Source organism: Anoplopoma fimbria, chromosome 23 (genome assembly GCF_027596085.1).
Source record: "Anoplopoma fimbria isolate UVic2021 breed Golden Eagle Sablefish chromosome 23, Afim_UVic_2022, whole genome shotgun sequence".
NCBI lineage: Eukaryota > Metazoa > Chordata > Actinopteri > Perciformes > Anoplopomatidae > Anoplopoma > Anoplopoma fimbria.
In genome coordinates this window covers 16,857,487-17,001,665 of record NC_072471.1, presented here as the reverse complement: position 1 = coordinate 17,001,665, position 144,179 = coordinate 16,857,487, and the positions used below count along the sequence as shown (strand labels likewise).

General features: G+C 41.2%; 3 protein-coding genes across 9 annotated transcripts; all 3 read right to left on the bottom strand.

The window, feature by feature from the left end:
* Positions 1-5,814: 5,814 nt before the first annotated feature.
* Positions 5,815-9,385, bottom strand: phlda1 (pleckstrin homology-like domain, family A, member 1). Its single transcript, XM_054624804.1, has 3 exons — positions 8,805-9,385; positions 7,444-7,617; positions 5,815-6,131 (listed from the first exon to the last, which is right to left on the bottom strand). Exon 1 carries the CDS (start codon positions 9,309-9,311, stop codon positions 8,844-8,846), a length of 468 nt encoding a protein of 155 aa, XP_054480779.1. The 5' UTR covers positions 9,312-9,385; the 3' UTR covers positions 5,815-6,131; positions 7,444-7,617; positions 8,805-8,843.
* A 2,551-nt stretch (positions 9,386-11,936) lies between these two features.
* Positions 11,937-33,488, bottom strand: nap1l1 (nucleosome assembly protein 1-like 1). 2 transcript variants are annotated; one of them, XM_054624318.1, is made up of 15 exons: positions 33,360-33,488; positions 29,697-29,735; positions 27,823-27,911; positions 25,779-25,881; positions 23,090-23,231; positions 21,993-22,085; positions 21,320-21,448; positions 21,035-21,106; positions 20,806-20,945; positions 19,727-19,872; positions 19,586-19,605; positions 19,129-19,251; positions 18,335-18,367; positions 18,125-18,175; positions 11,937-13,814 (listed from the first exon to the last, which is right to left on the bottom strand). In XM_054624318.1, the coding sequence occupies exons 1-15, from the start codon at positions 33,485-33,487 to the stop codon at positions 13,776-13,778; spliced, it is 1,347 nt and encodes a 448-aa protein (XP_054480293.1). In that variant the 5' UTR covers position 33,488; the 3' UTR covers positions 11,937-13,775. The 2 variants fall into 2 exon arrangements, with proteins under 2 accessions (XP_054480293.1, XP_054480294.1); XM_054624319.1 differs by having other exon boundaries at positions 22,005-22,085; positions 33,360-33,486.
* Positions 33,489-60,696: 27,208 nt separating this feature from the next.
* Positions 60,697-142,222, bottom strand: osbpl8 (oxysterol binding protein-like 8). 6 transcript variants are annotated; one of them, XM_054624449.1, is made up of 25 exons: positions 142,091-142,222; positions 122,750-122,847; positions 100,975-101,011; positions 99,585-99,761; positions 80,415-80,488; positions 79,228-79,308; positions 78,808-78,909; positions 78,424-78,627; positions 76,332-76,416; positions 74,747-74,912; positions 74,403-74,628; positions 73,753-73,937; positions 73,010-73,091; positions 72,508-72,606; positions 72,171-72,267; positions 71,948-72,046; positions 71,647-71,744; positions 70,377-70,466; positions 70,032-70,168; positions 69,589-69,774; positions 67,859-68,012; positions 65,573-65,675; positions 65,217-65,252; positions 64,721-64,826; positions 60,697-64,632 (listed from the first exon to the last, which is right to left on the bottom strand). In XM_054624449.1, exons 2-25 carry the CDS (start codon positions 122,792-122,794, stop codon positions 64,503-64,505), a joined length of 2,799 nt encoding a protein of 932 aa, XP_054480424.1. In that variant the 5' UTR covers positions 122,795-122,847; positions 142,091-142,222; the 3' UTR covers positions 60,697-64,502. The 6 variants fall into 6 exon arrangements, with proteins under 6 accessions (XP_054480424.1, XP_054480426.1, XP_054480425.1 ...); XM_054624451.1 differs by having other exon boundaries at positions 67,925-68,012; XM_054624450.1 differs by lacking the exon at positions 65,217-65,252.
* Positions 142,223-144,179: the final 1,957 nt, after the last annotated feature.

Genomic DNA, 144,179 nt, shown 5'->3' with positions numbered 1-144,179 from the left:
ATGATGCCGAATGGTGAGAATGAAGATCTGAAGTGTGGGATTATTCATTTTATGTTCCCCATAATCCTCCAGTGCAGAATAATGAGGAGCACTCACAAGTCTCCATACTTCTATCAGATATCCACACAAAGGCACAAACAAGTTGGCTTTGATTCTTACGCACAGCTTGAATAAAGCGGCTGTAAAAGCAATCCGACACCTATCTATCTCCCGCCTACACAGTTGGGAGAAAACAAAACAGCGAGTGTGTGAACAATCTGCTCTCCGTTCTCAGTGCTGATGAGCTGCTTCTCCGTCTGACGGGGGCCCGTGGAGTCTTACTGACGCCAGATGTCCCAGAATAATGGGCCTTTCTTTTGTGTACCTGTTATCGTTCTTTTGAAATGACGAAGCCATCTGAGGGGCTGTCTCATCCGTGTCTCTGAGTGATCGGTGAGTACAGATATGACGGCGATGTGCAGCTCGATAAGAGTCCCTGTAATATAAGTTATGATCATCCTGAAGATGATTATGGCTTTTATACAGCCGTTAACAACACATGTGTGCCGTACTTAAAGTTTTCTAAAACAGAGTGGACAGATAAGAATAAAACCAGTACCAATCAGACCATCAACTGGAACTGGTTTCTGCAACGGTTGGCATGGCAACCAGTCAAGCACATGTAAAGCAAATACACCCGCAGTACTGGAGAGCATCTTTGACCGGCAGATTGCTCGTCTGAAATTATATAATTCAATGTTTGAAAAAAAATTAAAGTCACACAATTTCATGGAGCAATGCTAACACAATGTATATTTTATGTAGCATGCTACTGTTACAGCACAGTGAGTCTGTTCAGTGGATCATATGGTGCATGAGTTGACTTTGTGAGTCTAATAAATGAAAATTATACCAAAGCACACCACATAGGTTTAATGCATCATAAAAACACATTAAAATGTTTATGACTAGTATGTCATGGAAAGCCTTCAATCAAGACTGCATTCAGATTAACAAGCAGGCAAAGTGGGCTAAATCTCGGGTTCACTGTATGTCAGTTAGGTATTGCACAAACACAGAAGTTAGCAACAAGGTGGTGATTATAGCACTTATTGCATTCGTATTAGTTTGTTTCACTTATTGCATTCGTATTAGTTGTTGCACTTATTGTATTCGTATCAGTTCGCCGCACTTATTGTATTCGTATTCGTTTACTGCACTTATCCTATTCGTATTAGTTTGTAGCAAAGGGGGTGGAGACCAAAACTGAGCAAAGGGGAGAGTCATTATATACATACAGTCAGGTGGTCTGAAGCAAGACTCCAAAGCAATGCTAATGTTGCTTTGTGTGTACTAGCTGTGTACATAGACATTAGTTAGCTAACTTATTTGCCACGAGTCCTGAATCTTCTCATAAAGCCTTAGAACATGACAAACTATATGAAACAACTATAGACCACCACAAAACATGACACTAACTGAATTATACAAATATGGCATACTTTCCACTTATGGTCCTGAGCTGAGAACTTGACCTAGTGTTCTGCAATACTAACATTACAATATTGTTTGGGACTTGATTTTTTTAGTCTAAGTTGGAACAGGTTTGACTCACCTGTAGCCTTGACGTCTTCTTGCAAAGCTGGTGGTGATAGTGTTGGCTGTCTCCCTGGTAGGCCTCTTCTAGCTTACATTTTATGGGAAATCAAGCGGCCACCACTGAGGCTGAAATATAAGAAAAAAACTCTGTAGTGCCAAAAACTGTAGTTCCTCAAATGTTTCCATAGACCCCCATGTTAAAATGCCAAACTTTACAGCAGAAATAACCATTATACCACCTGTTTAAATGATAGTAAGGCTTAAAGTGTGTCATCATTAAGCCTCATGAGCAACTTGTTTAAATGTCTTGCCCAAGGACACATCGACTGCTGAGGCCGGTGTCGTCCACCATCTGAATGGAGAACTACCTTGCTCTCCACTACGCCAGTTTAGGTTGCTAGCCGCCAGCTAGCTGTCTCCTCCTCCGTCACCGCTTCCAGCTCTTTGCTTAAGCATTTCATTAAGCGGCTCTGACATTAGCCTTGAATTAAACTGTGTCGTCACAGCCAAGATGGCGCCGGCCGGAGCCGCCCGTACCCGATCCGTTCTGCGCATGCGTAGATATCAGTGCATGCTGAGAATGTAACTTATTTTATGACACTGCCTGATCCGTTCCACGCAAGCGGAAAATATTTTATTTATATATTTATTATTTTTATTTGCTTTGAGTTATAGTTGGTTGTGACCAAAAAAATCACTCATTAATACTCTTTTTTTTGGCATTTCGAATTTGAAATTTTAAGCTATGCCCTACAGACAGATGTTCCACTATTTGAGAATAACCTATAGGTGACGTCACGGAGACTACGTCCATATTTAAGCAGTCTATGAAAAATAGTGCATACAGTCCCTGACAAAAGTCTTGTCACTCAACTGACTTTTAATTTATCCATTGGTTTTAGAAATGGCTCACTGTATGTTTAATATACTAAAATAAATTTGCTTCAAAAGATTGATCATTTAATGAACACAGAAAGGTCAGATTTTGGCACCAAAAGTTTTGTCATCAGAGAGTAATGTGAAAATTGAACAAATAATTTACTTCAAATACAAAAATATGTTATTTAAAAAACTAACCAATTCATCCCTTGAGGTACAACATCTCCCCCACTGCTCCCATGGCCTCTACCAGGTGTGCTGCATCAGTTACTTCTAGGTGTCATCTTTTCTTGCAAATGCCCACAGCATTGCCATGTGGATGGTAACACACCAGAAATGAATTCAAACTAATAGATGGCTTAGCACCATCTTGATGTTAGACTATGGAGCATTAGCATAGAACCTTAAATACTACTGGACAAACAAATGGAATCACTGTTGACCTTTATATCACAGTACTCCCAACAGGTGCCTAAGATAACAAGCCTGCTCACACCTTTCAGTGATATTAAGTTAATGGATCAATAACCCTCTGAGGCACTCTTGCACTGCAGTGCTCATAATGTCATTCAGTCCTAATCAGATACAATGGATCCTGGAAAGGTTATTGATTACTTGGAATATCCTGGCATTTATAAACACGTGAATGCAGCACTATAAAATCAACAAGGCATGACAGCTTCCATGCACCATCTGACAGACAGCACTGTGGCATACATACAAATGATCTGTTTATGGGATGGACTCACCGCAGAGCCAAAGATCCAGGGCACGTATTAGCATTGCATGTAAGAGTTGGTCTCTGGTCTGTGCTAACAGATTTGAGTCAAGATCTGAGGGGAATGTTTGAAATCTTCATATTCAAGGACAAAAAAAAATCAAAGACACTGTGTGACAGAGGCCCGTCACTGACAAGATGCCACGGGGAAGGGACAAATAAGTCGGTGTTGAGTTTATGCAACCCACTGTGTGAGTGTGTCCAGAGAAGAGAGGGACACACAGGCTTGGAGAGGCAGACATGTCCGTCAACGTGACTTCATCATGATTGTCTGCTGTTGCCCGGAATGGGCCAAAGACTGCCACCCAACCAGAAAGGCCACTATGAAGCCAGTCAGTATGGCTTGTTCTTCCATCAGATCAGCTTGATGCTACAGTTCCTGCCTCATTTAACATGTGCTGTATTTCATTTTGTTTTGTTTTACACTATGGTTCCATACTGAAAAAAATGTAACAAGCACTTCTGACGAAGCATTGTGGCCTCTAATCTATATTTTCCCCCGACAAAAACCATGAAAAGACCTAAACCAATGTTTATATATCGTCTACCTCTGTAGCCTCACTGTTACACTGGGTGACATGTACTTTTATTACAATGTATAGATGCACTGTAGTTGATTTTGACTCAATCCGAAATAGACTGCTCTGCTGCTGTGAATACTCACTAGAGCACCAAATGTGTATTAATTCGCAGCTGAAAATAGTATCCAATAAATGAACCATTTCCTTCAGTTAAAGTAGCATGTGGTAAAAAACAACAGTGCCCAGTTGTTTAAGGAAATTACTGAGCTTAATTTAAAAATATATATATTTGTGAGGTTAGGTGGTATCTTCAACAGAAACCAATGGGCTTTGGGCTGAGTGCCACAGTGAGAGTAGGGAAGTCAAGAAGTATTGGTCTTTTGGTGGGATTCATTGAAGGTATTAAAAATAATGTCAACAACTTTATTCTTTAAGAAATAACTTGGGTACTGACATGTTCGATTGGTGTACTGATTGTAGAAGCATCTTAAATTCAAGAACAGTGTGCAAGACTCATCTTAACCAAAAGGTACTTAATCTCCAAAAAGTAGAACTCAAATGGTTCTATCTTGCCAGAGGTCAACAGGTCAAACTGGGATCATCTATGGTGAAACACAAGAGGTGAGGTTACAGGACGGACCCTGCAGACCTGGTTTAAAAGCTCTTTGGAAGTCACTTAGAGTCACATGCACCTGCTGTCACAAGCGCCTATCCCCCCCGGATCAAAGAGAGATGTGATGGTGACAAATAAGTTGGCAGTCAACTTACATGCCAAGATGGAGCTACAGAGGCTTCTTATGTAAAGTTTGAAGAACAGCTGCCGCTGGGCAGTTCAAAGAGACACACCGCTGTGTTGGAGTGATGTCAACAAGACAAATTTATCATGTCCTCACTCAGCTTTTGTCCCCTTTTGTGGGTTCATTTGAGAACAGTACCACACTGCAGACAATATCTATTTTATTTATCATTCACTGTTCCATTATGTCTAGAAGTTTCCTGTAAAGTTCTGATATTTGGTAGTAATTTTACTAAGCTTTGAGAGTTGTTTATGTTAACATTAAGAGTAGTTGTTTATGTCCACATGTATGTCCTGTAAAGAGGTGCACTATACAAACACAAGTAAAAATGAATTCACCATGAATCTATTATTGAAAACTTCTCTCTCCATGTATGTTAAATTGTGCACAAGCCTGTAGACAAATTGCACATTATGCTTAATTTGAGTTAATTCACTGAAAGAGTACTTCTATAATTAAACTTTATCTGTACTTTACGTATAATTTGTGCAAAATTACATGCTTTTACAAAGATTATTATTCAGCGTGTATTGACCCATTAATAAGGGTTCATGGGGGCTTGTGAATAATGATGTACTTTATATTTCTGCCACTAGGTTTTTAACATTCATGTAATTGCCACATGTGGTCACAGCAGCAGCTCCTCAACAAAAGTGGCTTAATATTTCTGCTTTCATTCTAGAATAGAGCCCCTGTTAAATGTCAAAAATAAAAACGCATTTCCATTACTGGTCCTGATTGCACCAGTGAGACTATTTAACATTTTAAAATGCAGTAATGAAAGACTGGGATCGGACTTGACTCTATGGCCCAGTCTTCAATATTTAGAGAGACAAGCTGCTTCCTTACAGCAACGTTCCTCTCCGGCGACAGCTCCCCCTCCATGTGTCAGACAGGATGCCGTCATGAGCACTGCTTTAATTGAATTAGCTCAGCGTTAAGACAGGAGAGTAGCCGGGGCCGCGTGTGGGTTTGACATTACGCGCTGGCAGTGTATCTGAGCGGCAACAACTGGCAGTGAAACCCAATTCTCCACATGGCTTCTACTTTTAGACCAGGAAATAGGGGGTGAGCGGTTCAGAGGTTGTAAAGCAATGAAAGGCCAGAGACCGACAGTGCGGCAGCTACTTAAACAGGTCGTTTCAATGACCCTGCTGAACCCCAGGGCTCTGACACTTATGCATGCTGTGTAGGAGACGGAAAGAAACCACACGAGATACCGTTGTTGTTTTTTTGTTTTCTTTTAATGGAATGTGTCTTTTTCGAGGTATGAAAATAGATCTCACATTGAAATAAGAAATTGGACAGTGGCTACAAAGGGCACAGCTATAACTGTTTGTGTAATGATGGCAACAGGAAGGCATGTTGGAGAAGTATCGCACCAGTCACATTAGATAAAGGGCACGGCTATTACCCTGTGTGGGAGATGACAACAACACCATGGCATGTGTTGGTTTGGCTGTGGTACACTGGTATAAGGGGGGAAAGCAGTGGGAAAAACACTTTCCAGCAAAAAAGGAAATAACATGAGCCATAGTTAGATAATAATGTTTCCTGACAGAACTAGATCCCACCGTCCTGAAAAACAACAACAGAGGGAGCCGTTACCTGTCACATTCCACTAAATGTTGCCCTGTATATCACCGTCTTCACTTGCACAACAGTCAGATTATTTTCTCCTTAAAAGAAATAGCTTTCATAACTTCCAGTATAGAAGTAGCAGGTTTGAGATATAGTTGTATGAACTGTCGGAGAAGCAGCGCTGCTAGTGACAGATATATTGTCATTGGTTGTGGTACATGTCAGTGGGTGGGGGAGGGCCAAGAAGATTCATAATTACACATCATGAAAGATTTCTTACTGACGAGCTAGCTGGCAAAGTAGCTTACTTACAGTAATCCAGCTAGTAAGAACAGTGTTTAAGTGACAAAGCTAGCTAGCACAGTCGCTAACTTTTAAGTAAGCATATTAGCAGAGTAGCCAACTTACCATAAGCAGACTAGTTAGCAAAGTAGCCAACTTACAGTAAGTAAGATAGCAAGCACCGTAGCTAACTAACAGTAAGCAAGCTAGTTAGCACAGAAGCTAACCTACAGTAAGCACACTTGTTTGAACAGTAGGTAATTTACAGAGTGCAAGCTAGTTAGCTCAGAAGCTAATTTACAGTAAGCAAGTTTTTTGGTTTCCTCCATCTTTTGGTTTCACACTACAGTATAAAGCCAGAAAACATTGCTTATCTGTCCCCACCCACTAAGATTTAATGCAACCAATGAATTTGCCTTTAGAGCAGTCAAAACCCAACTGTGCATGTTACTTACACACTATAAAAACTAAGCTCCTCTCTGTAGCCACTTAAAACAAACTGATGGTAATAAGCTGGTAGGCTATCTTTCTAAGATTTAAGACTCACAAGAAATCAAGATATAGCTTAGTTATCTATGAATGTTGGAAAACGATTGATGTGCACAATGAAAATACGAAGATGTGCTGTGGCTTATAATAAATCAAGCATATAACTCATCATATATCTATAGTATTTAGTATATTCTGAGCTGTAACACTGCACCAGAGAGTAGACATAATGAAATGATTCTTTGGTTCAGTAGAAAAATAAAAACATGATCAATGACACATTTTACCAGTAATGAGGTGATGTGACTAACCTACAGCAACCATCCTTAAATAACTAACTATATGTAAGCTGATTCCCAATGGACTTTGTGTGTAACATGTGGGCTATGAACCAATTCGGAGTTTTACTTTTTCCACTCTAGCACAAACACACTGAACATTCATCAACAAACGTAACATTTTTTTATACAAAATATATATACATCTAATAAATAAGGGATTAACCCATCGCAACAGTAGAGTACAGTTGTGTTCTCACATGCTTTTTGTCCATCAGTCTTTTGTGAAAAGAAGTCTCTCCATTGAAAAGGGGGACGCTGGTATGTGGACACCACCGCATGGAAGAGGGGTTCTCCTGGAGAGTGGAGGTATGTGGTGAAGCCGCAGGGAGAGGCCCTTGTCGATTTTCATCCTCCAACAGTGTCCAATTAACCTGCGGATGCAATCAATTAGACAGGCTGCAGACTGATGGGGTCTGAAACAGGAGGCACATCCAAAGTCACTGGAATCATGGACTCAATATAACAATATAACTGCTCATTTAATTTCAACGGTCAGCATCAAGCTCACACCGACATAGTGGAAAAAATGTTCCTCCTTTCTTTATGTGAAAGTTTTAAATGAGGATACCTTTCTTTCATACATAAGATAAATAAGCATATGTGAGACCGTGGAGAACCGTAGCCAGGGTTTTAGATATACTGAGATCATAAGTCCAATCTCCCTTGGAACCCTTTCATATAACATTTTGGTCAGACACCAAAAATAAACTCTGAAAAATGTTTGTTTTTTTCAATTTGTCCTCTTTGACTTTTAAACAAAGTAATCCCTTCAAATCAAAGCACTGGCAGCTCCAGAGTTTCCACCAGTTTATCACATGACAGAATAATAACATCTGACCACATTGTTTCTGGGTTTTTGGTCCATTGGTGTGTCAACAAACCGCCATGTGCCACACGAGTAGAGATGCAGAGGGACTCTTAGGCTCGTACACTTGGCTCACATATTGCTGACTGTGTGAGAGTATACATTTGGAAGTAAATTTGTGTGCATAACCTTAAAAACAGCCGGGGATTCACCTGACCGCCTCTGATTATTGCGCACAATCTGCGCGTCTTTACGCATAATTTGGAGTTTCAATTTTAAATCCGCGGACTTCAACATGCTCAAATATGGATTCACGCGATAATCTCATTTTAAATGGATTATATAAAGAAATATTAATTTACCCAGTGTTGGTTTCAACTATTAATCATTAAATATATCTATCTCTGCGCGTAAAGCCACATGTCATGGATAAGGGGAAGCCCTTCTTGTGTTAAAGATCAAACCTGCCTGCGAATGGACATCCACCTTATGTCACCTCCATGAAGAGGACGTATAAGCAGGCCTACAGCAGAGGCTCCCAAACTTTTCTTTTCGCCATAAATCCACATTTTGTACGATTCCGTCCCAGAACATCCTCTCAGGGTTTGATCTGAGAGGACTGTAGCATACGATGAAACCAGACGTCCTCTTAGCACAAACACATCCAGAAACACGGGTCCTTCATTTGCAAGTTGATCCCCAGGTGGAGCCCCCCACCCACCCTTCCCTCCTCAATTTCCCTCTCTGTCTTACCGCCATTGGTGCGCCAATGTCCGGGGGTCTCGCCGCAGGTCACGCCACGTGCGGCGAGCTGCGGACCGTCTTCTGTCCGGGCATCTGCACGACGAGCAGCTGCTGCTTCTGCCGGGTGGACTTGACGGCCAGGATCGCCTGTCGGTTCTTGTACTGGACCATCTGCAAGGTGATCTCCGCGTTCCAGCCCTCGTCCTGCGGGCACCTGAAGTCGATCTCCTTCCCCTCCGCCATGACCACCGTGAAGTACACGTACTTGGACTTCCGCTCCACGCAGTCCACCGTCTTCATGTTGGAGAAGTGCAGCTCCTTGACTTTGCCGGCGTCCCCTCCTCCTCCTCCTCCGTGGTGGTGGTGCTGCTGGTCGTGCTGCTGCTGCTTCGGCGGCCGCAGCAGCACGCCATCCTCGGTCAGGACGCAGTGCTTCTTCTTCCAGAGCTGCAGCAGCCCGTCGCTGCGCTTCTCCAGCAGACCCTCCTTGAACACCTTCCTCCCGTTTTCCAGCATCTTCGCCCGGACTCTTCAGGCTTCCACCTATCCCGGAGCAGGCGGAGACATGAGATGTGGCGGTGAGTAGTGAGAGAGAGAGAGAGAGAGGCTGGCTGTCTGGCTGCTGGTCTCTGTGTGTGTGTGTGTGTGTGTGTGTGTGTGTGTGTGTGTGTGTGTGTGTGTGAGAGGTGCACCGCCCCCTCAGTGGCACCCAGCCTCCTGACTCTCTGAAAACAACAACAGCCTAATAAGAATATAAACAATGATAAAGACTTGTCATTTTGTATTTTTTTTTTTAAAGTGCACTGATCATTTTGGGACTATACTGCCCAATACACAAAGCAGCAGTTGAGATAAGTTACACTGCAAGTAGTTAGTTTAAAAGGTTCATTTATGTTTTACATTAAAAAGGACATTTACATGAGTACAATTTATTCACGATACTACACAAGTTTTTACATTGGACATCAAGTGACCTCGACTGCCGATATAACCACCGACCCTCTGATATATATATATATATATGTATATATATATTCCAAAAATTTAGGAAACAAATACTTTATGTTGCACATCTTTTCTTAAATCAGCATCTCTACGTGTATGGCAGCCATTCCATTCCAGTGTCTGTTGAATTCCAACACAGGCACACCTGATTCTACTTAATGAGGTACTGATTAGGTCATTACCTGAACCAAATCTTATTTAATGAAGAAAAGTATAAAAAAAACAGTGCTGGGGTCATCACTATCCTCTTGCAATAGGACCAGCTGGATGGCAGAAACAGTGCTAGTAGTACCTCAAAAGTAATTGGAATAAAAAAAAAAAATTGACCATGCCAAAAGAGTTAAAAAGAAATGTTTTGTGTGAGGAAAAGAAGGGTTCACTTCTGGTTTCACTGGCAGAGGGATACAGTGAGCCTCAGGTTGCTTCCATCCTTAAAATTTCAAAGACAGCGATTCATAAGAACAAGGTCAAGCAGCAGACATTAGGGACAACAAGGCTACAGACAGGCAGAGGACGAAAACGACTCTCCACTCCCACCAACTCATTCGAATGTCACTCAGCAACCATAGGATGACATCAAGTGACCTCCAAAAAGAATGGCGAACAGCATCTGGGGTGAAGTGCACGGCGAGGACGGTTAGAAACAGGCTCCTAGAGACAGGGCTGAAGTCGTGCAAAGCTAGAAAAAAGCCCTTCATCAACGAGAAGCAAAGAAGAGCCAAGCTGAGGTTTGCAAAAGACCATAAGGATTGGACCATAGAGGACTGGAGTAAGGTCATCTTCTCTGATGAGTCCAATTTTCAGCTTTGCCCAACACCTGGTCGTCTAATGGTTAGACGGAGACCTGGAGAGGCCGACAAGCCAGTGTCTCGCACCTACTGTGACATTTGGTGGAGGATCGGTGATGATCTGGGGGTGCTTCAGCAAGGCTGGAATCGGGCAGATTTGTCTTTGTGAAGGACGCACGGATCAAGCCAAGTACAAAGTTGTCCTGGAAGAAAACTTGCTTCCTTCTGCTCGGACAATGTTCCCCAACTCTGAGGAGTGGTTTTCCCAGCAGGACAATGCTCCATGCCACCCAGCCAGGTCAGTGAAGGTGTGGATGAAAGACCACCAGATCAGGACCTTGTCATGGCCAGCCCATTCTCCAGACCTGAATCCCATTGAAAACCTCTGGAATGTGATCAAGAGGAAGATGGATGGTCACAAGCCATCAAACAAAGCCGAGATGCTTGAATTTTTGCGCCAGGAGGGGCATAAAGTCACCCAACAGCGATGTGAAAGACTGGTGGAGAGCATGCCAAGACGCATGAAACCTGCGATTGTAAATCAAGGTTATTCCACCAAATATTGATTTCTGAAAAATGAATATGAACTTGTTTTCTTTGCATTATTCGAGATCTGAAAACACTGCATCTTTTTTGTTATTTTGACCAGTTTTTTTTTATGCTCACAAAATTTAGATGTAAATGTTTCTGTTCTTCTAATCAAGTCTTTTAATGCCTTGAAGTATCTTACCAGAGTAAAGGACTGGAGTACTTCTTCCACCACTCGTTGTATCAGTTTACAATACAGTATCTAGTGTTTAACTTTGGTCACATCCTGCATATATTAACAGTCTAGTTTGTACTAATGTTAGTGAGAACTTTTTCCAGGCAAACCAACTGATACTTTGGTGCGAGTACCATCTGTAACCTCACAGGTTTGAAGCCATTCCATCATTTATTTATATCACCGTTTAGGATAAAGACCATATTATGGCTCTGTCAGTGTGGTAGTGATTTGGTCTTTTTATTCCAATACAAACCATATTCCCCATGGAGGTCAGAGATTGTCATACATTGTACAGTTTTGAAGCAATGGCGCACTCTGCTGGCACGAGGTAGTGCATACAGAAGTTTGTTCAAACTACCATTACATTACATTATAGTCATTTAGCAGACGCTTTTATCCAAAGAAATCAGCTTGTAGTGGCTTTGTTTAATTTGTAGAAATATTTTGGAAAAGAGTTTACAATATTGAAACCAAGAAAATAATCTGTCCTTATCAGTAGTTTTGATTGGCTTATTTTTTGGGTTTTAACATTCCCAAGACCGCAGATAAACTCGCATAACAAAATGAGTCGACCAGATTAAACATGTTTAACCAATTTATTCATGAACATACACGTACAGTTATTGAGTACATTAGTATTTTTGTAGCATAGCATTTTGCCTTGACAACAGCCGTTCAGAAGGACCCTACAGAAACCCCCTCACATCCTTCTCCAATGAACATGATCTGAATACTCCCTGCAGAATGAGAGGTACCCTGGCTCTCCACAGTGGACACGATGCTGCCCAACACAAGCTCAAATAGGCATTGAAAATGGAATGGGGGGGGTGGGGGGAGGCAGGCTACGGTTTCTTTAGGTCCCCCTCCCTGGCTATTTAGTATTGCTCTGACGCGCTTCCCTGTGGCCTTCTGGGTAACAAAGCGAGGAGTTTGGGAGTAGGGGGAGGGCCGTGGGTCATTGGCCAATAGGATGGCCTTATCACGCATCCCCCCCCCTCCCCTTCTTTCACAGTGATTAAAAATGAACCAGGACCTCAGGGGCTGCACTAAGGTCTGCGGTAGTCACCTGACCGGTCACGAATTGGTGAGGTAAATGTGATAAACTGATGCATGGGGAAAAGGGGGTTGGGGAACCTGGCATGTACACAGACACTTGAAAACCTGGACTGGACTTCCCTTTTCCCCTTCGCTGTGCTACATCTACCCCCGTTCCTACTGAGCCTCTCTGAACAGGCCAAGTGTGCTTGCCCCGGTGAGAGAGGCAAAGCACTTAAAAACAAGATGGCACGAGTTGAACTCTCCACAGAGCTGGGCTACAGTACCGCCACCTCCTCTCCAGCGCCTGTTTAGGCAGGGGCTGGGGGAGCGGGTGTCAAACAAAGTGCTGCTTACAAGGAGTACTCAGACAGCTAACCAATGATGGGACGCCACCGGTACACCACACACTAGTACAAAGTGCTATAGAAAGCGACGACAGCCACACCACTGTGAGCCTACGAGGAGCCTGAAGCACTGGGTTATTGGGGGCCTGGGGTGGCCCAGAATTCTCTGGAATGTTTAAGAGACTCGACCAGGTTGCGCCAAGCCCTGGGAGCGACCTACGATGGGACGAAGAGGTCAGGAAAAACTTCATTTTTGGCTCAATTTTAGATAAGTCTATTCAGTTTTTTGAGAGAGGTTCACCGCCGGTGCCGGCCAGTCTGCTTACTGGAATGTATGGAGAGTGGAAAGTAGTAGAGCACAAGGGGCGCAGGAAGTAGCCCAAAAACAACCAGCTCCGGATCCCATGCTCAGGGAGATTAGATAAAGTGGAATAGACACCCGGGCTGCAGGTCACCCACCTATCCTCTGTCACTAGAGCTGGAAATGCTACAGTGCTTCAGCCCCCGCTAAGAATTAAAAAAAAAAAAAAAAAAAAATCACCTGGCACAACCAGAACTGACCAACCTGGAACTTTGGTAGGAGGAAGAGTAGGGGAATAGGGAGGGGGTGTTTGATAAATCGATGTTGCCCCGATGCAGTCTAAACCACAGCTGTTGTCTAAGAGCAAATACAACAAAAGACTTCACGAGAACCCAAACTAGTTTTAGCAGTGAAGAAACAAGTTCATGCTTTTTGAGGGAGATATTTTTTTTTCTTGTATTCTATCTATTGTACAGAGAAGGAGGAAGAGAAGGAAAAAAAACAGGTCTAGTAAAATACTATGTATATTGAGCCACGAAGCTCCCAGTATTATACCATGAGTTTTTGTAACAAAAATCTTGAAACTTTTTTTTTTTCTTCAAATTCTCTACCAAGAAAAATACAAAACATTATAAGGCGGTAAGTAACTATTTTTTTAGATCTGTTTTTCTTTTTTTACTTTTAATTTGAGAAGCCAGTTACAGTGCAGTTGATCCTCAAAGGCAGCCAGGCCAGGCTTCACTGCTGCTTGCACTCAGCTGGGGGGACTGCATCCTTCTGTAAGCAATCACAGGGATCGGGGGGGAGGGAGGCGGACTGTTAGATGAAAACCACTGCAAACACTAAACACACACACACACACACACACACCTCAAAACACAGCAAAGCCATTTCAAGAACTAAAACATTTAAAAAGCTGCAACAAATTTTAAATAACATCTGAAAAGTTCCTTATTTCCCCGACTACAGAGCAGATACCTCGATGCCAAAATTTTGAAAATGTGACGGTACATATTTTTATACAGTATCTTAGGTATTGTGGCGGGCTCGAGACCGACTGTCTAAAGTCCAAATTTCCCTGATAAATGCTACATTGTGAACACATCCGCGTTGACATCGGCAGAAGGAGAGCTAGTTATCGTTAGCCGTTAGCAGACAGTCCTGCAGAGGCAACAGTCCAACGTTTATGGACATTGCACTGAGTTTCATTATGATGCCTTCAAGCTCCATTCAGTAAAAATGAGAATTAGGCTAAGGTAAATGCTAATGTTAACATGATGTGTCCAACTGTGATCTTGTAAAATTACAACTTTGGCAAGAAGCAAACAGTAGTTTGAAAGATGTTTTCACAGCAACATAAAATAGATATTATAGATTGATGTATACTTCCTAGCACTAGCTACATTTTTTTGTTTTAGTTTACTAATTAAACTGTTTTGGCATTGCTTTACGTTTGTAAATAGGCCTTTTGTTCAGTATGTACTTTGGAAGGAGATACTTTAACATTTGAAAAAGAGCTTTAAAAGCATTAAGAGCTTTTTTGGTTGCTGCTACAGGATAATACATGTAAACACTTAATCAGAACCTCATGGCCATTGGGCTCAAATCAACAAGCAGCCAAAGGGGAACACTTGAGTAGATCTGGGCTGAAAAGAGATATTTAGTACTAGGAGCAGGGCGTCCTTCCAGCAGACAGACACTAGTGAAGGTGATGGCACACTGCAGCTGCTCTCCATGGCCTGATGGAACGCTGACTGAACAGTGGAAGGTCATTCCAGCTATTCAGCGCAATACATTTAGCAAAAGAAAAAAAAAAAAAAAAAAAGTACTCTGGGCATTTTGGTTGTAAAATCTTGTCTTGCACAGCTCTGCTTCTATCACAGACTATGATGTAGTGCTGACGAAAGACTTCTTGTCTCGGTTTTCTTTATCATGTTTTTTTCTGCTGCAAGTAGGGACGTTCCTAAAGACTAACGTCCCTCACATTTAAAGTCAGAGTAGTCGATCCACTCAAAGTAAGAAAACCACAATTGACCACATTTTAATCTATAAAGGTAGATAAATATTGTAAAATGAAAAAAATATTGAATACATTATAAGAGCAATTTGTAATCGTTAATCACATTTTTCATGAACATAATGTTTGTTGAAACACCAGCATGGACTGTGGTCTAAGGAGTCATGGTACTATTTATTAGTATCTTAGCATGCAGGTGTGATTCATTGAGCTAGCTTGCGTTAGCCCGCTATGTTGATTCAGTCAGTCAGTCTGCAGCATAAGTGCTAGCAAGCTAGTTTCAGTGTGCCTCAGCCATCAAGTGGATCGGGAGAGAACCAGGCTGACTGCTGAACCCAGCCTCTGTTTCAGAAAGAGGAGGCAGGCGGAGGACCGAGAGAATGTGACGTTGTGGAAGTGAGTCATGAGCAGCTGATGAGTTCAGAACAGAGTTGAGACCAACAGTACATGTCAATATGTAATTTAAATGTGTAATGTTGCTTAACAAAATAATAAAGTTAACTGACTTGTATTTGTGTTGCAGCACCGTTAAATTGACTCATCACACACATCCCTAGTTGCAAGCAATAGTTTCTTTTTCGTTTTTTAAAGGCTAACAATAATCTAACCTTCAGAGAGATAAAACATTTTGTTGGCATGGGTTTAACACAAACAGCCCCTTCATGGCCTTTATCCAGTCATTAAAAGCAATTCTATAGAGAAAGACAGGAGGATAAAAACCATGGACGTATGGACCAATGATGTTCAATGGGTATTAAAACAAGACATCCATAAACAAAGCACATCATTTATGGCAGAAAGAAATCCTCATCCTCACAAAAACTCAAAACTGGCCTGCGTTTGTGGACGGATGGAGTTCAACAAGGTGAAGAAAAAATTTTTTTTAAAAAAAATTGAAGGGGAGGGCTGGACTAGCTTCAACATACAGAAATAATACAGGTGCAAATGCAGAACTCACGATGGGTTAAACTGCAAATAAAAAAAACCAACAACACACCGGTGGGTTAGTAACTCGGAGGGTGCAGCACGGCGGCAGGAGGACTCATGTGTGGGGTGGGGGGTGCAGAGAAATGGGTAGAGGATGGAAGAACGGGGGAGAAGGAAAGCAAAAAGCCAAAACAGAGTGGTGGGGTGGGGGTGAAGGGTGGGGGTGTGATGGTAGTAAGCTGACAATTCACAAGCTGTACCTACCAGGATAGGGTTATTTTTCTACTGTCACCACTTAAACCTAGTGAGGAAAAATTTAAAGAGTAGCTGACAAAAGATGCCAAAGTGACTGGAGATGAAGCAACATTAATGAATAGGAGAAAAATAAAATAAAAAAATAAAGCAAAACTAGCAGAATACAGAATGTCAAAGACGTTTTTGTTTGGCAAAGAGGCAGAGGTCATGCTTGTTTAAATCGTGTCAAAATGTACAAGCTGCTCCAGTCGGGTTAATATAAATAAAAGATCCAAAACTCAGACCAACCCAATAAAGAAACAGAAGCCTACACCAGTATGTGCACTGTGGACATCTCATGGTGAACACAAACTAAATATATTATGTATCAAGAGATTATCCATTGTCTACATGTTGCAATACTTTTGAGCTTGCATAACTTCTTCTTTTTTCAGCTACATTAGCTCCTTCAGGGAGGCAGAAAATATGAGTAAACAGAGACTACAGGGGAGAACCATCATTGGTGGGTCCCACTCAAATAACAGTAAACCTCTGCAGGTTTAGCACTTAATTCATTCAAACAAACTACTTTATTTTATATTTACTGTATTTCCTACACAAATCATGCAATTTACTAAGGCTGTAATACTCATGTCTATAATTGAAATTAATATTGTCTCTCCAGGCAAACTGGATCTGTGTGTTGCATAAGGTTTAGGTTTTAGTAACTACATGCAGCAGTTAGACTTAAAGGCACAGTTCACCCCCCTCTTCAAAAATACATATTTTCCTCTTCCTTGTAGTGACATTTATCTCTTTATAGTTTTGATATGAGCTGCTAAGTTTTGGACATATTGTCCATAGAGATGTCTGCCTTCTCTCCAATATAATGGGACAACATTATTTATTATTTCTACTCAACTACAACAGCTAACCGTATCTCAGCTCAGAAGGAAGCATACATCTATACTGCTAGCTCACACCATTCAGCTAGCTAACGTTACAGCTCAGCCGAGTAGGATGCAGTTTGTGTTTACATCTTGCAAAGTCACAAGCATGAGCCTCTCATCCATCAGTAGATGCAAGTTCCCTTTTTGGACGGAAATACAGTTACATTACATTACATTACAGTACAGTTGTAGGTGTAGTTGGGAGGAAAGAAAATAGTTCCTACATGAAACTGCTCAAAACAGTCTCTGGATTATCTTGATTAATCAGGTCTTGATTTCTGGAAAGAGACATTGCTGTTGAGTTTTTCCAAATGTTTTATTGGTGCTTTGAGCACCACAAGCCAAGTGCCATGTAGACCCATTATAATTGGAGAGAAAAACGATATCTTTAGCACTAGACCACCGACAACAAAACTAACCAGAATGCTAAATAGCACCACAGGTGAGAGGAAAATTATGTTGTTTTGAATTTAGGTTGAACTGCCCCTTTAACTGACTGGTGAGAACTAAGTCCGAGATACAGGTTCAGGATCTGGTTTAGAAATGGGGAAGAGGAAAAATATCTTCTGGGAGTGATTTTTTTTGTTGTTGTCTGGAAGCCAAATCAAGATCACAACAACAAAATAAAAGCTGAAGCAAACCAAAAGCTGGTGTAAAATGAGATGCATTGACAGTATGTATTCTGTATGTTGAAACCTGACAAGAGATTTAGGACAGCCGTTCTCTACCTGCAGCTCAGTGACACCCGTAGGACACTGGATGGTGGTAATGCTAAACGTGTCTTACTGGGACATTTAAAAAAAGGTTCTGACAGATCACTGCAGCTATCAGTGGCTGACAGTGAGAGCTGCTTCACTGTTTGGAAAGAGCATCCTGAGCCAACAAGGTTGAGAAGAGCTGAGTAAGGTCTTTGTCAGGACACCAGAGATCTTTGGGGGGACGACGACGTGGGATCTCACCTTGGGATCGTAGTCGGGGTCGTTCTCTTCATCAGCCTCCTCCTCTCCCTCCTGAACACACAGCACAGAATGACTTTAGACTACTTGTGTTCCTTGACGCGGCCATAATTAACACACATCCATGTCCATCACAGCACTAAAACCACACAGCTTTACATACGTTGTGGTCAACGACTTTCATACCATAACTGTGGCCCTAAATGATCTTACCTCATCGTCCGCCTCCTCTCCCTCTTCATCGTACTGTAAAAAACACAAATGTGAGAGTAGGCTTGATTAAAAAAAGAAAAAGAAAAATTTGATGAAGAAACAAGCTAGCGTCATGTTTTTCCTCAAATAAAATTGAACATATGCATATTTCAAGTTAAGAATACTCAATAGTCAGTTAAAACAACTGACATCTTAATAACTAGGGCTGTAACGGTATTGCAGTTACTGTTTAGTGCACGCAGAATAAACTGCATGTAGACTGATGCACATAATGTGGAACCAAATGTAATACAGGCCCAGTCTACACCAGCAGCAGAGCCAGAGTCAAGTACAAGACGAGGAAGATGTGTCGACACTGGTCCTCCGCTGGACATGCTGGGATAAGAAATGTTTGCTTTGAATGTGTAAATGTGGCCATGGTGGAAACTAATTAAAAACACTTCTAATGCAAAAGTGTTCATTTTAATTACATTTATTTTCAGTTTATTGGCATGAGAGATGATCTTCAGTTTAACAGCCTATTGTGACCTGTTGTCTCTTGGGAAGTAGTTTGTATGGAAGTGTTTGAAATGTTCCTTATTTTCATAATGAAAACAGTAATGTTACAAATCTTCTGCTAAATGTCCAACCATTAGCAGAACATTCCTTACAACTGCAAGCTGAAAGACAGCAGAGCTCATTCCCCTGCCAAAGCCATAACGTAGTCAACCACAGCATAGTGAAACTACTAGAACGGTGACATGTCCATTCCAGTGTGCCTTAGTTTACAACTGATCAAACTGAAGAACACTCACGTCGTCGTCATCATCCTCGATGGCCTCTCCTGTGAAGTAAAGCACGGCCCGAGGTACGATACGCTCACGGATGAAGTGGCCGATTTCAAAGTCTGCAGCCAGGACTGCCTCAGAGTCCTCGTCCTGAAGACAGACAGGCCAGTCAAAGTTCATTCATGTTTAAAACAGTACTAGCTAAAGTTTTCATGTGACGCATTCAGGGCTGGACTGGTAAGACACCTGGACTTTTTTTTGTAATGGCAAAAAAGAGATATACAAAACATTTGGGTCATTAAGCTTAATAGTTAATATTTAAAATAACTGAGAAATCTATATCATCTGAATGAAGGTTCTTTGAATACTAGTTTCTGCTCCTAGTAAGTTATTTATTGCTGTTGCTTAAAGCTGTTGAATGCTAAACATAAATACAGTCAATAGGGAATTTCAAAGTGTAGAAGAACAGAGTACAGTGACTCACCAACTCTCCATTTTCTGGAACTGTAAACAAATGCAGATAGTTGAAGTTAGTTAAACCAGGACTAAACTTATCATTTTAGTAAACCCTGAATCAACTGGCCATGCATAGCTGAGCTGAATATTTCTGCCCCGTCATCCTTACCCTCTGGCGGGGTGAAGAAGTTGAAGAAGGAGTCGTTGGGGACCGTTTTGGTGACCGTCCTCACTGTTCCGCGGCCCTTGTGCTTCTGTTTCTTCTTGATTGTTTTCAACGTGACGTTCTTGCCCTTCGTCCACTCGATCGTGCAACTGTGGTGAAACACGAGGAGGCGGCAAGGTCAGTGTCCGACATTTTTAAATGTCAAAACCTAAATGATATCTGGGGTTTGATCTAGCTGGTGAGGTTGAGTGAAATGTTATGGTGGTGCAGGTTATGGTGCTTGTTAAGGGAGTGGTTTATTAAATAACAAGGCTGATCTTATAAACCAGCAACCTTGAAAGTATAGAAATTATAATGTTCCTAAAAATCCTCATCTTTTGATAGAACTCAAAGAACACTCCGATGCAAATCAGTATGAAAATGAGACAAATGTCATTACTTAATAAAAAAAAATAAGACACAATATCACAGTACTACTAATAATATAACAGGAAACAGTCATCAGTCCTTAAAAATAACTTCAAAATATTTGATTTGCAGATTTTTAAGCCTTTAAATTACTTTCATAATGCAACAGTTTTATTCATAAAAAAAGATTAAATAATTTGATGCATTCCATCAAACATGTCATACAGCAGCAGTGCCCCTAGTGGGAACTAGGAAAATAGCATAGGTTTCCCCCCAAAGGGCCAACATGAGAACATGACTCAATCTGGTTGAAAATAGTAAAAAACTACAATTGTGAAGCCAGGGCTCTAGATTTAAATCCTAATATAATAGAACGTATGATTGTGGTTGTAATGTTTAGAAAATGCTGAATGATCAAAATTGTTGATTCTATTGGATATTATATATTTGAAATGTTTGACCTTGAAGGTTTGAGTGTCTGCATTTTGGCTACACAGTTTACAGACTCATAGGAGCTAAGGTTGAACTTCTAAAATCTGAAAACAATAACACAACCTTGCCAAAATGTATGCCATAAACATTAAAATGATGACAAATTCAAGACCCAAAAATGTGCCTAGTGATGTATAACAGTTAACACGAAGACAAAACACAACATCCGGTGCTGTGCTCACCCCGTGCAGCACATGATCTCTGGCCCGTCGAAGGAGAAGGGGTCGCTCTCGTCCGGCTCCGACCTCATCTTGTAGGTTTTCGTCAACACCGTGTTCGTGAAGAAGTCGTTGGCCTCGAAGTGGAACTCTAGCGTGAAGCTCTGGGGAGAAGAGAACCAGATGGCGATTAGGGACGGGTCAGCGTTAACCAACCGTTTCCAGACATTAAACTTGAGTTGCTCTCACTCACCATGGGCTGTCCTGGATCCGAGAACTTCACTTTAATGTCATGTAAATGTTTGAGGATGGGTTCATCGTGTTCCTGAGGGGAGAGAGAAGCAGCACGGCATTCAGAGGGGCGCGTTTCTGTTTTAACTTGTGGTTAGTAATACACCATGTGTTATGATCCCCACTGCAAACCCATGTTCTACACAACTTGGCCAGCAGATGGAAGCAAACCCTGATTTTCCACATCACAAATACAGCCTCTGACCCACTTTCCATGCCACTATAGCAGCCGACCAGATGGACCTACCTGCAGCATGTCACTGAGCAGGTCCACGTTTTTGAAGACTGTTAACCAGAACTCCGGGATGCCTTTGGGGTCCTCCTTCTCCTCGTCCTTCTTCTCTTCCTCCAACTTGGCCTTCTCCTTCATCTCGTCCTGGTTGAGGGAGACATTTTCTTTTCAAAATAACACATGGTCAACTGTTTCTTTTCCACCTATCATGCAATATGAAACAAGGATTTTAACCACCTACACCCACAGAGACAGCACTCAATCCAATTATACTGATTTCATCAAATGTACATCTGTGATTTATTGTGTCCCGCTTTCTTTCTAGGGGTGGGAATCTATGTGCACCTCACGATTCCATTACGATTCAGAGGGCTAGGATGAGATTATAAAACGATTACCGATTCATCTTGATGCATCAAAACACATGTGGTAAAACTAAACAGAGTGATAGAGTGTGGTTAAGGTGACAACGGATAACACCCATAGTTTGCTGATTTTATCCTCCCCGCTTTGACTCAGTGATTCCATGACTTTGGTTTGGTTGTAGAGTATAGCTGTGTCCGTAAAAACGTCTAGATGAATGTTGTATCTCTTGAGACTTTTAAACTAAGCGCATGAAACGAAATAGAAAAAGGAAATAAAGTGTTCAGGCAGACAGGGAGCATGCAGGTGTATACGTCACCTGTACCTGCTTACTTACTGTCAGCTCTTCCTCCTCATCCGCCTTCCATTCACACTCCTCGTCTGTGGGCTCATACGCTGCTTTCACTATTTCGCTTCGCTGTAAAGAGCAAGAGGAGAAAAATATTCAATTCGGTGTTTGTACCAGCTGCATCCAAGTGATGTATACATTTTCATACGAGTTATATCTTTCTGAAAACAAGTGAATAGTAAAACAAAACATTGTGCTCCGTTTCAGTGACCAGAGAGAACACAGGCTTTTCTTGGGAATCTCGTCGCTTTACGTGAAAACAAAACGCCTTTCGCGCTGCATTAGCATTGAGGAACATGCGGGTGGACTATCTAGAAACGGTCCACACTGGTAAGTCGACTCTCCACAAAAAAAATCCAGTTGGATCTAAGTGAGCAGGGTCCACCTCACTTGATGAGGAAGTACTGCTGAGTCATGTGCTCAAAAGCATTATGGGGACGTACCGAATGGTTCAAAGCTTCATATCCATTCATTCCGACAACAACTACAGACCCTTTCAGGTTTTACATGAGGTCTTATGCATTTGAAGGCTCTGGCCATGCATGTGGGGAAAATTTCACATTGTTTTGCGCTCATTTAGTGTGTCCATGCGGGGTTGACACTCTTCATTTAGATGCAGAAGTTTTTACAAGGGTTTTAACAAGAAAAAGGTACTCCGTTACCGGGACAGAGGATGTCGCATACTTACTTACTTTAATATAAGTCGTGAAGGGTAAACAATAATAAAATGCTATATCTATTATAGTAGCATTTCTTGGGGGTGTTTCCTGGATTTACAGATTAGCATAAACATGGCAGTTGGCTCAAGGTAACAGATGCCGAGAGAGACTATATCAACCATGTATTGCATTGTTGTATTGTTTTTGATGATTTGTAAAACACTGATACACTCATAATCATGAAAGGTTCATGATTATTTTAAAAGCAAACAGAATTGTGATGCTAATCTTTGAATTTATGCTTTGAGGAAACTTTACCTGTAGCTAGAAACGCACAAATAACCGAAAATATATATAAAGCTGCTGGAATACAATACTGAAGGTCACAATAAAGAAAGCGTATGGATGACGTACTTTGTCAAAGAGGGGCTGGTAGAGGGCCGCGTACTTTCTCTCCAGTTCATGGACTTCTTCGTAGAACTTGGCCTCAATGTGGGCACATTTGACCTGCAGGTTCTTGAGGGCGTTCACACGTCTCTTTACAACCTTTGGTAAGCTGTGGGGCAACAAATATGAACACAGATATGAGTACAATCCTCAAAAAATCCCAGCATAAGGATCAGTTATTGTAACTGCAATTATTACACTTCTGGTAAATTTTTCAAAAAGAAAAAGCACACCAATTGGACTGACCTATAAATTGTAACCGCTTAGGTTTCAGATTGTAGAAAGGGCTGCACAAACTCAACAAAACCTAAGATATTATTTTGTGACCTTTGCTTCCAAGTATAAAAACACAGGACAAAATGTGCAGCAAATGGTAGCAGAGAGGATGCTGCCTCAGTAGTTAATGAGAGCTTTAGAGCAGAGCAGCACTTTCCCTAAAGGATATTCAATAAATGAGGGTGGCCTTCAAGGTACACACAGTATACAAACAAATACTATGCCAAGAACAGGTTTTATTGAGATTTGCTTCATTTAACAGCAGAGTGAAGGTGGGATGTCTTTCTCGTATACAGATTTATTTGTTTATGCTTTAGGTTCCTGGTGTGGATCATGTAATAAGTCCCTCAAGATTGTAAATATTTTCTAAATTCTCTCTTGGCTGAGTGACCACATTGCGTCTTTTTTCCAAAGCGGCAGCCTCTTTTTTTCAATTGTTCCAAGTCGGGAGACAGCGAATGCGGCTGTATCCAGCTGCTGTTTTGAATGTTGTCTTATCTTGCTTGTGTGGCAAATGTCTCTATAGCATTAATACTATAAAGCGCACCCTGGGAAGTCTTATCTCCACAGGTTGAATTAATGAAGGGGATTTTTGTTGGCCACCCATCACTTCTAAAATTGAAAAACAAGACAAAAGCAGAACATGGCTACAATGCTACAAAGGTTTCAACAAGCGTTCATTTTGCATGTTGTGTTAAAATGAAATCATTGTCTTCGTCTGAGAACTGGTAGGAGCCTTAACATCGATCAACATCATCCAGGCTTTGAGAGCTGGAGTGCGGCTACAGAGTCAAGTTTCTCTGCAGTAGGATAAATCAAAACGCCTGCACTATGCTGGCAAGGAGATGTCTGTTTGGTCCCAAGTGCTGGGATGCTGTAAACTGGTGAGTTTGTTAGTGGATGCCAAATACTTGACAAGTTGATCAAAGAGCTGCTCGCTGATGATTTTGCTGAAAAAAGGAGCAGTGGGCGGCACAGCCCCTCAGCCAAAGACACAGGAATACATTCACTAGAGCATCTCAGACTTCTACCTCCGCACCAGCTCCATGAATAGCAGCAAAGCAGTGTGCTGCCATGGACACGGACGTCAGAAAAATCTATTTTAGCCACCTAAAACAAAGGCAGACCTAAAAAAAAAACAACAGTTTAAGTGAACGCTATATTTAGATTATTTTTGACAGTTTAACTTGTTGTAAGTCAGTTATATAGTCTGAAGCAGAAACAGTTATCTATGCTCTCACCAAAGCCACAAGTCTTCATTGAAAAAGAACAAAAAAACCCAGTAATATTTCCTTGTAGAGCAGAGGGTTGCTGTTCTTCCCTGCCTCCATCGGTTACTTGTTTGTGTTATTGTGTGACTTTGATAAATCCGAACTAACAAACATCACAAAATAACACTTTGGCTAGTTCAGATTCACCAAATTCACAGATCGAGGCAGGTGTAGACCAGCAACCCGTGTGTTCTGCAAGGTTAAATTACTGGTGTTGTTTTTCCCATTAAAGTCTTTTGGCTTTGGTTGGAGCATATATTGATAACGGCTTTCATTCTCCTTCAGAAACGGCTGTCTCATGTCAAAGTAAACCTGCAAAAATATTATTAAATAAGCATGCACTTAAACAGATACTGATTTTTATAAGTCGGCCTCTGATTTCACACTCTCCAAAATACGTTTTGACGCCATCCTCGTCCACAGCAGTACATTGCTTTGATGCTGGGCCAATAACCACGTCTGCTTCACAAAACTGAGCGCTTGCCGACTGCCATCTATACACCAACTATGGATCATTTAACCGTCATTGGCTGTACTCTCAGCTCACCCGTTTAAGTGTGCAGTTGGCTCAAGCAAAAATATTCACAATGATCACAACCTATGACTGATAGCCCGACAACAACAGGATTCAACAGCGTGGTTAAAACACATCCACAGTGCAACTTACTGAGAAAAAACAAATCTAATATCTTGATTTTATGTTTTTTTACCAATTTTACACAAACATTTAAAATAGAAATGTTTTGATTTAAATTTTAAACGTAACTGTCACAAATAGTTAACTGATAAAAGATCTACTGACATGTCCAGGGATTATACAAAGACATAGAATTCGTTTCAAGGTGCTTTAGAAACAGGAAGTAAGAGTAAATATTTTGCACCCAAATCAAATTGTTTACAGGATATTCAACCTTTGTTTCTTTATAATGCATTTAATACTTAACTTGTTTCTTTACATGGCTTGAATAAAAGGTAATAAAGTAGTCCATGCATACGAGATACGAGTTTACAGATAATTACGATCCCTCCTCAGCATTGTGGAGGTTGGTTTATGGCTTTTTGCCAGCTACACCTACAGTCTGTGACCTATGCTGCAGATTGTGTCTCACCTCTCCATGTAGCCCGACGGCGAGCCGTTCAGACCGTCCAGCCTCTCCTGCAGCGCAGCCAGGATCTGTGGGTTCTGCATCATCTGCACGGTCAGCTGACGAGCTGAGAAAACAAACGCATACACACAGTCAAATTTATGAAGGCAGTTTCACCGGCACATTCATTTTCTGGACAGGAAGCACCACTTTTATTTGTCCTCATCGGTATGATAACTTGACCCTTCCTGAGCCCACCTGATGTACGTTATGTGTGTTTACCTGTGTGTAATGAATGTGCACATATTGCCAGTGTTGTATCGACATACGAGGAGGCAGTCACCAATAAAGAGTGCTCTTCCTTTGTGCAAGTGGACAGGTGACAGATGGTACAGTCCAAGTGTCCGACACATTGCTTGCACCTATCAAAGCTCAGCCGCATCGCTGCTGGCAGGTGAGAAGATTAAAGAGATTGGAAGTCACTTTTCTCTGTTGGCACATCCTGAGCGTGTTGCCTGGAACGTGTTACCAGCCAGCATGGATCAGCTGTCCAAGACTCCAAATAAATACACCTATGCTGTCTCTAGTCACACAACGCAAGCTGTTGCTTTTTCGGTGGACACATCAATGGGGGTGGGGATGAGATGATAATGAGTAGGGTTGAGCGCTGAATTCTGTACGTTTAAAATCGGGTCCCCAAAAATGATACTCCGCCAATTGTCTTAACACTCACTTCTTACATGGTTTTGCTTCTCAACAAAAAGGATGTCAACTGAACATGCATTAATCTATCTATCCATCTATCAAAATATCTAAGGGAAACTTCTTAAACCACTCAATTAACATTGGGTCACATCTGAATCCACTGCATTTCTCCATCCATGAGGAAACTAAATACTTCTTTTCCGATGACCTTGAACGGCCTCTGTGTTTGCTCCTTAAAGATGGCGGTGGAATATCACTTTAAGCATGCTCCTCATGCACTGCGCCACACAAACTGGTTGCATTTTAACCGTTTGCTCTCTGCCTCGCATTCATTTCCTTCTACCAACTCCTGAAGATAGTAAACAACGCTCAGTAGAAGGTCATGGACTTTTTGGGGTCATAAAATAACAGATGCGCAAAATGTCCTAATTGATGTTACTGGTTTGTTTCAGGTCCAACCCCCTACAACTATCATCTAGTTTTGCATTGTACATACACATTGTAGGTGAAGGGTTTGATGGCAGTAACCCTGCCACCTTTGCATTTATAGGTGGAGCATTAATGCATCCCTATTTTCAAAGAAATAGGAGTGACACCTTCTACAACACTGAATAAACTTGAGGATGGGGTAAGGTCCAGCTGAATAATTTACACTGTGATGGCGGCAGGCCTTTTGCTTTTAAACAATGCAGTGATTTGCGAGTCCTTCCGAGGTTGCAGCAGTGATGTGTGAACTAGTGACATGCAAGGGTTATAAACGAGAGTTGGCGCTGCACGTCATCAGTGGCATGCTGCAACTGTATTACTCATGGGTATTATAATCTCCTGCCTCGTGTAAAGCTTTTTTCTGAGTGTGTGCTTGCCGTGACCGATCAGTCGCAGGCAGCCAGAATGAGCTTCCTTTCAAAGTCTGGCCTTTAAAAAAAAAAAAACTATTCAAACTTGTTATAAATAGACGAGGCCAAACAGCCGTCTATATCTATCCACAATGAGCCGGGAGTAGGCCGATATATGAGGAACCGTCTGAATCATTTATTGGGCATCAAAAGGAGGCATAAACGGTATCGAGAACCCAAAATAAAACGGATTAGTGTCTGCCAGCTCTGAACTACAATTCAAAAATAATGTCATAATAACTCTTCTGTTTAAGTACCAGACAGAGACACACAAAGTTCAGATTGGTACTCTGCTATTGGAATAACATTTAGAATGATGATTTAGAACATTTTATGATCTAAACTATGCCTTTACCTCTGCACAGTTTTGTTTGCATTTAAAGACAGACCGTCGGTAAGTATACTTACACATTGCTGGCAATTACACCATCAGAAATATGTGGTGCAGCATTTTAGCAGAGTCCTACCTTTGCTGTTTTCATCTTCTCCCGTCTCCTCCTCTTCCACTTCCTCCACGTCCTCCATATCTGCCGGGTCCATCTCAGCCTGGTCTTTGCTGCTCAGGGGGGACACAGAGGTGGAGGAAGACAGAGGGGAAGGTCAACAAAACGCAGACACATCACACTGTTGGAGTGTGCAGAATCAACACCTGCCACCATCTACTTCTGGCACGTTTAAAGTCCCAATACAACAGAATATTTGAGCGGTGTAAGGTTATTAGGGGAATTTAAATTAAATCCTAAGCATCGGATTGGACCGTGAAAAAGTGGGCAGGCTTAGAATGTAGCAAGGACCTACAAAGGATGATTGATTGAAGGATGGATGTCATATTACTGTTTAAAATGAGTTGGTTCTAGCTCACATTAGCATTTTTTTCAACAGGAAAAAAAGATAAGATTTTGATATAAAAAAAAAGTGCACATGTTAAATAGGTGCACAATATAAGCAGGCAAAGGCATTTTCAATTTCACCGTCACTTTAAAGGTGAGGTTGCCGGGGACTGCTGCGTCAACCAACCAAATATTAAACTCTTAATTCCTCTTAGTTCTGAAAATATAATTGCTTGTTGAAAACTTAAAAACAATTTTAGTCTTACATTATCCATGGAAAATCAAATTAACAACTGAAACGTCAAAGAATATGCATGAGAATTATTGGCTGAGCACTTGAGGGTTAAGAAACAATAGCTGCAGCCCTACTTGCATGCTCAGCTCAAGGGCACATTGGTATGTTATTAAGAGGAGGAACAGTTTAGGCCCAGACAACAGGGCTGGTATCATCTTTTTTTTAAATGAAGACCCCAGTACCAATACCAGTACTCTTAAAGTGATACCGATACCAATAGAGTGCTTTATTCTTTACCCATCATGCGAATGAAAGCTATGAGTGCAAGTCCCACAAGCTAGCCAATTGTCACGTCTCTGCACAGCCCTCATCAACCCCCCGACCCGCCTTGGAGGAACAGAAATGTAGCCCACCCTCTGGTTCACGCCCAGGGTAAAACTGTTAGCTCTGTCAGCGCTGTTGACGTGTTTAGCTCTGTTCGCAGCGTTAGCTGTAAGCAGCCAACTGTTGATGTTTAGAGGCGAGTGTAGGCAATCTTTACAGTACCTGTACCAGCCCTACCAGACAATATACAATTCTCAGCGGTTTAAACCAGCAGTAATCAGAACTGAGTTTTTTTTCTTTTTTTTTTACCCATGATGCTACTCTAGGCACTGAAACATGACGCCCTACTTTAAGATGCAGTGCAGGAGAGCTCAATACTGAATACGACACGGCTTCACCAGCATGGCCTCTTATCCTCCTGTCAGTCTGCAGTAGAAAATAAAAATCAATGGCCAACGGAGAGACAGAGAGAGTGTGTGTGTGTGTGTGTGTGTGTGTGTGTGTGTGTGTGTGTGTGTGTGTGTGTGTGTATCCCTGTGTTGTGTGACAACCACTGGAGTGTCAGTCCTGATGGAAGCCTGTTAAGGTCATTCTCTTTAATGTTGTGAGGTGTCTCATTTATGTATGTATGTATGTATGTATGTATGTATGTATGTATGTATGTATGTATGTATGTTTTAAGTGTGTCAGGAAGCAATCTGAGCCCAAGCGTAGCATCCCAAACAGCCCTGGTCTTGGATTAAGGCTGATCGTGGGAGAGTCTGCTGCGCCGCCATTTATTGGTTGGATCCCTTTGTATATCTGACCTCGCCTCAAATCAGTGATATCACAGCAGGTGCTTTCCCTTAAACTGTCGCAGACCCCTGGGGCTTACTTCAGGCCTCACAGGCCTCAGACCAGCAGAGGAGACGAGCGTCTGCCACAGAGTAGCACTGTTAGAAGATGTACTTACTTGTCGATGTCTGCCATCTTAGCTGAGTCTTGAGTGATGCTACAGAGAGAGAAGAGGAAGTAATTAGTTTAGAAATACTGGAGGACACAAACTAATTAATATTAAATAACACATGATTGTCTCCGGATTTTGGTCAAAAAGCATTTGCAAATAACTCCTGATGCGAATACTAAGATGCTTAAAGTACTACAGGGGTGATGTTAAAGTTGGCAGCACTAAATGAGTGACATTTAAATGACAGCCACAGAAGTTTTTGTCTATTCCCAATTCTTGATACTTTGTTTGACACGTTTAAACATTAAACCTGAATGTATAATGATCATTACAAGAATTGGGTAAAGTCCATATTAGTTATTGATTTGTTTGTGTGGTTTCATTTTTTTAATTTAGGATATTTTACCATTTGTTTCCACATTCCGATGTGATGTGTCTGAATATCTTTATTAAAAAGTGAATTACGCCTTTAAAGAGTTAACTTCACTATACTGTATAATCACTATATTTCTAGGACGATGCATCGTCCAACAAGATAAGTCATTGTGGTGCAGGCCTACAACTGATTTGCAAAGAGGCCTCAGTGCATCACACTTTACATTTAGATACATGGTGATCTGGCCCCTTTCTGCAGCAGGAAACACCAGCCTTACTATAACAGGTCAAATAAAAATTAAATGAAAGAGCATTACAGGTCCTACTACTGCATAATATTGCTGTGTGGGGACTACTGCCATCTAAGAGGAAATGCATAAAAAGGAACCCTATGCAGCAGTCAACAACACTGAACAGACAGCCTGCATCCCATAAAAGATCAAAGCCAGGCAAGATACTCATTATATATATTATTACTATAATGTATATTGACATACCTGTGACACAGAAACATTACTTCATGTATGCAATTGCACATTCTAAAATATTGTTTTTAAGTCGGTCTTCAAAGAGTATAAGTTTCTCCAGGCTGACTCAGTTCACATGAATGATCAGCTGCCATATAAAATATATATAAACCTCAGTAGCAATTATCAGATCAAATTCACAGTTTATCAATTTATGGGTCTTTACTAGGCTAACTTTAACCGTTATGATTGTATTGGCTAAACTGGTTTGTATTGTGGCAACAGCTAGTAGCGTTGCTACTTCAGCAATAACCCAACATTATGGTATTGATAATCTGCACCAATTCCCTCCACAGGTACATTAAACATTAACAGATATTCAAATGTATTTAAACTAGTATGTAAAATGTAATTTATGGCCAATGTTAACAGATTCTCTGTACACAATGGCTTTTTAGTCAAATTTCATAGTTTTGAATTTTCAGATGACTTTGGTAAACTGGTTGGTAAGGAAAACAAAGTTTGATGAAGATGAAGATGAGTTTGGTTTGATTAATAGAGGGGGAGGAGGGTATTATGTCTACTGTATGAAATGTGGATAAAGCCTAGCAGCAGTTTTTGATTTCATTCTCGTAGGTTGCTTAATCAAGTATTTTACATTATGTTTTCCATTCTGGGACAGGATGTAAGGTAGGGCAGCTGAGAGGAAAGTAAAGAAAGAGGAAATCTGGACGCATTTTCTTAGATGTGAATCGACACAATAAAACAGTTTTAAATCATTTTTCAAGCAAAATGTTTTATCAATAAAATTAACTTTAGTTTTTTTCTTCTTTATGTTATTGAGAACAAATACCTTTGACTGGCAAATGGTTAAAGGACAATTTTTGATATATCCTGATATTTTATAGACATAGATTTTCATGCATCCCAAGGCCCAGAACTTCAGAACCTCTGCAGTCACACATGATCAGAAAATCCGCCGCCGAGATGCAACCGTTTTTCCACAGAGACCTAACAATTTACACCAAAACCAAGAAGAGGACTGATATCCTTACTGAAAAGCTGTCATATCATCACCATCTCGCTATACATTAGCTGGCCTACATTCGGCTAATACAGCATTATTTAGCTAGGGAGCTGGTGTGACAGCTCGCTCAGCTGAGTACAAAGTGGCAGATCAAACCGTTTCTTCCTCCATAACGGGAATAACTGATGAAAAGAGCAGGCGGTGTGTTGACACTGATTTGTGGCTTTAATCATGTCCCCATTCCTCCACGGAAAGCTGCATTCTGTCAGTTATTAAATATGGAAATACACTTTAAAGCTCTCACTTTTTAGTCAACAATGGTTCAAACGAACAAAGGCACATGTGCCTCACATCACACTCCAATATCTAAAGTAAGATGACATCCACCACAGCCATCTTGTATTCTCTACAATGCCAAATTATTGATGGGAAAGTACTGTACAAAGCTTTTAGCAGCAGCAGCAGCACACATTTTTCTAATATACTGTCGTTGCTCAAACTGATGTCAGGGTGTCTCAAATTGAGGTCAATACATGCTTTTTAATAGTCAAACATAATCGCAGGTAAATTATGTAATCTAAAGGGAGATCAGGCTCCAGCATTTTCATTACATTACATGCAGATAAGTTATGAGAGCATTTGTGCCATGTGTCAGTGGAAGTTCATATAATACCTGTACACGTTCAAGTATCTTCATGCAACATTTTTGTCATCTCAGTGGATAACATCACAAGTGATGACTCAGGAAATTAGACATATCCGTTATATTTATTACAGCTTTAACAAGTCGTTTGGAGTGCTACTGCCAAACATGTGCAAATACACCCCTGATATCTCACCCCTGTCACAAAAAGCCACCAAACAGTCACAATTCATGTTTCCTCACATGTGTGTGTGAACAAGTGTAACTGCAGGTATAACACCGGCCCCTGCAGAGACCAAACACCGTCCTAGATCCTGGGACTAGTCCTTGTCTCATAATCCTGCCCAGCGACCACGTGTTGCACCCTCAAGTCTAGTGAACATCAGTGACTGACTGACGAGAGAGGAGAAAAAAAAAGAAAAAAAAGAGAAAAGCCCCGGGTGTGTGCCGGGCCACTCCTTCGCCTGCATTTTAAACTTAATTTCGGTCCGAGTGAACCGGCCTAACCTGTTGAGACGTCCACCGTCCACCGTCCACCAACAACCGGCCACTCTCCCTGCACAAGCGAGCCGACCCTCGGGCTAATAAACCGGCTAACTTTATCCGGCCTGCCCGGTCTTGTCACCGCACCGCCTCGCTGGGTCGGGCTACTTAAGCTAGCTTATGTGCTGCTAGCTTGATGCGCATTACTGTGAGGACCAGCCTCGACAGACTCGGACAATGTGGGCCAGTCCGGTACCACGCTACGACCCGGGTTAGGCTGTGTAACGGTATCACGTGTCCACAGCCTGAGTATCATCCTCCTACAAATAAGGTCAAGTCCAAAAAATATACAAGACACGTGTCAACGGACTCCCGAGAAACGTTGACAATTACAGCAAAATGTCCGACGTCGTGTCCGTCCTACCGACGCAGTGATCGTCTCAACGAGCCCGGGCTCACGGACATGCCCGGTAGCCGTGGTTTCATTATTTATTTTAATCTGGTGTAGCGTTAACACACATCATGGTGGAGCCTCAATGGCTGCTGTCTGCCCTCCCTAGCTGTAGCCGTCCTCCTCCGGCGCCGTTAAACCGAGCAGCCGGACTGAAATGCAGCTCCTGAACCGGACGCAGGAGCTCGGGGTGTTGGCGACATTTCCGAGACCTGTCCCTTACCTTGGCTTTGTGGCCGGAGGCTGGACTGGTGAAGCGGCGCTGCGCAGTGTCGATGTCCCGGGGAAGAAAGACTCCGCTCCGATGGCGGTAAAAGGGAGAGAGATCCCGCCGCCTGCGCTCATATACATCCGACGTCATCACGTAAACCGGCCGTCGCCGAGGCAACGCTGCACAGGGGAGGGGCGGGGCGAGGGTGCCCCTATTGGGGGGAGCAGGGGATGTTGAATCATCATCAGCACCACCATGATCTCCTTCCTCTAATCCTTCACCACCCCTCTTCCTCACCTCATTGTTTTTTTCACCATCGTTTCTTCCTTCCTCATCAGCACTAGCTGATACAAAAGCTCACCCTCATCATCCTCACTGTCACCCTGATTTGTCATAGCCATCATCCTTCATCAAGAATATTACATTACATTACATTACATTACAGTCATTTAGCAGACGCTTTTATCCAAAGCGACTTACAGGAAGTGTATTCAACATAGGTATTCAAGAGAACTACTAGTCACCAGAAGTCATAAGTGCATCTCCTTTCTTAAACAAGCATCTTAAAGCATAAACCAGAGCAAAAGTACAGTGCAGAGGCAAATTACTACGAAAACAATAATTGCAACAGACTAATCCGAATATAGTAAGTGCTACAAACTACTACGAATAGGATAAGTGCAGTAAACAAATACAAATTCAATAAGTGCAGCGAACTGATACAAATACAGTAAGTGCAACAACTAATACGAGTGCAATAAGTGCTACGAGGAAGGCTCAGGGTAGTACTTCTTGAAGAGGTGAGTTTTCAGCCTGCGCCTGCGAATAGCAGCATGATATGTATTAACATTACATTACATTACATTACAGTCATTTAGCAGACGCTTTTATCCAAAGCGACTTACAATCAGTAGTATATTACATATCATTCACCCATTCACACACTGATGACAGGCTACCATGCAAGGTGCCACCATCAGACTCTAACTAACATTCATGCAACATCCAGTCCACACCGATGGCAAGCCTTCAGGAGCAACTTCACTACTACATCACAATCATCACTACTTCCTCAGCCATCATCGTCTTCATGTTACACATCATTGCAATAACAGACTCCCCCCTTTAACTTCTTGAACCATCATGTTCCAGGTGTCCCCTTTAACTATCCCCTTAGATTCCCAGTTGGAACGTTTTTATACACAGTGTCTGCTCATAATATGGGGCGGCTGTGGCGTAGTGGAGAGCAAGGTAGTTCTCCAATCAGAGGGTCGGGGGTTCGATACCCGGCTTCGGCAGTCGATGTGTCCTTGGGCAAGACACTTAACCCCAAGTTGCTCCCGAAGGCTTGCCATCGGTGTGGACTGGATGATGAATGTTAGTTAGAGTCTGATGGTGGCACCTTGCATGGTAGCCTGTCATCAGTGTGTGAATGGGTGAATGATATGTAATATACTACTGATTGTAAGTCGCTTTGGATAAAAGCGTCTGCTAAATGACTGTAATGTAATGTAATGTAATAATAGTGCTTCACTGAATGTTACAATTATTAAGATTGGAAATACCTTTTTAATTACAAAAAAATAAAAAGATTTGACCTTAAACCGAAGCTTTCAGTCAAATTTTATTGACTTCATTGGTAGATTATATAAAGTCATATAAAATGAAATATTCAAATCAAAGATCCATTTTCACAGCGGCACAATTGCATCACGTTGAAAACTCTAAATGCCATTATTGTACATCATGTTATTATTTTATTTCATTTATTCAGCCTATGATGAGGAACAGTGGTGGACCTGCCAAAGAGTCCATGGGATTCAAAATGTAAAAAGTCATCCAAGGTGTTTTTGTGCATTCTGTTTTTATTGTTGTCAGGGAGAAGCGTTTGTCCTGCCAGTATGAGGAAAGCTGCTACACCTCTCATACTGATGACAGATACTGTGATTATTGAATTGGCACCTGCCTCATTGCTGTGCCACCTGTTGGCCTCCCCGGGGATCAACTTGGGTGTAATTACACTTACAGCTCGCTCTCATCTTCAGTTTGTTGTGTTTTATTTCGCTCGTTAGCCAAATGACATCAGAACGATGAATTTATTTCTTTTTTTAATTACCAGGATCACAAGCAGCTTGATTATTGGGCTTACACTTATTCAATCAAAGGCGAGGGGGAGTCCTAGAATTATATCAGAGCATGCTAGACGTCTGCATTTTCATAATAATGTGGCTTCTTCCCTGGTATTAATGCCAGTTAAGAAACACAAAGACTTATAAATAAGAGCATCAATCCAGACTGACCTCATTTCGTTTCCCAGCATGCATGCACCCATAAACCTCTACATTTTGGAGCGATTTCTTGTAGTTGTTGAAGCTTACATATTCTATGAAAATGCCTCATATTTTCAGGGGTGTCACAGCTGTCATTTGCTGCCACCTGACTTCAAATTGCACTTCTCTCACCCGTCAAAACGAACAAAATTGAATGTGAAAATGTTGAATAAACTGCTCTAAACGTGAGTGCTTATTACAAGGGGTCCTGCTTATCAAGAACAGTCACTTGTGTTCACTAATAGAGAGACAATTTATTTGATTGCCAGGAGAACACATGTATAACAAATGTAGCAAACTTCTACCTACATCACAAATGAAATTCTCAGTGATGAGGCACCCAAATACACAGATTGACTCATACAACATCTCTTGACCCTGAACAAAAAGACTGTAAGGATTGCAGTGTGATTCATCCGTCAGGCAGCACCAGGCTGAGTGTTACTAACACCAGGCGCACCGCTCCACGTCAACCTTCCCCGAGCAATATCTGGCACAAGCCCAAAGGTCAGATCTGCCATCCGACGCTTCCCCAACAAGAGGAAACCTTCCCACGTGTGCCTTCCATGTCAGAAACTCATAAGTGAATATTTCCCTGAGTCATGGCAGGCCAGTGGAACTGGAATAGACAATGGGCTGGAAAACTGGAGGTGTTTAGGGACGGGTTTTTAGCCCTGCAAATCTTTTCACATTACAGTTTCAGAGTGATACTGGTGTTAAGTGAGCAGCCCTACTGGGCCGGCTGGGAGACTGGTCAACGGCACCTTGAAGTGTCTAAAGGAGATAGAAAAGGTTCATCTTTTAAGTTTGCATCTCAATTGATTTTTTGTCTTTGTCTTTTTCTTTTAAAGACCAACTACACAAGCCCTAATTAAAACAAGAAAAATCGCAGCGTGTATTAGTAAAAAAAAAAAGTTATTCTATATAGAATTCAGTAAGTATTCACAGTGACCCTACTGATTTAAACTGTATATTTGGGAATTTGTAAGACACAATCCAATTAAAAGAACATTCTTTGCACAAAAATGAGAACTCAGTTTGGTACAGACAAATAGTTTTGGTTTGTGTTCTTGCTATTACCTCCTAAAACACCCTGTGTTTTTATAATTTACCAACTATACCCCAGTAGCCCTTGTTCATGGCAGGAAAAGAACAGTTCATTCAGGGTCCCAGTAAGCTATTTCAGCGTGGACACAGCTTTCCATGTTACTATGCATCAGCCGTGGTGTCTACTCTTGCTGAATAGTCTTATATCTATGTGTGTTTTTTGGGGTTATGCGTTTAAACATTTTGGGCTGGGCTGATGTACAACAGCCAAAGGAAAAAATGACCACTCATAGTGTCTTTACAGAAAACACAAAAGTGATCACTGTGACGCCACAAACAGCCGTTGAGCCGCAATTAACACAGATGCCTCCGATGTAACCAAAAAACGACCTGCCATTTCAAAAAGGTCAGCTCACAATAGCAAGTGTTACTTTTTCTTGCTTTCTGACTATGAGTATCCATTGGTCATGCAGTTGGCATCAAGCCCAAATTTACAATGCATTTATACATTTGATTCCTACATATTAACATCTCTACATCTTAAAAAATAATCAAGTTTTTATTCACATTTTAGCAATCCAGTAATTTCCTTTTAACTTATTGCCAATGGCAGTTGTTCGAAAAACATGACCTGACACTTGATCAAATCCTGCATCAATTACTGTCATTAATGAGTCTCATATATCCCATGTTTTACCAAAAAATACAACACATTAATTTGTGGGAAAAGACCAAAGATAATGTTAATTATTTTTAAATATTTTGTAAGCAAATTTGAAATTGTATGCAGAACCCCTCTGTGTAGTTTGTCACAATAGCACTCATTTTGTAAAAGCTGATGTCGGATCATTTTTCAGGGAGTAGACGTCACATTTTGGACTTAAACGTTTCAAATAACAAAGGAAGCTCCTTCTCTGAACAAAATCCTCACTGCTGAGTGTGCAGTTCTCGGTGCAGCCTGGGCTGTCAGCAGGATATCTGTTGAGCTCCAGACTGGACTGGATCCTATGAGGAACAGTGTTTGAATTACACTTAAGTGCTCCAAACAGAAGACAGGGCAGTTTTAGTAGATAAAGAGACAGCATCAGTGCTCGAAGTCCTGCTGCATGGGAATAAGAATCAGGTGCATGCTAAAACCCAGGACACGCCAGCCTCAAAATGTTACCGTAGGTTTGTGTCTGGAGCCAAAACACTGCCACCAAGTTCTCTACCTCTGCTGTAGAGAACTATTCCTCTGTTTGAATCCCCTCAGGTGGAAAAAAAGTGAATGAGAACCTGCTGCTCAGGCTGGAAGCATACTGTCAGTCAGCAGGGTAGTTAACCCAGACTGGTGCAGGGGTTAATGGACATTTGTGCCCACTGCCATCAGACTGTACAACAACAGCGGAGACCACAGTCTGTCATCATGCTGACCAGCCCCCCCCCCCATGTGGATATACTGTACATTTTTTTATTTGTATTCTTATTTTTTATTTTATTCTATTTTTATTTTTATTTTATTGTATAATATGTGTATTTATTATCTGTTTCTGTGTAGTTGAGCTGCTGCAACACTTGAATTTCCCCCATGGGGATCAATAAAGGAATATAATAATAGAAGACTGTGGTTACACTGGGAAAACTCGGTTGGACAGATATTGATTATTTCCTCCTCTCTGACCAGCAGTGATGGAGAATTGCTCTGTAAAACCTGCAGCAAAACTATTATAATTCTATTTTTACTTAAAGAGCTTTTATTTTAGCAACAACAGGATGTTGAAAAAACCTACAAATTTATGAGATCTACCCGACAAACAGGCATTACCCAAAGATATTGAAAGGATTCCAAATTGAAATTGTGATTTATTTATTTAAATTGACTTATACTACGCAAAATAACATTGGGAAATGGGATACGGAATAAATATTAAAGTAGCTTAAAAAAACACGGATGCATCCGTACAAAAAGTAGGACTAGCAGCAAGTCATAAGTCATAGCAATGTCATGAAGCTCATAAACCAAAAAAGAAAGAATAACAATGTTAATTAAAAAAGGAGTCAACTAATTAAAAAAGCTTAAACAAAGTAGAATTAAAAAAGAATTAAGTAAAAAATAAAAAGAAGAAAACTAAAGAAAACTAAGGCCTATTATCCCGTGGACAGCAACATATGGTGGGAAACAGCAGCTGAACTGAGCTAAACACTAATGTCAAAAAGCTAACATGCTCACACTGACGATGATAACGTGCTGATATTCAGTTCTGCGCCTTAGCAATTAGCAAATGTTGCCATGCTAGCACACTAAACACAAAGAAGAGTATTTTGTCTAAAAGTATTGGACATATTGAAATTCTGACCTGTGGCAACACTAGTTGATCCCTCAAGTCCCGTGTTAGGGCAACCATTAATGTCTGAACCAAGGGAATCATGGGAATCCATTCAATATGTCTTGAGGTATTTTAAGTTGTGGATCAACCAAACGGCCAAAAGTCCCTAAAGTCAATCTCCTAGCATAACAAGGCATACAACAGATATACAATATGTTGCTGTGCAATGCAATAAATGTCATGAGCAAACGTTCAGTGCAATGCTAGCGGGTGGATCTACAGACTGATGTATCAACCCGGAGTCCATAGTGACCAAGCAGCATTTTAGCTTTAAAGCAACTTGTATGTGTGCAAGAGGCCATGATAGGAAGCAAAGCAGTGAGTTAGCAGACAAAAGGGCAAGTCAGTGGTGTTAATATAGCAGTTGTTTTGAAGTAATTGGGAAATAAATTTGAATCTGCGAAGTGGACCGGGTTTGTAAACACACGCTTCCTCATATTAATAAGGCTGACGTCTAAATGTTATCTGAAATGTCACAGCCCTCTCTGAGCATAATATCTCAGTCAGGGCGTCTCATTCTGGGATCCACCTATCACATTGTTCACAAGAGCTATCAAGTTTGAAGTGTATAAATAGTTCTGTTTTGTTTGCACACGGCGACAGTGAGAGGAGGGGAAATGCACACCAGATCTGCAAATGCATTCAAGTTGAAAATTAAAGTTTCACCACCCCTCTGCATTATTAACAGGCTAAGGACGCTGTGAGGCTGAGGGGGGGAAAGGCACCCGCGAGCCTCTGCAGACAATTAAGCTACGAATATAGACGAACATGTTGACAGCGTGCAAAAGATTGTGACGTGAGCGGGGTATAATTACTTACTGCAGGAACTGAAATTAAAAAAAAATTTGTTCATTTAATTCTGACAGAAAGAGAGTATTTGTGTGTTTTAAAAGTCAGCCTGTGATGTGCACTTTGCCTCCTTGGTGAACTTTGCCCCTGCTGATGAATCAGCAGCTTCTGAATCCAGTGGAGAGCGGTGACCCAGAGGAAAGATGTGACATTTTTGTTATCAGATGAGATCTCCTCACTGAAGGGAGGGCATTTGACGTAGAAGCCGACACTGTAAAGTTCTCCTTATGTTTCAGGACATTTTTCCCACTGAGCTCAGCGCTGGGCCACCACGAGCCTCTAGGTTTCAAGGTTGTATCGTCATTATACAATACAGGATTGCACATAAAATGCAAAGATCCGAGTATATCTTCTCCATGCCTGTGGAACTCTTTTGAAAGGGAAGAACAGCACTCAACCTCTGATTTCTCTATATAAGCAAGCATCAGAATTGTATTAGAATAAAAATCCAAAGCCCGGAAGAAGTCAGTAGGAAGTGCTGTAGATAAAACCCTGTAGATCATACAGAAGTACAGAATGGAAAAAATATATTTATGTAGGTGAGTTGGATGGCTTCATTATCAGAGCCAGAGTCTGCCATGCCATTGTGTGGAAACTGCAGCTCAATAATAGCAACTCAGACTAAACAATGTTCCCAAAAACTAACTGCCGAGCCTCCATTAGGAGGAGAAATGCCACGTACCTCTCAAGGGCACCTGGCAGAACGGTGCAGGAACGCATCCCATGGCCATCAGACTGCAAATTGCCACGCAGAGCCTCCAGTCCGCACAGCAAGGCTCCCTAATGGGCCGTTTAATGAGACCATCAAATGCAAATGGGGACCTCAGTTGTGACTCTTGAGCGGCCAGGCAGGGCATTCGGCTCCAGGGCGTGTGGGGGTGAATATTCCGTCTCTGCAATTTTCCGTTCAAGAGTAGACACAACACTAGTCTCCAGAGCGATCAGTGTGGGAGGCACAGACTCATGTTATTGCGCGTTGATAAGCACTGTGTCACACTCAGCAAAATTGATGACTCACAGTCCAGCTGATCAATAGCTATGTTTCAAGTACTAAATAAAGTGTATTGTGTGTGTGTGTGTGTGTGTGTGTGTGTGTGTGTGTGTGTGTGTGTGTGTGTGTGTGTGTGTGTGTGTGTGTGTGTGTGTGTGTGTGTGTGTGTGTTGTTTCTCATTTGTAATATTTAGCCGAGCCAATTCATGTCACGGTAAAACCATCTGCTCACAATCTGTTCACACATGCAGCCTTCTGATTCCTCCTACCTTGCATTCCTGCTTCATCCTCTCTGTGAAGCACACTTCAGAGCCCATGAAATCTGGTTTTCGAATGTAGCGTAAAGCACGTTGAGAAGTCAGAACGCTACAAAGGCGCTCTTTAAATACAAGTGCTTTCACCATTTACCATTCAAACCAAAGCTTTCCTCACTGACATTATAAATCAACTAAAGAGGCACTTGGAGTGTGCAGACCTCCGCCTAGGTCATTTCAATAAGTGAAGAATAATGCGTGTATACGCCCCTTTGCTTCGGATCCAGTCCAAAATGTAGTGGGGTCTTCATGGAAATCAGGCCTGCGTATTTTCCTTAATCCTACTGACAAACAGACAAAAACCGACAAACCAAACCAAAAACATTACCTCCTTGGCGAAAGTAATAGCCAAATAGACACAAATCTAAGTTACAGTGTATTTGTTTCAAACCAAAAAGACCCAAAAACAGAGGCTGTACTTTGGTACAGCAGGGTTCTGAGTTAAATGCTAACTTCAACATTCTAACAAACTCACAATGACAATGCTGACATGTTGATATTTATGGTGGTCAACCTAATTTAGTGGGTTAGCATCATTAGCAACATTTGCTAACACTAAACAAAGTACAGATTAGCTGTATGTAATTGGTCATAAACCAAAAGTTTCTTCTTCATTCTAATTTGTGTACAGAAGTTCATGACATCACCTTTATCTAGCCAGGCCACAGCCTGAGAGAAAAATGCAAGGACAAAAACATAAATACAGAATCATTTCTCAAATGAGATATGAACCAAAACACAAACGTTTTAAGGTCAAAGGTCATAGCTATGGATTACATGCTGCCCACTTCTGCACCACCAGAGGCTAAAGTCTGAGGTCATAACTCTCACTTTCAATGTTTTCTGCTCTGTTGCTCAGCAAGATGGAACTGATGACAAGGCTGTCATCAACTGCAAAGATGTGACTCGACATCTTCTCAGAAGCTGTAAGGAGAGATGGCCGACCGAGATGCCAAATTTAAATATTAATGGGAGCTACCAGCTTCCTTTAACACTTTCCTGGATGGCAGATGCTCCGCGGTTTTCTCCCCTCTCTCTCTCTCCTCTCCACCCAGGAAAAAATTTGATTATTACGAGGGTGATGGCAAACCTCTAATGGCTGAGTGAACACAGCGGGAGGGAGAGCAATATTAGCTGCAGGAATGATGTAAGCTCAGCAGCAACCTGATAGTGTAAGGAATGCTTTAAAAACAGAGACAAATAACCTCTGTGAAAGCTGAATGTCCTGTGTAATTTCTGGAGAAACCCTAAACTTATTGATCAATAAACATGGAGCAGCTCGAAGATTCTGGATCGGACTGAACTATCATCTGATTAAAGCTGGTAAAATATGTATTATTGTATTGTTAAAAATAAGATGGATTTATTTAACATGGATCATACATTTTATCAGTGTAATTAACCCTTTGTGTTTGGGATGCCTGTTGCCGTAGTCATTGACTGCAGTGTTTGCCGGTAGCTACTATCATGATGCAGCTAGCAACTGCAGTTTAATACCACAGTGAACACGGCTGCTGTTAAGCTGCTGCTTTGTCTGAAATACAGCAGAAGAGAAACGGGTGTATCTGTTTACAGTGCAGCCAAACAAGCTCACTTAGTTTTAATAAAGAAGTCACACAAAAATAAACTAAAACTGTGATCTGATTTCATGTTGTGCATTGCATGAGCAGGAACTGTAGAAGGAGTTGGTGACCTTGCTAGGAGTTGAAGGTCCCTTGTTAAAATGAAAATTGATCGGCTAATGAAAAAAAGCGAAAAAAGACTGCATTTTGATAAACGATTGCATTTTTCACTAACCAGTTAACAGTGACAGTGACATTGATGAGTTAAAATGAAAAACAATAATGTTGGGTAACATACATGTTTCATAAGAATTGCGGAGTCCACCATAGACGAAGAGAATTAACATACAGAAGTAACGACAGAATGCAAAAACAATTAGTGGCTATTGCTGAAAAATGAAAAACATCGAAAGGTTTGTTGGATTTTATGGAAATCTTAGGAATTATGGCTCGAGATAAAATGAACTAGTACTCATTATGTTCTGCGTGTACGTATTTTTTAAAGGGGGCGCCCCCACCCTTTTGCGTTGCGACAAATACACGCTGGATTGGGACACAGCTATTGGCTTGTGGACTGTGGTTTTTTCGCTGCCGCCATCTTCGATACGGCCGCCACCTTGTTCTTTTTTTAGCCACCATGAACGGAAATAACCATAGTTGGAATGAGGAGGAGTTATGTAGAGAAGTCTTATACGCCTTAATCACAGTTACCCGGCACTAAAGCATACCCTGCTATATGGTCTATTTGACTCTAAATGGACCATCATTTACTAAATGAACATCATGCTGTATTAAAGAAGACTTGAAACTAGAGATTGAGACCATAAACTTATGTTTACAATGTTTACTGAGGGAATAAATCAAGAGAGAAGTAGAGTCATTTTCTCATAGACAATCAGACTTCTTTTTACAACTGGAGGAGTCGCCCCCCGCTGTTAAGTAGAGAGAATGCAATATTTAACACACTTCTGCATTGGCTTCACTCAGCAGAACCAGAGGTTGTTGCCTGTTTTTAACCTGACCCACACTATTTCCCTTGCCCCCCAAGCTTATGGCCTCACAACACCAGTACATTTCTTCTGGCATATTCCAGTCTGACTGCGCCACATTGTTCAAATACAATTACCTATCTCTAGAATTTGTCCTTCAAGACAACATTTGTCCTTTCACATCCTGACAACTCATCCTGTGCTGCAGCAGCAACAACGAAGCAGAAGAGCCCAGACGACGAGTGTGACCTTTTCCAACACTGCTCTGCCCTCCTGCAAAAACGGAGTGACAAGACTGTGATGGGTGTAATCTGTCGGGCTCCTGACAGGCCGCATCCCAGCCCCGCGCTCTCTGTCTGCCACCATAGAGCATTATGGGAATTTCACTTTGATCTGGCAGATTGGATGTTTGTCACAATCCGGCAGTGTAAAACTTGAGATGGCAACTTGCAGCAGTAGAGAGGAGCTCCATCACTGGACGTTTGATTTTCTGTCTCTGCCTTTTCTTGTCCCGATGTGATGTACGCCGGGAGGAGCAACGCACATCACTCAGGGGACAACAGGAGGCTATGATGCTGCATCAGAATCCAGCATTATTATGAAACGTCTAGTCTGAAGCCTCCCACGTACATGTGTGATTGGAAGGATTGGTCGTGACATCTGGGTACCCTGTGAGCACACACGCACACACACACACTCACACACTGTTAACAGAGAGGAAAAATAGATAGAGCTCTGCAGGGGAGAGATAGGAAGAGGGAGAGGCAACTGGCAGCCGCCTTCGGTCCCCAGCTAACACAAGAGGCTTGATAAATACTTAACTAGCCTGTAGCACATGGCATAAACCCCTGCTGCGTAACAAGCAGTGAATCAGGCTCTGGAGGCTGATGGAGGGGTGCAGGTCAGAGGAGAGAGGGGTAATGGTGTTACAGCGGCTGTGTGACACCCTCACCCCCCTCTCCTCCCTCCGTTTGTGTAAGGCTTCCAGCTGTGATCTTCTGGATATATTCTGATGCTGCGTCACAGCCTCATGTTTGCTCTAGGATGATATGGAACCCAAATCCAATTCTCTCCGGCAGCAGATACATCATGGCTGTTGGATGAAAATCGCACATCTCCAAGGAAACCAACGTTGAATTTCTGATAAAGCTTTTTTTTGTTTGTTTAAACATAAAACAGTAGAATTTACACCCCCTTGCTAAAGAAAAACTGTACCTAAATCGATTGGTTTGGATCCAAAATGATACGGTATTTTTTATATTTCAAAGATGTAACACCTACTCATTGAAATGTCTTTTTTCGTAGGGCAGAAGAAATTAGTTTACAATTCTGCAGAAAAAGGTTCCCTAGTGGTCCACAGAGCAATAAGTAGAATGATATTGGAAAACCGTTTTACTCCATTAAGTTTGTAGCTACTTGTTTCAACCCCTCAATCACACAATGTTTCAAGCATCATCAGCAAGGATCAAGGACTTGTACAGTGAATAACAAACATTTAAGAATTTTTTACATTCTTAATTTCATTTATATAATTGTAAAATGATTGAGGGCCTATCGACAATAACAGAATTACCCATTTTTAAAAGACATAAGTTTGGTCATTGTATGCTCTACAGAAGTAGAAAATTTCAACTAAGCAATCTCATCCCCTAATGAAGATGGTGGTGGTTGAAAACTGTTCTAAAAAGCAAGTTTGTGTTCCTTAAAACTGCATTAATCAATAGTTTTATTCTAATAGTGTGAAAGTTGTCACTAGTGGGGATGCACTCACAGAAAATGATCACCTGACTCTGTAGCTCTACTAGGCGTTTTAGCATCTTTCAGCTCTCATCAAGCTCATCTCCTGCGGCAACAGGCAGCTGTTTCCAGTGAAAAAGCTCTGCTCAGCTTAAATGACAGAGACAAAGTTCACATCAGACAAGGAGACAGACAATTTTCTGTTGGTGGAGACCAAAAACAGAGCTACAAAGCAAGTGAATGTGTCTATATTTATAACCGGCTACACTGAAAATGTCAAATACTCTAGATAATAGTGTTTTATACTCAGTATATCAGTATGCATCTGGCATGTGGACAGAGCCGTTTTAGCAATTGCGAAAGACTGTGAGTCCTCTAATTTTACAAATGAACATCAGATCATATCTTTGCAACATCAGACAGACTGTTGCAAAGCTTTGGAGGATGAACATGCAGACTCAAAGTTAATAAGAAGGAATAACAGACTCATGTTGCATGTAGAGAGACTACATACTGGGGACAGAGAAAGAAGGACTATGTGAGAAGAAAAACAGAGAGGATTCAGACCTCACTACAAAATTATTGCCTTGCCATCATTATTAAAATACTCCTCTCTCTCTCTCTCTCTCTCTCTCTCTCTCTGCAGGCAGTTTTGACAGAGCTTTAAATAGCTCTACAGTGAAATGAAAAAGCCTCTCTTCCAGAGCTCTGGTTTGTGCTTTCAAGCTGCTCTGTAATCCTTTTCACCGCTGTCACTACAATGCGGCGCCACACTCGCTGGGCAGTGGAATAACAGGCCCGTTCGCCTGTTAGCCGGCATCACTCCTGTAAGTCCTGCTCCGCCAAACACTCATCTGTGACACAAGTTGACGAGGATGACGCTGAAAATATTACAAAACTATTATTTAAAATATCGAGCAATGATTGAAATCTGTGTGAATACTGACAGAGTTAGGAGACTCCATGGAGCTGTTTATCGTTGAGTCTCACTACAACTCATCCGATCTGTGTCACGCAAAAGTTGGGATATTTCCAGTTACAGTGTGAACACAGCCTACAGGACATCAAGTCCAGAACACGATGAAAACATAAATCATTAAAAATGACAAGGGAAATGAAAATTAATTGAATTACACGTGATGCACAAGATGTATCAGTACTGTGGAGATATAACAGAACTGTTAAGTCACAGATATTCAGAGAGGAATAAAAAAAGTACTGGAGGGTCAGCTGCCAGACGACTGTCACCCCCTGAAGCTCCCACGCATCAGTGTAAATAAAGAACTGATGCTCAAAAAAACAAAGCCAAGAATAATGTGAAAACAGGGAGGCATATTACACAAACTGCTTTTAAGACAGAAGTGTTTTGAAGAACGGGCTGAGCAGCAATATTTCAGCTCTGGATCTACCCTCAGACTTTCTCCAAAAGCAGAGCTTCAGCGAAGTCTCCTTGAAGCCGGAAGTCTTTTTATTTTTTTTATTTACCTCCATGCATTATTCATGACCTGGCTGCTGCCGTTAGCCTGCTCCTGTGCCATGGCCTATTTACGGAGCCACTCGTGCATCCATTAGCTGACAGTGCAGTGCCAAGGCCCATCTATGAGCAGCTTTACAGGCACATGAATCCATTCATAACCTCCTGCACATTAACAACAGCAGCTGGGCTTGTTTTAACCTGGCCGTGGCTAAATCATGGATCATGTCATCGTCCCGTCCGTAAAAAAATTGACCAAACAAGAAAGCAAAACAAACAGCAATCTACAGACTACGTTGTAGTGACTTTTTAGCAAAGCTAATGCCATGTTGGTTTTCCTCTTGCACCATCATACCAAGTCAAAGTTTCAATTTGTTCGATTCTTTAGTTTTTCACTAAATATCTGTGAAACTTCTGACATTCCTATCAGCCTCAGTTGTACTTTGTGTTTAGTGCTGGTTAGCTAAATGTTAGCATGCTAACAAGCTAAATTAAAATGGTGAACAGTGTAAATATTGCACCTGCTTAACATCAGCAACATTGTCTGCTAAACATCAGCCAGTTAGTATCGTCATTTTGAGCATATTAGCGCATCAGCATTTGGCTCAAAGTAAAGCAAAGGTTTTTCTGTTCTTTGCATTTCTGACACAAAATGTCAGAAATGCAAAGAACTGAAAAACCTCATGTGATTCCTGTTTGGGAGTGTTCTCCCAATACTGCTAGATATAAGCCCCACTGCTAGCCTTGTAGTCTCATAGAGCAGCTAGCATAGTCGTGGAAAACTGTTCATCAAGCTTTTGACTGTTTCACAGGACGAGTGCTGTGAGGTGAATTGAACTGCAACATTGCAACATTGAATGTCAGTGTACGTGTGACCGGTTGTCCACAGGCGGAGCGGGCTGGGCCTCTGAGGAGACGAGGGACAACTGGCTCCTAATCCTCAGGTTCAATGAAAAGCGCCTCATCGGCTGGTTTCGGGCAGAGCGAGGTCATTGTCCGCGGCAACGTGGCCCGGCTGGCTCCGGGGCCTTCAGAGCGCTCTCACGCTACATCCTGAGTCTCTGCTGAACACTGCAAATGCCGCAGGATGTTTTATCAGTAAGACAGAATGAAGTACAGTACACATGTAGCTAGTATGCAGTGACCACACTCAAAAACCAACTCCAAATGGTAAGATAAAGGTTGAGGACCAAAGTTTGTTTTTGATCCTGAGCTAGTGTGATGGAGTAAATAGTAATAATGGAAATGGTTCCATGCTAACATGTCGGCAAAGACAATGTTACCATGTGTAGCAGGCAATTACAATTTTCACTATCTTAGTTTAGTTTATGTTAAAATCATTCAGTGTGCATACACCGTGAGTATAAAGTAACTAATATTTTAGCAACAAGACCTTGTCAGAGATACTTACAAACTAGTCCTGCTATCCGCTGCCTAACAAAGGCAGTATAAACTATCTTCTTTTTCAGGTCTGAAAGTGTTACTGCAGGGTCTAGCCACTGTGTTCCACAGAACCACAGGAGCATCTGTAGGTTTGGTAATGAAAAGCTTCCCCAGTCTTTAAGCTCTCAGCAGCGTTGTCACTTAGCCTTTCCTTCACCCTCACTGAGTCATCCTGCCATTGATTGTTAGCTTACCGTGTTCCCCCAACAATGACAGAAGTTTATTCATCACACCGGTTAATCTTTTGGTGACACAAAACACATTTCAGACCTCATCTTTCTGTTTTCTTCTATTAATAATCGACCATTCTATTCTCTGCCATTAATTTTCACTGCTGCCTTTGTTGTTGATAATTTTTTCATGGCATAAGACGGGGAGGTTGTTATGGAGTTCATCCAGAAATGCATTTATTTAAAGTAAGTTAAACCGGCTGAAAGACTTCAACAGTATAATATGTAGTTTGTTAACAAAAAGGCATAGTGGCAGAGCCTGGAATGGGATTGGCCACCTCTGGCTCCCATACCAGAGTCAGAAGATGATATGCAGTTGGCTTATTAGAATCATAGATTGATTACTGAAAGGCCCTGCTGGTTACAGACTAAGGGGCCCTGGACAGTTTGAAGTGACTATGGACAGTTCTTTGGAAAGTCAATCACACGACTAATAAGAGAAACAAACCACCACAAAGAGATGCAAAACAATCAAATGGTAAAACAATATGACGAGTAACAAAATGATCAGAAAGAGGCGTAATATGACCACAAAGAGATGCAAAACAATCAAAAAGAGATAAAAAGCGATCAAAAAGGGGTGCAAAATTAATTCAAAGGTGCATAAAACAATCACAAAATAGGCACAAATTAACCACAAAGAAGCAAAAAAAAAATCTCAAAATGGGAGCAAAATGACCACAGAAAGGCACAAAACGATAAAAAAGAGGTCACAAAGAGACCAAAAAAAGAGGCACAAAACAATCAGAAAGAGATGAAGAGTTTTTCAGTGTGGGTGTGTTCTCCTGTGAGAGGGGTGGGGGCCCTTTCACTAGTGTGTGTCCAGGGGCCCTTTGTTTAATAAGCCAGCCCCTGTAAAAAGGCTATATTAATGTTGTCTGCTGCTGTAAATAGACACATCAGAGAATGTGAAGAGGATTTCATCTGAAAGAGAGTTCAGAGTCATTAGTGTTGTTGTCACTCTGGCTTTTATAGACTGTTTTTAGAAGGTATTTATCTCTCACCTGTACTGATTACGTCTTGTTTTCCCTTTTCAAGTGTTTTTAGCATTTGTGCAAAATATATCAGCTGATGGTGAGTCAGATTGCAAAACTTGGATTCTTTCAACCCACTTCTAACAAAGTTAGAAAAGGCAAAGGACTTTCAGTTAACTGAAAATGTTCCTCTTTTTGCAGCAGTATCGACAAAAATAGTGATGATATCAGAACCAGCCAGTGGCAGTGGCCCGTTGTTGAGTAGCACAGACGGCAGAGTAGAATGAACATCTCAGATGGAGGCAAACCTCAGCACAGAGCTGAGAGTCACTCTATTTCTTGCTTTCACAGGTTGTCAACTAGGTGAGAAAATCAAAGGTTGGATATGATAACATAAGTCTGTTAGTGACACCGGTACCCTGGGGAATAACACAGTGTACAGATATACAGAAAATATGTCTATGTGAATATATGTATTTTATTCTAAAACGAGCCAAAACAAAACTGCCAACTTAACAAAAAAACACAGGCCTAGAGACTGTAACGTTAACTTTCAGATTTCCCTGTGGGAAAAAGTACCCCCATTTTTTACTTGAGTAAAAGTACAAAAGTATCAGCATCAAAATATACTTGAAGTACTAAAAGTAAAAGTACTCATTATGCAGAAGGTCCGATTTCAGAATAATATCTTATATTACAGGCCTATAATAAGTATTGCAGCTGGTAAAGGTGGAACTAATTCCAAGTACTATATATACTGTAAAGTAGCTTAATACATATTAATACATCCTAATTTATTAGTTGATTTATATTTTGTGTTAATAATCTGAAGAAACTAACTTTCTCAAAAAAGTAGTGGAGTAAAAAGTACAATATTGGTTTCCAAAATGTAATCGAGGAGAAGCAAAAAAAATGGAAATACTCAAGTATAAGTATCTCAAAATGTACCTAAACTTGGAGTGCCGGACTTTTACATATACTGTTCTCAAGTGGCAACCTCCGATGCTAAAAATATGAAGCAAACGCAATGAATATGTTGCGTCACTACTTTTGGACGTAAGTAAGTTAGTATTTGTAAAATCCTAGTGCAGTGCCTGTTCAAAAGTTCAAAACATGCGATTGAAGTGCAATACTTTGTGAAATATGTTACATTCCCCCAACTAAGTGTTTCCAGGAGGTCACCTGGGGTTTGGCTTCAGTGTTTGTTTCTACGTTTTCTATTTTTGAGGATAATATATAAGCAATATATTCCTGTATTTATAGCAGTAGTGTTAGCACCCAAAGGCCAACCCTCCAGACAGCTTTTGGTCTGGGTCAGGACGGAGATAACCACACCGAGCTCAGATCAACGGAGGTGTCTGATAAGGGGCTGAGGAGTCAGCTGACTGTAGGCCACACAGACAGGCAGGCTGGCAACCAGGAGAGGAAGAGCTTCAAAATCTCTGAGTCATACACTGCCCCCCATAACTGCAGGTTCAAAATGATGATCACAAACTGACTAAAAAGCTAAAAAGATGTCAACAACTCAAACACAAAGGGAATCCATTTTCACCGGTGATGTGAAAGTGTTCCTCTATTTATAGCAGCCTGAGACAGCCAGCAAGAAGAACGATGATTACATGAGAGAGAGACAAACACATTTTACTCAGTGCTTTTTACTCTGACTTTGTATTTCCCCCTTTAGTCTTACTTTAAAATCAGTGCATTTTTTGTTGAGTCTACAGACTTGTACAGCATTATGGGTAAACTTTAAACACAACACATAGTGACAAACAGGAATTACTATTCATACAAGGTCCATAAGTCTTAGAATGAACCTAAAAAGTGCTTGAAAACACACTCCCCACATGGCTTTTGAGGATGGCGACATTGGGGCTGGCTGTCAGCCCACGACTTTGGCACAGACTGGATTATCTCAACATTTATTAGATGAATCGCCAACATGTTTTGTACCGGCCGTCATGGGTCCCAGAAGATGAATCCTAATGACTTTGGTTACTTTGTTATTTCGCACCACCATGATGGTTTGATTGAAATACCACAACTATTGAATGCAAAATTTCAAAGCAATCACCATCAGCCTCAGCTGCACTTTATGTTTTATGCTAAACTAAAATGGTAAACGTAACAAACAGTATACCTGCTAATCATCAGCACCGTAGCATGCTGATGGAAGCGATTAGCTTTAGTCCACTCTTAAATCTAATTCATATAAAAATCCAGTTTAAAACATTTTTTATGGCCTTCCTTTGAAATGCTTTGTTCCAAAAGGAGCGATGGTGCTAGATTTAAGGAAGTTATTGGACTGGCAAGTAGCTGGAGGCTCTTGAAAATACATGACGCCCCAACCACACATCTGTAACCTGTTGGTATTGATTAGCTCAAGGAAACAAAGATACTACAGGTGGACGTTACGGCCAACGTAACAGAAGAGAGTGATCCAGTTTGATCCATAGGATAAAAAGGTTTTACATAACTTCGATGGAAAGTTGCAGTTCTCCTAACAGAATCCTAAAGTCTCTATGCATCTCCAACATCCCTCAGAGGTCAAAGGTCATCAAACCAGTCACAAACAGTGTTCCTACTTTTTTGGAGGTGCAGACCCAGAGAGCTCGCTGTCCGAGGCCTCTGTTAGAAAACGCTGCAGCGGTGAAACTGTATCTGAGCAAACCGTGCTGATGATCTCGCCCGTTACGCCACCATTGGATCAGCTTTTGTTTTTAATGGCAATGCAAGGCTTAATGGAGGGAAACTTGAGACAGGGACGGGAGTCTGTTAATGAAACAGAGAGGGGCAACGGGTGCAAAGAATTTGTCTTTGGTAATGTTTCTGGATCAGGAGGAGAATTACAGATGTAGTTCACCTGGGTCACGCAGTACAAACCACGGACTACAGAGTCTCAATCCGGGTAACAAAACCATCTAACCACTAAAATGGTATCGACTCTTTCATATGGAAGGGCTTTTGGCCATGGTAACGGCTCCAGGACTGGTAATGTTAGTCAGTCCACAACAAACAGCATCTCAACAACTATTGGATGGTGTCGAAAAAACGGATATCAATGCCAGATTCAAAAGGGCTTACAACCCTCATAAGAGAAGAAGGCCAGATAATAGCCCTGTTAGGAAACTTCTGGTTCACCCTGGTGACATCGTGGTGGATAAATTGGTTAAATTAAGATGCATGTTAAATATCAAATACAGCAAAAAAAAAAAAAAAAACAAAAAACTAAAAGCTCCCTATGTCGAAAAACAAACATTATTCTTTGTGAATCCACAAATTAAATATCATTTGAGTATTGCTTTTCTTTTGTCTGTTAGAAAACAGTCACAATCACATACATAAATTTGCCCAAACTGGATGAAACGTCAAAATCCACTATCATCCCTTTGTCAAATAACTTATTATCATCTGTGTTTGATTCCCCAACAAACGTGAATTTGAATGAAACAATGGGACATTTACATGATATTCTCCATCACAGGCTATTTTGCAGCCAAATACTATTCGAGTAATATGAATGCCATAGCACAACGGCTCTAGTACATCATACAGCCACATGCCAAGTGCAAATGTCTGAGAGACACACTTTTGTCAGCTGCCTCAGCTCAAAATGTCACATCTAAATGATAAACATCATCTGTGTTTGTGAGCAGACGGTCCTTAGCACCGATGCATATGTTTACCATGCTTGTACCAGCCATCCTATCTGCTGTCTGTCAGCAATCCATTTTCCAGGCTTTTCCAGAGAAAATATAAGGTTTCATAGGATTCTGGCTGCCTACACAAAAGCTAAAGGGGATCGTCCTGATCAGCTGCACATCTGTAATTAAGGTGTGTATGAGAGTGTGTGTCGTGTTCTGAGAAAAGGGATAGACGGGGAGGCAGGCAGCTGTACTTATCGGGGTTCCCCAAAGTAATTCCTCTTTCTAAAAATAGCTGCAGCTCTGGCGACCTGGATGAGGATGAAAAACATCCTCATCCAATACGTGATTTCAAATGAAGAGGAAGGGAGGGAGAGCGGCAACCACCTATCTCATTGCCAGTAATCAGGTCTTGTTGTCATGCTGTAAATAAAACTAAAGCTCTCATAAAATGTTGAAGGAGGAGGATTCACCCTCTGTGAAATTGCCTCGACCATAGAAAGTCTCTACAGAAAGTAATGGGTGTATTGGCATAATTACATGTCACGCTTTTTCTTATCTCTGACCCAGATGTTAGGACTGAGGAGAGGAGGAGGCAGGAGCGAGCTGGTTATATAGACAGCACTACCCTGAGAGACGGATAGGTCGCTCCGCAGTGTGTTCATGTCTGTGTTATCGAGGCACAGCCAGAAAAAAAAAGAAAGAAAATCATAATAAAAAGACGACTAAATGCTCCACTAATCCGGCTGTGAATGAGAGCGGCTCGCTGCAGCAGTTCTTTTATGCTTTGTCGATTCCACAGGGGGGAGGGGGGTGAGGAGATAAACACAACGCTGAGCCAGCACCCAGCGCAACCTCGCCAGCCCCGCTGCACCGCAAGCACTGCGGATTACCTCACTTTATGTCTGTTAACCCATTTTAAGCCTACCGGCGTCTAAGGCTGCCAAAGTGGGAAGAGGGCTTTCCAGGTGATGTAACGCACCCTCTGTCGGCCATGATGGAGATCCTCAGCTCTTCAACTACAGCTTTAAAAAGCATCTTTAATTATGCCTTTGGCCAGGAACCATAGAATAGGAGTAGAACGGACATTGAACTGTTTGTTGTTCATTTGACTACATGTTGGTTGTTGTATAAAAGGGACAACCAACATGGCGGTATTAGTCACACACAAGATGCCGACGATGTTGTGTTGCTCTGACCATCGTGGTACGAGTGAGTAAGTGTGCACGTCTACGTCTGTCCACGGCTAATCTCGCATTCTGCTGAAGTAAAACTGCAAAATATTTTTGAGTGCCCAGTTATGGCTGCATGCTCAAGGGCCTCTTGTGGTTGCAGTGATTCAAACCATATTTTATTACTCGTACTTCTATTGACAGCCTTCCGACTCCTCACTCACGACTCTTTACCGGCCCCCGGTGGGTAGGGACCACTGATGATAATACAGTTGAGTGCATTGCCGACCCCCAGCTTACTCTGTGCCCAGAGATAAAGTGTGGTAAAATCATAGACTGTTTGTCTATGGGGAAAACAGTATACTTTCAACCATACCAACCGCAAACACTTTCTTTAAGAGAGCTTAAAGGGACACTTCACCTCAAAATAATACATATTTTCCCTCTTACAGTACACATGCACACAACAGTTGGTGCTGCCAACTCCTCAGTCAGGTGCCATTCAAATATTGCAGAAGAAGAAGGTGCAGCGACATAATGTCATTAAAAGAGCGTTGGTCAAATCTCAAAGGAAAAAATAAATAAACGTGGAAATTGAGTGACAAATTAGTCACATGCTTCATGTATGTCACGATTTATTCTCTAAGTCTGTTTCCATTGCACTAAGTCACATTTTATTCGATTCATACACCAAAGTATCACACCTTGGCTATTTTAAGATAAGATAAGATAATCCTTTATTAGTCCCGCAGCGGGGAAATTTATTTTGAATATCCAGCATTTCCACTCAGTTTTTTTTTTATATAAACATGTGCATGAAAAAACATTTACTGTCAACCTCCTGCTGGCCTAATTACAGAAAATGATGTTGGTAAACTGCTGTTTTCATGTAGCAAAGTATTCTCATTGATACATATAACTAAACATATCAAAATTAAACTCTGTAGAACCACCCACACAAAAACACTTTGTATTCCAGGTCTATTATTATGGTCTAGCCTACTCCATCATTGAACAACCTACTTTTTCACACAATGTCAGAGCTCTGAGTATTAAATGTCATTGAAAGCAGATTGTGTTCTTTAAAAAAATAAACAACATCCTATTAGGTTTTCACTGTTTCACAGCTCTAACAACTAATGCACTTCTACCAGCAACTACAGTATAGCTGCTGTTAATATTAATAAGCCTCCTCCAATGAATAAATAAATAAAGAACGTGGGTAGAGAAATGCACAGCTTCCTCACATGAAACAAAAGTGTCTGAATGTATACACCGATCAGAGGCGGTGTGTGCTTATGCAAATGTGCCATGCCAGCATTTTTAACCGACCTCTTTTATACGAAACGGTGCTCAACGTTCATTACTGTGGAGTCACGCCCAGCAACATCAGTCTGACAGCCCGTTGCCAGGGCGATGCCAAGGGGGGCGGAGTCTGAGGAAAAGGACGATGACAACACAGAGAGGAAAGCAGCTTACATAATGATAAACAAAATATGCAGTGTTTCCCTTATTGTCCGCTATCACTGTGTCCTCTATTATTTGCTCTTCTTCTCTCTGTCTCAGTGTCCTTTCCCTACTTTATTGCTCTGTCCTTCCTTCTTTTACTCATCTGTCCTTCACATCATTTCTCCTTTTAACCATTTCCTCGCACACAAATAATTCCTTTCCTTCTTCTTTCCTTAACTACTTTACGCCTCCCTCCCACTCCCATCTCCCCCTCCTTTCTGTTTTGTTTCCTCCCTTCCTTGTGCAATCTCTCCTGTCCCTTTCACATCCCCTTTTTCTTTCCTCTTCAACACCTTCCTTCAGTCCCTTTTCCAACCTTGCCGCCCCTCCATCTCCTTCACCTCTTCCAAGTTACCCTCCCTGCTTTATATCCTCCCTCCGCCCCTCACTGTGTTCTTCCCCATCCCCTCCTCCCTCATTCCTCTCTGGCCTTGAAGGAAAGCCAGCCAGCCAGCCAGCCATTAGGATGATGTATCCTAGCAACAGGGACCCTCCCGCCCATTCAATATCAGGATGAACACAATTTTACTTTTGGATAAGGAGGAGAGAGATTGTGATTGGAGGAAGCAGAAGGGAGAGGAGGGGTGAGGAAGGGTGATAACCATTAGCTGATATAAGACTTATTTAAAAGTGCACTGTATGACTTTGTCCATTTGTCCTTGTTTAAACATTTTGGTATCAGTATCCAGCGATTAATTATTCCAAAAATAATACATGTACTACCATGTACATGTTCTAAATGACAAACTGCACCCGGGCAAAGCAGTACTGCCGACATTTTACCACGATTGCCGCCTGCTGAAAATATTCTGTTGGTTTGTTTGCTCATTTGACAAATGTATTAAAACTGAACAAAATTCGATGTGACTTTACTTTTAGTTGCTCATGAGTGCCCCGTTTAACACAAGGTGCAAAATACGCCATTACCGCCGCCAGTTTTGCTGTTCCCTCCCCTTCTACTACGTAGCCAAGATGGCGACCACCGATGGTAAGAAGTGTCCAGCATTCCCGATCAGCTGTTCGACCGTCATTTTGCCATGTCAGTTTGAAGGCACTCAAAAAAGCATGCAAAGTAAGACATAGAACTCGTCTAAGTTTCCTAGCTACTCATGCGATATATTTTTCGTGAGTTACAACAGGAGGCCCCAAAACCTTGCACTAAGTACAGAAAAACTATGTCGATATATATTGACTGAAAGCAGAGTTAGTTCCTATCTCTCTCCATCTCTAGCAACAGAACCTCTTGATCTGATGCAAATCCAGTATCTGGGTGGAGCACCCCACGAGGGCGAATGGTTGCTGTGAGAAGCAATTGAACACACCAGCACTGCAATATTTGTGGCAAATATGGCATCCTTAATTTGAATACCTTAAGAAATACGTTGATACCTGCCTTATGTTTAGGATTTTTAATGGAACAGCAACCACCACTTAGTGTTTTTATAAGGCAGAAAAGCTCATCTTATTATGTCCAGTATTTAGTGGTTTTACATTTTAGTATTGCTCATTTGTGTTCTTTGCATGTCTACATCTACTGAATAGTGGATGTGGTTGTTTTGCGGCATCACTGTTTTGTTACTTCCTGTTGTTCTGCATGCTTTGTGCACGATCTTGTGCCATGCTGATTTATTGCTTTTGTTGTCATTTTGGTGTCTTATTGTCTTATATTTGCATTTCTTAACCTGCCACTTCATCGGGTTTTACTACATAATGCTGGGATGTTGCAGGGTCAAACTGAGATCTATATTATGTTAAAGTGCATTGACTCCAAAAGTACCTATATCACTATAATCATCTCAAAACTTGTGGGAGACCACAAAACATTACCAGCCAAACTTTTGTCGGGGGTAAAGCAGTACAGGAGAAAGAAAAATGGAAAGTATTTCAGAACAAACAAAGTGCAGCAGTCAGGAAAGCTCTTTCCGTTTCTCTTCAAGAAAAACTAAACAATCATCCCAACATTCTGAAAAATATAGTCTGCGACAAACACGTGTGAGTACAGTATTATCTTTCTCTGTTTAACTCACCAGCATTACCATGGAATTGAGCTGTATCAAAAACGTTTTGTCAATGTTTCTCACACTTTGACTCTTGTTGTCAGTGGTAGAAACTCTGCCCCTCTGATCGTCGCTCTGGTCAATAATACAGATTTAACTAATGAGTAGAGTTTCTAAAGAAACAACTTATTTTAATGCTGAAACTAATTGAACAGTAATTAAAACACGGCATGGATAAAAGTAGAACGATGCACATCTGGAACTACATCCGCATCCAAAGCTATATTTTGCGTTAACAAACCCATGGAAAACGCAAGCTGTGCAACTTTCATCCTTCTATCCAAGGTTAAGCTCCTGTCCTCCATTCCCACCTTTCTTGATTCCTTCTGTCACTTTGCTTCCTCTGCTTCTTCCACCAAAATGCTACCTTTTACTTCCTTGACAATTACTTTCATCCTCTCTTTACTTTCTTTTCCTCCCTCCATGGCAGCACCTTTGTTGATGCAAAGCAGGGGAGCAAAGTAGGGAAGGGACAGAGTGGGGGTTGATATCAGATGTTTTGTTGTTATCTGAGATGGACAGGAAGGACTGTTCTGCTCTATGCAACTTTGGCAACGTCCTTGGCTGAGGAAATGACACTAGGGACGCCTTGCCAGTGGATCTAACTAACTGTCTGGATAGGCGAGGGCTGCTCAAGCTCACTGAGACATCACTCATAAAGACTGTCCGGGTAGTTTAGTGAAATTCAAGCACAGTGACAAGATTATCTTTTTCATGCTTTCATGTTCTCAAATCCATCATTTTTGGGGTAATTGATAGTCTTGCTTTTTAAAAACTTTGACAATTGCTTATAGTATGACAAGAGAAGTGCAACATCTTTAGTAAAGAAAATCACTGAACTGTAATTCTGAAAAATGTTTCCACTTTTTTGTTATCTCTTGTAATTCTCTTCCTTTCAATATTCTTTCTTGTCCTTTGTTCTGGCCTATAGTGGAAAAACGAACTGGTACAGAATAAAAAGTGTAGAAAATATTTTATGAGAACAAGCCCTAAATCCCTTTCTTACCTTAATGTTGCTGCAGCATAATCTTCTGCCTCTTGTTACTGGAACAGCTGGGTGTTCGGTGCACTGCTCAAGGGCACTTTAACAATCCCTGAAGGCTGTCCATGAATATGAAACTGCAACAGTCCAGCCTCAACCCTCTGTGACCTCCAGGCTACCTAGAACGTGTTAGATAATTAGAAACAACGGTGAACCTGACTTAAGGGCTCACAGCTGGATGTAGACGGAGGTGGTTCAGGAGATCACAATGACAGGTCTAATCAGTTTAAACCAACTGGTGCTAAGCTGGAAGCAGACTATACCCCCCTCTACCGGTGGATGAGGTGTTTTACAAAATATTGCAAATGTTAACTTTTGATGGTTTCATCACTTGAAAACCAACAATTTTAGATGATAAATGTTAATTTTAACATTTTAATAGCTTATTAGAGCCAATACTTTGTTGATGGGGCAAATATACACAACCTCATTTATATTTTTTTTATCCAAATAAAGACATATAAAAGATACAAATTCTAATTATTACTTTTACTGCTATTCCAATTACTAGTATTCATTGCACACAAGTTTTAGTTTAGCATAACCTCAGAGAGTATGCCACTTTGCATACATCGTCTGTGAATGTGACAAATAGAACATTTAGATCCTTTAAATCCTTGATTACAAAAAGTAGATCTCTGAAGAAAAAGAAGAAACAATTAATAAAAGTATGAAAACTCTTGTTTAATGTTATCAACTGGTTGCTTAAAGGCCTTTCCACTTAAAGGCCTTTCCAGTATCATAAATAAAATCACCACCATCTGCACCTGCATCAACAGAGGTCAAAGACATGAGACTTTTCATTCAGATCTGGTGCGCACATGAGTTTATCAGATAGTGGTGTAATGGGGTTTTGTCACAGTTAATATAATACACATGGAATTCAAATGAAAGCTAAAAAAAAACTTCAGTTCCATTTTAACTGGAAAACAATTAAATTGTTTATACAATGATAAGTGGCAACCAAGTAAGCAATTCCAAACAAAATTAAATACATCTGATTTAAATCTATAAAATCCCAAACCTCTCTTATTTGAACCATTTCTCTCTCTCTCACACTCACATTTGAGTTCTTCTACCTTTGTGAGGACACTCACTTATAAATAAAGCTTAACCCTATCCATCACAGCTAAATGCCTTACCCTAACCCTTAACTTAACCTAATTCTAACATGAACCTTAAAACAAAGTTTTAACCCTCAAGCAGGCCTTTAAGCTGGCCAAAATGTCCCCACTCTGAAGGTCTTAAACAGAAGTCGGTCCTCACAAAGATAGATGTACAAGAAAACACACACGATGATTTTGATTTCACGAATCAGGGCAGTTTCATTCTATTTTCTCTTTTTGGTTCTTATTTCTATTAATTTATTTTCCAACTTTAGTTTTTTCTGATGTTAGTTAGTTATTCTCTTGGCCTGCATTACAGTGACATATTTCCATATGGATTGTATCTATGTTGCAACGCTTGTTTGTAATGGAAATCTAAACAGTAATGACAGTCACCGCACTCTCATACTACATCAATAAATATAGAATAAATAATAAATGCAAAAATACAGTTGCTATAGATAGTGATGTGTGTCTTTACACCGAACAGACAGACGACCCCAGGATGTCATTTGTTTTTATTCTGTGTTATGTTACATGTGACCATAAACTTACAGGAAGTTATAGTTGCCATGGAGATACAGTAAATATATTCACATACTCAGATAGGAAAAAGTGTGTGTGTGTGTGTGTGTGTGTGGGGGGGGGGGGGGGGGGGGGCAGTTGACATTGACAGTGTGCACAAGTTGAGGACAGTCGCTTGTGTGTGACGTAGTAAGTAACAAGTTGTGGGATAAAACCAACTTTTGAAATTTTAAAATCAGCATTGACCTAATGCTAAATCAGAAACAAATGAACATAGACCCACATACAAAAGAGGAATAAATAAAATGTATTATTTTACAGCAACAACAACGGACAGCAGAGATGTTGATATTCCCCTCTGGATTTTGGTATGTGAGAGAGCGAGAGAGGGTCGAGGATGCCGACATAGAGGAGTGGTCTCTCTCCCTCCCTCTCTCTCTCTTGTGGCAGGAATCAGCATCCGGAAAACCTACAGGTGAGTTACTATGGCGATGCTTCGGGGGAGGGGAGGGAGCAGGAGATAGGTGGGGTGGTGAGCTCTGGATCCGGAGTCAGACTTGTTTCTAAGGCTTCGTATGGCACGTCCGCTCGAAAACACTACAGTGACTAAAGCAGCCACCATGGTCCCAGTCCAAGTCCGAGTCCACCCGAATATGCTTTTATTCCAGATTATTGCCAATATCATCAGTTCACCTTGAGACTTGGGACACTTTTTATGGTCCACCCCACACCCCTGCAGACCTCCTACCACCTCCAATAAACCCCCTATCTACTCCCTCCCAAGTCCGACTCTAGAAGGCACTGGTTTATACTTATTTCTCCACATTCTAATATCTGGATTCTCCATTTAAGATGAGCGATCGAGGCAATGAGGATACACAAAAATACACGTACAGATACACACGGGCCAGCCGGGTAACTTACGGGGGTACAGCTGGCTCCCAACGTTGCTTCCAGTCTTTCTTGTTAGCATTACAAAGATTTCATCGCTCAACAGTCTGCTGACGGCGGAGGCAATCGGATATGTAAACGTCGACAAGGCTAACATCATGACAGGCGAAGAGATATACAAAATCAATGTTCAGATACGGTCCACAAGTTTTTTAATTTTTTTGAATTGCCTTAATTAGCAGTCACTTACTTGCATTTTCAAGGAAAATCCTGAAAAGGTCAGGTGTGGCTTCTAATATGCTGCCTTTTTCATTGGTTGATACCAAAAACTAAATGCTAAAAACAACGTTTTTTTCCCCCGTTTGACAGTGCCAAACACAGCCTTCACCTATTTGGTCCTCATAAGTCATAGTCCCCGTAAGCCTTTACATTTTCAGGGTATTCTTCCGCCATTATTTCCCAGACTTTGAAATGGCCAAAATCAAAAAATCAAAAATAGGAAAGCAACAGATAAGAACCACAATGTACGCTCACAAAATTTCCCCCCCAAAAAGTAGATTTTTGCAGCTACTTGACGAATAACATCAGCGTCTTGAGGCCTTTTGGATAAATTTGTGATGGGAACCTTATCGTGTACCCCACTAATCCGTTTTTTTTTCTTTTTGCCCATGTCAATGTGTATCTACAGAGCAGTGGACAGAAAGACACACTAGGTTGAAAAGACTGGCTTGTGCACAGAGCGCGGGAGTGTCTGTATTGTGAACCGTGGTGTTGAAACGCCACTCGCTACTCGCGAGGAACGAGTCGTCCCGTTGGGTATTTACACAGTGAACGGGGTCGACTTCTAGTCTACACACTGAGTTTGGCTGGTACTTGCGTACATTTGGAATGGTTTACTGTGGTGATAGTAGTAGTAAGAAAAAGTCTATCTCCTCCTCCCACCAGTAGCTTACTAAAGTGTCTATACTAGTTTTCCTGGTTAACATCTGAGGCGCAAAAGCACTGAAAGCGATGATCGATGCTCTAAATTTGCCATGAAAGGCTGCAGTCAGCAGCTGAGGAAAACATTAAGAGTTTTTTCGGTCTATGGCTTGGTCTGGAGTCTGTTTTTGATAGACCAATCTTTAGTCTTTACATCTATTAGATTCTGTCTATATGGTAGCGCAACTTAACCCTGAAATTTAAACTCATTTTGAAGGAATAGTTAAGAACTTATTTTGAGAAATACACATACTCACTTACTTGTTATTAGTAAAACGAGAAGATTGATACCAATATGTCTGAACTGTAAATATGAAGCTAAAGAGAGCAGCTGCTTAGCTTAGCATAAAAATTAAAAATTCTTAACAGAGCCTGTGTCTGTTCATAGCTAACAAAATCCGCCCACCAGCACTTCCTCAAACTCTTGAATTAAGATGTTGTATCTTATTTGGACACTCACTTATCTGTACAAAATCCAAGGTGTAAAAACAATGTGTTTTTGTACAGATAACACCAAAAAAGATATCAAATGATTTTTGTTACCTCTGGACAGTGCCAAGCTAGCTGTTTTTCTACGTTTCCAGTCTTAATGCTAAGCAAAGCTAAGCAGCTGCTGGTTGTGTTGAACGTACACACATGAGAGTGGTATCAATCATCTCATCTAACTCTCAGCAAGAAAGCAAAGAAGTGCATTTCTAATTCTATTCCTTTAACTTGTCATAAGGTCTAAGACGGCCGATTTCAGACTACCTTGCTGACCTTTACCTGAACTTAGGGCAGTGGTCACTGAAGTTCATGAAAAATCACTAAAAACATATTTTGACGCTCTGTTGATGCTCCTCAGAGCAGAGATGTAAAATTACTTTCATGTCCATTTTTAGCCGAGGTTTAACTCATTAAAAACAATATTAATAACACAAATGTGACATTTCCAGTGCATTTGAGCCTTAAGACAAAATACTGTACATAGGGCTAACATCCTAACAACACTCCTGTCTGTACATGCTACCTACAGTCTACAATGACGCCGACTTTTTTCTTTCAACATTGATTTAGTATGCAAAAGGTGAAGATTTAATATACAGCAGAAAGTATAGCTTCTGTACCTTTTGACAATATCACTTGTGTCATTTGTCTTCCTCGTCCATTTCCACAGGTGGAAACCCCAGCCCATATCAAAGTATCTGATAATAAAAAAATAAAAGTCACATAGATTGGACCACTTTGTTTTTCTCTCCCTTATCACCGCTTTTTGTTCCAAGCAGACCCCTATTCACAAAGGACACACCAAACAAAGAAACAAAACGATAAAAAAAACCATTCAAATTAAAGGTAGACTTTTTTTTCTAAATCTGCGTTACCATGTGAGCCATGGTACTCCTCTCCATGTTAAAAGGTTCCCTGTTGTTTGAGTTGAAATGTGAATCACAGAGTAGTTTCTCTCCATCAGAAAAACGAAAACAAACAACAGCTAAAATAAAAAAATGGCTGCTGTCTTTGCCTCTTACTTCAAGGCATATCAATAAGCTCCAGAGCGGCAGTTGAGACTTCATCCCGACAAAATCTCACCTCCAACTACTTCTCCTTATCGCCGCTCTTCTTCGCTTTTGAAATCTTGTAGATCTCCCCAGAGTTTTGGATTGGACTGGTTAAAAATAGACATGTTATTTTTAAAGTCTCTTTTTGTGAGGGAGTCTCCACTTTTCTGGACGTGTGTTGGATTTAATAAAGACAGAGAAGAAGAGAGTCAGAGTCACTTATTGTGAGAGGTCAAAGCTCAGGTCTCTAAGCCCCCCATCGTGATGCCTAATGTTCATTGTGTGTTTATGGAGTGTGTGTGTGTGTGTGTGTGTTGTGTGTGTGTGTGTGTGTGTGTGTGTGTGTGTGTGAGGGCATCACTCTCTCTCCGTGGGGTAGGGCTGCTACTTGAAGACGTAGTTGATCAGGACCTGAAGGAGGATGAGGAAAACGATGATGATGTAGTCGCGCTGCTGGAGGAAAGAACTGCCCTCCGCCCGGCCGGCCGCACGACTCCGCAGCACGCTGATGTTCCTGCAGACACACGGGGGTTAAGTGTTGATGGTCAAAGGGCAGGCACATATCAGGCTCAGAGGTACGGTGTGAATGATGCCGTTCTCACCTGTTGATGTCCTCCTGCGTCTGCTTTATGGATTCAATGGCACTTTGAAGTTCACTGAGGTCAGCTCCTTTTTTCCTCAGCCGGCTGTTATGCTTGCTTTTGTGTCCTGTAACAAAGCGTGTTCAACATGGCTTCTGCATTTAATCTGTTCACCAAATACAATTTAAAGGCTTTTGAAAGACCTTTTTGACACCACATAAAATGCAATTTAATACATTTTCAGGGTCCACCAAGAATCACGGAAAAAAACAGTATAGAAAATAATACCTACAACTATTAAGTATAGCAATTAATCTACATTAATCACATTTTTTGTCTTTCCCAGCTGTATATAACAATAATTCCTAATACTCGAATCAATTAATATAGTGTCACATGGACTAAATAAAATGTGAAATATAAGAAAGCTCCTACAAGTTCCTACAATTTCCTACACCATCACCTCCACAAGAAACACAGAAATAACTAACACCACCAGGATGTGCTGTTTACTTACTCAGTCTCAGCCTACTACTAGCGGTCATATGGCCTTCTGTAGATTGGTTAGAAAGTGAACACTTTATTGCTGTCTAGTTCACATTTAACCAGTATTTCAACAGCAATTATACGTATACAAAAACTTGAAAATTTAGTTTACCTCGACATTTTCTTTACCTGCCTCTTGGGCTGTTGTGTTTCCTCAACAATAATACTGTACCGTATCTATGATATTTAGACCATATGCTGTAGGTCAGTATGACCAAATGACCATAAAAAGTATGGTAAAATTAGACTCACATTAGCTTCAATGTGTGTATGTGTGTGTATGTGTGTGTTTGTGTGTGTGTGTAAGTGTAAATGAGCGTGACTCACTTTCGCTGCCGGACGAGTCCTGGCGGTCGGGTTCCGGTGAAGAGCAGCCGCTCTCTGGGCTTTTGGGCTTGTCGCTCTTGTGTTTCCTCTTTGGCACCGTCACCTACACACACACACATGCACAGATACACACGTAAGCACACACACAAACAAAGGAGAAACAGGTCAAACAAACGGGCCACACATACAGCTACAACCAAATGAGAGCACATACTAACACATTTAGGCATCAGCACAAGCACAAAGATTCAAGAATACAATATAAACAGATTTTCAATCAATAAAACAAAATAGTGTTATGATGCATAACACCCCCCCCCACACACACACTCATAAACATGCTAGTCGGTGTTGGCGTGTCAATGACCGTGCAAGGCATGCAGGTACATCTGTCAGTCACATCCATTTAAATCACTCAACAATGACACACAACCAGTGTCCTAAATCCACCAGACCTGCCAAGAGCATGCACATTAAAATAATTCAGTTCAACAGGATTAAACTCAGACGGGATTACAGCTCTTATTCTTAATGCTTTATTTAATGGGATGACATTTTTCAGGCCTGGAGTCTTTATGAGGCAAATTGGTTTTTAAGGTTGATTTAAGGTTGGCAGCACAAAAACATTTCAGAATTTGCCTGACAATAACCAGAAGGTCAAAAGTGCAGCAAGAATTTATTCTACAAAGGAGCTGGGAATAAATATATATATATTTTTTTATTTTTTATATCTACCTAGAAGTATTTTTCCAATCATTCACTTGGTAGTTACGGAAGCCCTGAGAAGAAAGTGTGAAAAAAAATATCTGGTGATCCATTCTCTGAAGTCTGATCTAAATAGTTTTCTCCTCTGCGTCTATAACTAAAGAACAGTTGGAAAAAAGGGTTTTGGCTGAAGAAAATAAATTGTTGTAATAAACTTTTTGGCCACAAGAGTGGCCACTATTCCATGGGCTGAAAGCATTTTTCTAAGTTAGTTAAATTTCTCCTTGCACCCTAAACACAAGGTACTTAAATTGTGTGTTATGAAATTAAAATAATTATAATCTTATTTTGAACATGGAGTACTGGTGCACTTCAGCCTGTTGTGGGCCCTAGACAAGTATTACAATGACAAACTTTAAAAAAAATAGTAAACTAAGGAAGATTATCCTAGGAAAACTAGTTCTTTAGTCATAAACACTGATCAAACTAGAAAATGGATGACCTGAATTTTTTTGTCGCCCTTGCCTCCTATGGCTTCCGTAGATAGACATTCAAAAGCTAAATCAAAGCGCAAAAGTGACCAAAGCTTTGGGCACTTGGCAGGCGGTTACAATGAACTAACTTGTTTCACAGACTCCAAACACACGAGCAGCAGTTACACGGACTGCACGGCAGCAGCCTTCAGCTTCTCAACACGACATGAACGAGCAGCAGCTCAGTAGAAGTCGACACTCGGTGAGCGAACACAACGTGGAAGAACAGACAAAATGAAGACGAGGACAGATGAAGGACGAGGAAGGCGCGGTGTACGCCCTGAAGTGACCAGGCGTTTGATGGCGGTGGTTGGTCTGTAGATGTAATGGATGTTCTCTCTTTCAGACTTTGTATGGGAGAAACATTTACAAGTGAGGAAAAATACCTATGACGCTCACTACCTACTGATATATTATGGTGTAACTTTCAAAACATACTTGAAGAATAACATTTAAACCCTCACATGGGTTTATTATTATTTCATTACATTTCACATTGGAAATTTGATTTGCAGCTACAGATGCTGCCTTATTTCATTGTCAGATTATATCACATTTTATTGAGTGAAATGAAAACAATAAAGATGGTTTCAATTTATATTTAACAAGGTGTGGTAAATTACATTAAACTGCGTGCGGCATCCTTACAAACACTCTACCAAGTGTTTTAAAAGTGCCTATTGTGTAGAGGTTATTATACTCACTATAAGTCAGTTTAACTCAGAAACTGACTTATCTTTTACCTCTTGGCGAGGCAAGAAAAGGGAGGACACCTGCTCATCCACGTACTTTAGCATGCACTTTGACATGACCTTCCCTCTCATACAGAGAGAACAGCAGGTGCCAGGGGGTTGGAAAAGAAAAGACATGGACAAAGAGAAAGAAGCAGAGGCGACAACGGCGATGGCATCACAGCGATGACGACACAAAGAGAAGAAGCGACAATGAAGACGGTGCACCGGGTGCTGCGTGGGAGGTGGCTGAGGCGGCGAGCTGCTTTTTATATTTAATTTTTTTTAAATGGCGGTTTTCGTTCGGGACGACCTACCTGGCACTTGCAATTGTCCCTCCGTGGCCCCTGGTTACTCAGACTAATAAGACTGCCAGAACGTACCATAGGGGTGCGGTGTCGGACCTTGGTCTGGATACAGCCGTCTTTCTCGAACTGGATCAAGTCGTTGAGCGGATCCCATGGCCTCGTGCTGGAGGAGGGGGGGCAAGGGACACAGAGGGGGGAGATTACGAGACATAGAGGGAAAAAAACAGGGGGACAGACGTGGGGAAAAATGAAGACAGAGATGAAGAATTACAATAATGAAAGAGAGCAAATGAAAAAAACAGCATGGAATAGAAGATGGAAGTAAGAAATAGAACGTCAACAAACATAAAAGCAGTTCTGCCACGCAGAGAACCGCTCTGTCTATCACACAATGTATCAAAAGCTGTTTACAGAATCTATTGATCTACGTCATCAAGAGCAGTCTGACAGACGGTTGTACCTCTGCAGTTATATGGAATCAACACCAGATGGCATCCAGTCACAATGGATAACCCCATAAGGAAGATGGGCGAAATGGGGGAAAACTAAACCGCCCACTGATTGTGGGATGAGAATACAGTATTTGTCCTATGACTATCTAAAATAAAAAGACTTGGTTGTCAGATCCTCCAGTGTAATTACCGTATTTTCCGCACTATAAGGCGCACTTAAAAGCCTTTAATTTTCTCAAAAAACGACAGTGCGCTTTATAATCCGGAGCGCTTTATATATGGATTAATTCTGGTTGTGCTTACTGACCTCGAAGCGATTTTGTGTGGTACACGGCGCTCTGTCAACATGTTTTAGTAGACTTAGTAAACTACAAAGCCGCACCGCAGCAGCATCACGGCTACCGTAGTCAGGAGCGTCGCGGAGTAATACATACTGTGCTTCACCATAATATTACAGTGTGTGTGTATAAGGACCCCAACATGGCTCCTGTCAAGAGACACGCTTACGACGCAGACTTCAAACTCAAGGCTGTCAGTCACGCAGGAGAACATGGGAATAGAGCAGCTGCGAGAGAATCCAACATTAATGAATCAATGGTACGGAAGTGGAGGAAGTTTGACTGACTGACTGTTTTGTTTCGCTTAATGCGCCTTATAGTCCGGTGCGCCTTATATATGAAAAAAAGATCGAAAATAGACCATTCATTGACAGTGCGCCTTATAATCCAGTGCGCCCTATAGTGCGGAAAATACGGTAGGTAATTCTAATTCTAAATATTTGACAAAAAAAAAAAGAATCAACAAGGATCAGTGTCTCTATAAAATACTGCAAGACTTATATTATGTATGGTGAGCTGGATATCTGTTATCCATTAATTATTATAAAAAGCTAAAGCATTTGGATATCCAGGAAATGTTATCAATATCCCCACTGTCTTAATTTAACATCAGGTTCTTGTCATTTTGTTGAATGTTTATTTGTTTAATACTTGTAAGTAAAGCCTGACCAATGATTAGGTATAATACTATCAGATATTAGCCTTACACACAAATTTCATCCAATTGTATGTAATAATAATGACAAGTAATTGCAGTCCATTCATGCCAAATATATGTTGGTGGTAGTTTTTGGTAAAAACATTGTCACACTCACAAGTTTCTTTTCACGCCAGCAAAATATTTTCTGACCAAGGTACATCTCGTACCCATATGGGTATCAGCCTTAAAAATCTAGTATTAGTTAGGTTGTACTTGTTATTACAGGAAGCAGTAGAGGGAGTCACTCACTCGGCATATCTGTAATGCCACTCTCCAGTGACGGGGTCCTGCTCGAACAGGGCCGGGAACCACTCCTCACACTTTGCTTTCCGTTCTCGGGCGGACTTCCGCTGAACCTCCTCCAGGAGGAACTTCTCATTGGTGGCCTCGGTCTGGTCCTTGTTGATGATGGCCCGCGTCACGTGCTGCCACAGCCTGATGATTGAGAGGGAACAGAGTCATGAAGTTGATCTGCTCTCACAGAGGGGAAGAAGACAAGGGCTGTAGTAGGGGAGGAATAAAACACTTCCCAAGCAGCTTTTTAAAGAGAACCCGACAAATATATGAAGATGCTACAGGGGGAGAGGTGAATTTGGCCATATAAACTAGATTGAAAGCCAATGATACAAAACAATACGCTGTCATGTCTAAGGATCTGTTGATACTTTGATAATAATTCATTCAAAATCCACCTTTCTGATTCTGAGTCTCCCTGCTCCTCTGGTGGGACGGTGCAGCGCGTCAGTCGACTCTGCCTCAGCTCTGTCGTCGGGTTCCAGAAGGTGTCCACCGTCCCCGTCTTCTTGTCGTTGATAAAGATCTCACTGTCCTGTGAGGGTAAAGTCAAAAAGCTCTCCTCATTTGCCTTAAGACGGCCAAGATGCAATCTACAGCAACAATGGCAGATCACAAAATGGACCAGCATGTAACTCAGGTCCCGGGCATGCTTGAACACCGCATGTTGGATTATTTATCAACATCAGGGTTTATTATATAAGAAGCAGTGGTAAGAAGTATGTGTGGAATATGTGTCTCACCCAGTGTCCTTCTAGAGTAGCCAACACCTCCTTCCCCAGCTTGATCTTTCCAGAGACCTGGTTGACGCTGTCACTGCTGCCCAGGAATGGCTGGAGAAAAGAGAGGAGACAAAGGAGCAGCAGGAAGGGGAGGGCGAGATGGGTAAGGCAAGAGCAGGGGAAAGCAAATAAAGAGGAGGAAAGGAAAAGGAAGACAGGACAGCAAGATAAAAACAAAACACGGAGGCGAGGGATGGGAGAGGAAAGAGGAAATTGGTGTTTTAAGAGGGGGAGAAACACATACACATACAGTTTACTTGCTGCAGTTACTGTGGAGAAACAAATACTGTGGTTTATTATGTGTCATTTGATCTACATTTGTGTGTCTGTAGTGATTTAAAACAGGATGCTTTCCCTTTCAAATACAATAGAAATGTACTGTCGGAGCAGAACAAAAACAAGTCATGGAGAACAGGATTCAAATGCAGCTTTGAAAATAAATAAAAAAATGTGTTAAAACAATTTTAAATGAATGCCCACCACCATTAACTTTGAATATAACTTACTATGAACCTACATCAACTGAATGGTTCAGAATGCTGCATTGCATTTAACACAACTCAATCTTCTCCAGTTATCTACATAAGCCCGAGTTTGCACTCTAACAATGAGACTACTATCAGTATCTGTATTTGAAAAGGAAATGTATTGTTTTCCTGTTAGCTTTCCTCTGACATGTACCTGTCGCTAGTTCGTGATAGCATAATGCAGTTGTTGGTATGAATGGCGGTATGGAGGAGGGGGTGTTTTTCAGGGGGGAGGAGTGGCATGGTGGAGTGGCGTGGTGGGGTAAGACATTCAGAAAAGTTATGTGAGAATCTTTTTTTTTTTAAACACTCCTAGAGTTACTGTTTCTAGAAGGGGGTACTTCTCCATAGTCAGTGTATTACTACAGTAGATAGAGTTTGGAGAAACAGACGAGAGTAAAGAAAATCACTGTCAGTTTAAGTGTACGCTATATATAGAATGTTTTCACTGCTTTACCTTGCAGACAGACTGTTCTTTCTGATGGAGAACATTGTTTTTTTCTTGTACTGGTACTCCAAACTCCATCTATGGTAGGTAATATACTGACTACAGAGAAGTACCTCATTCAACCACACAAAACATTGAAACTATCCCTTTAAGTCATAAATTAGCTCTAAACAGCTCTAAATGTCCTACTCTATTAACAAAGGACTGAAATAATCTACTACTCTAATAAGTATCTTTCTTTTAAACACAGCCATACCTTTAGTTTGAACTCAAGCTGAGCACTGTAGCCCGTTTTCTCACACGCGATGCAGATCTGACCGCCCAGCTCCAGGGTCATGGTGCCATACAGGATGCCTACCAGATGAGAAGGCACCAAGAGGAATTTCAGTCAGCACTGAAAACTGGGAAACTCTGACACACGCTCAGAAAGTGGAGCCAAACAACTTCTCCTCGGTAGATCTACAGCTTTCCAGATGAGCAAAGCAACATTAAAGTAACATAAAAAAACACTACTAAAGTGAGACTGTGTTGTGAGAAATGTCAGGTTGCACTCTGACCTTTACAGTGAGCATAGGGCATGTTCATCACATAGTCCTCTCCTCTGTTGAGAAAAGTCAGCCGAGCCTCTCCGTCCAATATGGCCGACAGGGAGTTACCTGAAATGTAAACAACAGCAGTCAGTTGACAGATGTGCTTGCACAGCAAAGACATAAATAAGCATCGGAATAAATATTGTTTTTATTTAAGGTGCCTGTAGGTGTTTTAGTTGTGTGAGTGTACCATAGAACTTGGACTTGGCGAGGATGCTGCCACTGAGGCAGAATCCGTCTTTCCTGTTGCTGACATAGAAGGCTGACACAGGAGGATGATGGGATACCTGAAGAAAAACAAAATTATGTTGTGGGATGACTGCTAATAATATAAACATACAAGGTAACTTATTTATTCATCCAAAACAATAACCATCGGCCATACATTTATTTTATCACAGATAATCAATGTATTCCAATTGCCTTGTATGATGTGAGCTATCTGATAAAGTCTGAATGAGCTCTAGACCAATCAGATTGCTAGTAGTTAGTACTCTCCTACTCCACAGTAGTAGGGCAGTTGTTACCTGTTCTGCTATGTAGAAGGTCTTGCTGTTGGTCTTCTGGTGGAGCCACATGCAGCGGTACGTCTCTCCAATAATGGGGTTATAAGGCTTCTTCAACCCCTGTGGATTAAAAAGCAACATGTCACATGTATTTAGTACAATAGGTTTTATATACAGTAGAAAGCATGTTCACTATTTGTAGTCCAATGTGATGGGAATGAAAAAGATCCACTAAGTCATTATAATAAGGTACTTTCTCAAAATGACCACTTAGTCTTTGAAAATAATGTCCCAAAACAAAGAACAACTTTCATTAATTTTAGAAAGTTTCTCATTATTATGACATACTTATCAATACTTTAAAAATACTAAGTCATTATTTTTAGATACTAAGTCATTATTTTGAAAAAAAGTAATTACTTTTTTTCATCAAAAAGCTATGTTTTCATCGGACACGTGGAAATGGACTTCCATAATACTCTATGTAGCTCATTCACATGAAGCAGGTTGTGCGTGTCCTGACCTTTGGCTTTTTGTAAAATCCAGAGATGTACCACTTCACCACCTTCTTCATCCTGTTGTAAGCGTTCTCTTCAATTGCAGCCCTGAGAAATTAAACAAAGAATATGAATTTAGACTGATGCTCCTCCACAAATTGTGCTGTTCAACTCAATGGGTAGAACTAAATACATGCTATGACAACATTCTTTTGATCATCCCTCGTTTCTCTGCTTGTCACAGTTTACTATAGTCTCTACAGAACTTCTTCACAGGGAGCGAAGACACCCCGAATATGGTTTGCTTTCTTCTGACAGCAAGACATTCAATCAAAGTGTCCACATGACACATTTAACAGAGTAAAAGTCGCTCAACTTCAACTACTGACATTGCACATTACAAACACCAAGGAATCACTGGTAGATTAATGGAAATAAAGCAAGATATGTATTCTCATGTTAAATACAACTGGGGACATATGGGAAAATCTAAAAATATTTATTGCTGAAGAAGAAAAGGGACCAGATAAAAAATAATCATCTTATTTATGTATATTTAATTCGATATTTAGCATAATCCGTTTACACTTCAGTTCTTAGTGCAAGAGGTTAAAAAGAACCTTAGTTAAGGATTTATTAAAGTCTGTTTAAGGAATGGTTTGAGATTTTTCTGCACAGACATTTATTCATTTGTAAAATGGAAGGCGCATTCTTCTATTATTTCTATTCCTTTTCTAAGACTTTAAAACAGAAAGTGGGAAGGGCTTACTCTGACAGGAAGTCTGCGTGGTAGTAGTAGTCAGACAGTTTGTCCAGAAAGGACCTTGGCTCCAGGATGAAGGTGGGCAGCACCACCTTGGACAGATCCATGCCGGGTCGCACCTGCTTCAGCAGAGTCCATATCAGAGATTTATTCTCCTCTGATACCGTCTCTGTCTGGGCAGCCTCTCCAGCCTTGAGAAGAACATACAAGGGTAAAGAGGTTATGTATTTTTCTACAGCAGACATTTTAAAGTCTTTGCACGGTTCTACACAAGTTTTATCCAACTGTTCGGAAAAAGGTTTGCACAATGAGGTTTTAATTAGCTTACAACTATAAGCATTTTGCCTCGGCTTCTGTAAGTGTTTAATTATTGAGCTGTCAAACTTCACATCAGTGTACTGTAGTAACCCACGCACGCCAAACCCACACAGATCAAAGCCTGTCCAATGTTCCAGCTTTTCTAATATCCCCGGCAGAGGAACATGCTAATTTCTCCAAATTATGCAAGAAACTTTTGAAGAAAACAGCTTTAAGCTGAAGTTTTAATTAAAGCTAAAGATGAAAATGCCTGTTAGAAATCCTGTGAGAATGTGGTGCAATGCTGCAATCTCTTGATCTACATGTCTTAAAAGCTCTGCCTGAAATCGTTCCCCTACCTCTCCGAGTTCCTCATGGGACTGTTCCAGGTACGGGGTTTCTCGCAGATGTTCGTTAGGGTCCAGGTCGATGTACGAGTCGTCCTGCCGCTCTGACGTGTCGCTGTCGCTCTCCTCACTCTTCTCCAGGCCTTCTGGGTCCGACTCCTCGTGGTCCTGTTCACCCTCCCTGTCTGACTTGTCTGAGTACAGGTCAGGGTCTTTCAAATGGTCACTGTCGTTGAACCTGTAGGGAAGGGGGCGGATCGGGTGAGAGGATGTTTACGACAAATGATGTTACATTTGAATACGAGCTGGCAGCTTAAAAAGTCGAAGAGGAATAGTGTAGCTTGTTTCCTACTCACTGGAAACCATGGATGTTGTGGGCTCTAAGGAGGCTGTAGAAATTGATGGAGTGTTCTCCGCCAGTGGCTACTGTGCTCACGTCCTCTTTCCCCTCGCGGATCATGGTCCTCTTCAGCAGGCTGGAGCACTTCAGGGCCAGCTCTAAGGCGTCCATCCAGCATCGACCTGGGAAAGACATTCAGATACGTTCAGGCTTTGCTGTTAGATCATTATCCCTGTTTTAATATAGAGCAAAAAGCAGTTTTTTGAAAATAACTTTGCCTCTTGTACCCTCAGTCACCCCCAAACCAATTCTAGGATAGGTTAAAAACATGAAACCTTTTAAAAATCATTCTCATTAGAATATTAACATCATTACAGAAGGCAAACTATATTGTCACTGCGATGAAAACCAGACAGGGCTGACTTTTATTCAGAAATGGAAGCATGCTTGTTGGATGAAAACTTGAATTGGATTAGGTTTCTGATGGTATTTTGTCAAATATAAAGCATAAAACCTAATGAAACTAATAAGATTATAAATATTGTGCATTAGGGTATAAAATAGCAAATAGTTTTGGACATTGTTTGACTATTTCAGCACCACGGACAGAGACCCGGACAGGGAGAGACTAGATTGGATGTTTCAGCACCATGGACAGAGGCACATGGCCAAAATGGGTCACTAGTTTCCCATTCAATCCCCATGTAGGGAATTCTGTGTAATGGATTGAGCCATTGGTTCTCAAACTATTCTGTTTTGTCACCCTTAAGAAGACTTATCTTCCCCTTCCCAGAAAAAATAAATAAAACAGATCACTTCCCCAGCCTGATTTCATTTGTATTAGCCATTACCAGTATTGGAGAAAAATACTCATAAAACAAGGCAAGTTTAAATAATAATAAAAAAAGATACATACGCAAGATAGCTGTGCAAGCATTGAGAACACTCTGCTGATTGTGCCCACATAAATCATATACATTCTAATTTATTGCCACTCTACATCACCCGCCCCTGGTCATCAATTCTCCTACTGTAGTGGTGTTAATCTTCCTTCTTAACTCTCGGCGTAAAAGTGAATAACCTACTTCCCAAAACTGGCAAACTATTCCTTCAGATTTTAAAACTAAATGGGAAGAAATAACTTTTTTTTTATTGAAATATTTTTCAAACTGTGCCCAGGCACTGCCGTGTAAAGTTAGCACCGTTTAAAGAGAGTGACTGAAAAGTTTTTATATTTTGGCTGTGCAAATGACCTAGAAATCCCCTACTAGAGAGAGTACAGATTTATTACTATGGTATTCTGAGGCACCTGTGAATGAATACCTGTTATTTTCCCACCACTATTGAAGGTGTAAAATAGGTCAGACTGTTCAGACATGCCTATATTAAGATAATGAACTGGGTTAAAAATAACAAGGATTAGGGTTTTTGTCATTCCCACACACAACCAAATACTGCACTGAAAGTAGTTCTTGAACCAATAACAATATTGATTTATGTAGCCGATACCAAAAGTCAATGGATCGATGTTTATCTTTCAATATAAGTTGCTGAAGACCCATCCCAGACAATTGCATTGTGATTGGCAGCCTATCTCTTACCATCAGACTCAGAGGCGGCACGGAAGATGAGGTGGCTGCTGGGTAATGGCTGAGTGATGGAGCCAACTGCTTCTCCTTTAGGACCCTGACATCAAGAAGGAAAGGGAGGAAATACATCAACTTTAGGGTTTAAGGTTCCGGTAGGTGTTTTTCTATGTCAGTGTCCTGATTGATTAGTCTTTTCGATCTCTGTGTCTTTTCACTTGAGGCGGTTTGAGTTATAGTGTCCTTGTTTCCCCTGCAGAGTTTGTGTAATCTTTTTTCCAGTTGGTCATTAGTTGTGTGTGCAAACAGAGGAAATGTCGACTCCCTGGTGTGTCGTTATAATAATGAGCTACGAGAGGGGGACAGGAGCTGAATGATTGAAGTGTTTATTTCAAAAGTGAAGGGGGAGAGCCGGAGCGCTGAAATCAAAAAACGCAGATAGCCAATTGTGATTCAAGCCCTTCTCACTGCACAGGCACAAGGGAAAACACTGCCGAGCGAGGTCAGCGATGAATACCAAATCACAGTTGGACTGCAGGACTGAGCTGAGCTGAGAACACAGGAACAAATGCAGAATGTGCGCTGCCAAATGTGAAAATTGCTGGCTGTATGTATAATGTTCAGTGTCTGTCCTCAAATTAAAGCAAAGATGAGCTCTTAATTATACAGCTTACGTCCACATCTGTTTCAGTATTCATTTGTTTAACTGCAGCGAACAAAGGATTTGGTTTTTAATTAAAGATCTTTTATTATCTGTTTGTGTTCATGTTGTTTTGTTCATTGCCTGAGAGCAAAGCAGGCTGCATTCAGCTTCATCCTGCAGAACAATACCCTGTTCAGTATTCTGCTTCTCTTGCTCTTCCCTGATCAATTTATCATTCATTAAATAAATAATGGGATGAAAAGGTCAGAGGCTTTTTTCCATTGCAGTGTAAAGATAAATGATCTAGCATATAACCGTCATAAGACTGTAAATTCTCATTTTTTTACACTTTGGATATTGCTCGGATGAAAGAAAACAAGACATAATGTGGTAATTAGTGATCTTAGGCGTTGGTAGATGGATTTTTTGTGACCTTGGGACAAATTCAGGCTAGCCATTTCTCCCGGTTACCGGCACTAAGGGGCTGAGTAGCTTTATTTTTACCATACAGACATGGAAATGGTTTCAAACCTTGCATCAAACTCTTAGCAATTATTTCCCAAAATATCAAACCATTCCACACATGTTAAACCTTATTTTCTGACATTGTAAAGTGAGGAGTACATGTTAACGAATGACGCTCAACCTTCCTCTGCCGTCCATGCTGATTGAAATATCTCCAACTGCAAAACATTTCATCCGGTGGAGTCCAGAGATCAGGCTGTACTTCCTCAGTTTTTCTTTCAAAGCAGTCTTTTCAATGAAGAAATGCTTTTATTATTATATTCCTTTATTGATCCCCATGGGGGAAATTCAAGTGTTTCCAGTTCTGATAGAACTGATGCTATTGAAGCATATACGCTAACCTTCTCCAGAGCCGCCATTGAGCTTCTCCTTGTCTTCACACACACCTTAACCCCACCCATTTCTGACAGTAGCTCCTTACAGGACACTTATTGGTCTGGTCACTGGCTTACCGAAACACAAATATATATTATTATATTATATATACGTATATTAATATATACTTTAAGCCTGACAAGCCTGACAAGATGAATTTAAGCATGATATGTGATCCCGCAATTCTTGCATGATCTCCTGACAATCCCTAGACTCCAGCTGCCTTGCAAGGGAATTTCACTCACCACTTCTTTCTGTATTACTATTCTATTTGATCATTCACAAGCCTTTCATTTATTCACTTTAGGAGCCTAGACTCTGTTCAATGGCTGACGCGTCGTGTCTTTGCTCCATCTACTACCTTTTGAAACTTCTTAAGGTAGTTTCAGAGCACTAATTCAATAAAAAATAAGTTGTGAAAATTCTGTTTGGGATGTTCTTAAGAAATTTGCTCTTTCTAAAATCCCTTATATATTCCTTTATTTCCAGAGAATTTCCTTCCTCAAGTTTTTGAGAGTCACCGCCAGCTGGGAAACCTGTATCTTAAAACGGGCAAATACTGACCTTGACGGCCCAGATGGACTGCTCCAGTGGGTGGAAGAGCTTAAAGCAGAAGCCGTCCTTCTTAGAGGGCCTCTCGATGAGCTCGCAGGCGTTGAGCAGCACCGTTCCCACCCACTGGCCGTTTTTGTGGGTTTTATAGATGAGCAGGACGCCCGGTTTCAGCACGCACCACAGCTTGGTCCAACTCTTTAGAGTGCCACGGATCTGGATCGAACACCAAAATCAACCTCTGTGTTATGCTACATGAGGAACTTTATGATTCAAATTAGCCAAAAAGAAACACCTTTAATACTATAATTATATCATAACTAAATTATTTTATTAAATTAAAAAATACACATCAGCGGCAGGAAGTCTTGACTGTTGGGTGGAGGTCTTTCTCACCTTTAGCCAGTCGGCCATGACGATGACAGAGGGGTCAGTGATGGTGCTGAGCAGCTCCTTGGTTGCCCTCTTCTTTTCTTCCCTGTAGTTCTTCTTCTGCACCTAAATGGAGCAAATGAAAGGAGGACAATGCTGAGAACATCAATTTCACACAACTGTGAATATTAATTTTCCACACTTGCTTTCTCACCGAATCACATTTGGCAGCAAATAATAGGACTGGGATGACACTCCTCAACGTTCTTGTTAATAACAGATGGTACCTTCTGACTTGCATTTCACCGCGCACAATATGAAAATGAGTATATAAATAAAGTGTTTAAAGCAAATTGACTGCTATACAGGTATTTTAAGACTCATTATGCCTGCCTTAGTGTTGGGATGCACAGAACTTACTCTAAGCTGATTTAGCTCACTTACCTTGAGGGACTCCTTCTTGGTGAGCTTTCCTCCGGATGCCGACACGTCTTTGTCTGAGCCATTGTACAGCTTTGTTTCAGACTGAACACGGGGGAAAAGACAGGTTTATTAGCCAAAATCATACCTGATTAATCTCTGGAGACATCAATATCTATTATTTATCAACTTAATTATCTTGAAATATTATATAAACCTATCATTTGTTCATCTGCGACGATTTGTGTTTCAAATTGGGTGCAGCCTACTTCACAAACCGACTTGTTTCACTGCTGCACTCCATGCTAAGTGCTCTGAATAAAGTTATCCACTAAATAATTTAATCTTGTTCCCTGTTATTAACAAACATATTACCAGAAATAATTCAATCATTGCCCTAAATGAGGACATTAATATTATGTTTTCCCCCCCAACATTGGCAAAGAGATGCAACATACGTTGTGAAACCGCAAATAGAAGTATCCGTTTTCTTGTGTGGGAATCCTAAAGCAGGGCTACTTAAGGTCTTAAGCGGCCACATACAGAGCGGAACAAAGATTGAAGGTGCATCATAACAAGTGCCACAGCTAAAACGTTCCATTTCAGATACTTCTTCTACTGAGAAGCCCATAGAGTTTTATTTTTGGGCTGAGACTGCATTTATTGCTGTAAAGATTGATGGATACATTAGCAAAGGCTCAATTCTGCTTCACCATAGCTTTGCTTTGATGATGGATGTTATTGATAGCAGAATCTAAAGATCAATTGGAGTAGGAAAATTAAAAACCCGCCTTGGATTTGGGAAGCCTTGCTTTTTCATACTTCACAAAATCAGAGCACATTTTTAAAAGGATTCCTGTCTCTCCTGTGACTCAGATGGAGACTCAGACTTAGACTCAGACTTCGAAGCTTCTCACTGACAAACATTTTATGTGGGCCTCGACAGATAAACTAGACAGGCCTCCTCCGCACTGAGCTCACTTGAAAGAAGGGCTGAGTTTGAATTTGAGTTGATAAATGTCTGATGTGTAGCAGTGTACATGATGTGTGAGTCATCGGGATGTGGGCTATCTCACGCCTGAGGCGGGACTGGGAGAGGAGAGGAGACGTGCAGTATCTCCCATATTCTCTAGTCTAGTTACAACAAGCATCCCAGTCGTTCCCACCCACCAGTCATGGAACTTCATCTCAGTGGGGTTATTTGTCCTTACCTTGCTCTTAGATATGGAATGCGAGTCCTCTTTCAAAGGCAGAGGCAAGAGGTCCTCCTTTCCTCTCTCAAAACCTGTAACATAAAAAATCCCAACAGCATAAACACTCAGTCCACCATCGCTCTCCAGGTAACCTCCAGTATGCCATTCCAGGAGACGACTAATGGCTGTGCTACAGATGGGCCCCAGGGGGCCATGTCCACCTGTCTGGTGGTCAGGTACCTATACTGATTATGTCTCAGGGGCCTAATGAAATGGCAGTTTATAGCGTTTTTGGGTACTCTAGTGGAGTGGTTCCTAAAGTGGGTGCCTTGAAGGTGGAAGATTAAATCATATAATTGTTGATTTATTGTGTTTTTTAATAACATTTCATGAAATTGCGATATTTACATTAACAAGGTTTTATGTTACTATTTAAAAAAAATCAAAATCAAAATCAGTTAACTGACAGTTGTTGCTAATGACAACACAAACGGTACACAAAGACATTCCAAATGGCATCAATAAACAGTTTTGATGTGGCTGTTTTTCTTATTTGAACTGAGTTTAGAAAGCTAAGGTTACTAATAGGTCAATGGTGAGATTAACTGCCCATTGGATATCAAATGTCTTTGAAAGCGGTCCTTTCGAGTCTGAACGTCTGAGTAGCCGAATGGAATCTCTTTACATAAGGTCAGCCGCAGTCACGAGAGCAGGCTGTCCTTCAAAGCAACTTGTAGAAAAGCCACAGAATGTGGATGTCAACAAGCTGCTGCGAGTCTCTAATCTGAATTGAGCTAAAGTTAGATAATTTGGCTGGTGAAAGGAGATTCCCTGTTTTAATCCATAGTTTGGCTGGGACAATGTGGGTGTGGAGAGCAAGAGAGACTCCATTTGGAAACTCAATTACCAACTGCTCCAGTGACGTTGCAGAGGGCAATATGTGCTGTATTTCTCCATAAAACAACAAGCTGGGCAATAATAAATGTTTATGAATGTAGTTGACTCTAGATATATTGTGTCGCAACAAACTCTACCTTGAGCTCGACCTTGTTCTGATCTTTATTGATGAGCCAGTTTTTAACCAATTAGTCTAACCTCGGCATCAGATTCCCCACTGAGATTCTGGCAGTGGGTGACGCTGGTGGTCTCAAGGTGACAGAAAGCCTGTAAATATTTGATAGCTTCTGTCTCCTATCCACAGGCTGTATGCCAGTATTCAGCCATGAGAATGAAGGCAGCACTGCAGAGCTGTATTACCAAATGAGGTATTCATTATTTGGAAATCAGTCACATCTTATTTGAGGAGCCATTTGATTTAATAAAACGGCTTTATGTCTGTAGTTGTAGCAGAATAGGCATCCTTTTAATGTATTTTTCTTGCACACTTTAATGCTGAATATTGAATATTCAATTGACACAGAGAAAACCCAAGATGGATACTTTTAATAAGAATAATGTGATGTTCAGTGCATTAAGGAGGGATTTTGTGCAGAGCTGTTTTAGTCATATTCATTTTTCATTAACCTGCCTCTTCTAGCAAACAACCCACTGCAAACAAGTGTGCTTGCTGACTGCATGCGTTAAGTTTACATATGGAAAGTAATAATGCTTGTGATGGCAGACAAACTCCACTGTTGAAGTGCTACTTGAGCAACTGCATGCATACACAGCTATTTGATTGATTGGGGCCACAAAAGCAAAAGCTCTTTGGATCCTTTTGGTTTTCTATGCGGACTTGTCTGCATGAAATTAAAGGAAACTAGAAACTTGAGTATTCTAATCAAGCTGGGAACATAAGAGCTACACAGTACACATTACATACATTAGATGTCCCACCAGACCATCTGTGCCCACTTGACAGGCGCATCTCCATGCCAACTTCAGCTGGAAATCAACTCAGGGGCAGTTCATCCACCATAGCAAGCCCCGAGAGGATACTATATTTGTATAAACAGAATTAACTAAAATAAACCTAGACACACATGACGAGGTGTCCTATTTCAATTTGAGACACTTTAAGGTGCCACTTCTCCACTCCATTAAAACTCAAATGTGTAACCTTGGCATAAAAAGCACACAGAAAACCAAACGTCTTGTTGCAAACAGAAATATTTCATTAAAGTATGAAGAGCTAGACATAAAGCTTGAGGCAGCTTGTTAAACAAGCACAGCTAGGTTACATAGTGAAAAATGAAATAATAAAGCTGAAAGTGGAGCTTCCAAAGCATTTCCGTTTTGGGTGAAAGCCCCCACAAATGAATGAGTAGGACCTTATATATTATAAAGGACCTTTTTATACAATTATGGCCATTGCTCTCCAAACACGTCTTAGACATTAGTCATTTGTTGAAATGTGTCACTAGTCATCTCAGGTAGCTCTCTTTGTAAGGACACTCTTCAACTAAACATCTATCAATACTAGAAAACATAAGCTTAAAAAATGATGCACCAGGGTATGAGGTCTCTTTCATCTTAATCCTAATAAATCCACATAACTTTATTGTAACATTTTTGGAATATGCTAAATGTTAAGGACAATGGTCAGGCTTATAAAAAAAGGCTTTGTACTGAGGGCTTCTGCAAAATATTGCAAAAGCATTTCTTCTTCTTGGACAATGGCAGAGCAGGGATTAAATCTATGTGTGAAACCAGCAGGAGATTTAAGGTAGAGCAGGTTTTAGTGGTGTGAATTTCAACTGGTGCTTGAGCGTGCTATGACTCTTCAGGTTAGTTTTTATTTTACTTTGAAAATGAGGGCTTCAAGGACTAACATGAAGGAGCAAAGATCAGCAAGCTTTTTTAATTTTTTTTCTTATCCTGTCACAAAGATTACGGTGCCACTGCAGACAGACGCCAACAGGGGTGGCTGAGGTCGTAGTCCCATCTCCCAGACAAGAGACTCATGGGATGCAGCTTGACCCATCTGCTTTCTTTTGAGTCCTTTTAGAGACGAGGGGCGGTCATCTCATTTTTGCTCACAGGTGAAGAATGAATGCCAACTGCTTGTCATTGGGCATTCAAGACGTACCCTTTATGTAACATTTTACATTTGTTGGCATTGGCCTGCCACTCCAATCTACAATTACCATTCTTAAGTGAGTAGTATTATTTATGTAAGAGGGTAAGAGCTCTGCCACAGAACTGTTGATGCACAATTTTATTGAAATACACCCATCTTTGCAACCTAATTTACAAAGTGTGGCAGAAAAAGAAGACCCTTTCCAGTAATTATCGAGTCTATTCCATTCCTCTCACAACAAAATACTCGGAAATGTCTTAAAAATGGAAAGCCAGATATATATAAAGTAAAGAATACAACATTCGGATAACTAAAGAGCAAACGAATGAAGATCAATACAAATTTCAGCATTAAACATGTCTATGTAAGATTCATCAGTGAACATCATTTGGGAGATTTCAGTTGATTAAAGTACAGAATTGTTTTTAATTTGATCTATTTATTTAGATTAAATGTTGTTAGCGTACCCATGTTTTTCATCTCATTTTCAGTACATTCAGTGTGTAAATCAACTTAATCTAACCCTCTCCTTATGTGAACGAATGTCATCGAGTGTGTTTGTGTGTGTGCAGCTGAAGGCTCACGTCCCACTGCAGACTGACTGGTCTGGCTTTTAAAAGCTAGAGCTGCAGTGCTTTTTACTCTGATTCGCAGGATCATAGACAGGAGAGAGAAAGGGAAATAGAGAGAGTGAAGAGAGCTGCGTACTGCTACAATGAACCTATTTCCACTTTAATGCTCGGCCTCACAAAATGAATACAGTCGCCCCAAGCATTAACATGCTTTGGACTACAGACACATAAACAGAGGTGATCACGCAAACACTCCGTTCAATTCATTCCTGTACAAACCCCATCACTTATGTCCATAAACCTTTTCTAAATACGTTTCTTGTATTTTCTTTGATGTATTAGAGGGCACCAACATCCCTATCAAGACTCAAAGATGGCAATACATTTTGTGATTCTTAATAATTTGAAGATTAAAAATGTTGCTCAGACTTGAGCTGCAAGCATCAATAAGAATTCACGTGGAGGTATATGTTTGGGTGAGCCACTACATCCGCTGAGATAATCAAAGCAACACAAGGCGACACTGAAGTAATCATGGCTCAATGTCAATTCCACCTGAAAACATCTGCGTTTGTGACATTTAAGACATTCAGCACCCTCAACCTTGAAATCATGTCACCTTGTCCCAATTCTTGATAAATGCAACACTGGCGCTGCCTTTCCCACCAAAAAACCTTTTGTTCAAGCAACTGACACTCCAAAACCAGCACATTATCTCCTTTTGGATCTCAAACTGGTATCGTAGATGCCTCCAACGACACAGATTGAACCATGTTCATTTAAGTCAGAAACTAGACTGATCCAAAGACAGAAATAATGCAGCTATGTAGAAAACTCTGTCTATATATTCCTTTAAACCATAATTCAAGAGTAATGCGTAACTCTCAATGATGCTGCTATAATTTGAAGGCTACCATGGCAACAGGTCACCTGAGAACAATAAATGAAGGGAGAAGTTGTCAGTCCAGTTAGTCTTCTGAACGCATCAATTTTAGAGAGCTTATTACTGAAGGAGACTTGCCATGGCAACGGTGGCTACACTTTATTTGGCTCAGAAATCATGAGAAGTGAAAGATGGCTTTTCCATCAAAGCAGAAAGAGATACCGTCTGGAAAGTTTCAGCGATAAAGATTTTCCCATTTAACATGATATCCAATTGGCAGCAGAAATCAAACTCTGAAGCCCTTTATGTAATGTAAAGTATAAGTACAAATCTGTGGTGTATAATCAAAGGACAGTTAACAACTCAAAGCGGTCTTCCTTCATTCTTGTGCGGAATGATCCTCTTGGCTTGATGATCTTGACACAATTCAATGATTTTGCTGTTCAGATTGAATGTAGGATAAGAGGATACTGCACCAAAACAGCAAGTTTAAAGCGATACGTCTTCCCCTTCATTTTGAATGGACCCAGAATTAAGGAAATCTGTCTGTTTTAGATCAATATTTCACTGTAACCTCTGCAGTGCGGCAAGGTATCAAGGAAAGTCACTCTCTACAGCAGGGGTAAAGAAAACGGGGTACTTTAGCGTCTAAGCATGGCACTTCCATTAAGCTGGAGGACTTGTGAGAAACCAATTGCAAAAAGAATGGTCGAAATCAAAGAGGAAGGGGCCGAGATATCCTGACATAAAAGTCCTTAGCTCAAAAAAATGCTGGATCCTACACTTCCCAAAATGCAACTCAGTCACTTTTCACTTTTGAGCCTCTCTTGCTGTTAAACAAATGTTTCTTTTAAACTCCACACCTGTTGATTGTAACGAAGGCTTCCTGTTATTAATGTACACTCTCCAACCCTGGTGACATCAACAGGGTTATTTTCTCAGAATTCAAAAAGCTCCTCCCAAGCCACCGAACATTCTGGGAGATCATGTGTACAATTAGGGGAACTTCCTTTTAAAAGAAGGCTTTGATTTTTTTTTTTTTTTTTTTTTATACTAATCCTAATATACTATCCTCTTATTGGACCTAAAGCACAATTCTGTTCTTTGCTAATGTAGTGCACGACTTCCTCGTGGTAATCAAAAACCTTATCTCATTCATCTTCTCTCGTCATGGTCAGAGACTCTACTGAACGTTCCAACATGCAGTTTGCCAAATCATGCTGACCTCAAGACGAACCATGATTCAATCTAATTGTCGACAACAAGAGTACAGCTTTTTTTCCACTCGCTAATTAGCTTTATAAAAAGGGCCCATTTGCAACCTCCAAATCAATTTCCCTCGCAGTTAGTCCCTGGCTACCGAGGAAGCAAGAGCAAACAACACGTCGGAGGGTGCTCGGTCTAAATGACAGGGTGGGTCCACAGTATAAAAAAAGCAATCGCACAAGTGTACGACAAAATTATATTACTTTGGGATTAAGTAAATTTGTGGGTTATCACAGTAGTTTATGGGGGTATTAAAAACCAGCACAGCTGAGCCCAAGCTTGATCATTTCAATCTCCAGTCCTCGTTCCTGTCCTTCAAACCTGTTTATTATGCAGCTTGTCAGAGTATCGCACAAACAAACGTAACAACACCAGAGATAAAGCGGCCCAATCCACATTAAAAGGGTTGTACTTTATATCCTGTCTGCACACAGGAGGCTTGACGACATGAGAACCCATTATCTCTTGGAGAGGGTGATATTTCAAACAGGATGTGTCTGGATGAGAGTGGGGGCATTAGGCAGGTTGCATTACCATGGCTGCTGTTTTGTGTTGGTGTTCTAAATATAATCCACTGGGGCTGAGATTATGAGCACTCCCAGATGCCTGGGCTTGTTCTTTGGCCTTGGTAAAGACTGCAGGCAATGACCCATCTTTTGATCTTTAAAAGATGGCTTACGAGAGTCAGGCTGCAATGTTTTGCAAAGAAAAGGATACCAGGAAACAAAATCCAGGCGTCAAATGTATTAAACCTATGGTTCTAAAAAGTGAAACCAATGCGCAAGTGTCTTAAATTTGCATTCTCTCTACTGGCCAGCAGAAGGTAACTGCTGTGGTTGCAAAAAAAAAAAAAAAAAGTCAGATTGTATAGAAGTCTATGAGAAAATGACTCTACTCATCACTTGATTTATTCCCTCAGTAATAATTGTAAACATGAGTTTATGGTCTCAATCTGTAGTTTCAAGTCTTCTTCAATACAGCATGATGTTCATTTAGTAAATTATGGTCCTATTTAGAGTCAAATAGACCATAAAGCAGGGTATGCTTTAGGGCTGGTCTACCTTGTGATTGACAGGTTACCAAAGCCGTATACGTCACATATAAGTCCAAATATGGTCACTTACGTTCACTAGTTAAAAAAGCCAAGACGGCCACGGCCAAAATGGCGAACTCCAGGATTCAAAATTGCAGTCCGAAAACCAACCAAGTGGAGTCGCCACATCTACCTCCACTTCTTTTATACAGCCTATGAATATACCTTGATACCATTGGTGAACTCTAATACTCTTTTATAAAAGCCCAAAAAAGAGTGTTGTTTCCATCAGATAAACTCAACAGAAACTGCTCTTCTCAGAGTCTTATTATTCTCTTGATGCACTGTGATACAGGAGAATGCTCTGTGTTGGTTCTATCTAATCTCAGTGCTGCTTTGGACACGTTGGACCATTGTACAGAGGTTGAGAGGTTCAGGCAGTGGCTGAGCCACTCTGTATCAGCCTTGAAGCAGTTCTCCTCTTACCGTTGGGGATGGGAGTCTTTCATAACTATTAACCCGACGGCAGATGGTTTATAGCATTGTATCTTCACTAGATATGAAAAATGGAAAAGACACCCAGGCCCAATCACAAATGGAAATTATATTACCCGAGACAATTATTTGACAGGCAAGCATAACCACAGAGTAGAGCTTTTGACGCCACACATATTGCCAGCATACAACCAAAAAGGCATCAACAGTTCAACCATTCATGCCAGGCAGTCTTCTATGAGACACAGCAACAATGAGTACAAATACTGGATATGTTAAAGCAACGCAGGAATAGGCAGACTCCACAGTGAAAACGATGTGAGATTGACGTAAAGAGTTATAGAAGAAAAAACAAAATAACAAAACGAAAATGAGTAAGGACACCCCGCATGCACCAGCTGTCTCCTGCAGTCTCTCTTCAAGCCGGCGCCTGTTAGCGGAGCGTTTAAAATGAGGATGAATGGAGCCGAGGAGCTGACTGTGAGGAAAAACAACATGACTCAGAGAATGCCTTGTGGCTCAAGTTATTTGTATTGCTGAGCCGATTGGTGCTAGTTTAAAGGACAGAGAAGGGGGCTTGTGGCCAAAAGGTCACCAGCTTGAATCCCCGGACGCGGAAAGGTCGGAGGAGAGAGACAGTGACGAACAACCTTCCCTCCCTCGACAACCGCTGTGCAGATGCCCTTAGGCAAGTCACTTATCTGACTGGGGTTGTACTAGGTCGCGCAAGTTTGAATTACTGCACCAAAGTGCGGCCGTGTTTTTGTACAGTCAGCATTTCCTGGATTAATAAAAGGTTGAAAAACATTCAGGTGGAACAGAACATCCACCCTGTCAAAGCTCCAGGGGCTGCCAGCTGTCTGACTCCAGGACAAACAGAGGGAAGATCACCAGAGGAGGCCATTTTACAACTGAACACCACATTTATTTAATCCTAGAGGATCTGGGGGATTTCGCTGCACTCTCGTAGAGGTATCGTTGGAACCTTAGTAAAACAAGGCCATCTGAGCCGTCCTCATTCATCAGTTTGCACCGGCCTGTTTTGAAGTGCAGCAGCTGTTTAGTAGTTATCTATGTTGTTCTCCACAAGCAAGATCAAGCACTTCACAGCTATTTCCAAGCAAAATTCTACAAAGAAATGTATATTTATTTTTGATGCGACAGATACAATGTGTTTCCAGTACTGTGTTTGTTCTGACTTTTATGCCTTTTTTCAGCTTAAGTTTTTGGATCGGAGTGAAAATGTCAGTACTTCATTTTGATTGGGGCAATATTATTTTGGGGTGGACACTAAAAGCAGTTAACATCACTTCAACTTCCACAGACACACAAGCAGTTCACCATCTGTGGGGTGGTGTTATGAGCCGTTGCTTAGTGAGCCAGTGATTTTAGTACTTATCCCTCTGGAGGCTAAGGTGACATAAACAACCCCTTTGCTGCGAGTTTTGACAATCCGGCCATTTGTTGTCACCATATCTGGAACCATGAAAGTGAAGCAGCTTAGGCAGGATAAAGCCCCTTCCTTTCTTATCTGTGACTACAGCTGCCGATGACTCAGCAGGTGTGGAAATAACCTGAAGGAAAAGTGGGAATCAGTGTTACTATGAACAAACTGGGCTAAATAGCTTCTTTTTTTTTTCAGATTGAAAACAAACCTAACACCAACATGTTAGAGCAGATGTCTAGAATAATGCTTGATGGCAACACTATGAAGGCTTGCGTTTGTAGAATATATGATTGTGAAGTTGACGGCTCATCTCCTAGCAACGCCGGTCCTAAGATGTCACTCAACAGCTGCCGTGAGAAACTCCCACCCGGAGGATTGAAGCAGTTTCCACAAACATATCCATAACGATTTCATCCATTTTAAATTGTGCCCAATAGCCGCAGTGTCATTATACTTCAAATTTAAGTTTGAATTTAAATACAAATTTTGCAGTTTCTTCTATTTGTGTTTAGCAGTAAGAAATGGTTGCATTGCATTTCTAAAAACAGAACACGTACAGTGGGAGAAAGTTCCCCCCTCGGCTGTGTTCATGGCGGAAATTACCTGACATGAACAATGTGCTTTTTGTTACAGAAACTTCATTGCAACCTCAAGTCTGCATCCATTCTCCGAGACCCAAGTAATAGCAAACACAAATCAGTTCGAACAAGCTTGTAGTATATTGATTAGAATAGCATTAGCATTAGATACTCTCTCAAGTGTCTAATACAAGCTTCTTACAGTCAACAGTACACCTGAAGAGCTCACACAGTGGAGAACTATTTGACACACCTCCGTCACAGCCCGTCAGTCCAAACAAGTACACCTACCTCCACTACTACAGAGATACTAGTAAATCACGAGGTGAAACTACAGGGTCCACTACTGGTCCTTTCCCGGCAAATCATACCGTCTCCACGCCATCATACACCCACCTGGCAGCGAGATGGGCGACAGCTCGTTATAGCCCCCGAAGGAGGCATTGCGGATGAGTTTGCGTCCGTCCGGGTGCGGGGGTCGAAGGGACGCCGTACCGCCGCAGGTGGAGAAACGCCGGCGACCCAGCAGGCCCTCCTCCTTCATCATGGGGCCGACGGGATCTCCCTCGGCGTGCGGGAGGAAGGGAGGGAGGAACTGGGGAGCGCCTAGGAAACCCAAGGGTGGAAGGTCGAGGGGGGTTGGGGAAACAGTCCGATCTGTCCCACGCAGCTAGTGAGCCAAGCGGATAAACCAACCAAAACACACACACAGACACACAATCACACAGAGTAGCTCAGACACAGAACAAGTGCAGTATGCTGCTCTCCTCTACGCTTCCTTCAGCAGACTGCTCCCTTTCTCCCTCGCACACTCACTCACTCTCACTCACTCTCTCTCTCTATCTCTCTCTCTCTCTCGCTCTCTGTGCCGTCTCTGAAAGCAGCAGCCTGTAAGTACTTAATAACAAATAAGCTGAGCCCCTCCTACTCCCTCTCTCCTCTGGAAGGGTAGGAGAGCTGCATCTTGAAAATATTCCCCATGTTCCACATCTCATCTCCCTCTTCTGCTCAATATTTCGCTACATGTTTTTTATTCAAGGACTAAAGATTCAAAGGGAGGCTTTGTCGCCTCCCAACATATTTTGATGGATGAGTCATTGGGTTCTACAATACCCGTAGTCAAATTTTGTTTCTATATTCACTCCTATGGCATCAGTGGATGATAGGGAAAAATACAGCAGGATTTGGCTGATAGAAGTTGTTCTTTTTATGTGCTAAACATGACCATATTGCTTGTCGGAGTCTTAACAGATTTGTTTGGTGCGGAAGAAAATGCAACAAGCAGATGCATAAGCTCAAGCTGCTCCTGCCTTCCATCTGGCAGCTGAAGCAGCCAGGTAGCAGCTAGTGTGGCTGACAGACAGACTGCCCAGCCTGCAGCATCAGTGCTGCCAGCTAAGGGTGGTGACAGCGGATCCACTGGGAATAGAAAAGCAGAGCTGCAAAAACATAATATTTGGATCAAGTTGCCCTCCAAATCCAGTAATTCACATGGAGAGTTTCACCACTGAATGTGTGTTTCTGCTGCCTTTTCAATTTGAAACCACAGGTTTTTTTACATTATATATTTGCCTTTTTAATTCACCTATTGTGTTTGTAACTTTATCAGGCTTGTAGTCTGTAAATGGACCAAGCTTAACGTTTGGCAAACACAGTCTGGCTTGCGTGGTGTAGGTTTACCACTGTGAAATACATACTGGTACATGTAGGCACTGTGGTTTGAGCTCTGTCTGTACAGAGGGATGCTGATTTCTCCATCAATATGAAAGGCTCTAAAGGGGGTTGTTGTGGTAATGGCCTTATAAACCACATAGTGTTAATGAATATCCACGTTAAGAGCTGTGAAATTTCTCTTTAGGACACTGTATGTACATGCTCCCCTTACTAATCATTCTATTCTCTCAGCTTGTAAACTGTGACTGCTCTGCATCAGACTCTGCACACACACACACACACACACACACACACACACACACACACACACACACACACACACACACACACACACACACACACACACACACACACACACACACACACACACACACACACACACACACACACACACACACACACACACACACACAGGCTCTATTGAGGACAGAAGATCACACCAGTGCTCAGTTGACCCTACTATATTCCGCAGACGTAAAACCAATCACTTTCAACCACGGGCCATCTATCGGATCAACAATAGCTACAGGAAAAGTCGATCAATCAAAATTTTCATTCAAATTGAATATCATCACATTCTCTTTACCTCGTCCTTATCCTATTGACCATAATCAGCTTTGACAGCTATGGAGACAGAATTCAGATTGACACCAAGGCTACAGATGCTTTGTGTGTGACCGAGCAGACAGAATTGTTTTGTTGGCAGATATCTGTGAAACACTTAGGACACCAACTCAGACAAATGTTGTCTCAATGGTGCCAACCCACCTGCATTTTCACTGAATAAACGTGGCTCAGACCTGTCGATAAGAAACTGAGCTCTTTTGCATGCTGTAAGTAGCCATGTTATGCCATTTTTGATTCCAAAAAGGGAAAAATTGTTTGTTTGCTGTGATAAAGGCTGTGAAAGATTATTCCTTCTGCAAGGGCACCAGTGGCTACTGTATCTCTGCAGAAATGAATAGCCTTGGCTGGCATTGGGCCTTATCTTTGAAACCCAATCTGCTGTTGATCCTTCAACATTTCATCAGCATTTTCATCTTTCTTTCAGCCGACTTGTGCTGTTCGACGATTTCATTTCAGCATGTTAAAAGACGTATAGCATCATACCGGTACGACACCAAACCATGCTACAAACTGTCCATGGGGACATTCCATCCAAGATAGCTCAGAGAAGTAAACAGTGTGATCCCCTCCAGAACAACTGTCCCAGAGCCAACTGATGAATCTTAAAACTGATAAATCTGCAGCTCCACACTGCCTGACTCCAATGCGCTTTAATTAACAAAGGTAATTAGGATGTTCTGAATGTATAATTCAGATCACAGACCTCATTAACCTGCTTGCAGAGGAATAGCCAATGGCATTTGAGAGGCAGTTGAGAAACATTGGCTAAGTATAGTCATCTTCTGGGTCATTTTTCAAGTCATTTTGAGTCAAGTTGTTATTGAGTACTGATTCTATCAAATCCGACCCCTAACCACATTCACTGACTGAGAAAAAAATGAGGTAATCAAAAGTCAAGCATAACTTTAAACTACGGTAAAAATGTATTCCACTTTTGTCATCCTACAGATACGTTTTTTGTCTTCTGGACTCCTGGCACAAAAAGACCATTTTCTGCACTCTTAAAACTATTTTCAAATTCCATCCAGGCTTCTCTGAAAAGCATTCCTGTCAGGTATGTGCAAAATTGCTTTAGACATAGCTGCAAGTTTACCAGCATTGTTTTTTAAGCCCATTGGCATGACGGATGGAGTTACTTGTGCTCCATGTCTACCTGCTCCAGTGCTTTATGTCTCATGTGTATCAGGTGAGCTGGTGTCAGGTAAAGGGAGTGCTGTCATCAGGCCAGTACAGGGGTGAGTAAGGATCTACAGTTTAGCAACCCTGTAGATCAGTAGCCCAACACAGGCATTGATTCTCACTGAAAAGGCCAAAGTTATTGCTAGATTTTCCTCCTCAAGGATTTCCTGATTTCACAGTGCTGTGCCCATTTTTATTAGCCATGCTAATGGTTGGTCCACCACTTTGGCCTGTTCACTAAATATCTCAGAAACAATTTGATGGATTGCAATTCATTTAATACAGATCTCTGTGGTGTCCAGAAGATGAGTCCTAGTGATTTACTCACCTTTTTCTCTAGTGCCACCATGAGTTTGTGGTTTTGATTCAATTGTCTAGACATCTATTGGATGGTTTTCCCACAAAATTTGGTACCCACATTCATGCCATCCTCAGGATGAATTGCAATAACTGTGGTAATCCTCTGACTTTTCATCAGGTCAAAATCTTAATCTGTCCAATAGAACCGGACCGAATACCTCTAACACTAATGACATTCCCATCAGCCTCAGCTGTCCTTTGTATTTAGTGCCAACTAGCAAATGTTACAATGCTACCAAGCTAAACTAAGATGGCAAACATCACTATGTTAGCATAATCATTGTATGTATGCTAGCATGCTGATGTAGCTCAAAGCACTGCTGTGCCTATTGCTGCGTTCCAGACAACCCAGAACAAATAACGAGAAATTTGTTAACGACATTTAAAAAAAAAACATGACACAGTCATGTGACACAGTAACCCACAATCTGCAATCCATCCGATACCATGGAACGCAAGTGATAAATACACTGCAGACGGTGGGTCACATGCAGACAAACACATCTTACATAAATGCGATAGAGGAACCCTGTAAGTCTGGGATTAGCTTCCCAACAAAGAGGCTTTTTGAACACCAGCCTACAGGTATCTCCTCCTGTAGTAATCTCCTCCCTCTCTCACTGTAAGAAACAGACAGGCACTTTGAAGAACAGAAGGATCAAGGGCCTTGTTCCTGTCCACATTTTGTCAGTAAAAGCCATTTCACCTTGGTGTGATCTTTGTTCTATCCTCACGAGAGCCATTTCACATAGACAATGCACACATACAATACAGAAAATCATCACAGGAAGGGGGATTCCATGTGAGCCGGTAGAACTAGGACACTAAAAAGCACTACCGTGGCAATTGGCACTACTGCACACTGTACCTTGCTTTCCTTCAGGCTAAAACGTAGAGATAAAGTGTCCCAAGGTCAAGTGTTGACAGGATCCCAATCGCCCAAATCATGCTAGGATCCCCTCCTGCTTCAGATCCAGGTCGAGTCAGTCCAGGCAAACCTTCCGCCGTCAGGGCAGAGCTCAGGCCCCGAGGTCGGGATATTCTCCATCACTACTTCGTCCTGTCCTCCTATACACCCACAAACTCTTCGTTATCTACAGTACATGTCTCTGCTGTCATGCCTTGTGCCTCCTTGCGCTCAGGTCTCCCAGAGTGCTCAGCCACTCATTGGATGAGAGCGCAAGCGGGAGAAAGAACGCCGGATTGGTAGTGGCTGAGGGTGGGGATAAGACCAACCCCCACTGTCGTTAACCCCGACTGACAGGGCATAATCCCTGAGGCTGAGCTTAAATCCATTTTGACCCCACCTGCTCTCTCGCTCTAGCACTGCCTTGCTCTCCACCTCACCTCTCCGATCAACTCACTTCCGTTCAAATATATTATTCATGTGTTTGTTTTTAATTCCCCTTCTCAGTTCCCTTTCTATCTTATCACCTTCACCACGTCATGCTCTCCAGCACAGGTAGACTCTCCCGTTTACCTGGAAAGACGGCGGCCAGTCAGCCTAGGATTGAGGGATCCTAGTCAAACAAACTCCTATTTTTGGTTCCCAGTGAGTCATAATGGAAAAGAAGGGCTCAATGGCAGCCAGACAACCGTTACACACCAGAGTTAGTCTGTGCGTAAGTGATGATGCGACAAACACTCCCCACTCCAGCTCTATTATGAAAGCAGTCTGAATCATTAACTAATAATAGACAACATCGTACTATAAATAACTTTCTATAAGAGTCCGACTGATATTGGATTTTTGAGGGAAATGATTTGATTGGGGGAAAAAATTAAAGATTTGTGACCAATATATGTACTAAGCAGAAATATCAGAACTAGGGATAGGCGATAATTCTATGGCTGTGCCGGACTACAGAAAATCTTAGTCTAATAACATGCATATGGTTTTGTTGACTAATTGATCGGCAGGTTTGCAAAACTGAGTTTCTCCACACAGAATCACACAAAAGCACCACCTTAAATCTTGTTTACCAGAGATGTGTTCATCAGTTTCTTGAACATACAGTGCCTCGCAAACAAATTCACCCCATTGGCATTTTACTTATTTTGTTACATTTCAATTTTGGAATAAAAACAATTTTTATTCAGATTTTATCTAATGAATCTACACAAAATAGTCAAGTGAAGTGAAATGAAAAACAGAAAAACAATAAAAAAAACTGAATGTATGTATGACTATGTATTTGACCCCTTTGCTACGAAGACCCGAAAAGAGATCCGGTGCTACAATTACCTTCAGAAGTGTCAGATGATCTGTCTGATGATCTAACAGAGCACTATTAAATCCATTATTACTAAATGGAAGGAATGAGTCAACACAAAAAAAACCTTCCAAGAGAGGACCAATACTTACGGACCAGGCAATGAGGGCTTTAATCAGAGAGGCAACAAAAAGACAAAAGATGACCCTGAAGGAGCTCCACAGCAGAGATGACCACAACCACAACAATTAAGCCTGTTGACTATGCGTCTCAGTCACAAGTCGTTCAGGTTATTTACCCCCATCGAGTGCATTAACACGCAGACAAATATTAATCTTGCCAGGAATTAAATTTAAAATGTCTGTAAATGTGAAACTGGGTTTAATTTGGTTACGAAACCCAAGTAGTAGAATGTTGTGATTTGCGATGATAACTTCAGTTCCTCCTTGGGAGAGGGCAGAGGGAAAATGTGATTACTGGCCAAACCCGAAGTAAACAAGAGGGTTTTAGAGAGTGATGTACTAGAGTATAAATATAGCACACCGGCCAGTCAGAGGAGGCACTTCACTCACTGTGGTACAATCAAAGGTGATTATGTTACAACAGAACTTATGTTTTCCTCTAGAAATCATGCATGTTGTTTCAGGAGCAGCATCAAGTTAATAAAAGGAGCTGAAAACAAAAAAAATAACGTCATAATCCATATCACACGTTACTCCTACGACCCACTTCACAAATCAGCGCAACAGTCATCATCTTGTGACTCTGGTGTAAAATTAAAAAGTTAAGCATCAGTCGTTTATGACTACAGCCTCAGTAAAAAACAAAAGACAGGATCTTGAAACATTGGTTCAGAAAAACAAATTAGGGCATAGACTATCATCACTTTGACGCAGGACCAAGGGCTAGTAGAAGGGAAATCCGTTGCCATGGATACACATTTTGTGCTGCAGGGAGTTGAGGAAAATAAAATAAAAAGCTTTCATGTTGTTTAAACGACTCGTGCTTCATGGATGCTGTTCTGGTTCGAAGGTGATATTGCTGGACAGAAAATAGCCAAGTCAGCTTGTAGGTCTGCTGCTGCTACATCACCACATGCTCTAAGGATACTAGTTGCCATGGAGTCTTTTTTTCTTTCATTAAACTCATATGAGTCAACTGGACGAAATAGTGTGCAGAAAAGATGCAGGACAGCTGCACAAAGGGGGACTTCAACTACTATGTTTGTGTGAAGTGCATTAAGTCTTTCTCTTTATAAATATAAAAACAACAATGTCAGAAGCTGGGCAGCAGTTAAAAAGAAGAAGCTTTAATAGAAGCTATCGCCAATGATCAATATTGTTGTGTGCACACACACCTATCATAGTGACATGTGATGGAGGGGTCAGACGGTATAATGTTTGTTATATGTTGCATTAGTTTAAAAAAGAGGGCTTTGTATTTCTTCCTGTGTCATGCTCACTCCCTCTTGTGGTTGGACGTAGGCTTACAGCCCTCTTAAAAGAAAAGACACCCTGGGATGTTACCTCAAATCTATTCATGCAAAGGGACAATGCTATAACCAAGTGCTCAGGGTGCATACTATGTGAGCTTTAATGTCCTGAGCTGCAAGTCCCTGGATCGATTCCCGGCTGGCTGGACCGTTTGCTGCATGTCACACCTCTACTCTCTTTCCTCAGATTTCATGTCTCTCTCTCCACTATCAACTTTGAGCTGTGACCAATGAAAAAGCCAACAAATTAGCAGTTTGAGATTTGAAAATAGTGTAAGTGCAACTCAGCAACATCCCTTTATACATCCTGTAACATTCACAGGTAACCTGGGATACTGGCAGAATATGAAACTGATTAGATGCACTCTTATCTGGATCAAAACTACAAGACACATCAAGCCCAGCACTGTTAATGAAATCTTCTTGGTTGGAAAAGATAAAAAAAAAAAGCTTGCTTTGCCCATCCCTGGATGTTTTTGTTTTAATTTCCCATTTTTGCCCTGCAGTAATAAAAACAATAACCCCAGATATGATTCTTTGAACAAAACAGATAATGAGAAAATGTCCATCAAAATCTTGCAGTTCACTAACCGCAGCAGAGAATCCACAAGAGGGCGCTGCAACACAAGAACAAGGTCCAAGCAGTGTGATGAGGGGTGATGTAAGACCCTGGCTGGATCTACCCCTGAGCCTATTTCTCGACGGCTCTGCATCCTCTTTTTGATCTGCTCCTAATCTGAGGCCCAGTAGTATGATTCTCATCAGACCGCAGTGAGCTGTCAATTAAATCAAATGAGACAATTCTAAACCATACAGACAGATTCTGATGATCTCTTGGAATGACAGAGCTCCAAGGTTGTTGGCAACGGGCTCTTATAGGGCAACAATAAGAGTGTGATGATCATGAGGCTAACCTGGTCTGGAGTTTACCACAAGTATACCTGCTGAGTCCCGAGTTGTTTTGGCTTATAGGTCATACACAGCAGCTATGATGATCCTTTGTGATCTACTACATGTAAAACATTCGCTACCACAGAATTACAAACGCAGCAAAAAAAGACCATCGTTTGATGGGATCCCATTTTACCACGACGACACACACAGAATCACGAGGTGAAAACGATAAAGAGAGGATATAAACCTGATCACCGTGCAGGTTTGTGGCTGTTCATCAGTAGACAGACTCATCAAGAGAGCATGAGTCACTGTTTCTCTATCAGGGGTGTCTGGGAAAGGTACAGGCTAAACATAACACTGACAGCTACAAATGTAAAATGTCATGTCCCAAGCCATATTCATGTGTTTTATCAGGGCATTTGCTGCAAAGGACCTGGACTTCGGCCTTTAGGGTCATCACATAGAACAAGCATCAACAGTAAATGTGAAGGGGTTTGTAAAAATCTGAACATTGGAGATCCCATGAAAATCTGTCACGTGAGGAAGACATCACAGATAAGGGAGGGATTACTCTCTCTGAACCGCTGGTAGACCTTTAAAGCAACAAAACCGCCAACTGACATGGATTAAGCAAGTGTATGTTTTACAACATCTGAGCTTAGCTTTTCATTTAAAGGAGGACAAAAATGGTATAGATAGATATCTTTATTTTCGTGTCATGCACAAAACGTGCCCAACCCTCATGGGTTTACAAGACACCAATAATGCAGATGCACTTACTTATTGTATATTTCTAATAGTTTAACTTCTGTATTAAATGTATGCAGGAAGTGTTGGATTCATTTAACGGGGGAAGAAATGCAAAGTAGAGACCATGGATATTATTTTGTGAGTTAGAAAAGTATTTCTGTGTCTAAGCAAAACTAAGAATGTCAGAGGGTTGAGTATGGTTATCTAAGTTATAAGTATGTAAAAAAATTGCTGTGGAAATTAATATTGTGCTCAATATACCATGATGACAGGTAAACAGGACAGGAAAACGAAGATAATTCTTACTGTAATATGGTATGATATACTGACAAATCAGGTAAAAAGAAATACAGGTCTGCCTGTATTAATAAATAAGTGATAGTTTTCTTTAAACTCTACTATATATATATACGAAGTAAATAAAGACCCTGGCCACTTTTATTGTAGCATTTACAGTAGCTGTTTTCGTCATAAGCTCTGAAATAAGCTATTTCCATCTTCCTGAATTAGAATGTGGTGCGAGTCCAGTTCATAAAAAGCTCAAGAGGTCATTTATGTATTATATGACCTCATAAAAAGGAAAAGGTGTTAAGCTGTGAGTATATTTTCATCTAAAAATAATTCATGGAGCTCAATGTAATACCGCACAAACCAAAGCCGGAAATTTGAAACCTTTCTACTTGCAGGTAAGTGAGCGTCCTACCGTGACTGTAGCTGACCCCCGGGCTGAGGCTGGAGGGGCTGGCGACGTGCTCCCTGTTGGGCGTCTGGAGGCCCGCCTCCTTCTCCCTCTCCTTGTCCTTGTCCCGCTCCTTCACCTGACGCTGGCTCATCCTGCCTGGTGTCAAAAGGACGGTGTCATCACTGCACACTACGGCAGCTGCAGATGGAGAAATGTAGAGAGGCAGCCAAGGGGGATGGAAGGGATGGGAGGCGAGAGATGAAAAGGGAGGACATGAGAGACATTTTGCATTCTTATCAGAGAAACATCTACAGACAGCCCTTTTGTGGAGCATCTGCTAGGTGCAGCCTTCTGTTTCATAACATATTTTGATATTGTATTTAACGTTCTCATTTATCCGTGTCTTATGATTGGAAAAAGAGGCGTTTCGTGAGCGCCGATTGGCTCAATGTGTGTGCCTTTCCCTTATTGCTCCACCTTGTTTACCTGCTGCTAATGGAGCGAGCAGGCTCGCTGTTCCTCGGGAGCTCATTGTGGTTGGCACAGGACCAAATTAAATGTATGAAATTAAAACATGAGTTCCATCTCTGCTTAAAGAGAGAGACACTGCAAGATTTTGTTATATGGTAGTTAACAGCATTCCATATAAAGCTAACAGATATGGGAATATTTTTGACGCTGAACTTTTGGCTTTTGTACAACTGACATTTGGAATGACAGATACACTGTGTATATAATTAAATCATTAAATAATTTATACATATTTGTTCAAATTAGCTGAGCTACTCCACAATCTTCCCACATGTTAATGATTATTATGGTAGACAAAGTCCTCATCAAAGTTTCTCATGAATACACTTAACACACTGCTGTTCTTAATGTGCATTCCCAAAATACACTGCTTACATTCTCATGGTCGGTTAAAGGTTTTGAATCTCCAAAACAGCAGTGAAACACCAAGTGGTAAGAAAGTGTAATAAAAGGAAATAGGTTTTTTTTTAAGGAGGCAGCAGTACTTAAGACAGACCGTTTATACAATTAAAAAAATCTGTAAGTACAAAGAAAGCCCCGAGCTCATGTAATGGCAAAGAGACTCGATGCAAATGCTGCTACATGACAATCTGCAGTTAATGGTTTATTAATGAGGATGGATAAACTTAAGTGCTGGCAGTGCAATCAAGAAAACTATTAGGAGCCTGAGACTAGTTTAAGTACACAAAACCATGGAAAAATAAACACATTTAAAAGAACATTTGTCATAGGAGATTGTGTAAAATGTGTGCATTAATTTTAGCTCTTGAAAACACACACACTCCCTTATGTTTTATCTACCACCTAAATACCCGCGCTGACCCTTCCCCTGACTGTGTGCACTGCCCTTAGCCCTTCCTCTGAAAGGTCACTGGCTTACCGGAGGTGGCATGTTGCTCTCTCAACTCTGCATGGAGCTAGCAGGGGAAAAGGGTGGAGACAGAAAAAGAAAAGTACAAGAGGGAGGGAGATAAAAAAATAGAGGTGATGGTCGGGGAACACAGAGTAAGAGGGGATTGAAAAAGTGTGTCAGATTTTGGATAAAGATTAAAGGAGGGGAAGGGAAGGTAAAGGGGGGCGTCCACCATGTGTTGTTGACCAGATGTTGGCAGTGGTAGGTTTGCGTGCGGCAGGATGGACGGTTGCGGGCAGCATCAGCAACGGGAGCAGCAGGAGACGCCACAGCCACACAGGAAGACGACAAATAATAATAAAAAGAGGAGACAAGAGACAGAAAACAAAAGAAAAATAAACAGACATTAGTTCAACCAAAAATGTTAACTTAGGACACAACTTGACACAAAAACAGGCAACAGATCTGAACAATGGCGATGATAATGATGGGGGAGTGGGTAATACAAGAGGATTGGCACATACATATACACACATTTGTACTAGCTCACAAGAGCAAATGCTTATTTTTCAACTAACCTGACAATTACTGTTGCATTCATCCACAATAACATAAAACAACACTGAAATATCAATTGGCAAACACTTTGAAGAGTTAATGTTGAGCCCTGGAATACAGTAGTCATAGTATTTACAGTAGAAGCTATAATGTTTACTATGTTTAGCGTGCTTGCATGCTAACCTTTGCTAATTCAAAAACTTGCTAACTTAACACAGTGCAGATGAAGCTGATGGGAATGTCATTAGTTATGCAGGTTTTGCGTCATAAACCAAATCATTTGACAGTTTTACAATTTGAACCCATGACAGCACTTAAATAAAAAGTTAATTCATAAGTTAATACAATTCATCCTGAAAATGCCTGAATTTGTGTAAACATTTTTTTTACAATCGATTGAATGGTTCTTGAGATCTTTAACTTAAACCCCAAAAAGTCAACTTTATGGTGAAGCAAGAGGAAAAGTCTGCGGTTAACCAAAGTCATCAGAATACATCATCTGGGACCTATGAATGTCAGTTTATCTGAAATATTTCCCATGAGTCAAATACAATATAAAGCAGGGTATGCTTTAGGGCTTGGCTATCGTGTGATTGACAGGTGACTACTATGCCGCTATCTGTTCCGGAAGTTATCGTGTTTTCGAACTTAGACCCCTTTACTGTGTGTTATCAGTTTATGAAAGTTGATTGCAAAATATGGGTTCGTCTGTAGATATCTTGTTCAGCATTTGGTTGTACTTAGCTCCACCCTTGTGTCAATTCTGGTTTCACCAAAACCAAGATGGCAAAGGCCAAAATGATGAACCTAAAACCACAAACTAATGGGTGACGTCACGGTGACTACATCCACTTATTTTATACAGTCTATGAATCCATCTCACAATTCATGTGTTTCCTGCTTCAACATTTACAGTATAAATACTGTGAACAATGGAAGTCCATGCGCAGAAGTCTATTATTCTAAGTATTAAAAAGATATATTTACATTTACAGTTCTTATCTCTTTCTTCTAAAGAGATTTAAGCACAGTGCCACCCAAAAATTGTATCAGATCTAACCCACAGTGCAGCAAAAAGGAGCTCTTATTGGCCAGATGTTGAGCTATGGCTCCAAACACCTCAACTCTAATCACATTTACTCACCATGGTGATACCTCTGCCCTGCAAGCAAGCCATCAGCAGTAAATACTACATTCACAATCATCTCTCAGACTTGCAGAATAGTCCTTATCTCATCAGGCGGACATTTGCTTTCTGGAACTGCCCATTTCACATGATTATTATTAGCACAGGATTGCAATCCGTGTGACTGCAGCGGATTGCGTGGAAAACTGACATCACAGTCATACCTGAAACAACGCCGGATTGGCCATAATCCACAGTCAGACGAAACCCAACCTCAGGCATATCAGCAAGGAGAAAGATAAAGAGAACAAAGCCCCTGATTGGATATTGCTCAGTTAATCAGGAAGGGGAAAGCAAAATGCTTATTCCTGATTGGTTAGGAACCTTAGAGCCACTGTCTGAGAGGATAGACAATACCAAGAGCTGCTTACAACAATAAGGCGAACGGATTACGTCACTCTCACTGAGCGTCAGAGGTCGATTAACATGGCTTTGTGGGAGAGGCATCAACAGAGTGGTTTTCTAATTCAATCTTGGCTCAGCTCATTTTCCTCGCCATGGTAAAGTTGGCCTCTCCCTCTGGGTTGCAAAACACTGACCTACGGTCAAAGGGGCACAGAGGTCAGAGGAGGTATGCTACTGGAAGTTCAAATTCGACAATCTTCTGCTTTTCCAACCTGAATGATAACTCTTTTGTCCGTGATTACAGCCTGAGGTGATCCAAACACAAGACCATCACGGTTTCTGTTTGGTTCAACAAAAGATAACCTTATGGCAATTGTTGCCAACTTCCTCAACTGACAGACTTTACACTCTTTATAAAAGCCTTACCTGATGATTAGTGCTGAGTAATTATGCAGATGAGTGTGTGGGGGCGGGGAGGAGACTGATGGAGAGACAAAGTGAACGGCTATGAATAATCTCAAAGTGTCACTGATAAAAAATTATAAACTGTGACAAAGCAGCCTCAGAGGAGTTTTACTAGTACAGTGTAATGAGAGAGACAGTTGGATCACTACATGTGGCAGGTCTGTATTAGCATTTGAAAAGCTTTCCTGACTATACATTGACAAATCAAGCTGCGGAGGCTGGTGAGTGACTCGACTGCAGGGGGTACATCTAAATGCATGACAGGCCGATCAAAAGGGGTTCTTTCTGGTTCAAGTTTGACTCATTCAATACGTAAACATGTCCGGGGAAAACCTATAATAAGTAGATCTTAGATTTTTCTTTATTATCCCAAAAATCTTTCTTTTCTGATTTACAATGTAAAAGCTCTCGCAATGGCAGGTCAAGTGTAAGAGATTAGTGACACCACGTACTCATACCACATGGGAGCCCTGAAAGGAACCCCAAACCTCTTATCAGATCCTTGTAAAGCATAGCAAATTTTCTCAAGCTTCAGGCAAGATATTATTTGCTCAAGCGATTGAGAATGCGTAGGTGGGGCAGCTTCCTTCCATCTCAATAATACTGGAAATCTAGTTAGAAGGAGAGAGCAATACGTTAAATTGTGTTCAAATGTGCAATTGCATTAGCAACTCCTAATGGGGCTGATGGGTGGATCTGGTTCGATTGCACTGTTTAGAGTTCAGAGTCTGAGAAAGGGTTGAAATAGATATCTCCAGAATGAATCTAAGCTGGGCCAGAGCCAGTACATACGGATCAATGAAACATTAGCATCCATTTATTCCAGCCGGGGTTGACTGTGAAGAGTGAAAGGCACACGTAGAGGACGAGGACCTGCTGCTAAATGTCTTATGTCATCAGAGAGGGAATGGTCTATGTCTATCTCCCAAGCTGCTTTTATTTTAGTTTAAGGGGCACAGTCCAGGCCTGATATTAAATCACAGGGAACCAATACGGGATTCTTTAGTTAATGGATTAAAGGAAAGCGCCAGATCGATAAAACTGGTGTCAAGTGCATTGGGAAGGCAGGATATTCGACACTGCACTGTGGGCCTTTGGCAGGTTAAGTCTCCCAGACAGTTGATCGAACAAGTAAAGCAGTTTTGAGTTGCAGTTTTTATACAATTCAGGAATGGGGGCTTAGGGATGTTGCTTAGCAATTTTATTCGTGTTTTGTAAGGGAACATCTTTTTTCATTTGCCACAATAGAATGAAATCCAACCTGTTAAATATACTTTTAAGGCGTCCCCAACTGTTTGGCAGGACATTTCTGAGATTTAAACATTTTGTTTAGCCTTTAGCTTCGTGGCGGAGATGTGAAGTCATTGGACCATTGTGTAGTTTGTTTATAGAATTGTTTATAATTAATTTGTGAAGATTATCTTGCCGAACAAAATGTGTAAGTATCATAAACATTTGTTTGCCAGAGATTATTTTCTGCAATAAACCTAAATGAAATTGAAAAATCCCATTTAGCTCTGCGCTGTTAGCACTGTAAGCTTCTAGCCGTTGGCTCAGCTGTCGCCATGTTGAGAGCCGCATGGAGGCACTAGACGTATTCTGAATTTTGAGTTTACCACCTGTATTGTTCAATAAATAAATGTATTATTACTTTATTTTCTGGAATATGTATGGTGAACAGGCAAGAAAAAAAATACATTCAAAATGTATCTTTCAATCATTTGAAAAAGGTTCTTCCAAAACTGTCTGACTGTTATCAAAGCACACTCACACCAAAGGTCTGATTACAGACCCTGGGAAAGATGACAGCTGACAATCATATGTTTTTACAAAACCCAGATGACTTCCCACTAACAGTCCCACACATTTACCCTTATGAGCGGCCAAATACAACCACATTCCTCTGTTTGACAGCAGATGAACTTTGATGACCCAGTTTTTAATTTAAGCGTAAACCAAACCTCAGGTCTTGGACATACCACAAGAGTAGAGCAATCAATGGCCCCAGGATGTTAGTGACTATTTGTGCATTGTGAGACTGGAAATACAGAAAACAAGGCTGGACGTGGCAGGTATTGCTGCACTACAGGAGAGTGAGCAGCCTGCTGTGTTTGATAAAGGCAAAGTCAGATGATATGACTCAAAGCAAATAGACGTCACGGTGACGGCTCACACATTTAAATCCCGAAGAAGTCTCCTTTTCTGCCGCGAAGGACAAAACAAAATAGATATGTAATGTTTGGCCCATAATTCGACCTTGACTGCAGGTGTATTCACATAAGTTGTGCAACCATTGCATCGCCTCTCTATCTCAGAACCAACGAGTTCACAGCAGTTATATTCAGATTTAGTTTGAGCAACTGGTACATGTGTATCACTGCATGCATGTCAGAAAACCTTCCCTGGATTAACCTAGGGAAAATAGAAACAGAACAATGACATCATTACCTTAAGGTAGTGTGATTGTGGAGGGGAAAAACAGAAAAAGCTGTATTTTAAGACAAGGTGACATTTGGCTGTCTTTATTTGGGAATTTTGTCTGCCTTTTATCAGGCTTTCAGACCAAAGCAGACAGCCTGCTGTGTCAATGACATGACACACAAGGACAGTGGAGGAGATGCTCTGAACTAGTACAGAAATATCTCTAGTTTTGTCTGAGGCAGGGACATAAAGCAAAATCAGAGCGGGGAGTAATGGTGCAAAACATTTTTTTATTTTCTCATTTTAAGAGAAGCCGATTCGTGGGCCACTTGAGAGGTTTTACTTTTTCATTTTTATTATTTTACCTGAACAAATGCCCCCCATATCTGTGCTTGTCTCATAATGTTTTATAGCCACTTTGTTCCTGCTGTTTTTCGGTTTGGCACCTTGCAAAGCATTGGTGACAAAGCGCCTACTCGCGAGGCTAGTTATCCAGCCGGGACAAACATCCTGGTACTGGTCAGTCACAACAGCTCTGTGAAGTCCTCCAGGGTTTCTACTCTTTTATTAGGGATCCTTTTCCAGGACATTTTCACTGATGATCTAGCTGATATGACAGACTGGGATACCACCAGACACTAAAATGTTCCTTTCTGTGGAAGTCTGATTAACATACCTTTAATTGTTCGGTTCAAATTTAGAGTTAAGTTTGCTGGGATTATTATTAACTGCCAGTGACTCTTCAAGTTATAAAACTGTACTTTAGCACCTTTACTAGTAATGTTAAGTGGAGACTTTAACGAGGCTTATCCCCCACTGTGAGCTGCCAATAGCCAGTATTTATCCGGTGTTTCTGGCTCCCATTCATTGTTTTGACTACCAGCTTACCCAACTCTCTCTTAACACACCATTTGAAACCATTGCTCCTGGCAAGAGTTGAATCACAAATCTTAAACCTTTGCAGGCAAAACAAGCTAGCAAACACGTCAACTTTAGCAACTTAACCAGACATAAGATAAGATAAGATAAGATAATCCTTTATTAGTCCCACAGCGGGGAAATTTGCAACATGCTAATCAACCACTTATATAAAATACCTCTGTCCATAAACTACCATCTGTTTCCCAGGTTTTCCAGGATGGGTGTGAGTCCTGTTTTCTCTGAACTGTGCTGTGAAGTGTACTCTGGTATCTTTTTAATTTCCTTATCCATTTCCACACTTGCACATGAGTTCTCTACATTGCATCCCACCAGCACAAGTTAAGTATAGGGATTTTAAAATCCATCAGAGTTAAATTTATCAACCAACAGCCAAACTACATAAAAGTAATTACTAAAAAAAAATATATACATACACGCTGTAACAGAAATTACCCCCATCTCCCCCAAACACTGCCGTAAACACAGCGCGCTCTCTCTGCCCCTGAAAGGATGATGAGTGCTTACGCGGGATAAAATGCCATGACATATTACATAATGCTTGAACATCACTTGCAGCAGATTTGTGACCCAGTTTCTTTTTGGTAGCAGGGAAAGCAGAGATAACAACAACAGTTTTTTTTGTTTGTTTTTCATATATCTGAAGGGCACCTTTCGCCATTTATTCAGCTTTGAATTAGAACATGTTGATATAATAAAGGCAAAAACATAAATGCTAGTCTCATACTAAATGGCCTGTCTTTTGTATTTAAATCAACAAATATAAAAACATTTTGCTAACAAATCCTCCACCCCAGTATGTGTATAAGTTTTATTATTTTGTCATGGATAAGGTTGAAACTTTGAGGAGATGAAGGAATTAATATGGAAAGATGCTCAAAGAGAAAGAGAGGTAGGTGCTAGACTTCTGCTGATCAGCTGAGTCATTTGTGTTACTAACACTTAAAACAGTCCATTCTGAGAGATCCAGTGATGGTTACGATGGTTACAAATGTCTTCATTCTATTAGTTTGTTTACTCTGTTGTATACTCGTCATACTGAATGGCCGCTGCAAATACAGATGGGTAACAGATGGGTTTTTGATGATGGTGGTAGTGAGAGATGTCTAACAAGATATTCCATAGATCTGGTGACTGTGAGGGCCATCGTCTATAAGATTTATACATTTTCATAAACAAAACATTGAGTTAGCCCTGGTTCCACACAAGGCAGAACTCGGCACACTGTCAGCAAGAAGTGAGGATTTAACAAAAAGCTGAGTAATAATAAATATGACTTCCAAACAGTGTTCTTTTTTTCATACATTTGTTGGTTTGTGCAGCTTTAACTTAAAACACAGTTTGGCAAACTATCTCCAGACCCCTAACGTGTTAGCAAACAGTTAGCAACACAGAGAAATGGTGCAACATTTGCAATCATTTGAAATCGTGTTTCAGGGCACGTCGCAAATGTTAGTCTAATATTCCCTCTCCTATGAAAGACACTAAAAATAAGTTGATGATGTTACAAGTCAATGTTAAATGGTGACTTCCTGTTGTGTAGCTATTAAGGTTGCGCCCTGGGAGTGGATGAACAGCCATTTAGGTTATAGTAATAGGAGTCTCCCACCTACCACACACTATAATGTTTTTCTAACAACAGCTGGTTTGAATTAGCAGCATTTACAAAGGCGAGCTAAGAGCTGTGTCATTTCTGAAGCTTATTACCGGGATTTATCAGTTTTACATACATGGCATATTTTAGCAGCAGCAAGGAAAGAAAAATTAATCTGCATTGTTTGGACTATTTCAAAAGGGCTTAAAAGTTTGTTGATATTGATGTCTATCTTAATTAAGCAACCTGATACAAGCCGACCTCTACTCATGTACTTGTAGAGTTTGCCCCAGATTCTAAGTGGTGACCAACAATACTGAAAGGACTAGGTTGGCCTTATAATCTGATGTCAAAGGGTTTACTTGCATTACTTTGCTTTTATATTATCATTAAGTCAGTCACATAAAATGGTCTTAAAATAAAAATAGAATTGTTTATCGCAAATTGCTTCTGGGACAATATATATTTCAACAAAATTTGTTTTTGTGACAGGCCTAGGACTACTTCTTTAAGAGATAGGATCATCATCAGAACCACGAGAGGATGTGAGCCGTTAGTTCCTACGTGAAGATAAGCACTAACAGTAAACTCCTGCCATCAAAACAAGGCCGAAAGGAGCTTCAGCTGGTTACAGGGGAGACATTCAGACTGCTCTGTAGGGCTCGGAGAACGAACGGGAGTAACGCCAGCACATGTTAGAATTAAACTGACCAGAGTTCATGTAACGACCACTTGAAAGCAAATGTCACATTTCTATGGAAATAGCAATGATCCTGATTAGAGAGAAATCCCTCAGCAGTGACACACAATTATTCAAAGACACCTAACCAAATGTCATGGTAAAAGCACATTTCATCTGTGCATAGCAATACTTCGCAGTCATTTCCACAGTGTCAATTCTACAGTGTCATTTGTGCCTTGCCACACTGCCATGACAGTGCATTCCACCAACTCCCTCCTCTGCAGCACTAGTTCAGTGGGAAAAAACACTGAGTCTGGGCCAGCATGCGGTAGTCTGAGAGAGGCTTTATCCATCAAAAAACTGACACATCTGTCAGCGCGGGGTGGGTCAACGGCCAAAGCCTGAGTTCAGGCAGAGGGACAACTTTATGGAGGTACAGACCTTGGGGGCAGCCCATATGGTGGCTGATTTACAGCTGGGCTGGAACTGCAACACGCACCATCGATAAAACATCTAATCATGGGGGCCCAGAGTGTGGCCAACGCCGACATTGTTGGCCAAGATGCTGTCCAAAGTAAGGCCTGAGCCAAGGTAGTAAACAATATTCATTCAATTGAACAGAAGGCAGAAAGGTATGAGCAACAATCTATCAGAATGAGCAGCCTATAAGTCTCTAAGTGCTGCATGTATTCAAATGTCTGTGTCGACTGCATAGACTGACAATAAGCGAGCAGGCAGATGGAGAGCAGATGAGGATTTAGCAAGATCACATTTCCTTCCTGGTGCATAAAAAATACAATTTCATAAACTGTCTAGAACGGAGTTTATCGTCATCAATAAGCTTTGCATCTCAGTGCTCTGGGGACCCCGCTGCAGTGCACGGATAGATGTGCAACCCTGACTTCAACCTAGAGTCATGATGTAAATATGTGCAAGAGTGAGTGGACAAAGTTTCAACAAGTTAGATTTCAACGTAAATTTGGTCATCAGAGGGTGAACGCTTCAGCTGACAGTTGTATAAGGCCATTTCGATGTGATCACGCTGACTTCTCCGGACCTGTCCATACAAGCTACTGACATGGGTGGAACGCTTCTCCAAGCAGTCAGTATTATCAGAAGTACTACGCTTCTGTGGTGGAAATACAACCAAGTCTTAAGGTGCAGCTGTAGATTGAGGCCTCCACAATGCTTTTTTTATTTTATTTTTTTCAAAACCTTTTCGATATCATCTCATCATTGGCTTACTTGGGGGTCATTAACGTTCACTCAATTAACCTTTTGTTATTGGCATTGAAGAATAAAGAGAATAAATTCACCTTTTTATAATTTAAAAACTTACAGATAATGGCTCTTAAAAGCAGTTTTTAGTATAAAATGTATTGGGAGATTCTGAATTACAATTAAATGTAGAATATTTCACTTCTGCTCCATGGGTAGAGGAGGACAGAGAGGAAATCTGAAGCCTTGTATGGCCATGAAGAGATAACTCTCAGCAGCAGGGTATATTTCTGACACTGGAGCAAACCGGAGCAATCCCACTGACGTTCTGTGTTTCGTCCTCCCCTCTCCGTTGCTAGCATAAAACCTAATGAAGTCACCTCACAGGCGGCTCGGAAGCACGTAGATAAAACAAGATACCTGTTGTTTATGGTCAACAGCTGTTTTGGACAATATTGTGTCTTGTCCATGGTTTTATCTTTCATGAGGAAGGAACAGGGGGGGACCTCACAGGCTGCAGACAGCATTTCATTAGGCTGTAGCAACATTTCAGCACGTCGGCCTTCAGAATAGGTGAGGTGGGGGGTAGCTAGGTGGGTCCATGGACCTCACATAGAGTGGAGTCTCAGTTTCATCACTGCAGGGGGGGGAGGTCAAGGACAGCATGGAAGTGACAGGGTTAATGTTGTCAGTAGGAAAGATGGTAGCAATATTGAAGACCTACAATGGCTGTGATGGAGAAGTCAGGTGAGGTACAGCACTACTACAGAATAATGTTATTTTATGATTACTGTCATGCAAAGCAACTCAAGTTCATGATATTAGTATTAACCAGTCTCAGCATGGCTAAGTCTCAGCTGTGAGCTAGGCCATCGGCCAACTGAAATTTAAACCTCATACCACCATCGAGGCATGGCTCAACAGCGAGGAAATAGAACCTCTTGCTGATCACAGCTGGATTTGGATAGCTCAAGTGTTCAGCAGGAGGTTTAAACTGGATCTGATAACATATTTAAGAGATTGAGTTAACATTTATCAGGATTTGACACAAAATGTGGGGTTTCCTCGAGTGGCTCCTGGATCACTGCTGAAGTACTAACAGCAGTACACCTTGCAGTTCATCATAAACTAATGCAGAAGGGATAAACTTTAAACACAAACACTGTAGCATGGGAGTGGTGGTGGGCTAATGCTGCAGTCAAAATAGGGGCTGCACAACCAGCACTTAAAAGATCTTATATCCGACATCTTTACAATGTACAATTTGTTCAATAGGTTTTGTCCTCACTGTTCCTCACTCAGGCTGGTTCCTCAATGGAATAAAACAAGCCAATCAGAGTTTTGCTAGCAGGATGAAGGTTGAAGACGTCATCTTCCTGTGACAAAGACTGAAAAATGGCAATGATAAACATGGCAACAGGCATGGCTTAGCCTCAACAAGTTGCAGCAACACATGCTGCTTATTATTGATATTGCTTCACTAGTAACAATCCAATAGTATACCACATCTTTAATACCTGCATTGCCTATACTTAAATACTTAACTTGAATAGAGACAACAAGGAAATGGCAGTTCAATCTGATTACTACATCTCATTTATATGATTACATTTAAGTGTTTTGGTGGTTTGAATTGAAAAGTCACTTAAGCTCGCTGTGTAATATCGTTTGATTGCTTGTTCTAAAATGATTCCCTGTCCTGTTGTAGGAAGCAGCATCGAGTTAAAACTCGGGACTCCGGCAGCTGTTCAGAGTAAATGAACACAGGCCTCAGTCGGTACAATCAATCTGATTACACTCACTCCGGGCCAGCTGCCTGCACTCCTGTGCTGCAGCCAGGATTCCCGCAGAGCCTCTTTAATGAGGAAAAAAAAATATATAACAAAAAATTACAACCATTCCTGGAAAGCTGTTGTTACGTAACTGCATCCCAGCAATGGATAATTGTTAATTTTGCCCTCATTCCAAAGACCACACACATGGTCAAAAATGTAGGTAGCAATTAAGATTTCTGGCATTTTTTACTGTTTATTTATACGATTGCGCGATGGATAATCAAAATACTGTACTTGAAAGCCTCACTGGGTTCTTAATGGGACTTTGTGAGAGTGTTGCATTAAGTAGCTATCGTGTTTCTATAATGCACTGGATTTGACTCCATCCTCTGTTGCAAGCAACCAGAAACCGACCTCTCCTCTTTGTCATTAGCCTTGATTAGAGCCATGGTAATGCTTTCAGCCAGCAGCAGGCCTCCCGGTACAGACACAGTCAAAGATCTATCTGGAAGAGAGGACACTTCAGCGGCAAATATCGTACCAAGCAACTCTCTCCGCCACGCTAATGGGAGCAGCATGATCTGCGTTAGCTATCTATGAAGCCCTCGAGCAAAGTGTGGCATGGGTTTGCTCAGTGACAATATACAGAGCAAACAGCGAGCTGGAGTGGAAACAATGCAGGAGACTCTGTGTCCAAGTGTGCAACCTTATCACAAAGACAAGCTAGTAGTTAAAAAGATAGCTTTCATGGCAACACATGACAACAAATCATTTTCTAAGGCTGACTGCCAGTTTTTTCTTCCATCTTAAGCAGAACAAAAGCTTCTAATGCGATTGTTTACAGTATGATCAACTTCAACTCCGCCCACTCCTGTTTTCCCGTTTTGACACTTGACGGTGTTGAGGTTCACTTGAAAGAAAGAGAGGAAATGCGTACCGTGTGTCGTTCGGCCCCGGGGAGTTGAGCTTGTCGCCGCCACAGCTTCTCGGTCTGACTAAACCCGGTACGACAAGTCACTGAGCTCAGCCCTGTCTCTCCCACACACACTGACACACACACACACTAAACACTGAAGGGAGGAGACAAGGCAGAGAGAACGAGCATGCGAGAGAATTCGAGCCTCTCTCTCTCTCTGCTGAGTGCCCTTTCCTCTTTTTCTTCTTCTCCTCCTACTAGTTATTGTCCTACTCTGTAAATTTTTTACATCGCTGGCATTTGTTTATTTTTCCTCAGCTTTCATCTGGACCCATGATCTTCCCTCTTGCCATCTCCCCTTCCATCTATCTAATTCCTTCATCTACTTCTCTCTCTAGGAACCACCCATCAGCCATTTTCGACGTACAATGCAACTCTTTCACACGTTTATCAGAGAAACATCATCTGACACACACACCAGCGAAACACCACGCAGCCACAAAACAAGGAAGTGGGCTGTCGCCGTTTATAAAGGGCCTGACTGAAAGCCACTATAAGGATCTAGTGTGCCGAAGCCGCTATTAGTGCAAGTCTGAGCTCCGTGCACAGCCTCGAGCACAGCTACCGTAACCACAAGGCTCTTCCTCATGCTCATGTTTGCGGAGGCCCTTCTGCACCAATAAACCAAGGCGAGCGGTCCAATCTCCAGAGCTATCATGGAAAATCACCCCGGAGGACAACGCATGCTCGACGCCCTGTGACCTCAGTATGGGCCCAATAATGCAAGCTTTAATGCACTCCTATGCTACTGTTTCCATTAACCTGCTTAACTGTTTACAACACACCACAGGGCGGGGGCCATTTAAAGCCACATACAGTTGAACATATGTTGAAGAGTTTGTCATTACTATTAAATGCATAACCGAAGTTTGTCTGTAGAGGCAGCAACACAGTCTTCCATAGGAGTATATCATCTGCAAAAACAAGAGTCAGCCGAATGGTTTCCATGTCATCAACAAACACATTTAATGTCCTCAGGCAAGGTGAAACTGAGGTCTGCTGTGTTTACTTTGCACAACAGAACATTTTTGTCAGTACTCTGCAATTAGAGCAAAAAAGACAGCTAGTTTATTGGCTCTCACAAATGGTACTACACAACTGCAGACTGCTGTGGCTATCAACAAATTTGTCAACAGATTGCTTGAAATATGATTTAGAACATGATAACTCGGTTGGTGGCAGTAAAATGTACTGTGAAAATATCTGTGTGAACCCTCAACATGTCACATGTTGTTTGGTTTACTTATCTTCCTGGCAATCACATAAAAAGCCACCAACTGCTTTGTCACATTTTTTGTCCGCTAGTAAATACGTAAATGTGTTGGTTGCCAGGTAAATTCTTTCAAGGATGAACTAATAAATGCCACTGAAATGCCTGCAAAAATTATTTGTCTAAGGCTATTATTGTGACAAGCAAGGAGTGGCTCTTGTATGCGCTGTTTTTGTAAAGGTTGAAAAAAGTAATGAAGTTTGGCCATCTTCGTTCCAAATATGGAGCCTTTGTGTTGTTGTTTCATAAAAATTGGTGCAACTCGACCCATTGTGCACAAGATGATTGGTTGATGCCTTTATGAGACGTGCAGAAGCTCAGAAAAATGTCTTGTTTCGGTTAAAATACGACACAGGTTTTTCAATACCTAATTTTTGCTGCCTGTGTGAATGTATTCAACAGTTTGAAGTAATATATTGAGGTTCAAAATAATAGCACGGAAAAATGGCCCTGGTGTGTAAAGGGCATAACTCTCGGCAAGAAAGCAAATAAGTGTATTTTCCCAAATTTTGACCAATTCAAAACACAGTCAATACTTTGGCAATCACTGATTAACTATGCAAACTGAGCTTAGTCTAGCTAAACTATGACTTGGCTGCTTGGGGGCAGCAGAACACACTGTAAACACAACATTGACTTTTTATCGCATGTAATATCTCATTACAACTACAAGCTTACTGTCATAAATGGAATTGCGTGGATACTATATACTCTGCATGTTACTGCAAATGGATACCGTATACCCTGCTTGTAACCCAAGTGGATACTGTATACTCTGCATGTTATCGGCAATGGATACTGTATAGTCGGCATGTTACCGCAAGTGTACTGCTTGTGCTTGCACTCAAAACGCAGCTCACTGGGGTTAAAATGGCATCAATAACTAACACATTTTCAGGATCCAAAAGTTATAGACTGTTTGGATGTGAATTAATCAAACTTTCGGACCTGAAGAAGTATGGAGCTGAAAATAAGCGTGTACATTTAGTTAATATTGGAAGAATATTTTTATTTTTCAAGTGTTTTGAAGATGCAGTAGCTGCTGTTTCCAGTTCTGGAAATCCTATTTCACATAGTGGAAACTGGCTTTTTTTACTTTTATTATCAGGCCTACAAAGGAACAGTTGTAACGGAGTAACCTACATCTAGTCTGCTGAGAGATATGAACATGATTCACATCATGGGGTTGGATGAAATCTATCATTTGCATCTTGACAAAAAAAGGCCTGTTCTTGCACTGCTCTGCAGTGGCAAAGGCAGTAACCAAAACTTCCTTTAAGACAACTAAAAATAGTGAAAAGCAAACAAACAAACTGCATCAATCACATTCAGAAATGTAAAGCTCATTTGCAATTTAACACTGGCCATTTTAAGACCAAAGAGCTCAGCTGGCAGGAAACTCCTGCTGAGTGTGATTCAGTCTGTGACTTTGACAATGTTTTCTCAAAGAGGAAGAAATAACAAAGCACCCATTTATAGTAGTGACTATAGCAGGAGTAAAAAAAACTCAACAGTAATTTGGTGCTGCATTATTCATTTTCTTGAGAACAGTTATTTTGAAAGATGCTGAAACTCCTAAAATCGATTTCAAAGGGCACTTATTTAGTGGCTCAAAACATCCTCTACTTTAGAATGTCACACACCCACATCAAGTATATGGAGACTGATGTTGAAACAAGATGTTACTTGGGCAGGTTAAACACCCTAAAGATAGCCTGAAATGGTGCTAGAATACTTAGAAGTCCAAGATAAAACAGACAATTACTGTTAACTAGGCAAAAACCCTGTGCCAGCAAAGATAGGAAACTTTAACTTTATTTTTTATCGTCACTAACAATTGTACACAGCACAACATTGTAAAATTAACTTGGCATTTCACCCATTCTAAGCATTAGGAGGAACTTGTGTAGGACCTTGCGATATATATCAATATTATATCGATACAGTTTTAGGAGAATGGATTTAGATTTTGAATGTCGTTATATGGCATAATTGTTGTCTTTCTGGTTTTAAAGGATGTATTACAATCAAATTATGTAATTATCTTATCTTAACAGACTGTTCTAGTATCACAATGATATTCATAAAAGAAAAACCCACCAAAAGCATCAATGGTCAACCTTACCATATTAGAGTCGAGTATCGAACTGTCCGCTTTGTGATTAAAAAGACCAACCTCCCTATCCTTCGAGCCACAGCAGCCCCCCAAAATACCACAAACAAAAAGATCATCATGGTCGAATAAAGCACACAGACTGCTAGTGCTAACACGTACCCCAAAATTTAAACGCAACCATTAAACAAGAAGCGAGGCAATCAGATAAATGCCCTGTATCAAAGTGTATCACTAGAGAGACCATCTTGAGATTGGTTCACAACAGCTACGACACCTAAACGGGCCAGGGGCGTAAAGGTTTTTTTTTTATTTTGTAAAAATGACTTCTCAATTTATTCTTTTTTTTGCAGCTTGACCTTTTGAGATTTCTACCTTACTTCTTGGGTTAGGGTTACATCGACATTAACTGATACAAATAGATTAAATGTTTTGCCAAATCGCCAAGATGCATTCAGATTTAATTCATGTCTGCCATATTTCATAGTACAATATCTCATTCATGCTCAGAGAACTGCACTGCTGCATTTTTCCTCCATTCTTGAGAAAAAGTACATCATTCTACAGCTCCTATATTATATAACATTCTGTATACAGTGTGTACTACTCTATATAGGACTATAAAGTACCTGTGCCTAATAGCTACAGGATACACTTGTAAAGGAGGACACATATAATACACGATGCCAGACATGATTGTGAGAATGGTTGACTCTCCTCTCTCTTCTCAACATTGAAGCAGGCAGAACACATACTTCATCATAATTGCAGCCAGTGAGCTGACACACAATATATTACCCCCCTTGAGCCAAACTGGGATGTGTGAATGTATGTGTGTGTTCTTGTGTGCACTGATCAATTCACACCAGAGAAAAAACAGAGCTTAATTCAATTTAAACGATTCCTAGAGGATCCGTTATTAAAAAGCAATACTAAGGGAACACACACACACAGATTTTCTAGCAATAATCAATCTATGTGATGCTACATGCTCCCTGCGTTTTTCCTTCCCTGTGCTAATAAATCCATACTGCCTTGATTGCTGCCTTCAAATCAATAACCCACCCACCACCTCCACTCTTACTGACAGGGAAGGACAGAGCAAATCTTGGCAGAAGACACTCCATTCAAGGTGCTGCACAGCACTTGGTTAAATCCTGAAAAAAAATCTGCAACTTCCCCCACATCGTCTAATATTTACTTTGTCGAGTCTTTTTACTTTTTACAGTTCCTGTATATCTCCAGACCTCCATTTGCACTTGTTCCGCGTCTGAGGCAGAGCTTAAGCCGTGGAGAATAAGCTTGCGTTTCCTGTTTACTTTAACCCGTTTACTTTAGTGGTGGGAATGTGTCTCATCAGCCCAGGCTGTCAGCTCGGTTCTGTCAGCAGCACCCTGGGTCCCACAACTGATGTGCAGAAGCTGATGCAGCCGTGGTTTATTGCTCCCTAAGAGCAGCCTGATGCCAATTTTCACCTCTGGCTTCTTGCAGCCCCTGTAGCTTATCGCTGTCACAGTCTGTGGCACTGTGTGTCTAAGAGCAGACACCCTGTCTCTGCCAAGAGACATTGTTTTTACCAGCAGAATCCAGATGAATCAACACAGTTATATCAAAATGCGCACTTGGATAGCTATTGGCATTGGGTCTTGCATTTCTGGGACTTTGTTGTTTAATAAAGGATTTCTTTTTTGTGATACCTTGGCAACAGCTTTCACTGTATCTGATATATAAGCCTATGACATCAATGGTAAACATTAAGGTTTATGTTACAATCAAAAAGATAACGCTTTGTCATATTCTGTACCACTGGGACAAATCAGTTATAGCAGAGGAATAGATATCGGCTTCTCCGACACGAGAACTTCCAAGACGGGTGACTACTTTTCTTAGGTTCTAGACATGGCAAAATGAAGAACAGTGGATGCAACTGCAAATTCAGTTACAACTGTACATCCAATAGTAGACATTTTACTCCTCACCACACATGTCAACCTCAGGGCGGCGCAAGAAGGACAAGTCAAAAGTCATTGGAAGGCATTTAGGGGAAACACACATGGCTTTACCAAATTTTGTGCCGACTGATCACGCAAATGTTGAGATATTATACTGTGAGGCTTTTGACCTGCTGGAGGAGCTTGACAAACACTCATAGGATCGCCAAAGTCATTCGCTTTAATTGTCTGTGGACCTGTCTGTACCAAATTTCATGATGATCCATCCAACTGCTGTTGAGATCTTTCCATCTGGATCAAAGTTTTGGAACTGACTTTGGCTGACTGAACAGTGCTGAAAGAAGAGTTGGTCGGAGAAAATTCTGGTATATTAGGACTCAATCAAACACCTTCTGGGTTTCTTATGAGCCTAATTATGTTTGGTGCTAACTGGTATGTGGCGCATCTTATAATTGCATCAGATGGGGATGGTGTCCATGTTGCTCCTGAGGGATTGCAATGACTAAACATTTATGAGTGACTTGAGGCCATCTCTTTTCTCAACAATGCATTCATAGCTAGGAGCTTCCGAGCACAATAAGTCTTGTGCTGTTGGCAACTGTAAAGCAACTCTGGAACAAATGGGGGAGATGAGCCTTGCCAAGGGGCAATTCAACAGCCACCGAGGATAAAAGTTTTTTGTCATTCAGCTGCTCAAATCCTCTCAGTCAGTGATCCCCTAGTCACAGATCCTGTTCCCTTACCTCTAAGCTACCTCAAGCCCATTGTTACAGTGCATAATGTCTGTCTATGTGGCTTTTAACTGCTGTCTATTCTGAACAGCAGGTTACCAGCTCTTTCATTACATTATGTACAATGCAAATGACAGCAGACTGAATGGTGGTGGGTGTTTGAAACAGTAGGGGGGTGGGGGGGAGCTGGCTGCCATAGCTTCCCTGAAGCGTCTCCTGACTGTGAGGATGTCAAAGCGAGGGGAGAAACGGCAGACACCTGGCGTGCCTCCCAGAGCCTTTCATCTCGTGTTGGGAGCCATCCTCTCTACCGACGGGCCCTTCTTGGCAAACAGCGGGATCGGCCGGCAAAACACAATACATCCCATAGCCCAAGTCTCACACCATCCTGGCACCCATAATGTGTGATCAAGTGATAATGCAATGCCCCTGGAGTATCCACAAAGGAGGCTTTTTGCGAAATCGTAGAGGTACACGTTCATCAAATTCTATTAAATCAAAAAGAAAGCATTCAAAAGACACTGTAAATACACCCACGTGGCTTTCAAATCAATATATGCATCAGCAGTTTAATTATGCAGCCACTGAAATAGGCTCCAGAGAAGGCAGGTTGAGAAATTAGCTCGCACTACCAGCAGATAGAGGGTTATTATAACTCTCTCCCACTCCAAGCAAGGCTCAAAGAAGTAGGAAAGGGCTTTTAGCTCTGCTCCCATACCATCCCTTTGTGTCATTGTCTGTGGAGGCCCATGGGAGAGATGGCCAGAACTGTTATCACCCTAGTTATCTGCAATTATAATTGCCCTCCTGCTTGCTGCAAAAATGGCTACTGGGGATTATGATTAAGGTGAAATGAAAGGGCAGAATCACACTTATGTGTGGGTGTGTGAATGCGTGCTGACTGAAGGTGCCCCTGGTTACCATCCCTGCTAGGTCAATGTAGAACAGGGGTCCCCAACCTTTTTTGAGACCGAGAACAACATGAAGGGTAAATAATAATATGGAGTACTTGTTGTTTAATATAATCTGTAATAATATTGATTTTCTTGGTTTACTTTTAAAATAATGAATATTATCCATTTAATGGGCTACATGTGTTAAGAGTATTTCCTCACTCATCAGTACTAATGGTTTACCAAGTGATCATAGGAAAACACATAAGTTATACTTATATTTAAGCATGCAAGTTTAATACTTCTAAATGTATCTCAACAATGAATCTGTTCCAGCATTTAAATATCACAAAATATTTATTATACAAAATTGTGTCCACCAAAGCAGTGTCTCGTTGCTATGATGCTATGATACGGAATATCCATGGTAGAAAAAATGTAGGCACAGGGTAAAATTCTAGCTCTGGGTAAAGGGAAGGCTGAAACTTGTAGGTCTATGTGAGTTCATGAGAGCTTGAGGTCGAGGGAACGTCTTGGTGTGTACCATTGTTTGGTTCAGGAGCTGAAGTTGGACGGAGCCCGGTTCAAGATGTATGCTACCTTGGTGGTATTTGTCCCGCCCCTCCTTCACCTTGAGGTCTCCTGTAATATTATGGGGTACCACAAGGTTCTCTATTTGGAAAATTAATATATACTATCCACATAAATAATATTCCTACTCTAAACGTCTTCCAAAATCATTTTTTATGCAGATGATACACTAATGTAAGCATGTAGCTCTTCTCCAACTCAAGCTGCATCTATATTAATCTACCTTTAACATTCTTCAGACATCTCTGCATAACCTTTTACTTGAATAAACATGTTGACAAAAACTCATAATTGCATTTTCTTGCTTCGTGCTATCCTTACACATAGTTGTATTAAAATGGAAGTTGTTCATTATTATAAATATGGAGCCAACCCACGCAGAAACTGAAGATAAAAATGTGTTTCTTATATCAGTATAAACCATGTTTTCTCATGAGGACAGGAGAACCACTGTGCAATCAACCATCATCTCCTGTACTCCCATGGTGCTCCTACCACTTTAGAACAACATGAAGCAGTTGATTATTGTGCTTTGCACTTCATTACAGTGATACATATTATACTGTTTCATATTTGAAAAAGTAGGTCCTCACTAGCAACAAAAGGAGAACTACACATGATGATGTTTCATAATAAATGTATTCTACTGAAACTGCCACGGTAGATCACATCTCTTCTCAAACCTCCGGTTCACCAGACTAGATCTCAGGACTGGCTAACACTCACAAGTAAATACATTGGATATAATTCAAACAGTTCATCTTTGTCCCGTTTAAAGAAGTCTGTGATTGTTTCTGATGCTGTTTGTACGAATGTACTTGTGTGTGAATAGTTTGTTGTGTGTTCCCTCTCTTTTAATATACTTGGGTCACAATGAGGTAAGTCTAGTCAAATATATATTTATTTCCTAGCTTTGTCTGTACCTCTATATGCGAGTCACAAAATGAATGTACTCTATTTATGACCACGACAGATCCCTGAGAATAGGCCTGCTGTGTGATTTGTTAAGAGTAAATCCTAAAACCATACGATCTATCAAAAACACAAAAAGAAGGGCACTATCAACCTGCATTACCAAGCAGGAAGTTGCTACAACTTAACATTGTTGTGCAGAACAAAGAACAAGAGCTGTGGATGACTGTGTCCTTTTCATATTCAGTGCCCTTTCATCATATTATTTGCTCCTATGAAATAGGGCTGCACTATATGAGGAAAATATGCAATAACGTATCGCGTAACAATTAACTTACGATAAATAACTGATATTCAAGTGTACTCAATTCTGTCTTTCTGCTGCTTTCAGTATTCCAGTAAAATACAACAAATTGCTTGTTGAACTAAACATTGAAAATAAATTAATTTCAACATTCTTGTTTTGGAAAAAAAATGGATTGAACACAAAAGGCACCAATAGAAAGTACCATAGTTACATTTTAAAGAGATATTGTGCAAGTCCGACTACGAAACAGGGCGTCAAAAAAACAAACCTCTGTGTGACCTTTTAAAATCTTTAGCCAAAGTGAGCGTAGCGGTCTTGTCTATCTATTGACACACACATACACACACACCCTCAGACAAGTTTAATTACTGGCAGCAAAGTGCAGTGTCTACCACAGCGAGCCTGACAAGCCTGTGGCACGTTAGCAATATCAGCACCTTAAGTTAATCATTAAGGAGAGAAGAGTCTACTCTTGTCACTGGTGCCAGCAGGGAACAGGAACTGGTTCCGACTTGAGACTATATTTGGAGGTAGAGTGAAGACCACCAATTATCTGGGACAATTATCAGTTTCCAAGAGGCAATGAGGCAGGGTTGGTAGTTTTAAGATAACTACTTAATCTTATATGGAGCCCACAGAATGAAGAGTATGCTTTGTGCACAGCACATGTGGCGTTTCATTCCATAAATGCTCAATAACAAATGTCACCTTGAGTTCATTGGTCAGAATCTTTAAAAATATAGTGGACCTACGGAACTTATTACCACTTGAAAGCACCATAATGTTTTCCTAATTCCCGTTTTTTTTTCATAAGCAGGTTGTTAACTATCTTCTTCATGTGGGACTAGCTGCATATGCGAGTGTGTTGACTCACCAAAGTTTTCTCAGGCTCCTGCTGGGACTCAGAGGAGGACTCCATGGTTGTGTTAAACCAGAGTCAGGCCTGTCAGCGCTGCTCTGACGACTGCATATCTGTCAGGAGGGAGAAAGCAGTTTGTTACCACAGCATAACAATAGTGCAATATATGTTTAAATTCTTTCACTTCAGTATCTTCATGATTCGGTCCTCTACGTTGTTTTGGAAGCAGTTATTTTCTGCCTTGAAATAGCACTAGGTTTTTTCAAAGTACCCGTTAACCTCATGTGGGAAGGCTAGCTTGCCATATTGGACTTATTTACAACATCATGCCTACTTCTCTATCACATTTCAGAACGAACAGGCAGCACTGTTTTCCAATACAGAAGCTCGACAAAAGATTTCCCTCATTTCTGTCATTGTATACAAATACAGCAGAAACATGCTCACCATTCCCTGCTGTCTATTGACTCCACCTGAACAAACGTGCTGTAGCTTCAGGCCTTAAATAAACAGCCTGTTTCTAGTGCGAGCAGGGGAGGGTGGAGGATAAGCCAGCGATGTCTGCTCCTTTTCCCCAGAGTCCTGTATTCTTTCAATCTATATTTTTCTGTCTGCCCTCAGCTTGTTTTCCTTATAGAAGTGTTGGAGCGTGACACTGTTTCTAACCTTTATCTACCCAAGGAAGGTTTCTGTTGGCTGCCAACTTCCCCCACTGGGAAGTTACTCAAGGTCACATCAGTGAGGGTCACCTTTCCCCAGGAACTCAAATCTACTTACTGTTCTTGGTATATTAAGTATGGGATTACAGGAAAAGTCCTAGACTCAGCTGTCTACTAACTCATATTTAACACCTACCTGCTCATATACTGTTAAAACCCTCAGATATAAAAAAAAAACTTGACTGTGCAAAATTTCTTATAAAATAATATGACAAATACAATAGGCAGTGTCGTGTGTGTGTGAAACACTAGGAAAAGACACAAGGGGATACAATGAGCTTTTGAGAACACACAGAAAATTATTTATACTGTCATACTACTAAGAACCTTCATGGAATAAATCCAACAGCTACTCCAATGAATCCCTATTTGCTTAGCCCCAATAATAAGGCAAGAATTTATGATTTTCTGCTACTCTTTGTTTTATAGAATTGTGAACTCAATATACTTGGGTTTTTGGACAAAAGAAGACTTTTGAAGACATCAACTTTGAGCATTAGGAAATTGTGATAGACATTTCAAAGACCAAACCGAATAATCAATTGATAAAAAAATAAATAAAAAAAGAATGGGCTGCACAATTAATCAAATATTTTGCTTTTTGTTTCCCGCAATTAAATTATCTACTGCGATACTGACAATTAAAATGCATGATCCACTCATAGAACACTGTGCTGCACATCAAATCAAGCACTTCCTAAAGTAACAGCCAGCCACCAGGGGGCGATCCAGATGTTTTGGCTTCACTTTGGTCCCTACAGTGACAGCCTGTGAAAGACTTTCCTAAATGCTGTGGCTGTCCACAAAAAGAAGAGTAATATACTGTAGAGCAGATGGGCAAAACAAAAAACATACTTAATTAAGGTGAAAAATAATTATTATTATTTTAATGCAAAGATTCGTTAATTCACATTTTCCATGATTCAAAAATAAAATAAAAGGGTAGTCCTCATACCAAAAATAACTGTACACTGACTGTGTCCATTAACATTCACTTCCCCACACAGAGCCGTCTACCAAAAAGCTCCTGTTCTCCATGCAGTTGCTACACAAGCACACAATAAAACACAGGCCTGACCCAACTGTTCACAACTGTAACGCATCTAATGCTAACACTACACTAAATCCTCAACATGAGTTCATGAACAAGAGGGACCATCTGTTAATTACACTCTACGCTTTCGGGGAGATTATTCTGGGTGGAGCAGCTGCCTGCCAACACTTGGTCGTCCTGAAAATGCTTTTAAGATTATGGGAGGCAGCCACTTGTGCTGATTGCTGTTTTGTGTGGATATATTAATGGTATGAACCCTGTGGCCCCAACTGAGATTACACCTTGTCAGACTATGTGGCCGCGAGAGGCCACTTGATAGAGACAGATTTCTCTCTATTGAGGGTTTACACTGCAGATGCCCTCGCTTTGTAATATGTTGTCAACAGCAGCAAATAATATTAAACTGGCTGAATTAGGAACTGAGAGCTCAAACATTGCAAATGTATGCATTAATAACGCACACATGCCCCTTTCGCCCCCGAAATGATCAGATTAGGAAGCAAACCAATGAGAATTTGGTTGTACAAGAGCATACGGACCAACCAATAGACCAACTGACCCCATATTCTCAGCCCTTGTCGGCAGCTTTTCCCAACATTAATACATGAATTTCCTTTGAAAGGTGCCAAGAAGGTATTAGAAGGAAGGAAGCGGCTCTAGGAGACTCCTGAGAGACAAATAGTGCCTAATATCAGACGAGGACATCCGGAAAAGGAGAAGGTCACCAAATCCCCCCCACCAAGCAGTCATTCTACTAATGTAACGGTCCAGCGCTCCAACAGCCTGGTTCCGGCAGGCACACGCACTTCATCTGGCCAAGGCTCTCAAGGACCCCGTCACTCTTAGACGGATGCTTTCCACTCTTTCTCAAAACCAGCTTTAGCAATCAGTCTGTGTCTCAGTCTGGAGCAGCGGCCACACAGGAGAGGTGGGAAAACAACACAGAAATCAAAGGCCTGCGACCACGGGGAATGTTCTGCAGCAGTGTAAGGGAGGTAGACCATTTATTTTTTATTTGATTGCTTGTCAACTCTTACTGCTATTAGATATCGTCTCTGAAGTTGTAGCGATGACAGCTGAATTTCCCTCTGGGATATGTTTAGTGTTTTATCTTATCACCGGGTCTAGAGTTCTGGGCCAACGACTTAAATTTTTTGGTATTTATTTGACACTCACATCCAAAGAGACTCCCTGTGCTTAACATTCTGCTGCAGTATATTTTTAGAATGACTAAATACACATTAGCTCTGAAGTTGCCCTCGATATGCAGGTTCCCTTATGGGGACATGGCATGGATCTAAACATTTTTGTTTTTGAGTGAGATATCTCGACAGCTTTTATATTGATTGCCATTCAATTTAAGTACAAATATTCATGTTCCCCGCAGGAGAAACTCTAATTACTTTGGTGATTGCTTGATTTTTAATTTTTTTTGTCCAATATTATATGTTTAAGACCAAATACATGCACAACTCATGGTATCCATCATTAGACTCAGTTGTAGTGTGTTTGGTGCTAATAAGCAAATGTTTGCATGGTAACAACCAGAAACTAAGTTAGTTAAATAGTAAATAATATACCGGCTAAAGATCAGTAAGGTAACGTTGTCATGTCAAGCATGTTAGCATGCTGATTAGCATTTAGCAAACCGCTGTGTCTAGGTATACAGAGACTTTTAATCTTGCTCTTTTATTGTCTTATTATAATTGCCTATTTAAGCTTTTTTGTCCATTTTCATACTAAACTCCAGACTCCACTACACTTAATAAACAATGGAATATCCAGTGACAGACAATCCACTGTGCTATGGTTCTTTTGTCTTCACTTTCTCACACACTTTAGTGACACTCTGCCCCTTCGCACAACACAATCTGTTTCAGCCGTACCACAGCGGTCAGTCAGCTAAGAGCTATGAATCGTTGCCAAAGATAGAGGGCAAATGCACAAGGAACCCTAAACTTGTGGTTTGGCAGTGGCCCACGAAAACAAAGCATGAAACACTGACGGAGGGGTTTCTCCACAGAGCCAAGAAACGGCAGGGAATGTTTTTGGCTTATGTGTTTTTAGTTGCCAGATTTTCTAATTTATACGACAGTTCGAGAGCATAAATGCGAGGGTGTGTGAATACGCATCACTAGCAATAAAAAAAAAAAAGGCAAACACCTCTTTTCAGTCTTGTTAAACAGGTGGCCAAACCAGTGCCACAAGAAACAAATGTGACGATGGCCTAGTGGTGGATTTATGGGACAATACCACAATAACTAATCTAAAAAGGTTTCTGTTCAGAGTGACGACACAGAATCCCTAGCATTAAGTCATTGATTGCCCTCAAAGTTTATTTATGTAATTTCCCTCTGGGTCTTGATGCTTGCTAAGTAAATAATGTCAACCTTGTATTTTTTTTTTTATTTCAGGGGTTTTGAATAGGAGTTCAATAGGAGCCTTGCAGAGCATAATTTGCTTTCAATTAGGGCTGCACATTACTGACTGTAGTCTGCCAAATATCCTAAAAATATGATGCATACAAGTTTGTTTTAACAAAAACATACATTAGAATAATTACATAATGCTCGGTTGGAAAATAATGAGAACCAGGAAAGAATTGTTTGGATTGCTTGTCCCTATTGTTTTAAATGTGCAGCAGTTTTTACTTTGATTGTTTTTAGACTAACAGTTGGGCTCAGCTCAAGGGCAGGAGAGGATAGCAATCATTTCAGGACCCTAAGCTGATTGTGGCGAGGTGGCTCCCCAACAGCCAAAGAGGAGGATCTATAGAGGCCAATCACTGCCGACACTGCTGAGGAATGATTGCCCAGTGGTTAAGTGTGATGTACGGTGCAAAAAGCATAAAAGCAAAGCATAAGATTGTGACAATGTCCCATATTGGTCCTTGATATTTCTTTCCCACTTCGGTAATAAAATTAAAACACTAAACCACAATGTGTTTTTGTCTGAGGATTCCATCTCTCCTTCAACTAGGGTCGGGCAATATGACAAAAAATGTATGCCAATATAAAAATACCAGTTTTCACTATTGCCAATGTCAGGGAACACATCTTAAGAAATAAAATGGAATGGGTTTTGGGAGCCTACCCTATAATGTTAATGTAGTGGGCTTCATTCAGAGTTAGTAGTAACAGCCATGCTGGTGTTTTGAGTTGCTGAACAACCTGGATCTCAGCAATTAGGACTATTTGGACAGACATGTTTATTGTTTGGTCACATACTTACATTTGTTTCATCATTTCAAAGTTTTCCCCCTCTTTTCACCGCAGCCAAAATTGGAATTACACTACACTTTAAAGAATTTGCAACTCAAAAGAAATCCCATAGCAACAAACCTCCAATTAAGTAGCACTATTGTGTGCTAATAAATTGCTTCTTTGCCACCTGTGCTGGCTCCACTGACACGTCTTTTCAAGTTTTATCAAGTCTCATCAAGATGACTGAACAGTGCTGGAGCGTGACCAACTGTGGGGATGAGGGCAGGACTAACCACATAGACTAACCCTGCCTGCAGGTGAGCGGCTGAATACTGTCGCTTTACAAGAGTCTCTTGTAAGGCGATAACAGAGGATAGCCACTGTGAGGCACAGCTTTTCTTTGAGCTAGATGCTAACGAGTGACAATGCTTGCATGCTGATGTTCAACAGGTAAAATGTTCCCTGAAACAACATGTTCTCACCAACACAGCTGTTTTCAGTCTGAACGCCAGCCTAGAAAAGTGCAACTTTGATGTGAATCGCTCCCCAAATGAAGAATTTTTGTTAATTATTACATGGAAAACAGACAGACATACCATTAAGATGACTGGCTTACATAAACACAGACAGCTCAGAAATCTACTCAGCATGTTTTCAAAAATGCTCTCTATGGAAATGAGTCCAACAGGACAGGGAGGATGGGGGAGAGGGGACATTCGAGTTGCTGGGTCCAACGTAATCTTCTGCCTGTGCCAGTTTGGTGCCGTGCTCAGGGGGAGACATCTTTAAACAGAGCCATGTAGGTCAGGGAGTGAGGAATATTAATCAACCATGTAAGTAGAGGCAGAGGATCGCCTTGCTAGACCACAGAGAACCCAACACTGGTTCACCAGAATTAGAATCACTTTTCTTCACCCTTGGCAAGAAAATCTACAAATATCGGATACTGTTCAGAGACTCAAAGAGAGGTGGATTACTTTCAATGTAAAGAGCAGATTCAGGACAGGACAGTTACAGATGATTCATTTGTGAGATTTACAGCATTGCACAATTAAAAATTATCTGGCAGCCATTCCTGTAGCACGGATTAAAATCTCATCCTTGAACAGATCCTGTTTCTATAAATACAAGATAACTTTACATAATTTCTGTTCCCTCCCCATCATCTCGTCTTCAAACGTCCTGAAGGTTTGGCAGGAGAGAGTGCATCCATACACCCATCTTATAAATCAGAAATGATAATAAGACAGTGTTGAATAAAGCAGGCTGACAAACTGAGACGCCTTGCGTTGGCTAGTCTTTGGGTCATTTCCCTACTATCTATAAAAGTACTGTTTTTGAAAAAAAGAATACTAAATAAATTCCTTAAACAACAGAGTTTAAAAGTGCGTTTCTTGGTGACTGTTATTCGGCCACACTAACACACATTTAGCGCTCTGATGAGTATTTACAGCAGCAGGACAGTGAGCTCGGGTTTGAGTATAAATAAACGACAGTGTGTTTCTGCTTTACAGTGATAAAGGAACATGTGACCCAGTGCAACAGTGTGGCTTATTGACATGCATTCAATATTTGTTGTTAAACAATGGAGCTCTATGGGACAGACAAATAAGAGCCGTCCGGCTTCGGTTGCAAAGACAATACTTGTTAGTAGGATCCATTCGTTCATTTTGTCTTTTCATAGGGTTTGCTGCCAATAGGAGACATTTAGAATATCATGTGCCACATGCAGCTCATTAAAGCCGGTTTCCACGTCTTTTCCACTGTAAAACATGCGGGACACTAGCACAGCCACATAGAGCACTGCTCAACTAGAGACAAGACTGATATCATGTAAATAAACCTGATTAAGAGTTACATAATGAGTGTTATTATTAAAACAGTGCTCCTGTGGTGCTTCAATATCATCTCTGACAGCAAAACATCCCACATGATAGAATGCGTCTTTTCCTTTGATCATATCCCCGCTCTATCATCCTGTAATGTGGGAGAATGGCATTGTGGAGCACATGCAGCAAGTGTGTCACCTTGCAAAATTAAAACGCTTTGGAATGCAACAAGGTGACTCAGCGTTCACGAACATCCATTTATCTGATCCATCCCAACGGCGTGTGGATGGGAATATTGATGAGCGCCATGAAAAGATCTGAACTCCTGCGGTGTCAAGGAGAGGGCTGTGACCTCAGAGCGTTCGATCCTCTCATGGGAAAAACGTTGCGGCTGTTCGGCTTTTTCACTCAATTTTGGCTTGTAACGAAACGCCATGAAACAAACCCTGCCACAGAGACGGAGGGAGAAATCGAAGAGAACAGAGCTAGAGAGCTGCACGGTGAAAGATGTGTGTGACGCACACAGCCCGAGTGGAATTATACGTGTGCGTTTGTGTGTGTGTGTGAGATATCTCTTGCATAACAGAAAAAGGGAGAGAAGATGTGAGGCTTAGAAGTCAGCACATTCAGCTTAAAGATGGTTATTGAATGATTTAAAGGATTTGTGGACAGCACAAGGAGGTGACTAGTGCAAAGTTCACGACGGCAGACGATATTCCTGTGACCCGAAAATGACCTTTTAATAAAAAAGTGCATGGGGGGTGAAAAAGGGTAGCTGGGAGACTGGCATCGTAACCATCATCTCTACACGATCAATACTGTAAGGAGCTGGACGAATATGATTCACCTCCTCGTCTCAGCCTGGGATTTTCAACAGCCATCTGCAGTCTGACACCACCGGACAAATTCTGAGTGGCTAACTCGGTATCAGGACACATCATCGGGCTGTGGTGTGATGTGACCTCTATGTATTAGCATCTGTCACTCTAACGCAGCCTTCCCACACACCCACACACACCCACACACACACACAGCGTGAAAACACCCAGAAGAAGCCCTAAGAGTGAGACTATTCAACACACGGGAACATTACCAGACTACATTCATCCAGATCAAGTGCAAGTAAATTCTACCACACAAACACAGGAGCGCGGAGACAACTGGACCGACGCGGCATGCACGTGAGCAAGAGAGCGCAGGGGAGGTGAATAAAAGGACCTACCTCATGTAGCTCGGGTAGCAGAAAGCAACATTACATTCACAACACAGCCTCTGAGAGAGGACGAGGAGAGAGAGAGATATACAGAGAGAGAGAGGGGGAGAGAGACATAGAGATGACATCACCATATTTTTTCGTCCTCCTCTGAAATGTAGGCTACTGCTGCAGGGCTGCCGGTTTCGGCTGCAGTCAGAGCTCCCTCTGTGTGTGTGTGTGTGTGTGTGTGTGTGTGTGTGTGTGTGTGTGTGTGTGTGTGTGTGTGTGTGTGTGTGTGTGTGTGTGTGTAATGACTGCTTTTCATATAGGCATTCCCTGCTCGATGTGACCTCAATGTATTGTAGTCGTGCAATCCCATCAGAGTCTTCACATGCACACACACGCACACGCACACACACACACACACACACACACACACACACACACACACACACACACACACACACAGAGAGAGAGAGAGCATTAAATAACCTGAAAGAAGTGACAGATTGATGTCATGGCGCTAAAGAAAAATACCCTGTGTTAAAACCTCCATGGGGACTAGCTTAAACGTTACCCAGTATATCACTGGCTGCCTGTTACAGTTGTTTGTGTGGCAGAAGGCATCAGTCTGTAGGGCTTTACTGATCCCATATTTGAAATCAAATTAATTAAATAACTGCTCTGCTAACCATTGTCCTGGGGGAAACCCAGAACACATGATACTACTTTTCCCCTTAGGAGGGAGTCAAGCCTTGTCATGTGACCAGGAACATCCAATCACAGCAGTCTCTCCTTTTTTCCGTTAATATCAGTCTCATGATCATCAGTCTAATATCAGGTAAATATGAAGAAGAAGTTGATCATTTTATTTCAGGGCAGTTTTATGACCTGTCGCATGGACAATAATTTCATTATGTCATAGTATTATATTTGCCGCTATTGTTTTCAGTGTGTGTGTGACCACATTTTGCCAGGTGTTTTTATTCCTGTATGTCTGTGCACAGATCTTGTCACATCTGTCAAACTTAACAGTTGTGTAGTTGAGATCAAAATGATGGGGGAGTTCGAGGATGAGTGTGGGGAGGATTTATGTGGAATAGGGCTACATCTACCAATTATTAATTTAACTGGTTTTTCAATCAATCTGGAACATTTCTACAATGATGATACATGTCCAACATAAGTCACCTGTGATGTCTTGGTTAAATGGATTCAGGCTCACTCAGACACCAGGAAGCTGCTCATCCTGAACTCCCAGTCAAACTTGTGCTACATGCCATCAACATGATTCCTGCTCCTCTCCCCCCTTATGTCCCATTTCTACACCAACCTTCCACACACAATTATGGTGCATCACTGTGGCCGTGGGAGTGTTATCAGACTCCGACCCATTTGCTTAGCCCCAGCAGGATTCGGTGTCACTATTGTGGACATGAGGAAGCACAGCCTAGCATTTCTGTCATATTTTAACATCAAGACATTGACCAGTCTTTTCCTCAAGCAGTCTGTACACTTGTCTGTGTGAATAGGGTGCGGTGTGTGTGTGTGTGTGTGTGTGTGTGTGTGTGTGTGTGTGTGTGTGTGTGTGTGTGTGTGTGTGTGTGTGTGTGTGTGTGTGTGTGTGTGTGTGTGTGTGTGTGTGTGTGTGTCAACATGCAGGATGTATGTGTTCCTGTATTATTCTATGTGCGGGGTGTGTATTGGTCCAGCTGCAGGGGAAACATGCTGCCGACAAAAGCACCTAGCTGAGGTTGGTGCATTAGTGATACTGGGAAAATACTCTACACTACACACTTGCAAGCAATAAGCACACACAATAATGATAATAATAATAATAAATAATAAAAAAATAATAATATCATGGCATTGCATAGTTGAGTCTGTTTGGATAAAGACAAATGAGTCATTGGGCTCACCAGGTGGGCTGATCAAACGACAAATCAGAACAAATATATGATGACTATTTCATCCAAAAAACCTTACAGCATTATGTTTCTTTTGTTTTTTTGATCTAATACAGCCCTTCACAATTAAGCCAGAGCCCCTCCATGACCTAAAGACATTTACTGCTTTGTGTACTGCTCCTGTGAAGGGGTCTGGTTTCCATTCATTCAAAAATCCAATCTACTACATTTCTGTGCAAGGTAACTTTTTGTAAAATTCCTCAAAAATGACATCACAACTCATCGAGGAAATCTGTCAAATGCCCTTTCTGAAATTTACAGAGACAGAAAGACATTTCCTAAATATAATCTCCTCAATAGAAAAAAAACAACAACATTCTATTTCACCCTCTCCCATTATTGCTCCGGAGACAGATGCATCGTATTAAACTGAATTACACAGTTGTGTGGAACTTGAAGCCACTGGTCTGTGACAGAGAGCAGGGTGCAGCAACCAGGCTAAACTAAGATAGCAGCAGATGATCACACATAAGGCATACAGACCCCCCGTCTCTTAATAGAAATGTATACTGCTTATATTGGATTTTAACAGAAAAATGAAATATGAACCCGAATAGTCGACTCTTCCACCATTCCATCTAAGAAGCCTGATTCATCTGCAAAACTCACAGTTGAATCATCGCAGTGACTGTCATAAATCTTACAAAATGTGGCTTGAGATTGAGCTTTTGAATGAGACTGTTGCGTCCTTGTGAGGAGATTACACCACCAAAACCATCGTCAGTAGGATTAATAAGAATGAAGAACAGTGACTAGGGCCAAAGACTTTCAATGTGGACTCAGTTTATCAGTGTGACCTACACACTTACTGTGTTCTGCTGGAGTTATAAGTGAGATGGAGGTCAGGGCACAGCCAACGGCTCAGTTCTCCAACAAATCATCAAAGTTAAAAATCTCTTTGCTGATGGAGACTTTTCTTTCCCACAAATGACAGCAGTTTTCAGCAAAGTTCCTGCACAGACTCAGTACAGCCTGCGCAAACTGGATACAAGGAGGAGAGATGTGCCCACAAAGATAGCTTATGTAGTTGTAATACAACAGATGCTAAAACGATTTTTTAGACAATGCTTAAATGTTGATAAGAACAGCACAAGAAGTAAATAAGAGCGATAAAGGGTAAACTTCCGTCCTTAAGGTCTCTTTAATTTTTTATCCTAGCACTTCAGGGGAATCAGTAATATTATAACGACCCTTGTATGATGATTATAGGATAGATATTTTCTTTACTCGGGCTAAATGCCATCCAGTCTTTCTATCACCCTACCTTTATGGTCTGTCTTGATCAGCCCAAATCATCTGGGCCCTAAAATGTTTCTTGCGAGATGGTACAACCCAAATGCAAAATCTGTGTGAATAATGTGACTCCAGTATGTGTTAGTTTGCGCCAACGCCACTTGTCCCTTTCCACTCAGGTTGCAGTTTAGCCAGAGGGGATTACCGTATTTTCCGCACTATAGGGCGCACTGGATTATAGGGCGCACTGTCAATGAATGGTCTATTTTCGATCTTTTTTCATATATAAGGCGCACCGGACTATAAGGCGCATTAAGCGAAACAAAACAGTCAGTCAGTCAAACTTCCTCCACTTCCGTACCATTGATTCATTAATGTTGGATTCTCTCGCAGCTGCTCTATTCCCATGTTCTACTGCGTGACTGATAGCCTTGAGTTTGAAGTCTGCGTCGTAAGCGTGTCTCTTGACAGGAGCCATTTTGGGGTCCTTATACACACACACTGTAATATTATGGTGAAGCACAGTATGTATTACTCCGCGATGCTCCTGACTACGGTGGCCGTAATGCTGCTGCGGTGCGGCTTTGTAGTTTACCAAAGTCGAACTAAAACATTTTGACAGAGCGCCGTGTACCACACAAAATCGCTTCGAGGTCAGTAAGCACAACCAGAATTAATCCATATATAAAGCGCTCCGGATTATAAGGCGCACTGTCGTTTTTTGAGAAAATTAAAGGCTTTTAAGTGCGCCTTATAGTGCGGAAAATACGGTAATACAAGCGGACCTATGGGGAAGTTTTGTTGACCATAAATTGGCGTGGGTGCTAACTTATGCTACATCATATGACATTGTATCCTTGTTGAACACTGTGCACTCTCTCTGAGCATGAGATCAGCAAAACAGAAACATCATCGTCCCTCTGTATCAATGAAAAGCAACGCACTGTGCATCCCTCAGAGAGTTGCAGCTGTGAACAGGACTCTGGAGTCTGAGTGAGTGAATTAGGACACGAGGAAGCAAAGCATGTACAACACTACTAACTCAGCTTAACAACACTGCTGAGCCAAGGAGCGGCTGTAAGTGTTTCCATGACCAGATGGATTAAAAAGAAACGGCAAGTTGTACTAGGGTTGTGTATATGACGGTGTATATACCCTGTGGTGATAGAAATGTGTCTACCTGTAGAGATATGTCAATATTGTTCACACCGCAGTAGCTAATCTTGCGTTATCTCGTGGGATATTGTGTGATCTTGTGATATCTAGCTGCTCGGCAAAGTAACGAGATGCGGGCTGACATCGACATCAACCCAAGATAAGGACAAACTCTGGTTACATCACCAGACAACTGAACACTCTAGTTTATTAGCTTTTTTAATTGAGAGATGAGTAAAACCTGCAGGACAAATCATGTCTTTTTTTTCCTGTTGTATACTCTAAAATACAAATTAGTTAGATTTTTTTTATATATTGCGCTGAAGTCCGACTGGTATTTATTTGCGCCTGTTAACTTTAAAAGCTGTAACACTTGAAATGATTGTTCCCAGCAACCTTGAAGCTTCCATTTTGAAAGAACTTTAGTTTTACATTTTTGTTCGCTCACGTGAGGCAGTTATGTTTGTTTGTTTTGAAGTTCCAAAGAGAAAACTATGAAAGGTGATGAAATACTGTATGGTTGTTTCAAAACATTCCCCAAGTGAATATACAGAACAATAACTGTATCGTGATATATATTGTAACCGTGATATAAAATTACATTTGCCGTAATAGAAGATTTAGGTCATGTCGCCCACACATACAGCAAACAGTGACAAATCAAAGTCATTTTGAGCGTCAATAATCACGTTAAAATCCATAAGATCTTAAAGTGAATGATTAAACATTAAATAGTATGTGTGACTATTAGTGTTAATATCAAACTTACGATGATTGACACATTTCAGTTCACATACAATTCATCATAAATACACCAGTCTGTATCCACCCCTTTTAAGATGAGTGGCTACTGGGTTGGACAAAGAAGCTTGATGAGCAATTGGACACCCTTTAAAGAGAGCTAAGGGCACGGCTCCGGGCTTAAATACGGTGGATTTTTAGAGGTGTGGGTGTTTGTATTTGATGTCAAAACATCATGAAGTTGCTTTTACATGGGGATAGAAAATGAACTGAAAGAGCAGCCTCCGACACCATCTTCCTGTGATTCCTCTCAGAGTTAAAAACAAGAAGGTCTTAACAAGTGCTTTAAGAAAAATGCTTAATGATCATGACTTTTGCTGCTGCCAATTGCTAACCTGTGAAAAACTTTTCATTTTGAACACATAAAACCTGCTGAGCTCTCAGGCTCGTCTAGCATGCAGGATTTCTGCACCCGGTTTTAAAATAGAGAAACAAAGAAGACGCACTGTGAAAACATTAGAGTGCACTTGTTCAGCTTGTTCAGTCACTGAAATACCAGGTCCTGCATTTCTGATCAAACATCCCTTAGAGATATTTTATATATATTTTTGTTCTCGCATATTGCCTTTGTTCCTACAAAGAAATATTTAAAGCGACTACAACTAAAAAAAAACCTTCAAAAAGCGATTCCCCAGGGCACACAAATACAGTAATGGAGCAAAAGAAAAGGCATACTCTCAGGGCCTTTGTTTCCATTGTGTTCAAAGAACACAAGAATATATTTTCGCTGCAACGGTGGGTTGAAGGATGTTGGTTTTTTTCTGTCTCCTTTTGTAGATAGGGCATTTCAGTTGCATCATGGACTGAGTACAATGTTAGGTGTGGTCAGAGGCAACACCTACGGTCCCAGCTAAGCTTTTATGAGTCAACTCAAGAGCTCAGACACAATGGTTTTTTTTGGGGTGGACTGTGGAAGCGGTGTCCTCTGCCAGTCTGGAGGCTGATAATGACAGTTATGCAGCAAAACAAGATTCCTCAGTGAGGGTAAGGCCTGGATCGAATACATAATACCATTTGTGGGTAACAAAGAAGACTCATAATGATTATAGCAAAGTGCAAAAGGAACAGGCTGTTTTTGAGGGATGCTTTATTCAACTTGTCAAGATCTTTTCAAATGTAAAGGGTGATTTAAGGTGACTTGCAACTTGTATTTTCCAATGTTTTTGTGTCCAAGGGAATGATGGAGACAACAATTTTTTCAAAATTGGTCCAGTATTAAGGGACATAGCTGCAGACGGCAGCTGCTTAACGGGCTGTTATCGCTCGGGACAACTCTTCACCGTCGATGTACGTCCACTAAAAGTGGAATATTGTTAATATAAGTGTCTGACAACATTATAGAAAGAACCATACAGAGAAATAACACCTTTTTCTTTACCTTTCGCTTTCTGTTTGTTATTGTGTCATGTGACTTGTTGCCAGGAGACAGCGGTGGAAACGGAGTGAGAGCTGGAGAGAGGCGTGCCGATGTCAGAGTTTGATGTGTCCGAGTACAGAAAGCGTAGCTTAGTTTTATCTTAAAGATTTCCATTGTCATAGCTGAATATTTATATGATTTCAACAATAGTGATGAGGAGTAACCCCGTGAAATGGCAGAACGAGACTTCTCCGCGAGTCAAACTTGTTTATACACAATAACAAAAAAATCGGATCAAGCAAACCCTCAATAAGGGTTTTATTTCTCTGTAGGGTTCTTTCCATAATGTGACACCTATAATAACAAGACGAGCTTGTCAGTGGCAACAACAAGAACTTTTAGTGGACGTACATTGACGGCGAGGACTTACCCAGAGAGATTACATTGAAGCCCATTTAGCAGTCGTCTGCAGCGTTCTCCCTCAATGCTGGAGTAACTTCCAAAATTGTTGTCCCCATTAGTCACTTTGACACAAAAACATGAGAAAACGGGGTTGAAAAATACCGAAATGACCCTTAAAAAGTGATGATGGTAGAATGAAGAAGGTGAAACCTCTCTCCACACGTAACGTGATAATTCATTCACCTCCGAGGAGCATGCAGGCCTTAATGGTTTTGTACTACGTTTTGATAAGAATGTCCTATATCAGGCAAATTTCACCCTAACCTTGCTTGTACACCAAACACACGTGTGAAGGTCACTGTTTCCTATGGAGGGTGCGGCTGAGACTGCACTCTAAGAAAGTTGTGCTAGCCATAGTTGTGCACATTGCCCTTATTTTCCAAACGGTTTGCCTGAAAAAGTTCAACTATATTGAAATTTGATACCAAAGACTGAGACATCTGCATTGTGCTTTAAATGGCATTCTGGCATTGACAGACTTCAAAGTTATGACAGGAATCATTTTGCTGTTTAAAGAAATGGATGAGGAGCCAAATGTTTACAGCACATGCCATCTAACCACAATGTCCCGGGTCCAATTCCGGCCTTGGGACATATGTTGCAGGTCATCTCTCTCTCCCCCCGTTTCCAGTCTGGACGAGAAATTCATTTTGCGTGTCTCTGTATTCCCAGTGTTCACTACTCTACTCTCTACTTTACTCTATACTGTCATCTGTAGCCTTGTACACCAGCTGATATAACAAAAAATCTGAACAAAAATATTTTTATCGGACGATATGGCTCATCGACAATCGTCAAACCATATCAGCAAGAAATAGAAATGATCAGAACATTGAGTTTTAGTATCTGTGAGTGAAAGATGAGGAAGGCTATTTTAAGGAAGTCATGTTTTTCCATTTTGATGGGGGAACCGCTAATCTGGATGGTCACATGCGTCGGAACAACAAGTGATCCCGATCACAAGTCAGCTTTGGAGGAAATGGTTTAAGTGACTCAGTAGATCAAAGGTTTTGTCCTTGAATATCTAGACACACGTTTGACATGATTAAAATCTCACTTTGTTATGGGTTTGAGTCAGCGAAACATACAAAACTAAAGAGATGATACTTTAAATCTATAGCACAGGCCAATACTGCATCTAAAGCTGTTTCTGCTTGAGTTACACCCGTTAGGTGTATAGCTTTGAAAGCAGCAGATCTCTCGGTGATACAGAAGGAATCTGCAGTTCGGGTGGGCAGTAATAAGGTTTCCCTTCCTCCGAAGCTATGCTCTGGGGGACGACGAGGGTGGACACTGAAGTTAATGGACTCAGACACTCATGAAGGGCTTGACACTCCCACGCTCCTTTATCAAATAACAAATTCATCTCAGCAATGGACCTGGTGCGAGACGGACACAAGAAACCATGCTGAGCCCTTTCATCGCCTGAGACAGGTGCATATTAAAGCCATATTTGTTCAGTTTTGTTTGATGTACGGGAAGCGAGGGCAGTTGAGCTTCTCGGAATAATTAAGGCTGAGACAATGAACTGGTTCCATTGGAATAAAACCAGCTGTATTTGGATGGTAATAAAGGCCGTTGAGCCTCACGCAAAAGAAAAGTGTGCTGACACCAAATCTTGATTTGTGTGCTGCTTGTTGGGCAAATCCACACCGACAGGAAGTGAGAGGCTACTTATCTCACTTCGAGCACATCTGGCATTTGACAGAGCAAATGCATCCAATCATCCAAACCACAGCCAGTGGCCCGAGTGTCCCAGCTGGGGAGATTACGCCGCTCTGATGCACTGGTTTTGGCATTTCAATATCTTCAAGAGCGACGCAGCATTTGTTATGGCTCCTAATAGTGTGACTGTCTGGAGGCAGTAAGGGACAAGGCTGTTGCTGTGCCTTGCCGTCAGGTGACTATTTGCCCAGAGAGGGACTGAAATTGAAGGGGGTTGTTTTATTGTTTCATAATGCAGCTGCTGTGAAGCCATTCGAGGACTGTAACTGTGATTAAGGACAATAAAAGCATACTTTACTTCACAACGCTTACAGCTTATAACCTCTATTAGTATCAGTGCAAACACATAAAACAATAAAACGCAAATGAAAGCTACTGTGAACACAAGGTTGCTCCACCCTGTCAGTTGTGGAAATACAGGTGTGGAGGTACATGTGGGTGTACAGTATTCTGCCCACAACTCAATGACTGATTTGTTAAATTTATGCATGCACCTCATTTACCTAACGTATCGTAGGAAAGAAATATTTATATAAATCAGGAATATACCACCCACTCAGAACGCTTTGTGCAGACGAGGGCTTGTTAAATGGTGAGTATCCAAAGAAACAGCCTCTTTCCTTGCGACAAGTTAGTCCCTTTGGTCCAGCACTTGGCATAATTAATCAGCTTCATTAACATAACTGTGCATCTCACAGTAAATGTTCCACTGAAGTCCTTTTTCCTTGGCTATAGTTCTTGATAAAAGGCCTCATAATAGGTAACTTTAAATATAAATTGCAAATTTAATAGATTTTTTTTCCACATGCAAAATTGGCAGTGCTGCATTCTAATCTGCTCTTTAGTCCAGAAATATATCATATTTGCTGTAGCATACGGTTACCTTTTCCAGTTCTGTGTTTCCCTGCCATAATGAGCAAACAACCCAGACAACAATGATCTATTTCTGTTTGCCTTTGCATGTCGGTATTTATACTTGTACTCCCAAAATTAGATTCTGCATTCAATTGTGGATCTGCGTTTGTCTACCAGAGAAAGTGAGCAAGCCAAAGGCTGTGGTTTCGAGAAGGGCAGAATGGAAACTCCATTTGGCTGGCAAATGAGCTGGTCGCTCATGTGACCCTGGATCGCAAGCCTCGACTCAACAAAAGTTTGGCATGGAAAGAATGGGGTTACCCTTCATTTACATGCAAATAAGCAGCGGATGGAAAACATGGAAATACAGTATGTGAGTGGCAGATCCTAAGTAGGCACAAGTACACAGAATCAATTGACTGTAGCTTTTAAAAATTGACTTGAACTACCTTACCTCAGTTACAAGTGATTCAATTCCTATTGTCAAGACTAAAAAAAATACTTACTACTTGAGGCTTTCTATATATTTTAGGATTTACATAAATCCGGGCTCAACAGTAAGGGTTGCTATAGCAACCATTTTGAGAAAGTAGCAACCATTCATTGCCTTTAACTGCCATCAGTGGCAACTACTTTTTAACATGTAAAAGTCTCTTCAACTGTATAGGAGAGGGGTTTCAGCTAAGACAATCAAGATACATTGGCGGTCATCTCTGAGAGTAAAGATGATGGGCAGGCTGATGTCAGTGTCACTTGAGGGACCCACAGTTCAAGACTTCAATACTGATGGACCATCGGATCTGCGGTGGGAATCAGCGCAAAGGTCCAGAAAACCAAAATTTGAAATGGTGAGAGTGGACGAGCAAGCAACCAGCGACTTGCTGGATTAATTTTGAAGGATATCCTAATTACTCTAAATATAAGGTAATTAAAGATGGCTACCATATTTTCAGTTTGGGCAACCAAGAGCTGATGCTGGCAACCACTTGGAAGTTTGTGTTGAGCCCTTTACAAGGGAAAAACAATACAAGCAGGAGTGGATAACTAACATGACAGGCTGATATCAGATATCTGAAAACAGACCAGGATCTGCCGGATGCATCCGCTGTCTGACACAATTAGGAACAGGTCTTACTGCCGGCCACTCTCCTGTTTCTGCTGCTGGCTCCTGTCTGGTGAAAGTGGTAACAGAGCACCAGGGATGAGGAGGGAGGCTGCAGAAAGGCAACACTGAAGCGGGATCATATGTTAGAGGATGATGCGATGGGGGGGGTGTCATATGTAGACAGCAGAGGAGGTCAGGTAGGAAAAGCAGCAACATCTTCAGCACACACCACAGATGAATGGATTTCAAAGTCACTGCTTCTGCCATCCATCTCCCGGATACAGTGTGGTTGCAGGAAAAATAAAATCAAGCATTCCTTTCCATTCACCACTTTGCTGCATGCCGTAGCACATCACGTACTAAATGCACAACTGCAAACGTGCCAACGTTACACACTTGTAACTCGGTGAAGATTAGTCCTAAAAATGTCCCCCCGGTTTATGCAAATGCGAACGGGAGGCGTCCAGAGATGGAGGAGCTGCTACACTTGAGATTGAGCTATCGATAGCCCGGTTTATTACATAATAGTACGCACTGCTCCACTGCAGAGTCACGTCTTTGAACTCGCAACAGCCTCGCAGAGCCAATTCGCAATTAAGCTAGCGTTAGCTGCGTTTAGCCAACATGAGCAGGCGTGGGAAGGGGAGCATTCATTTTGTGTTTGTGTCATTTGGTTTGCGTGACACTTAACGTTACCTTTGCTTCGTTGGGGGGTCTCCCGTGATGTTGTCTGACTGGCTGAAGGAAGAAAAGCGCTGGCCGTAAATATGCAGGCGGTCCTCGGGGACGTTTGTCTGCCTGCTAGCTGTTAGCTAACGACGTTTTAATGTTCATTAATACCAGCTAGGTGTTCACTGCTCGCGTCCTCCTCAGCCCAGCTGCGTCACGTGGGTCCAATATTAAAGTTTGAACAGTTCAAAATGATCTTCACTGTTGCTGGTATGCTTTCTACTGTCTGTTGCCTTCTGATATCCACCCAACTTGATCACCACCAGCCCGCCTGCACGGTTCTGTCGTCTGACTGGACAAAGGTCAAGGCAAACGGAATGCACAATGTTTCCGGTTACAAAATGTCAAAGTAAAAGCCACGCACACCGAGATACTACAGTTTCATACATAGAAAACATTATCTTTAAAAGGAATGTGGGTTTCTTAACATCATGTCGTTCTGCTATTGTAAAGAAAACGTTTTTTTGTTTTTTTGTGTAAACATAATTCTTGTAATGTGTATTATTTCATTATTCCTGCTATCCGAATATTATTTTATTTTGACTTATCATAGCTCTTTCATCTTGTCAGCTTGTATTGACTTCACTGTGGTTAAGTGTAAACATTGAAGTATTATTCTTCCTGTGGAGCACATTCTGAATTCGTTTGTATTATAATTGGTAGTAGTAGACTTAAAAGTGGTATTAAAAAGGACTAGTCCTGCTTTTATTTTGAAGGCCAATATTCAACATCCTGTCTCTGATTTATAACGGGGTAAATTGATGCAACAACTGACTTCCTCCCTTGTTTCTGGTCGGTGATCATCTGATTTGCCTGGCTGGACAGTTTACATGTGATCCGTCCAGTCCACTTGATAGATAACATTTATTTATGTATGCGAAGATGATGTAGGTATGTCAAAGGGATGGCCACTATGGTCCTCTTCCCTAGGTACATGCATGTATGCAATTAATATATATTAAATGCAGCAATTTAAGATGTAAAGGAATACATGTTTACTGGAATAATATATGTGTATATGGGGTTATATAACATAAGAATAAATAGTATGAATAGTCTGGGAGTCATTGTGTTCAACTTGCCATAACGGGAATCTTATCATAGACTTGACATATTTTAAAGTTCCTATGGTAATATTGAAACGAAACAATGAAAATAACCTGTAGGTGTATATGCTGTACAGGATTTCTTCAATTGTTTTCAGTCAGGGAGCTGCACTCATTCTTGCTTGGATAAAGAGTGACATCCAGTGGCTGGTTGAGGTACAGGTTGAATAGAGTATCATGGGACATGGAGAACATCTAGAGGCACAAATCACTTACTGCATGTTGTCCAGGCTCTCCATTAGCTGCTTCTGGCCTTCTTTACGAAATGTCAGATGTCACCCAGGTCTGTTATCGTGGAGGTTCCCTCGTGACCATAAACACTGGAGAACATTGTCAGGATTTTTAATTTAATTTATTTTATTCTGTAATCTTATCAGAAAATAAGAAAAACACATATATATATTTATTGTTAATAAAATTGTTTTTCATTTGTAGTTAGGCCCTGCGACAGACTGGCGACCTGTCCAGGGTGGACCCTGCCTTCGCCCATTGACAGCTGAGATCGGCTCCAGCACCCCTGCGACCCTTAACTGGATAAGCAGGTTACGGAAAATGGATGGATTTGTAGTTAAACAAAATATATTTAAAAGATATACTATTTTGACTTGACAAATAACATCAGCATGGGCATGCATTGATCATAAGGTGAAATGAAATTAAGATTGATGATATACCATACAATACATCTTAAACACATGACTTAAGACAACAATTTCACTGCTTTCTGTAGAGCCAGTCTGGTTGACTCTGCTTTTTGAAAACTAACTAACTAATTTCAGGGGAAAACTGCAACACGGGCCCTTTCGAACTCCCGCCTTGCCTCCTCTGCGGTCATCAACATACCAAGTGTCCATCATTACATTACATTACAGTCATTTAGCAGACGCTTTTATCCAAAGCGACTTACAATCAGTAGTATATTACATATCATTCACCCATTCACACACTGA

Bases quoted from the DNA above. Each gene is read 5' to 3' on its own strand.
- phlda1 (XM_054624804.1), bottom strand. From the start codon at position 9,311: ATGCTGGAAAACGGGAGGAAGGTGTTCAAGGAGGGTCTGCTGGAGAAG.
- nap1l1 (XM_054624318.1), bottom strand. From the start codon at position 33,487: ATGTATATGAGCGCAGGCGGCGGGATCTCTCTCCCTTTTACCGCCATC. The intron at 27,912-29,696 runs GTAAGTACATCT...CCCCCTGAGCAG, and splicing joins AAGATGGCAGACATCGACAA to CAAAGACCAGGCTGAGATGG. The intron at 13,815-18,124 runs GTGAGATCCCAC...GATTGCTTACAG, and splicing joins ACCCCGACTACGATCCCAAG to AAGGATGCAGTCCCCCCAGC.
- osbpl8 (XM_054624449.1), bottom strand. From the start codon at position 122,794: ATGGAGTCCTCCTCTGAGTCCCAGCAGGAGCCTGAGAAAACTTTG. The intron at 74,629-74,746 runs GTGAGTAGGAAA...CCTTCCCTACAG, and splicing joins CACAACATCCATGGTTTCCA to GTTCAACGACAGTGACCATT. The intron at 68,013-69,588 runs GTGAGTGACTCC...CCCCTCCTCCAG, and splicing joins TGGCATTACAGATATGCCGA to CACGAGGCCATGGGATCCGC.